The 144,179-nt window shown below is 43.9% G+C and overlaps 2 protein-coding genes across 3 annotated transcripts in view; both read right to left on the bottom strand.

Annotated features, from left to right (window-relative positions):
* Positions 1-23,257: 23,257 nt before the first annotated feature.
* On the bottom strand, positions 23,258-97,516 carry chd7 (chromodomain helicase DNA binding protein 7). 2 transcript variants are annotated; one of them, XM_085806095.1, is made up of 41 exons: positions 97,221-97,516; positions 78,705-80,335; positions 77,413-77,744; positions 71,013-71,485; positions 57,514-57,658; positions 55,980-56,111; positions 55,152-55,217; positions 53,991-54,046; positions 52,314-52,431; positions 51,432-51,515; positions 51,188-51,325; positions 50,084-50,205; positions 49,305-49,548; positions 48,305-48,481; positions 47,871-48,014; positions 47,683-47,781; positions 47,394-47,580; positions 47,092-47,308; positions 46,417-46,612; positions 46,159-46,326; positions 45,860-46,039; positions 45,627-45,737; positions 44,199-44,410; positions 41,694-41,893; positions 41,193-41,352; positions 38,777-38,866; positions 35,423-35,526; positions 33,801-33,930; positions 33,354-33,469; positions 32,438-32,858; positions 32,148-32,356; positions 30,554-31,555; positions 30,134-30,300; positions 29,284-29,538; positions 28,788-28,955; positions 28,433-28,666; positions 28,120-28,335; positions 27,845-27,985; positions 27,288-27,392; positions 26,957-27,137; positions 23,258-26,451 (listed from the first exon to the last, which is right to left on the bottom strand). In XM_085806095.1, exons 2-41 carry the CDS (start codon positions 80,212-80,214, stop codon positions 25,436-25,438), a joined length of 10,026 nt encoding a protein of 3,341 aa, XP_085662221.1. In that variant the 5' UTR covers positions 80,215-80,335; positions 97,221-97,516; the 3' UTR covers positions 23,258-25,435. The 2 variants fall into 2 exon arrangements, with proteins under 2 accessions (XP_085662221.1, XP_085662222.1); XM_085806096.1 differs by having other exon boundaries at positions 30,554-31,552.
* Positions 97,517-107,153: 9,637 nt separating this feature from the next.
* Positions 107,154-144,179, bottom strand: part of rab2a (RAB2A, member RAS oncogene family) — a 37,892-nt gene continuing 866 nt past the window's right edge. Inside the window, exons 2-8 of the mRNA XM_085806064.1 lie at positions 133,629-133,700; positions 131,999-132,066; positions 126,107-126,189; positions 125,536-125,628; positions 122,926-123,037; positions 115,315-115,383; positions 107,154-109,952 (exon numbers count right to left, since the gene is read on the bottom strand). Coding sequence (XP_085662190.1) covers positions 109,857-109,952; positions 115,315-115,383; positions 122,926-123,037; positions 125,536-125,628; positions 126,107-126,189; positions 131,999-132,066; positions 133,629-133,700 — 593 coding nt within the window. The 3' untranslated portion in view covers positions 107,154-109,856. The remainder of the gene's footprint in view (positions 109,953-115,314; positions 115,384-122,925; positions 123,038-125,535; positions 125,629-126,106; positions 126,190-131,998; positions 132,067-133,628; positions 133,701-144,179) is intronic.

Here is a 144,179-nt window from a genome sequence, read left to right as displayed (position 1 = left end):
TGATGTCAAATGATGGGAGGATAAGATGAGTCTGATGCCCCTGACCAATGTTTGGAAAAGCTTTTTTTTTTTTTTTTTTGTATATACATATTTTGATAGTTGAACAGGTCATTTTGCATTTGATGCTCAAACAATGAAATAATGTTATAAGCTGTAAAGAGTTTCACAATTGATCAGCTGATCAATAAAATATACATTCTTGTTCAGATTTGTAGAGAATTGTTATTTACTCTCAAAACAATGCAGTTTACTTAAATGAACGTAAAATTCTGATCTGTTGTGAAATATGTCATTGAAGGTTCTCAGTCATCCAGGTCATCGTAGTTGTTAAGTGCAGAAGTTGAAGGCAACTGGACTTCTTCAGTTTCCCACACTGGAACTGAAGGAGGCTTTTGGATGAGAGGCGAAATGTCTTCAAGAATCCAAAATAGTCCAGTTGCCTTCAACTTCAATACAACGAACGAACAACAAACTGATTGTTCAGATGCCATGTGAGCTTAGTGTTTTCTCATAATCACTCTCATTAGAGAACTGAGCCAAAGTGAAAGACACAAACAGTAAAACACAGAATGGAGACGTTCCACTCAGGACCTCTGTGAACCAGCAGAGGTCAGTGTGAGTCAAGTCCTCCGTCTGCAGGACACAGAACTGACAGCAGCGATCACACTGTTCCACAGCTCCGTCTCTACAGGTACATTATAGGAATTAAAGGAATAATAACATGTAACTTACAGTGCACCTACGTACATGTTGGACTCTCGGTCGCATAATTGTTTTAATGTGTTTTTTTATGTGATGATGTTTGTATGCTCCAATCTATCTATCTATCTGTCTATCTGTCTATCTTACCTTACTGTAACATTACGGTGACATATGGTCTCTATGATTTTTACAGGGTTGTTGTTTCTTCTGTTTTCCCCTCAGACAAATTTTTCTGCATTTGCTTTCTCTATGCTAAGCTAGGCTGTAGACCTGTTGCTCTGAACCCACAGACAAATGAATGTATTTCATGTGAGATTTGTGTTTGTTACGTAAGAATCAGACTGGTATAATAACTCTGTATTGCTCTGATTTTCGGCATATTTATAGACCAAACCATCAATGCATTGGTCCATTGGTTCATTATCTGTCTGTTTGTAGAAATCGAACAGTGGCTGTGCTCCATAAATACCTTAGTAAGTATGGTGGACAGTGAGCCAGTTGCACAATACCATGACTGTGTGGAATTCAGCGATTGTTCATTTTATCATTTTATCATATTATTCAGCACAATATATTTTTAATATAATTAACCAATTTGTGATCAGCACAAATACAATTTCATCCACCTGTTCTGAAGGTGTTTGTCTTCACTGCAAAGCTAGTGAGTGATGCCATTTTTGTGAAGTAACCTTTTAATTTTGATTGTGATGTAATCATGTTTAATGAGTTCAGGTCTCAGTTGATGTCCTCTTTGTCTTTTAAAGAAGGTGCACACTTCATCTCCTGTTGTTATATGATCCTTGATCTTCTTCATGGAAATAAAGCTGAGAGGTGTTTTTCCATGATGAGATACAAAAATGGACAAAAATAAAGTATGAAAAGAGATCCAAAAGCTTTAACAAATCTGACCATGATCATCAGTGGACCCATTATTAACAACAGAGTTTTCAAGCAAAGTGTTCACTTTGTCATGAAGACAAATTATAGAGCTGCATTTTTCCTCTGTTCATCATCAACTGCAGAATCTGTCCACCTTAAGTTATGCAGGTGGACTGCACATCCTAATTTCTCCAGAGACATCTTTCTGTTTCTGTTAGCACAATGTGTGAAGGGGGGCTCCCTAACTTTACCCAGTGCATGCTGGGATTGATCCCCAAGCAGGAAGGAGGTAAGGAAGGAAGCAAGGAAGAAAGAAAGAAATGTTTGCTCATACAGATCCATAGCCTCCTCGCTGACCAATTACGCGCGGCCTCCCTGATGACCTCAGAGCCCCTCCCCTGTGTTCAGTGATGCAGATGATCCACACTGTGGTTGATCTGCTCCTCCCCTCCCCCTCCATTGTCCTCACACAGACCTTGGTGGTGTGGGGGAGGGGAGAGCAGGAGGGAGGGGAGGAGGTGTAGGTCATGAGGAGAGTAGGGGGAGCAGAGAGCAGTGCACGCAACACACACACACACACACACACACACACACACAATGGAGGGTATAACGTGTCTGTGACTTGCAGTGACATCAGTGTGTCAGTGTTTGTAATACTGTCATACTGACTCTCATCAGAAAGCTCCTTCAAAACCTAAATCACTTGAGAAAGTGGTAAAAGAGGTTCTGTTTGGTCTGAACTCTGTTGTCTCAGTGTGTTTGGAGTTTGTTTGCAGACTGGTTCCTGGTTCAAGTCTTACTTATCTGTAAGTTACAACACATTAGAACTACAGGTGAAACTGTGAGTACCCCAGGGCTGTGTTCTGGATCCCCTGCTTTTCTGTCTATCTTGTACCTTTTCCCAAAATATGCATGGAATCATTGAATTAATTTTCATCAATACATAAAGCTGCAGCTATATGTAGCAGTATATTGATGAAAAGAACAGTGAAGATCACAGAGACAACCTCCACCATCTCTTCTGACCACCAGTAAAGGCAGGAACCATTACTTCCACCTATATAACTTTGGTGTCATTAGGAGTCCTTCAGACAATATTCCGACATCCCACCAGTCCGACAGCCTCTAATTGTCTAAATGGCAGCACTTAATTTTCTATCAAACATCCCATCATTCCGACAATTTTTACCTCCTATGGTCGGAATGACGGTATTTTTTTTCTTTTTTTAAACATCCTGCCTTTCCGACAATTCCTTTAATAGCGTATTTTTTTTACCCAAAATATTTTGCACTGGTCTAAATGGTGGGATGTCGGAATGACAACAAGTAACCGAAACTTGTTCATTTCACAATTTTTTGTTATAATTCACTGGTGCTATTCCCCTTTGAGTCCAGATCGTTATCGTCATCCGGGGTCTGTAGATTGACCTACTGACCTCTGAACTGGATGATGTCATCTCTGAGCTCTGCACGCAGCCACAGCACGGCTCATTCACACTGCCTCTTTGTGTATATCAATTTTATAACTATAATACCCCTGGCTAAACAGTGTTATTCTCTATATAATTGTTAATAAAGGCAATAAAAAATAAAAAAAAAGACTCATTCACTCTGAGATGGTGTCAGCTTTTTTTTGTGACGGTCGGCTTGTTTACCTGGAAATTTGCTACTGCTAGTTTTGTGCAACATGGCTGAATATTTTTTCAGATTTTGAGGTTGTGGACGACAACTTTGAATTTGATGGACGTCCTTACAGTTTTTAGCCAGAGGAGGAAGCGGAGGCAGAGAGAGGAACAGCTGGCCATAGAACAACAAACTGCTGCAAGTCCACGAAAAGATGGTAACTGGTGGTGTTCTTGTGGAATAGCACTAGTGAGTCATAACAATATATTGGTGAAATGAACGCGGCAGATGCCGAATGCGTTATTTAGAGGCTGTATTTTGGTACCCGAATCACTCCCACTATATGGATATACGCAGCTCTCGAATGGATCTAGATATCGTCCAAAGTACTCTTAATGACACCAAAGATATACATGGGTGAGTAAACAACCATATTCTATGCCAGAAATAAGGTCCAGGTTGTAAAAAGCGGCACTTCTCCTTCAAGTTTTTCCTTCTCCACTTTATAGCCCCAAAAACAGAAGCTATAGATTTTACAAACTGTCACTATATATTTATGCAAATGTGTAATTTGTGATATTGGGAACTGTGAACTGCACATTAATTGTCCTCTAATGCCATCTTGAATGTGTGCAGCAGCACTAACACAAATTGCATCTTGTGTGCAGTGAACATGAGGCAGCCATGATGGACTGCAGAGTGAAAGCACAGTTTAACTTACATTTCATCTCTCTTTTATGATCTTATATGGATTATTATTGAATTGAAAGGCATCTGATAAAAACACATGTAGAGATCTAAATCCTCTGCTTTCCCCCCTCCTTCCATCTGTCTGGCCACTTATCCATCCATCATCCCTCTCTCAGTCAGCCAATCGATACCTGATGTCAGGATGAGGTAAGTGATGACTTCAGAGTCATTAAGCGATATGATAGGCTTACATAGTGCCATCAGCAGCCTCTGCTGGAAATGGATGGACCCAGACACACTGGGTCATATTTCAGGGTCTCAAGCGCGTGCACACGCACACAAACACACACACACACAAACCTAACATCACATGTCTAACTCAAGCCCTAACCCATTTAAAAAATATTTTCCTGACTTTGGACATAGATTTTGTTGACTGTTGTTGTACAAGCTGTCTGCAATTTATGGTCTGTTGTCCCAAAAAATACCCTATCACAGACACACACACACATACACACATGCACACACGCACACACACATTGGCCCTGTGAGGATCTTGCATATCCTGCCATAGAAATTGATTTTCCCCCCTGCAGACCTCACAGGGCTGATCCATTTCTCCACTGATTTCGATGAGATGAACTGAACAGGGTGAAATGAGATCGGGCTCAGATATTAATTAGAAATGAATCAGATGAATCTGTTCCACAAACACATAGGAACAGTCAAGATATTCACTAGGAAATAAAACGACAATAGCACAACCTTTGATCTGACATTCAATACGGACATAAAAGATAATACACGTATAATTAAATAGTCAAGAGTCACTTCAGTGACCTGAAGGTCGTTACAAAGAAAGCTGTGGTGATGCAGCTGCTGGTTGACACTGTATCAGTCAGATCAATCACATTAACAGCCTACAGAAGCTTGTAGGGCCAGAACACTGATTAGAGCCAGTGACTACTGTACTTTACACCAGACAGACTGGTGAGCAAACTGTTAAAGCTTCAGTTAGTAAAAATGATTCAGTCATATTTGCTGGAACTGTCACTATATTCTGATAGTAGGACAAGAAATAAGTAATTTAGGACCAAATCCAACTCCTCTGACTCCACCTACAGCCTGTAATCCTGTTTGCCAAAATCCACCGCTCCCGGTGCTGTTCCACCAGTCAGGTAGAGGGAGCAGGAGTAGCAGCCAATCACAGCCCGTACCGGGACCCATAATACATCAACACATCCACTGCTACCACAGACTGTAAAAAGAATGGACGTAGCACCCGTGACGTCACCCATTGGTTTTGGGGAGTCGTTTTTGTGACTCAAATATGGCGGCCTGAACAGCGCCATGTTGGATTGGCCGGCCGAGAACCCGCCCACTGGCCTCGAAGCAGCTGTCCACGGAGCTGCTCGGACCTGTCACTCAACGTTTCCGCGCCCTAATTGGCCAGAGTTTTAACCTAATAACAGTAAAACGGTAGAGTTAAAAAAAAATTCACCCCCCTCAGAGTGTGTGCGGGGGTAGAAACTATCGATTGAGACAAAAAAACGTTCTGACACCAGGCTTTTAACATGTTTATTGAGGATGTAAAATCGGCGATTTTAACATGGGCGTCTATGGGAAATGCTCCCTTCTGACACCAGCCCCCAGAGGAAGCCGGGGGGGATTGCAGTTTTTTGAACGCGGAAGTTAGCTTCACTTCTCAGACCGACAACTGCCCCCTTGACTGCTACACTGCCATCATCCTCAGCTGTACTTGGTATTTGCTGCTTATTAGCAAATATTAAGACAAAACGCTAAATTAAGATGGTGACTATGATAAACATGTGTTTATCACAATACACTGAAAGTGTACTGGGCTAAATTTACAGTGTGTTTTCATTTGTCTTTGTCTTTTTGCCTTTTGATTTGACCTTACAGTGTAGTAACTGTGACTGACTAGTAAGTGTTTTTTATGAAAAAATTTTTTCTGCAGTGTATTTTCCATTTTTCTCCACAGTGTGTAATGAACAATCAGTGGTGTTTTTATTCCACCTGTCTTGTCTATGATCTGAAAGCAGAGATTTACATTTACATTTTACATTTTTTCTCCAATTGCTAACACTAAAATGACATGCATAGCACAAATATTTAAACTGACACAAAACCTCTTCTCAAGTCTCTAAAACTTTTAACACATTTTCTGCTGCATTCAAAATGGCACTTTTTAAATGAACTGAACACGGTTCTCTGCATAAGAAACAACAATCTGACATAAAGTCACATGTTCAATTTTTTTACAACAACAATGGAAGACGTTGCAGAGAGAGGAAGAGGGAGGGTGAGGAAGAGTGAGAGTTTTTCTATATTTTATAAGTGTTTTGTGAGCATATTTTTGTTCACTCCAAAGTAAATATATCTGCTGTGCGTATGTTGCACTGACTTGTTTGGTTAAAAATTTAAAAAAAATAAAAGTTTCAACAGCATGTTTGTGTATCTGCAAATATTTCTGTGCATGTGAACAATCTGAAGAATTCTCTACAATTTGAACTATTTCAGTATTATGGCAAAGCATACTAAAGATGAGAGTGCTTTTCATTATGCCCAACAGTGTGTAGTTTGTTGGACAAAAATCAGGTAATATGAATGAAGTGTGTGCTGTTTGGTGCTAAACTTTGATTTTGATAATGTTACCTATATGTAGTTTTGCTTGCAGTGCTTAATTTTTGCAGGCTATATGAGATATTTTGAACCAATTCTGCTAAACTGTGCTTTTGTAAATTGCAGTTCTAACACACTTTTGATAAAACCAAACAATTCTCTGCATTTGTAGCAATTTCATGAAGAAAATCTCTTGTTTTCACGAGTAACACACTGTTATTCAATATTCTAAAGTTGTGTTTTGTATGCACACTGAATCAGAGGTTTGGTCACACAGTTTTACAATTAGCAATCAGAGCTTTAGCAAAAAGGGCAACAGGCAGTGATGAACTGCACCAATAAGAGGCCACACATATAATTAACACAAACACACACCGATATATATAAGCATTAATGATGAAAAAAAAAATGCATTGATCACCAAAGCATGTTGATGGAACGATTCGAACCTAGAATAGAACAAAGTATTTGACTACAAGGTGCTGCTCAGCCGATGGAGTTAGCAGTCTCCGCCCTCATCATGAATTATGTGTTTAGTCTTTCAAAATTGTCCGGCTGTAAACCAGCTGACCCCGACCGGCTCTTTTTTTTTCTTTTCTTTTGTGGTCACATCAGCACGGCTGCATCGTCACACGGCCATCTCGGTCGTGTCTTCACTCATTTCATATGTTTGGGTGTATTTGAGTGTTCTGAGTATAAAAACAATATTCTAAAATATTTTACAACACATTTACGGTATATACTGTCTGTAGTTACTGTAAAAAAAAAAAGAAAAAAGAAAAAGGAACAAAAAGCCTAAGTCATTATGATGAATGGAGTAGAAGTGTTTTCCATTCATCATAGTGTTTTACACTGAGCACATCAGTGTTCAACTGGTTCTTATAAATGTCTAGTCATGGTTTGTGTGTGTCATTTGAGACTAAAATAGCATTTTGAGAATAAATAACATTGTTTTGAATGTAAAGTTTCATTTTGAAGGAGAAGTGAGAGGTTTTGCCCATTGTGTGTGAGTTTTTGGATTTGTGTGTAGAGTTCTGAGAGTATGAGGCATGCTTTCAGAAAATGTGTGTAAACAATCGAGAAAAACTGTAATAATTTATTAACTAATTTTGAGTAGTAAACATTAATTAACTGCTTAGGCTACATTAATTAATGTGTTTCCTAATCCTAAGTAATACATAATAATGATTGTTAATATATCTGTAAACAGTTAATTAATGCTTAATAATGTACTAACTAACGTTAATTAAGGGACCTTTATTGTAAAGTGTTACCTTATTTTATATTTTTCTTCTTCGTACTCACTTGCTCGTGCTATACATCTCTTCGCTGTTGTCTTAAGTTTGACAACTGAGGTTGTGTTTGCGAAAGGATTCAAGTGCAGTCGTGACAAACAGTGATGGCAGGTCTGAACAGGGACTTAGTAGGAAACTGAACTAAATTGAGAGGAGACCAACAAGGAGGACATCACAACTAAATCAGACCACTCCCCACCCCATCCCCCTTCACCCCCTTACACACACACACACACACACACACACACACACACACACACACCAACCCCCTCCCCGGGTTTTCACACATCAAAGGTGGTAACCCTGTGTGTCTGTGGCTAGCTGCAGCTAATCTCCTGTCAAACTCCCAGGATTATCCACAATGTGCAAACATCCCAAAAATTCTGCTCCCCCCTCCGCCTGACAGTGTCTCCACGCCGACAGAGCCGAGAGCCACAATGGCTGCTGCTCAGGCTAGCTTCCTGACACAGCAGCCGCCTGCCTGCGGCCACAGGGGGGCAGTAACTGACCAGACGACTGGACACAGCCCGGTCTCCTTCAGGGGACACAACACCACGCCGTCCTGAGACGTGAGGACAGACATCACTTCCTCTCTCCATCTGTCTACATGATGGATATTTTAGGTTTAACTGGTCAAGTAGTGCTTGTCTGACCGTGCTGAATGAACGTCATTATGTTCCCTGTGTGTGTGTGTGTGTGTGTGTGTGTGTGTGTGTGTGTGTGTGTGTGTGTGTGTGTGTGTGTGTGTGTGTGTGTGTGTGTGTGTGTGTGTTTGCTGGCAATTGATACACTGGCTCTCAGTGTCACATTTCTACCATTTGTCTCCCTTGGAAACAGAGAGAGAGAGAAAACAGGAGGACATCTGGACATGTCTCCTCCTCTCTCTCCTCCTCCCCTTTCCTCTGTCCCCTCCCTCCTTTATTCTCCACCTTTATTCTTCCTCTCCTTCCTCTTCCTCTCCTCTCCTCTCCTCCCGCTCCGTGCACTCTTCCCTCCTCTCTCCTCCCTTTTTATCATATTCTCCCCTCTCTCTGTGTCACTCTCTGGGGGCTATCAATCACGGTTGCCGTGACGGTGGCCGGGCTGTAGGTGGTCATGCCAACAGCAGATGGCTCTTTATTGCTGGAGCCCTGTCCTCTCCATGACAACCGCAGAGAGCAGGAAGTGACACATCCAGCCGAGTGGAGAGAGATTCATCTGGACAGGAGACACGCACGCTTGCACGTGCGCCCACACACACACACACACACACACACACACACACACACACACACAAACAACACATAGTAACAAACATGAAAGGGCGAGGAGGAGAATCAACAACCAGCTTCCAATTTCTATTTGCTGAAGCGTATGTATTACATTAAACTGAAATATGACTTTGACATTTGTGTTATTGTTTTGAGATATATAATATCCAATGGTTTTATGTCTTCATTCACATTTTTCATGTGTTTCCTCTCATTTAAAAGCCTCTCGGTCCTGATGAGCTATGTACTGTTCTCATTTAAATGCAAATCTAAAAAAAAAATATTGTGTCTTTAAGTATTTGACAGAATTTATAGTTTGACTCATTTTCATATGAAGCTATTATGATCCGTCATGGCCTCCCAGCAGCACAGTGCCAGTCAAACATTCACTCTGTCATCAGCTCTGTTGTAGAAGTAGCCGTCTCTTCAGCTGCAACACGTTGCTAACTTTGTCCGTGTGCTGCTCGGTACCGGCACCAAACCGTGGGTTGATCAGAGCTGTTAGCTCACTACAGCAGCCAGCTCCTCCTGCTGCTGCTGCTGCTGCTGCTGATGGAAATAAGGCTGATAAGAGCAGAGAAGAGGGTGAAGACCCACTGGAGAGAAACAAGTCAGTGCTTTTCCTCTTCTTACGTGTTGCTGAGAGCACCGAGCCCTCACACCCTCATGAGAAGCTGTCTCATTAGCAAATAAGGAAATATAACATGTATGTGATATATTGAATATCCATATAAATACACTGTTGCCCATAGAGTTGCAATAAAATGTTTTTTTTTAAACTTCTTCTCATGAAATGATTGTGACAATGAGTTCTATTCTTGATAGATAATGTGTATAGTATATCAACATATAAACATATCACAGTGAACATGTTTAAATTTTTCAGCCTTGTTATTTGGTTGAAAATTATACAGCCAATTCTAAAAACATGGACTTATATACAGACTTAAAACAGGAAAAAGAAATCATAGCAAATGTCTTGCCTTTTATCACACCAAACAATTGATAAACATGAATTGGTTTCACGGTAACTGGTACTCAGTATGTGATCATTGCACCTGGTCAAAGGTGATCACTGATGTGTAAATAGGAATAAAAGAGGAATGTGTCTGAAAACAAAATTATTCCAACCTTATGGGTAACAGTGTACATGTACATGTTAAATTATACAAGAAACCCATACTAACATACATGTAGCCTATGTATATTTATATTATCAACATTATCCAACCCACAGCCTGTCTAAATACTGTCTGTTGATATCATAAACAGAATGAGTGGAGACATGTTTACACAGAACATTTAGACACACACATACAGAACTGTATGTACTGTATGTATATGCATGTTGTCTGAATAAATATTCACTTCATTAAATAGGCTATGTATAAATAATATATTTTTCACAACATATAATACCTTATTCCTGTTATACAAATTAATTTTATTGTGCAACCAGAGGCCCATTTACAATAGTTCAGGAGTTGACACACAGTCTCATTTGGCAAAAAAAAAAAAAGGTTACAAAGGATTTGTTTTAATTTTCTGCACTGACATAAATCATGGATGTACTGACAAGACACACATTGTGTTTTCTCCGTTTTTGCTTGTTTCTTTTATTGTTATTCATATATCTTGATCATTTATCTCTTTATGTAATTTATTTATAATTTTTATTTTATTATTATAATTTATATATTTCTGATTGTTTGTATGTTCTATTTATTTTTGTATGACATTACATTTTATTGTTAACTATTGGCATCTAATAAGCTTTTTGAGTTTTCACCTCTTCCAGCACTGTAAATTGTGAATATAGACTTTTTTTTTTTTTATCTGTACAGAGATTTTACTCATTTATGTTATAAACCTACAGGATATAAAGATTAGGGTTAGGTGACATGTTGTCAACACCAGCCTTATACTGACATTACATTTCTTATGGGAGTGTTCAATGTAAATAACTACTTTCAGCCAGTATTTATATGATGTCATTGCAGGCAGCACATTGTGTGTGTGTGTGTGTGTGTGTGTGTGTGTGTGTGTGTGTGTGTGTGTGTGTGTGTGTGTGTGTGTGTGTGTGTGTGTGTGTGTGTGTGTGTGTGTGTGTGTGTGTGTGTGTGTGTGTAAAGCTGGAGGACAGGGATTACACCACAATAGTGACCTTCTCTTTCACAGACAAGTCTCAGCAGCAGGTAAAGACTTCACTTCCTGACCCACACTGCCTCTCTGCTGCCGGCTCCTCGGCTAAATGCTGCAGCTTCCGGAGCCGTTTGCTCTCACTGGCGAGGAAGTAAAAAGTCCCACCTTCCCTCGTTCCACCGTCCATACGTCGCCGGAACCCCACAGTGATTTTGAATTGGGGCAAACATTGTGTTGCATGATGTCACATCACACTCAGCAGGTGTCACAATCTACAACAATGAGCCGAGAGACTAGAAAGCTGCACAGAGCTGAGACTCTTTAAGAATACTCTGTGATGACGAACATTCACATCATGGTCATTTAATCTGCTGTATAAACATTCATCATACCGATTAACCAGGCTTCAAAGAGACTGTGTTTAAAACCACTGCTGCAAAAAGTGAGAATAGCAGGTGGCTGAGAATCATCTCTGCTAATCCCGTCCAGCAGACTCTGTTGTCCTGCAGCAGCAGCAGCTTCTGTCCTTTGTCTGCTCCCTCTCTTCTTCACTGTTATGCAGATTTAAGATTTACTTCTTTATCCAGGTAGAGCCTCCACCTCTCTGTTAATGCCTCACAAATAAACACACACACACTGACTAAAAGTAGCTCTTTACACAGCTCTAGCTCTTCTCTTCTCTTCTCTTCTCTTCTCTTCTCTTCTCTTCTCTTCTCTTCTCTTCTCTTCTCTTCTCTTCTCTCCACTTCTCTTCTCCTCCTCTTCTCTTGTCTTCTCGTCTTCCCTTCTCTTCTCCTCTTCCTTTTTCTCCTCTTGTCTTCCCTTCTCTTTTCGTCTCTTCTCTTCTCTCCTCCTCTCCTCTTCTTCTCTTCTCCTCTTTTCTTCTCTTCTCTCGTCTTCCCTTCTCTTCTCGTCTCCTGTTCTTCTGTTCTGTTCTCCTCTTTTCTTCTGTTCTCCTCTCGTCTTCTCTTTGCTTCTCTTCTCCTCTCCTCTTCTTCTCTTCTCAATTTTCTTCTCTTCTCTCGAGGAAAGAAGTACAGTCTTTCTCTGTTTCTCCTCTCTCTCCCCTTCTATCTCTCTCTTTAGCATTCTGTCTTTATGTTGGACAAATTTAGCATTAGAACATTTAGAAGTGTCTGCTCCTCATTGACCTTGGCAATGGTTGTATGTGTGTGTGATCATGAAACTTTACTTGTGCAGAACATATAGTTATACAGTACATAGTAGTGACAACTACTGTAAATGAATGGTTTTGTCCTCCATGTACTTGAGTTGACATGTGCTGTGTCAGAGGGACACCTTGTCAACACTCACAGAGACACAGTGATTGTGAGGAAGCAGCTCCTGCCAACAGACAGGACACCACCACAGTCTGCACATCTGCCGGACGCCACCGCCGATCTGAGCCCAGGAGCTGACGTCCTGATGGAAGCACAGGCTGAAAACAAAGCGAGAGAAAGTAAAAAAATTTGCTCCATTACTGGCACACACACACACACACACACACACACAAAAACCTGTGTGTCCTCACCAGTGTCACATGACACCGATGTGCAGCAGCCTCCTCGGTGCAACGTGAGAGGCTGTTTTTCACAGACCGGGGAGGTCATTTCCAAGAAGAGGAGCTGAATCTCATCACAAACACTTCCCTCTCGTTAGCTTTTCATTACGTTATTATCAGACTAGACTATTCATATTTGTAATGAATGGAGTCAAGCTCAGGGCTGCGCTGATGTTTCTGGAAGCTTCATGAAGGATTTGGATACTACATGTAATACTGTAAATGCACTTGAGGGTAATGGAAGCGTGGCTGTGTGGACAGCCACCTCCTGCAGGCAGCTCCGGTTCTGCCAGGTTGGTGGTCCAAACACAAGTGCACACTGCAAAAACTCAATATCTTTCCAAGAATATTTGTCTTATTTCTAGTCAAAATGTCATTTCTAGTCAAAACAAATCTCATTATACTTACAAATACAGTAAGACTAATCACATAAAAAGTAGTTTGTTTTGTAAGACATTTTTACTTATTTCAAGCCTATTTTCACTTGAAATAAGTAGCAAAATCTGATAGTGGAGCAAGTGTTTCTTACATATTACAAGCACAAAAAAACTTTTACTTTCACTGGCAGATTTTTCTACTTATTTCAAGTGAAAATCTGTTTGAAACAAATGAAAATGATGTACGTAAAAACAAGTAAATTTTTTGGTGATGAGTCCTGTTTTAAGTGGAAAGAGATTAGTTTTGACTAGAAATGAGACATTTTGACAAGAAATAAGACAAATTATTCTTGGAAAGACTTTGAGTTTTTGCAGTGCAGCCCTGAGGTGTGCACCAGATCAGGTTTTGAACAGGTCCTCCCCACTCCAGACACACACACACACACACACACACACACACACACACACACACTCGGTGTGAAGTCGACAACATCTAAGTAACAACTAAGTACAAATGTTTTTCACATTGGTGGAAACGACACCTGAGGTCACTGACATTACTGCTGAGTGAGCAGCGACGGCATGTGGAGCTGCGTCATGATTCAGCTGCTGGCTGTATGGAGATACATTTGTGTCTTTATTATTCAATCCAAAAAAGGTTGATTTAAACAAAAAAGATATTTTGAATCAAAACCAACTTTACTTCAATCAAAAAAAAAAAAACGCAATTTTTTGTGTCTCAAATATATTTTTGCATTCAAACACTTTTTTTTTTTGATTGAATAACAAAAACACAAATGTATCTCCATAGCTGCACATTAGATCTGTCATCTAAAGCTGAGGAAGTGAACAATCTGATTGATTCAGTCTCATCGAGATCTTGCAGCATCACTCTACTCATATTCATATTCACATTCACAGACACACACTGAAGCGGTGGAGTTGTGCAGTGTAACTATTCATATGACAAATATAAAGTTGCCTAACTAAAATAAATTTTGCATTGTCATGGCCTGGCTCAAAGGGTCACAATAACAAAGGAGATGTGAAGATTCAAATACAGATTTTATTGAACCAAATTAAACTAAAGTTAAATATTATAAAGTGTGGGAAATCAGTCAATAGTATAAGGTGTGGTGAGTGTGTGTATGCAGGTGTTGAACGGTTTGGAACAGAATCAGAGGGATAAGTTGAAGCAGCATGGTTGAACTGAACCAGACACATGGTGAACCTGTGGGCAGCAGAGAGAGAGAGAGAGAGAGAGAGAGAGAGAGAGAGAGCGAGAGCAAGTGTTGTACTTACCGTAATGTTCTTTTAAGGTCTTACTCTGTATTTATCTGTGCTATTCTGTATCTATCTGGTGTTTGTTTTATGCTATGTTAAACAACATAAGTTAAGAAAAACCTTATGTTTCTTGTATGTCAAAGAATTTCCACTGCTTTTTGCAGGGGACAATAAAGGTTTTCTGAGTCTGATTCTGCGAGTACCACACAGAGCCCAGGTGTGTTGAGCCACTGAAGACAGCTGCAGACAGGAGGAAGAGACACACCTTGAGGATGACACACATAAATACACACAGAGTGATTAGTAAGATCTGAATCAGTTTAAATCACTCTGTGTGATTTGTTTTATGTTTATCTATAACCTGAGGTGACTGACTGTTAGACTGTTTGTGTCTGACAGAATCCACACACACAGGAGCACTGAGCTCTTTCCAGGAGAGGGTGACGATGCCGCGTGCATGGAGCAGTGTTACGTAAATCAAACAGTTCAATCAGACAACTCTGGAATGAGAAGAAATCATTTATTGAGCGTAAGCATAGCATGGCTGCAGCAGGTTTGGCGTCAGGCTCTGTCTCATATACGTTCCCTGAATGATCTGCTTTGCCAGACATTACAGGGAATGAAGCGGACCCCCCACAGGGAATCAAGAGACAGAGCCCACAGGTGGATGCTGTGGAGGTGGGTTTGCAAAACCTCATGGGCAGCAGCAGCAGCAGCAGAAGCAGAAGCATAGCCAGGGATGAGCAGGTAAACTGGGATTTAAATAACCCGTCCTATTTGGGCGAGGGGAGCATGTGACTGATCAGCTGATCAGGATGGGCACGGCTTGAGTCGTCTGCCTGATCATAAGAGGAAGAGGAGGAGGAAGAAGAAGAAGAAAAAGATGAAGAGTGGATTCTCCAGGTCTTGACTGGAATGGAGGAGGAACATCAGCCTCCATCATTAGGTGTTGGTGATGATGGAGGTGGGGAGGGTTGTGACACATCAGACCTTCAGGATTCACACGTCACATTGTCATAGTCATCAGACCACTCCCCTCCTGCTCTGTGGATGGAGACCACCCCCATCATGGTTCACCACAGTATAGAGGTGATCACTCTGATCAATGCTGTATTGATTTGCAGTGACCCCTCTCTGTATACATGAACCCAAGCCATGCCATGAAAATGCCCACACAGCCCCTCCCTCACTGTGGGGGTCCAGCCCTCAGGCCTGATGTAAAGGTCAGAGTAAGGTCAGTGGAGAGCTGCCTTACAGTGGAGACTCTGATCTGACACATCTTGGTGATGATCAGCGTGATGTACAGTGTGTGTATGAGACTAGGGGTGAACCCAGGAGGAGGAGGGGGCTGGCAGAGGGACACCAAGGGGGGAGTTGTGGGTTCTACAAGTGAAGACCACTTCCGTGTTCAAAAAGCTACAGTTCTCTGGCGGCCACTGGGGGCTGGTACCGGAAGTGAGCAATTCTCCATTGAGCCCCATGTTAAAATAGCCGACTTTACAGCTAAAAAAAAAACACATTTTCAGCCTGGTACATTTAATTTTTTTGGTCTCTAAAGATAGTTTCCACCTCCGTGAACACCGTGGGTGGTGAATTTTTTGTACCACAACCGTTTTAGTGTTGTTTAGGCTTCATAAATGGGGGGGCGGGGTGGGGGGGGAGTGGTTACGTTGAGTGACAGGTTCGCAGACAGTTACTGGCCGTTAATTGGTTGCTTCGAGTTCAGTGGGCGGGTTCTCGACCGGCAAACCGCCACACCTCTCCAAATATGGAAAGTAGACTCCCACTAAAATCCAGTCGTAAGAGCACAAACCAGACTCCCCCAAACCAATGGGTGACGTCACGGGCGCTACGTCCTTTCTTTTTACAGTCTACGAGGGACACGCTGAGCTCTATAGATACAGATGGAGCCATGATGCTGCACACTGCACATCCCTCAGAAACAAAGCCAGGCTTTGTAGCAGTATATCACAGTGGAGCATGGGGGCTTATACTCACACACTCTGCATATAGAAAACACAATATGCATGAAGAATGTGTTGAGTAAACACTGATGTCCTGCTGTGTCTGTATATGTGAAATCTGTGCAATTACTTCACTGCAGCTTTAAATATCTGACCAGAGGTGACCTGATGATGTTGATGTGTCACTTGTGTTATTGACATGTCTGATCTTGTCATTTTGCTGTTTTTATTTTTTTATTTTTTGTAAGAAATCATTTCCTGGGAGTTTTTTTTCTAAATTCCTGGAAGGAGAAATGAGGGTGGAAGACAAGACCACATGCTGCGTCTGTGGCTCTCTCTCTCTCGCTCTGTGTGTGTGTGTGTGTGTGTGTGTGTGTGTGTGTGGCGGCTGGTGGATTTCACGTCCCACTTCCTCCAGCGAGGTGATTAGGCCAGACGTCTGTCACGCACACACACACACTCCACCTCTCTCTCTGTGCTGTCTGCTGGAGTACGGTAAACACACCCTCACCCTCACTCATTTGTTTACTGTGTATCTGATTCTATTCATGAGAGGACATTACACTGTTCCCACTGGATCAAGGATGCCAGCCATTTAATAGTAAAAAGAAAAAAAACTATGTAAGATATGAACAGTGAGATGTGTGGTTCCCTACAATAGATCCACATTAGAACCCAGATGGTGTGTTTTCATGTGATTCTCATCAGGTCATGATTTCCACAGGGGGCGTCCAGCACATAGTGAGAGTCCACTGCATTTTTTTGTATTGTCCTTCTTGGGGAGAAAAATATGACTAATTCCATCCAAGTCTGGACAAAATCACCAAACTCATGAATGAAGGACAACGTCTGGGCTGGATTTACTGTAAAATGACTCAGAGAGTAAGGAGAAATTTGTCTTCTCATTCTTTTGCCTTCAAGACAATTACAGTGAGAGCAAGATGACCGTTTTGGATTGGGATCCTCAGTACTGTTTGATAAATAGAGATCACAGGGATGATGAAGTCCAGCCGAAAAAGAGAAAACACATTTTCAGTCATTACAGTGGATCATTCACATATTCATGATGTCAGTTCATCTGAGTTCGCTGAACATTATAATACCTTCATTAGTTTTAAAGGTCAAAAGTATGAATCACAATGAAAAGATGAGAAATCAAATGTAAATGAACAGACATGTCGTAAGCAGATGTAGCCTATAGAAGCAAACATGATATCATAGTTATTAATTACATTAAAAACTCAAACATTCTGACCAGTTTTATATACATCTTAACACACTAACCACTGTATTTTAGTTTCTTCACATGTGCTTCATTCAGAGGAGGACACTTTGGTCAGATAAAGTTTTATCATAAATGTCTATAACTTGATTTACGCACTCAAGGTCATGATACTAAAAATAAAAAAAAGAAAGAAAGGAAAAAAAAATCTGTTACGTTGTAGGAGTTGAGACGTCATGTAGCAGTTAGAATAAGAGCTGTATGTTCCTACAGTGTAGGAGTGCAATAAGATGTAGATTACATTAGAATCATAACCACATCACCTTATCATAAACAGTAGAGGCCTGGATCTGTTCACAACAACAGTGCCTTCTCACCATCACTGTTTTTTCTCCACATAACACTGGTGAGGTGGTAATGTCTGAACAACAGGAACACAGAGCTTCACTGTTACACAGTCACAAAACATCCATCACATTCATTATCAACAAACCTGCAAATCTCAGAACGTCTGTGTTTGAGTGTCAGCGTGTTCACCAACCAAACCCAGATGCTGCAGACACATGGTCAGTTCACCTCCGTCTGTGGACAGTAAAGTGTGTGAGGAGTGAGTAAATGATGGACAAGATCACCTGGGTCTGAGACCAGGGGCGTTTCTAGACACTCTGTAGGCCCCAGGCAAGAGGTAACTAACGGCTCTTAAATTGTATGACTGTTACATTTTTTCTGACTATTTTTTTCCTGTTGTTTTGCGCCCAAGTCACGTGACCCTCTAGTTTCCGGCCGTGAGAAGAAAAAACATAGCAAATATTTCTATAATTTTTTGTGGAAAAATCAATATTTTGAGGTAGTTTCTGCATAAAAATGCTTTTTGATTACATTTCTAGTGAGAAACATACTGTATTTTATTTTCATATTTTTTGCTCAGTGAATGTACATAATCATTCACTTGCTTGTTGCTTTTTCAGATCTAGCCAGAATAATTCAAAACGGCAATGTTTGCTGGTTACATTTTTATATACTGGGTTACAGTAATGTACACAGCCAGTGACAACATCAGGTTATCGATATGGACCAATGTCAGCCATCCCTGGGGGCCCCCTCCAGCTCAGGGCCCTAGGCAATTGCCTGGGCTGCCTGCCCTGTTGCAACGCTTCTGTCTGAGACCACATGACAGGAAGCAACCAATGAGAGAAGACGGAGAGGAGTCATCTGATTGATTCATTTCTCTACAGTGTGGTTGTGCTAATGCTAAACTTCTGCTTTATTTAGCTCCGCCCCCCCCCCCCCGTCCCTACGAATCGACAGGATTGGTTCAGTAGGCTTGTGATGCATGAAACTCAGAGATTCAGTGCAGTTGATGGAGGAACCATTTAGACCTGTTCACACCTGGTGTTCACCTGCGTCCTCACTGATCTGATCACAGGTCAGCTGCTCCGAGTGTCCGTTCACACCTGCTGGAAAGCTGATCACCTGTAATCACATCTCACTTCCCGTATGAACTGTAATTAAACTGGTTGGTTTAAAGGTCCAGTGTGTAAAATCAGGGTAAAACCGTGACATGTGGCGTTCAGATTCTAGACTGCAGCACTCACTCACTCGCACTCACCCCTCTCGTCAGCAAAGTGACGATGGCTTCCGAGGACAAAAAAACTTGTTTACCACGACTGGGACGACTGGGAGTATTTCAGGAGTAGCCTATGGAGCGATGAGGTGAAGATCTAAACCATTTTACCATATGTCTGCTGTTTCCTCCTCCTTCTTCTTTCCTTCCACCTTCTTCTATGTTGGTTTATTTATGAACGCGAAACTCATGAAACAAGCTCTCTGACTGGATTTCCCTTCGGGCTGCCGTACAAACATGGCGGAGCAAGATGGCGTCACCCTCTAAAGCAAGACCCTTGCTATAAAAGAAGAATTATAAGGCTACGAAAACCAAACACATTTTATTTTATAGCTTATACAAATATATATTCCTGGGTAGTATATTCAGATTTTGACAATAAACCTTGACAAATATTACACAATGGACCTTTAAGCCAATCAACAGATGGGTCTGATGCCAAAGTGCTTGTGTCTGAGTGAGTCAGAGAGAGAGAGAGAGAAAGAGACAGCGGGGCTTTTCCATACAACAACATTGTACCCATGAAAATAAATCCAATTCATAATCAGACTGTCAGAGGACGTCAGCAGACTAGTTGGTCCCTCAGTGCAGCAGGGACATGTTCATGTCCACACTGTAGCCACCTGAACGCATCACGGGTCACCTGGGACACAGGTTAACACCAGGTCTGACCAGCCTTCACTCATACTGTTCACTCATCATATCTTGTATCAGAATAAAGGAAAGAAATCATGTGGATTTTTAACATCCAAGGATCTTTAGTCCCAGACTGAAGCTTTTTGAGGAACAACAGCTTCTACTGTTGATCCACATGAAACAGCACAGACACGCAGGGTTTAGTTTTAAGCCTGTAGGTTTGAGGAGGAAGAAAAGAACAACCCAAATCTAACACATACTGTCCACTCTGCTCTCTCCCACTGACACACACACACACACACACACACACACACACACACACACACACACACACACACGCGCGTACACTGAATGGGGTCTGGCTGTCAGTTTGTGTTTTGTCAGCAGCTCCAGTGGGAGAGAAGCCATTTTTGACAGTTGGCTGGAATGGTACACACACACACACACACACAGAGAGAGAGAGAGCGATAGAGAGAGAGAAAGGGGGAGAGAGAGAGAGCAGCTATTTCCTGTTTTCTTAATTCACCTCCATCTGACCTGAACTGTTGAGCGTTCAGTTTTCCTCTTTAATGCTGACACACTCTGTTATATGAGCACAACGTCCGTATCAAAGCAAACACTGTGGTTGTTTCAGAACGGCCTCATCACACCTCCTGGGTCCGCTCGCTTGTAATGAGCCCCGAGACCTCTAGGGGTCTCTAACAGGCCTCTGAGACTCAGAACATGCACTCACTGAGCACCACAGACACCTGTGCACCTGCTCCTTCAAGCTGCTCAGCCAATCAGGTGGCAGCACAGAGGAGGGAGGAGATGCTTCACCCTGAGTGACAGAAGAGAAGAAGTTTTCAAACTTTTCTGAAACAACAGGGACGTTTAGTGACTTATAGCAGCTATTGAGTAAAGTGCAGAAATCACAACTTGTTCATTAACTTGAATACAAATGTATACTTACTTATAATCATGTGAATTAGTGAGGTATGTGATAATGACCATTCATTCAAGTGCTGCACTAATTGTGATCGTCCCTAATTCATATTTGAAAGGGCCTTCCAAGAACACACCTGGACAGAGGTGTGACAATGTGACAGTGTGTAACAACCCAAAACGTAATAACGGCCAATAACATAAGAATTTGGGCAATTTTAAATTAGCCAATAACATAATGACTTGCCAACAACGTAATAAGTTATTATGTTATTGGCCTGGTATTAAAAACTCCTTTGAAAATGTAATAACTGGAGCCAATAATTTCATAATATTGTATTACTTTATTTTATTTTTATTTTCAAGTCAATAGGTTACAACCAGGTTGTTGATACACTACTATGTTTACTTCCTCTGTTTGCAAACGTATGTGAGAAATGATGCATGAAGCATCCTTTGTTTCTCAGTGTAGATGAGACACAGACACACAATGCAGAAGTTTAAATGTTTCACAACTGTGACATCTTCTCCCCTGAAAATAACAAAAAACATATAGTGATACATTATTACATTAATGGCTCCAGTTATTACAATGTCAAAAGGTTTTGTTTTTTATACTAGGAGGACAATATTGTAATAATCAGCCAATGATGTAATAATTTATTACATTATTGTCAAGTTATTGGCTCAAATATTTAATTACATTATCACCTTTATTACATTGCTACAAGGTGCTTTAATGATTAGTATAATAAGATCAAGGTAATTGTACCTCTGACTCTACCTGCTGCATTGACAGCTGTTGTCCCAGAGACGTCCTACAGGTGTCCTGAGGACTGTGGTCATGTGGACGCTTCAAGATCCTCACCTCCAATCAGCCTGAAGCCTTTATTTCATGCTGCAAACTCATATTTTATGCTCTTTTTAACCTAGTTTTTTATTTTATTATATATTATTTCTTTTTTCTTGTACTTTCTTTATTCTTTTTTCTTGCTTTTAACTGAATGTTTAATGTTTAAGATTTTTACTATTCTGGGTTTGATTTGTTTTCATTTTTATTTCTTACTGTTGAATGTTTTATCTTTATGTAAAGCACATTGAGGTATGGAATGTGCTGTATAAATAAGGATGCCTTGCCTATTAGAGACAGAGGGAGAGAGGAAGTGAAGCAGCAGTTGAACCATGTGGTTTGAACCCAAACCGATCAGACCCACTGCGACCTGTGACCCCTGACACCTCAGAGCCCCACCCCCTGATCAGGACCGTTGTGTAGGGGGAGAAAGGTGATGATAATTCTAGGGGCCCAGCACCCAGTATAGGGCCCACAAAAAACCCAGCAGTCTAATCTTTGTATGACTGATTTATTCTGCATAAGACCCTGATAGTAATGCTGCATTAGCATCAAAACAAAGTTGATAAAAAATGATAATACGTAGTCTAAGAAAAAAAGTGGAAAAGTCAGGGGGCAGGGGCCCACTTTAGTATTCTTTCAGGGGGCCCAGAATTCCTAGCAACGGCCCTGCCCCTGATCCATCAAGTTATTTTCTCTATTACAGATTTTGTTTTCACATTGTTGTTCCTGCCCACTGCAACTGTCTGGCTGTATGATGACATCATGACAGGAGGGATGACCGTCAACCCACATGAAACTTCTCTCCCAGGCAAACACCAAACACTGAGGATTAACCCCTTGGTTCATCAGACTCTCAGACCACAGTCTCCTCCTGCTCCCTCCTGTGTCATGTGGATGTCTCTGACCTGCCCTCCTCCTCCTCCTCCATGCAGGGTTTCCTCCCAGAAGCTATGTTCGCTCGCCTTCTGACCGGCCCGGTCGTCAGGGAGGAGGGTGCCAGGCCCCCCAACAGCTGCCAACAGCTGCATTCAGCATCGGCTCCAGGGTCAAACCAAACGGCTGAGCAGCAGTTGGAGGTATTTATCAGACGGCCCATGTAAACATGACACCCAGGTTTAAATGACAGTCAAACATTTTTCATTTCAGCCTGACATCCAACCCTCCTCTTCCTCTGACAGTCAGACCCGCTCAGTGAGAGAGAGGGGGGGGGGTTCTAGCTGTGTGAGGCCCATTGTTTACCACCGTGTCACGGCTGGTGGAGTGTGTACCATGGCTCCATTCCTACCCATGAGCCTTTGCTGCAGAGTTTAATCACATAGTGTCTTCAATAAGTGAGCGTGTCCATGTGTCCTGACTGGACCTCCAGTTACGCTGATTTTCCTCATTTATTCATTTACTTAGTTTGGTTCACACACGAGAGGAAGAGCAGAGACAGTAGTGAGTAAAGTGGTGGCGTTGACTGGGTCATTTACTCTCTTAGACGGTCATGGAGTTTGATTCCTCCTCTGTCTGGGATGTTACAAACATGATCAGTGGGAACACACACACAGTAGACGAGTGGAGGTTAATAATGAGATGCAGGCGGAGGTTTGGTTTCCTAGGCGAATATCATGATTCACTTTTATTAAAAGCATCATAGCTACAATTCATCATACATGATGTCTCCAAAAAAAAAAAAAACCCAAAACAAAAAAAGACACACACCAAAAAAAGAGGGAAAAAAACATTTACATGGTATGTCTGTAAACTTCAAGGCTAGATAAGAATTTTGAGGTAATGCTCTTCAGCTTGCTGGCTAAAAGTAACAAAAGTCCATTTTTCAAGAAAAGTAGCTAAGTAATAAAGGTACCTGATTATTTTAACTCTTTAACACCAGTGCATCAACAGGAACAGAGTGAGACAAAATTGATTGCATTACTTATTTGTCATCATTTACAGTTTTAGTTTAGTTTTTCTATTCATACGACACTTGTGGTTATTCATATAGAGAGAGTGTGTTGGGAGAGTAATGTTGGAACATTCAAAAGCTGCCTTGGTTATTGCTGTCTCAGCATTCGAGAGGAGAACGGGTCTTCACACCCTCAGTCCCACTTCTCTCTCTGCATCTGCTGGGCTGGCTGTATATTAGCAAATGTTAATAAGACCTGGCCACAGTGTGTGTTTGAATGGACTTTCAAATATTTGAATCACTCGCAGCGCTTGATTTATCTCGGACACTTCAAAACTGGCCTCGGGGAATGGAAACAAATCAAACGCCTCTTGCGCTTTTCAAGTATTTAAAAACTTAAACCAGAGCTGAACTTCATATAGAACGTCGTGAGTCTTCAACTCTGTTGAAAATGTGTCTCAGTCCTGTCTTGGCCAGGCCTGGTGTCAGTGTGTGTGACTAGAGCAACAGTCTTTAAAGAGAAGGTCACTAAGGAGCAGCACTTGGTCTGGAACTACTGGGATGTGAAGGAACAAAAAATTTAAAAAACAGGATTTTTAATGTGGCAGCGACTAGTTCATGTGCCCCCCCTCCCCTTTTATTAACGAATAATCCTGAAACCTCACATCCCTGTGTGGACCACCGCTCCAAATCCATTCACAGAAACCTCCAGAACGAGGACGGCTGGTTTTCAGCGGCTGCGACGGACCAATCAGGAGGCCCCGATTGGTGGCAGACCCAGCCCGCCTGCCGCTCCCCCGAGCCCCAAAACCAGCCGCCTCTACGTGGAGGGACAGGATTCAGATGTGGCAGTGGAAAGACTCAAAGATCGGTACTCAAAACAGTGTGGGACTGGGTTTAACACAGTATTGGTTCGGTGTGCACGCACACGCACACACGCACAAGCACGCACACATACACTCAAAAGGAACACAGCTGGTAGGGGGAGTCCTCCTAGAAACAGTCACATGATAAAGAGGGTTTTAGGGGTTTTAGTGTGTGTGTAGTGGTGGAAGTCTGAATGTGCATGTTATGTGTGTGTTTTTTTTCATGTGTGTGCGCAACTGAAGTATGTGAGGCGTTTGTCGGGATGTGTGTGTTGTGCGAGTCAGTGTGTGAGACTGAGTTTTAGGCCAGTCTAGTTTCCTTTTCCTCCTCAGAGTCTACCTGGTCTGATATGTGAGAACTAAAAACCTGCTCTGGAACAGAACAGCTCAACTCCATTTATCCACAATTCATTTTGCAGCAGCTTTGTCAGACAGACAGCTGGGTCAGCTGTAATGCTGTTTTTTTTTTTGTTTCTTTTGAGAACCGATGTTAGAGAACGCGTCGGCAGCAGCCGCTTCTTCTCTTGTTGATGAGACGCTGCCGACAAAACAACAAAACAGTCCAGACGAAGGAAGCAAAAATAAAAAATGACAGATCTGAGAGCTGAAAGCAGCAATAACAATAATAATGATAATAATAATAATAACAACAACAATATAGTACTATTGGAACCTTGTGTAGTCCTGTTTGAGGGATTGTGGAAGAGAAAAGTTGACAGAACCCAGAGAGAAAGAAACAATCTTTGAAGAGGAGGCGAGCGGCTGTGAGGACCCTGACTACACTATCTGCTCTCTGACGCGTAGCAAATAAACCTGGCCAAAAAATAAACAACAAAGAGAGAAATCATTAAAAAACAACATAACCAAAGAAAGAAAAAGAAAAAAAAACAAAAACAGGACTCATAATAGTTTGGATGTTTCAGGTGGAGGTGTGTAAACGTGGTGAGGGGGGAGGAGGAGGTCGGAGGTGAGGAAATGTTCCAGGCCAGTCAAGTTTGTCTTTTTATTTCAGTCACTCTTTGTCCTTCTGCGGAGACGCCGTGGCGTCCTCGTCCTCTCCTCCCATCCCTCCGTCCTCCAGCAGGGAGTCGTCGCCCTCGCCCCTCGCCTCCTCGTCCTCCTCCGCCCCCTCGTCCTTCTCCTCGGCCAGGTCGCTCTCTCCTCCGCCGTCGTCCTCGTCCTCGTCCTCTCCCATAGCTTTCGTCCCCTTCTCCTCCTCCTCCTCCTCCTCGTCCTCCTCCTCGTCCCTCAGGGGGTTGGCGGACGCGGCGTTGCCCCCCAGCGCTCCGGCCATGGCGCTCTGCAGCTCGGCCAGGGTGGAGGCGGTGGGGAAGCCGGGCAGGCTGAGGCCGGCCAGGCCCGGAGGTAGAAACATGGAGGGGTAGAGGAGGCTGGGCGCCATGGTGGACAGGAGGAAGGGGTTGAAGGCCAGGGAGTTGGCCGACATGCCGGCGGCGGCCAGCAGGGCGGCTGCGTCGCCGTTGATGGACGCCTCGGCCGGCGAGTCCATCTGAGGAGCGGCTGCGTCTTTACCGCCGTCCTCGCTCTCCTTCTCCATCCTCCTCTTCGCCTTCTTCCCTCCGCTGTTGCCCGCCCCCTCCTCCTTCTCTCCTCCCTCGCCGTCTCCTCCCCCTTTCTCCTCTCCCTCTCTCTTCCTCTTCGTCGTTGTCGCCGCTTCGTCGCTCTCTCCTCCCTCTGCCTCCACCGTTCCGTTTGTGTTCCCTGATGCGGCGGCGGCGACAGCGGAGTTGGACGCGGCGGCGGCGGCCGTTGCCAGGTTACCGCCGAACAGCCCGCCCAGGCTGAACATGTTGGGGAGGGCGGCGGCCATGTTGGGCAGGCCTCCCATGCCGGGCAGCATGAGGGGCAGCATGGAGGCGGCGGCCGCCGCCTGCTTGGGGTCGGTGGGGGCGGGGAACGCCATCAGACCGGCGGCCAACTGGAGAGACTGGAGAGACTGGAGGCTCTGGAGAGACGACAGGTCCATCCCTCCAAACAGGCTGTTCAACAGCAGAGGGTTGATGCCTCCTACACACACACACACACACACTGTTAACATGGAGCTTGACAACCTTTTCAGCAGCAGCACATGTTCTGACTGTTATGACACCTGTCCTATTGGTGGTAACCTGGAGACAATATGCCCCACAAAAACGGGACAACCCCTGATACAGTTAAGACATGACACATCAGTAGACATTTTTAAAAACAGGTTTAAAAACTTCCAACTAATCTTTTTTCAACAGCGTTCTGTTGAGTTGTGTGTGTGCATGTGTGAGTTTAAATGTATATGTGGTGAAAATGGCAAACATTATTGTTTACTTGCACTCTCCGAATGATTTCTAATAGATTTTTTATGATTGTTTTCTACATTAACTATGTATACCTGTTGTGAAGCACATTGAGTCTGCCTTGTGCATGAAGTGCGCTTTATAAATAAAGTTGAATTGAATTTAATCTCTAGTCAGGCAGCATGTCTTTTAGAAATGAACTGTGCTCCTAGTGAACAGTGGTTAGCAGTCACTGTTTGTACCTGCAGATGAAGCAGCGGTGGCCAGTGATGCCTGGGCAGCCTGAGCAGCAGCTGCTGCCTGGGCGGCGGCTGCTGCCTTGGCGATCTCAGATTTGGGTCGTCGCCCCCGGCGACGGACACCCTCCTCCCTGACGACCGGGCCGGTCAGAAGGCGATCGAACATAGCTTCTGGGAGGAAACCCTGCATGGAGGAGGAGGAGGACAGGTCAGAGACATCCACATGACACAGGAGCAGCAGGACACTGTGGTCTGAGAGTCTGATGAACCAAAAACTGACTCAGGAGCAGTGACAACACTAAACACACAGGTAACCAGGTTATGTGTTACTAACCGACTGCTTGACGATGTCTGTCCAATCAGGGGCGATAGAAAACTCGGGGTTCTCTAACAGCCATCTGGGGAGCTCCTTCATTGGTGGAGCCATGGCCCCGCCCATCTAAAGAACAGGAGGATGAAATGAGTTTCTCTTGGTGGGGGAAATAAAAACTAAACAACCAAAAAAAAGAAAAAGCGATGCATGTAGAAACACACAGTATCAACACACTGGCAGTAACTTGGACATGCCACTTACAGAAGAAAATCTACATCATCAATCTACTCTAATTACCCACAATGAAGAAGCAAAACCAGATTTAGAAATTAAAATATGTTACAAATGTACTGAATAATAAAAAAAAAGAACTGAATAAGTACTTTATAAAAATCCCTTTAGCAGTAATTACAGCCTGTTGTGTTGCACATCTGTTTATCCTACATGTATGTCTGATTGGATGAGGAGTGTGTGTCACTGTGCTGCTGAGAGGTGAAGCGTCACCTCAGACTCAGGTCATGTGCATATTTTCTGCTTCAGATATGCAAAACATGAAAATACTTAGTGCAGCAGCTGACCTTGCGTCCGTTGCGTCTGTTGACCACAGGCACTCTCTCGTCTCCGGTCAGGGTGTTGATGTCGATCTTGTTGGGGTTTCGACAGCGGTGACGCTTCTGTTTGGGCTTGGAGAACTGAGACAGCAGCAGCTCCTCGCTCTTCTGAAGCAGGTGAAGAAGCAGAGAGGCAGGTGTGAGACAGAGTGGGCTGAATGGAGCAGATACTCAACAGGAGGAAAGAAGCTGCACTCAAAGGTGTTAAGTGGGAAAGGAACAGAGGGGGGGCTTCTCCTTACTGGTGTCAGTCCGGCCATGTCCATGGTGTAGGTGGGGTGCTGCCTCAGCCACTCTCCCAGCTCCTTGTTGGACACGGCCGTCTCCTCCTCCTCCAGGCTGCCGGAGGCCAGAGACCTGGCGCTGGGGCTCTGCTCCGGTATGGTGAGTGACCTGTGGGCTCGGGCCGCCTCCTGAGCCCCCTCCACCGCTGAAGCCTTCGTCCCCTCGCCGTCATCCTGAATGTTTAGGAAGAACATACAAACATAGATTTAAAAAAGATTCCTATCCAACGAACCGCCACATCTGTCGGAGCGCTACGACGTCTCTCCGTACCCCTGCAGCTCTCTTGTTGCCCATGAACAGCAGCTCCAGACCCTCCACATTTTTCCTGCGGCCGCGCCTCCTCCTCATGATGGGCAGGTCGGCCTCCAGGGAGCCGTTGGCTCTGTGTCCGGAGGGCGGGGCCTGCTGCAGCTGCTCCATCTGGGCCTTGAGGGAGGGGCTTGTCACCAGGGCGCTGGGGAATCCGGCCAATGAGGGTGAGGCCTTGTGGTGATGCTGCATACACTGGGAAGCAAAGAGATCACTTTTAGTTCATCAACTTGAATTTATTCAAGTGTAATATTGTTTTAAATACTGTAATATTCTGTTTCTTTAATCTACACATGTGAGAGGCAGTGAGCGTTACCTTGGTGAGGTCTATGGCCTGGCTCTGGGTCTCGGCGGCAGCGTGGCTCTCTCTCAGCTGAGCCACCATCTCCATCAGGTTACGTCTCTTGGCCGCCCGCTCCGCCTCTATCTCGATCTTCCTCCTCCTCCTCCTCCTCCGAGGCACCGTCAGGCTCAGAGCGCCCTCCTGCAACAAACCGTCCACAGTCACACCTGCATCTGTCTAACAACCTGCTGAGGAGCTGGTTGGACCAGCAGCGCATGTTTTTACACCAAATTGTTACAAAATGCGGGTGTTGCACTTTAATAATAATTTGGTGCAACAACTTATTGCAAAGTTTATTACATATTGCGTTCAAGAATTTATTACAAAATGCGGTGTTATTACATCATGAGTTGAAAATGTATTACATTATGTGGCGCCCCAAGCAGCCATAACTAGCACTAATGATATGAGATTGATAATTAATTAACGAGCTGAACTGGCATCAACAGTCAAACCCCTGACAACTCACATGAATCTGTGGCGACAGTGTTTTGTCTTCACTTCCGCTGTACGGTGTGTGGATGCCTGCCAGCGTCAGCTCCGCCAGGCTCCGCCTCTGCAGCGGGCTGTCGGTCGCCGTGGCCACAGCGGCGGCGGCTGCGGCCGAGCCGTGGCCCGGCAGCAGGTTGCTGGGGAAGTCGAAGATGTGGCGTCTGTTGACGGGCCACTTGCCCTTCAGGACCGCCTCGCAGATGTTGTCCATCCTGTTGATCATCACTCGGTCCTGAGGGGTTGACACAACGCAGAGACTCAGCAAAGTGACGGACACTGGTCCTCACAGGTTTACCTTCTTTATTCTATCAATTGTGGAAGAATTGGCTCTATCGTGGCCTCAGCTCCTAATTTTCCTCTTTGGGTTAGTCATTATAATGCACGACCTCCACCGACGCTGCTTCTACCATGGTTGAGCTGCTGTCACTTCCTGTGCAGGTGTTGCATATTAAAATCCTCCCAGCGGTCCAAAGGGCATTTCATAATTTCATAATTGTTACTGTAACAATAAGTCATGCACTTTATTTGTCAAATTGCTTGCACTTTACATTTTAATGTCTTTTTAAATTTTTTTTTATTGTTGTCTGTCTGTCTTGTTCACTATGTGTGCTGCTGCCTTGGCCAGGTCACCCTTGTGAAAGAGGTCTTGAGATTTCTTTAAAGTAAACTATAAGAAGAACCAACTGTTGATATAAGAAGTTGTTGAAACGCTGCAGCAGCACAGTGGTCGGTGTGAGGAGCTGATTCATCAAGGAGATGTTCTGGACTGACCCGTCCTCGTCAGTCATCCTCACCTGGCCGGTCTGTATCTGTCCTTTCAGACTCACCTTAGGCCAGAATGAGAAGGCGAAGGCGCGGTCCTGTAAGGCCTGCAGCGCCGATGTTTCTGGCAGGTCGTCGGGACAGAACCCGTCTCTGGTCTCGTCGCGGGCCGACGTGCTCAGGGACGCGATGCTCTCCTCGTCGAAGTTCTTCTGCTCTGACGCGGCGCTCGCTGCGCGGAGAAGGAAAAAGCCATTTTGTAACTCTTAATTAAAAAGGGTTTCCTATTCATTGTCAAGGGATCCAAACTCATTTTATTCTCTCACCCCTGGAACTTATATTCATTAAAACACTGAGTCATGAGGGGAAACACCAGAAATAGGTCTGTGGTCGAGTTTAACGGCGACCATCAACCAGGACCAATAAACAGGTGACTGTTTAAACACAGAATACAACTGGAATAAGACAGTGGAAACATAAAGTACCTTCGGCCTGAGAGGATTTCTCAGATTTGTCGTCTTCGTCCATCCTGTCCTCCTCTTCCTCCTCGGGGCTCTTCTCTGTGTCGGCCGACTTTAGAGATTTAGGAGAGCCTGGGTTCTCCTTCTCCTCTCCGTTCTCCTCCGCTACAGCCTTGTGTTCTGCTGCTGCTTTAGGAGAAGGTTCAGGTTGTTCTGAGAGCTCGGCACTCGCCTCCTTCTGCTCCCCTGGAGAGTCGTCAGGACTGGAGCTCTTCTCCTCCGCCGCCGCTTTGTCTTCTTCATCTGCAGGCTTGGAGGTCTTCTCCTCTCCGCTCTGCTCCTCTTTCGGCTCTTCCTTCTCCTCTTCTTCTACTTTCGGCTGGGCCTCGTCTTCCTCTTTCTTGATCTCTGTGCTCGGAGAGGTGGCGGCTTCATCTTTCCCTTTTCCGCCCTCTCCCTCATCGCTCTTCTGTTCATCGGGAGTTTCAGTCTTGGTACATGGAATGTTGTCGGTGTCTGCTCCCTCTGTTTCCTTTTTCACCTCTATCTCCGTTTTCCCTTCCTCTGTCTTCACCTCTTTATCCGCCTCAACGGCAGCTTTGGCAGCGGCTGCGGCGCTGGCTAGCTCTGCAGTGGAGAGGAGAGGAGCAGCGCTGCTCTCTGCTGCTGCCGTCCCAGCCTTGGTGCTCTCTCCCTGGGTTCCCGCGCCGACGCCGGCCCCTCGCTGGCTGGTGGAGCGCTGGTGGGCCTCCAGGAAGTCCAAGGTGGTGTCGTTCAGGATGTGATAATCCGTCCGGCTCACGCCGTGCTTGGAGGCGCCCAGGAGGAGGTCGCGGTCGTGACGGCCGCACTCCCACCACTCTGGGAGGTCTGAAGACGGCTGGCAGAGCTTGAGGCGCTCAGAGAGCTGGGGGTGGGGGAGGACCTGCTCTCGGATGCGGCGCAGCAGCTCGATGCGGTACAGGGTGCGAGAGGCGCGTTCCTCTGTGATGGGGTCGATGATCAGGGTGGGGTCTGGGAGTTCTGCTGTTGAAACACAGAGGCCATGTTTAAAGGGGACATATTATGGAAATATCACTTTCTGAAGGCTCTTTAACATATATTTAGGTGTTTGTCTTGTCGTCTGGCCCCAAAATGTGAGAATTGACAAAAAAATCTTAATTTTCAGACTCCCTAGGTTGAAATCCATGTGGTTTTATGAGCTGTTCCCTCAGATGTCTTCCAGTGTTTTAACGAATTTGCATAATACCACCCCTACCTGGGACCAGTAGAAGGGGCGGGGCAAGCAGTGGCTGATTTGCATTTAAAGGGACAGGCACTGAAAGCAGCCGTTCTGAACAGGGCTGTTTTGAGAGGATGAAAAGAGCTGTGATGTTTGATCCTTGGGGGATTTTGACCAAAGCATGTCACAGACATGTCTTTAAGACACCTGGGAACTATTTTAATTTGTGGAAAAGGGGAATAATATGTCTCCTTTAAGTCTTTAATAAGAAAATCAGCTCTGTACATGCTGGACAAGTTTCTCCTGTGCTCCCAAACAAACTCCATTTGACCCCAGAGTTTTTATTCCAGTGACTCAACAATTACAGAACACCGAACAGTTGATGTTTCCTCTTACCTGTTTCAGTCTTGACCTGCATCCTGCAGACCCGTTTACACATGGCGATAAACGAGTAGTAATATTTCTCCAGGCTTTCATCTGTTTTCTTGTCCAGTCGGGCAAAGGCCCTGAACTGCGTCCAATCAAATTTCTGGCGCTGGGTGTCGTAGACGACACCAAAGGTGGACACCACGCGGTAGAAATCAGCTTCCTCGCGACGGGTCCATCTGACAGAGAGAGGATAAAACAGGTGTGAGGAAAAGTTTTCATGTTTAATAACCAAATGATGCCACAGTAGATGTGACTACCTTTGTCTCCTCTCCTTGTAGTACATGGCTCCGTCGGCCATCAGGGAGCTGGCCGTCATCACCGGCGAAGTCTCTGGCATCAACTGACCACCTTTGGCAAAGTAAGCGCCTCCTTTGGCCAGATACGGGCTTCCTTCTGTCACGAACACCGCCGCTCCGTCTTGGATGTAAGCTGTGCCTCCTCCCGTCTCAGTCACCATGGAGATGGAGGGCAGGAAGTCCCTGCGGCGGCGGCGGCGGCCGTCGGGGCGGTTGAGGGCCTCCTGGCGGAGCTGCTCTCTCCGGTTGGAGCGCTGGTAGGCCGTGATGAGGCGTCGCAGGCGAGCCGTGAGAGCGGACGCCGCCGGCCAATAGAGTCGCTCGTTGGAACCCGTAGCTCCGCCTCCGGTTGTCGCACTTTGACTGTTTTCACCTGATTTAGCTACAAAGACAAGAGTATGGAAGATGAAGCCAAAAGAAGAGAAGAAAACTATGAAATGATGAAATAACAGAGTTTTCTGTCTACATGTGGTTTGTGTCTTTGCTGTTGAGATCTGAATAATTAACAATAACAATTAACAATAAATTGTTGTTTAGTATAATTACTAGGAGCCATGTGACCATCAGATCCCATGTTCTGTTGCATGCCTTCAACGTGAGTACATTCAAAAGAACCTGTCTTCACCACCTTTCAGTTTAGGCAAGGCCAGGCATCTTTATTTATATAGCGCTTCATACCAAGGCAACTCAATGTGCTTTACATAAAGACAAAACATTAAAAAAAGAAAAAAAAGAGCAGCATAAAACAGCATAAAAACAAAAAATACAGAGTTAAAAGCAGGAGCAAAGAAGAATAAAAAAGTAAAAGGAAATAGATAAAGTTTAAAGTTCTTAAAAAGAGCTCAGCTATAAGCACATGAAAAAATAAATGTTTTACCTTCAGTCTCCCCCTCCACCGTGTCATCTTTGTCATCCAGTGGAGAGTTGGTGAAGTCGTCCATCTCGTCTTTGAAAGGCATTCGCAGCGGCTTGTACTCTGGATCCTCATCCTCACTGTAGAGGGTTGAAACGACAAGTTTAACTTCCCCTTTTCATGAAGGCACAGATGTCAACATTTCACACACTCATGAATTAGAAGCACCGGGGACAGAGGGAGGAAGTGAAAAAGTAACGTTAAGTAATGCAACAATAACAAACTACAGTGAGTTAGACCTCCTTTCACTTGTGTCTGTTTGGTTTAACTTATTGCTAAAGGAAAGAAGAGAGTGGTTTGAGTGAGGAAGGAACAGGAAGGAGCAGGAGGACAGGATGTATCAGACCAGATACAGAGAAAATGATATTAGAAGCAAAGAGGGGGTAAAGACACTGCTTTCTGCTCTCTTACCCCTCAACGCCATCTGCCATCATGTCGGAACCCCTCTGCTCGGCAGCGATGGCCTTGGCGTCCGGCATGCCCACCCTCTCCAAGAAACACAGGGAGGGGTCGGCTCGCATGGAGTTGTACTTCTCATAGCCTGGAGAGCGAGACGGAACAGAGGTGAGAAACGTGCGTTAGGTGAAGAGACCGTCAGCGACCAATCAGAGACGAGCCCAGCTAGTGTTGTTGAGGAAGTGCTGCACGCTGAAAGGTTAGTGGTCAAAACAACGTCCCTAACGGGGAGAGGGGGAGACTGTGTGTCTTCTAAATCACTCCTAGTGACGTGATGCTACACAACACACAGACACACACAGTGCATCCATATTAAATGAAGGAATAGACAAAAACTGCAGCAGAAGGGCAGACCCCAGGAGCCAGCTGCTGACAAGACAGACAGCCTGAAAGTGTGTGTGTGTGTGTGTGTGTGCGTGCGTGCGTGCGTGCATGCATATTCGCCTCTGTTCTGCATGTGTGTGCGCTTAGCCAAGTGAGCCTGCAGGTGCTCATTTGTGTCAGAGAAAGAGAGAGAGAAAGAGAGAGAGCAGTTGGGTGGGGTGGAGGGGGCTGGAAAGGATGAAGAGGAAAAAGTGTGTGTCATGATGTCTATGAAACTGAGCTAGTGGGTGTGAGAAACGTGGTGTGTGTGTCCGTTAGGGGCATTCAGGCAGAACAGATTAGAATGTGCAGGTCCTACTGAGACACATTGGGGACGGGGGGGCGAGAGAGAGAGAGAGGGGAAAAAGGAAGGGGGGGAAATATAAAAAAGAGGATAGGGCGGACAGGACTGGAAGAAAATTAGAGGAAAGGACAGGTGGCTGGGGAGTAAAGGAAAAGAGGAAGAGGAGGGGGTGGGGGGGCACACAGAGTCACTCTGCCTCCTCTTCCACCTTTGCGCCCCTCCCTCCTCCTCCACACCGTCACAGTTCAGTCTGGAAAAAAGTATTAGTTACCTCCTCTGTCTCTCTATCTCTCCCTGTCCACACTGCTCACTGTCCCTGCGCCCCCCCCCACTGCCACAGAGGGGCTACTGAATGAGGATTATGATTAACTGTGGGTGAGTCCTTTTGTATTCCTGTGAGTGTGTGTCCTAATAGAATCATAGAGGGTGGCCATGATGGAAAAATTATGACAATTATGCCAAATTAATATGAATGAGGGTCTCCACACACGACCATTAGCCTCAGCGGCCCGTCACCGGGAGTCACGGCCACGGGGACAGTAGAACCAGGTTAACACTGAGCAGGAGGAAGAAAAAAAAAAAAAAGATCCTTATAACTTTGAGATGTTTTTTTTCTGTTTTGAAAAACATCAACACCTGTAACACACACACAAACAGCCAGTAGGTAAAACCAGCGATCAATCATATTCCTGATAGCACACTGGGCCTGCCAGCTGCGTTCCGCCATCGCCATGGCAACACCAATCAACTGGTGGCAGCAGAAGTGGGCGGGATGTGTTTGTGTGTGTGTGTGTGTGAGCTTGAACGATGCGAGCCACCGGAGTGTGTCTGCCAATGTGTATATTCCATGTATATGTGATGGAAGACTTGGGTTGTGTGTGTGTGTGGTGCCGGTGAGTGTTTGTCGTACCGTGTTTGAAGACGCCCAGCAGCAGGGATTTGTCGGCCTCGCTGTCCCACCAGTCGGCTGGGACCTCGGCGTGGAACGGCTGTGGGATCCAGACGTCCAGCTCGCTGTGGTAGAGATAACATCACATTACTGATAATCAGGCTTAACTGGCCGTGTGCGTTCAATTTGCCTCAGTGCACCGACAGTCTTGTATTTCAATAATCATAATAATTATCACAATGAGGGGAAAAGAGAAGAGGGGACGGCAGAAATTAGATTATGATCCATTTGTGTTGTAATCAGATTGTAAAAAGTGTCAGCCGCCAACCCCAGATAAAAACTATTTTCCTACAAATTCAATCAGTATCAATGTGCAAACAGCTGCAGGTTGTGTTCTACACTACAGTCATGTTGTGGCGCTGCACCTCCGATATCCTCAATGTGCAGAGCTGGAAATATTTTAAGCTCACAGGAGTCGACCTCACACAGATATTGATCTGAATGGGAACTATTGCTGAGTGGCGTCCGTTCTGTTGCCATGGAAATGTCAATCTGATTCAGAAAGTAGAGAAATTCAAAATAAAAAGAGGAAATGGTGGTTTGCTGAAAATATGAGAAAGAGGAAGAAAATGGAAACAAAAGACTGTGGTGATATATCAGAGTGTATGATGGACACACTGTGACATAGTCAGTCTGTTCTCGCAGCAAAACTACTGGAGATTCATCTGTGGCTGTGGAAAAGCACAGTTATCCTGTATTGGGTGCTAGAGGTGTGGATTGGCAAGAATTTGGAGATACGATATGATACGTATCACGATACAGGGGCAATGATGTGATAAAATGTGACACTATATAAGCAACATGACATGCACTTTTTTTTTTTTTTTTGAATATCGATACAGTATGGGGAAATGCAATATCGCATTTCAGTGTATCGATATTTTCTTACATCCCTATTCGGTGCTGGTCAAAATTACACTCGACTCATGATGGTTCGTGCACACACGCCAGCAGACCACAGACGGTACCACCCGCAGACACAGAACCTGTGGATGTCCTTCACCCCTTCACATCTTTATGTAGCCGCCAATTATGGTTCTTGGAAAGAAAATAACCGTTGGTTCATTTCTACATGGTGCTCTCAGGACGGTGTGCTGCAGTGCTCCTGAAGATGCAGCAGCAGCAGCAGGATCAGCACCTTGGAGAGTGCCGCTGTGCACAGACCTGACACACCAGCCTGAGGCCAGGATGGATGTTAGAGGCTCAGAACGTCTAAATATCAACAACATATGAGCATGTATGTGCAACGTCACACATCTAAGGACATTTGTCTTGTTTTTAATCATCACAGATGTTATTGGTACATGGTCGCTGGCGTTTCTGTTCTGCTTTTGCGTTTACCGTTGACTCTTGTGAAAAACACTGTAGCAGAAGTGCTGCCTGTCAGTGCGAGGCTGCCTGCTGTGAAAAGGATTGAGCAAACTTTTAAAGAAGTCAACAAACGGTCCTCTCTACTAGTCTAGATGACTTAGACTGAGGGGCTGTGACAACTAAAGCTGCCTTCCGGACGAGTTGGAACTACTACCACGACTTCTCTGAGAATCAGTTGTCTGACGTCACACAACAATCTGCACCCGTGCAGAGGCACAACATCAATTAAAATGCATCAAAAAGCCAAAGTACATTGAAAAGGGTCTTTTTAAAATTGTTTTTGTGCCCTTTGTAATGTTTAAGCATTACGTGAAGCACTTCGAATGCAAAGTTTGTCCTGGTCTGCCATATTTTTGGTTATTCTGGCACGGTGCGACTCGAACGCTTTGTGTCAATGATGCATTCTTATGCTGCGTTTAAGACAAGTCGGAACTCAGATCTTTCCCAGCTGAAAACTCTTGAGTTCCGACTTCAAACTATTTGAATGAATGAAATGTCCTCACAACAACCAACATCTCCCAATACCACCTGTTGTTCTGACCACAAAAAATATTCTATTGTACCTCAAATGTCAGATTACAGTTGTTGAGTATAAATGTTCAGGTTATGGATCATGTCGTAACCCTGTAACCTGCGATCTTCGGTACTGTTCAGTAAGACAGAATCTATCTTCAAGCCCTTAGAGATCATCAAACCGCAACAAAACACCATATATGCTGGATTATACGTTAGCTATCAAAGCTGTATTATCCACACATTCACATGATGACAAGCACAGAAAAGAGGATTTTCACAGGACTGCAGCCTCTCATTATCAGGCAGCATTTTCATATATCATCAATTGCAGTATTGAACAGTGTCATCGAACATGACAACCATCCATCGCCTTTCAACTTTCATTCTTTTACTAGTATTTTATTTACTATGATTTTACCTCACTCCATTGCGCATCGACTTGACTGAACTAAAATAATACATCTACACAATATACTGTCACAGTGAATCAACTCTATTGTGAGCTTGCAGACATTGCTTTAACCCATTAACAGCATTAATCATGCATGTAAATAAAAATGAGGTTGTGTTTTTTTTTTCCAGGATAAATTTTCTGTCCAAAGAAACTAAATCCAGCATTGTGGAAAAATAAGAAAATAGAAATATAGAAATTGCTGCTTCCTGCTAGTTATAAAGAGAAAGGGTACAATACACAATGGACACAGAGAGTCTGAGGGTGTCAGGAGGAGAGAAGGAACCCGGGAAAGAGTCTCTTATCTCCACAAACAGCAGCATGCGCGGTCTTGGCAACACACAAATACGCGTGCGCGCCAAGACTGGCATGCTAAATCCCCCTGGCATATGTTGGCATGATAGCACCCCGTATGCTCACGTCTGGTGTACACAAACACACACACACACACACACACACACACACACACACAGGGTCTGTCACAGTAGCCACTGGGCGGGGGGAGGGAAAGATGGGCGGGGAGGGAGTGGGAGAGATCAACATGAAGTGCATGTGCTCCAAATTATAAATGCATTCACATCTGGGTGAAAGGGTGATGAGAGGGGGATGGGAGCCGATCGCAGGCTCAACCCCGCTGCAGAGAGGGAGAGATGGAGAGATGCCAAGAAAAGTGCGGTGTGACGGAGAAACAGAGCGAGGGAGGAATGAAAAAGAGCCGTCAGAATGAGATCACGGAAACAGTCAAGGTGAGCAGCGCATCCAGCCTTCATACCGGCACGGCTGCGCTGACAGACCTCGGGCCGGAGGATAATGAGCAATAGTTTATTAAACCGAGAGGCCATCAGAAACACACAAAAAGTGAGGAGGTTAAAGACAAAAAGGAAGAAGAAAAAAGGCGTCTCCTTTGTTCCAACATCCCAAAATGTGGTAGGACACACTAAAATGAAGACAGAGAGTAGTATGGAGCATGTACTGACCTGGAGTCGGCTCCTTCCAGGATGCGCTCGGCCTGGTCGCCAATGACTTCCTGTCTGAGGTAATACAGCATCCTCACCCTCAGCAGCACCCTGAGGATCAGACAGCAGAGGACCAGTTAGTGAGTGAGCTCATCTTTAGGAAGGCTGCTTGATTTAGATCCACCCAGACAGAAGATATGATTAGCAGATTTGGTCGATCCATTTTAAAAAGACATTTCAATTACAACAGAAGAGAAGCGGAAAATCTGAACATTGAAGAAGGAAATCTGAACATTTTTGAAACAACGAATCAATGATCTCTGTTTACTAACGGGCTCTGAAGATGATACTGATATCAAACACCGTTTTGTAAAAACATGTGGGAAAACCATTTTCTGGCATATTCCAGTTCTTATTTTTCCTGTCTTGAATGAAATTAAATTATGTGTTTTATGTGTTGTGTTCCATTATCAGAGGAAATCCTGATCACACTATTCACACCAGACTGACTTTACTGGAGGATCTGCTGTAAAGCAACAGAAAGCTGCAATTTCCTGGAACACTGAAAATTAAAAACCAGAATTCATTCATTGCTGTGTTTTGCTCCTATGGATACAAATGACTGATTAAATAGTGCTTAGCTATAAGTCAAGTCAGCACACAGGAGATTGTATCCATGTATGGCATTCATGCAGTTGTGTCTTTTGACTGTCAGTTTCAACTGTTTTATTTTTCTCACTACAGTTACTTGAAAACTCAATAAAAAACCATTTGAAATAAATGGATAAGTGAAGACAGGGGAAGAGGGAGGGGGTGACATGCAGCAAAAAGGCTGGATTTGAATTCATGGCCACTGGAAATGAGCCTATATGTTGTAACACCGCAAAACTAAATATGTATTCATTTAGCATGTACATGATAGGCTAAGATGAGAGAGACAGGACATATGTATGAAAAGAGTGGGGGACAGACATGCGGTAGAAGGTCCAGACAGGAGGGGGTCAAACTAGAGCCTCAGTGTGCCCATATGGGATGTGCTCAGACCACCCGGTCATCAGGGCGCCTGCCAAGGTGAAATATTGATAAAACTATGAGAAAAAGAGGTAACATGTATAAGTACACACTAAGCATTAGCTAAGCATGAATAGATACTGAATTCTTCATTTATAACACATGAATACTCATTAGTATGTAGTTTATAAACACAGTTAAAATGTTTTACTCATCATTGATCAGCACTAACTGTATTTATAAACTACATACTAATGAGAATTCATGTGTTATAAATGATGAATTCAGTATTTCATGCTTAATAGTGTGTACTTATTATAAAGTGTTACAGAAAAAGGCCCCATCACACAATGTTGAGGAAGGTGACAAACAAAGTCTTGAGAACTTTGTGTGTAATCCAGCTGACAACAACGCGGCCTGCTCGGTAGAGGTGATTACGCTGCCACCGCTCCTCCAGTAAAATGAATCACTTCAGTCACGGCTGCAGAATGAGTCAGATCTGATCTCCTGACACTGGAAATGCTTCTCTCTGGGAGATCTGCTTTACTGTAAACATTTGTCACCAGATTTGTCACCAGGATTTAATGCCAATAAATAAGGCTGTTTGGAGCAGAAGACAGAGGAGGGGCTGAGGGGGGGGTGAGGCAAAGAAGAAACAAAGTGAGGGGATATAGGGCTGTGTAGGAAAAGAGGCGACAGAAAGTTTAGTCTGGGGGGTTAAAGGCAGTCATTTGCAACTTACTCCGCCGTGTGTGTGTCTGTTTGTGCATCAAGTTGCAAGTTGGACAAGTTGCAGAGTGTGTGTGTGGCTGTTGGCAGGCTGAGTCTGCTCATCCATCAATGTGCCAGGCCTGATTAGCCACACAACGCTGTGCTTCAGCCTAGCAGATGGCACCACATAATCACCCCCAAGTGTGTGTGTTTATGTGTGTGCGCTTATGTGCGTCTTTCACCCACTTCCAACAGGTCTGCCTGCCTAGCACCTGGCCTGGCGCACAGCCAGACACACACACACACACACACACACAAACACGTACACACAAACAAACAAACTTCCCCCCTCAAGAAGAAAAAAAAAATCTTGGAATTGAATCTGGAGGGCAAGGAAGCATATCTCCCTGACAACAGGAGAGAGAGCTGACCACAAAGCAAATGAGTATGCGTGTGTGTGTGTGTGTGTGTGTAAGAGAGAGAGTAAGAGCAAGAAAGGGGAACAAGGCTGCTGCCTCTGTTGAGATAGTGCAGAAAACATCACATCTGCCACATGTGTCTATGTCCTGGTTTCAAAGCCCTAGTTCCACCCCATTTGTTTGGTCGCTATGGAAATTCCCACTATGGAAACACTAATTCAACCCATGATGCTTTAGGAATCTGAAAATTCAAGTGTTTTAGCCGACGGTTCTCGTGGTGTTTCAGATGAACTGACTTGTTGCAGTGATGTTTCAGGTGTCTCTTGTAGCTGTCCTCCTGCAGTAAGTGGTCAGGGTTGCAGCTGGCCAGCCAATCGGCTCGTGGAGTCTGTGGGGGCGGGGCGGTGGGTTTCCCCTTCTTGCCCTTCCTGCCCCGAGGAACTGGAGTAGAGAGACCTGGGGACAGAGAGGGAGGGGGGGGGGTGGTGAGACAGCAGTCGGGGGGGGAATTCACCAATGACAACATGTGTATCTTGTTCAGATGTTCCCTGCGTTATTTATTCATTTATGTACATAATCAGTTACAGAAAACCACTTTTTGTCAAAATGAAACTGTATTGCATTGTACTTTGCTTTTTTGGGCAAGCCCCTTCTAGCCCCATCCCTCATGAAATTATTTTGAGTTCACTATGACTTTTTAAGATTACGAGGTACATTATCGATGCAGAATTTTTCTGACGCTCAAATCATGCGGTAAGCTCAATCATACAATCTATCTACTTAGTCTATAACATTACCTGAATGGTTGGTCAGTGTCTTGGTGGTCCCATCTGCAGTCGGGGTGATCAGGTCCCAGATGAAGCTCTTGATGTTCTCGTCTCCACGGTAATGCAGCAGGCAGTAGGCCAGCAGGGCTCTGCAGATGGTCTCCACGTCGGCCTCCTTCAGCGGGCGCTTGAAGCGACCGTGAGTCAGGATATCTGTCCACCTGCCCCACCTGGAGAGACATGGAGGGGGACAAGCCTGTCAGTGTGCGGATACTGTACTGTTTGCAGGATTTGTTCATCGTTTGGTTCAAACACCAAGTTTTTTTTGGGGGGCTCTGAGGCAGAGGGGTTAAAGAGATAGTTCAACATGTTGGCAAAGTGGCCCAGTGCCATAATCCCTATAGTCATAGCAGTAGGTTCGTTACCTTTAATTGTCGGTGCAAGCTATTTTTAGAACGGAGGAGCAGAGCCGTGAGCTGCTCAGAGCTACGCTATGGAGGCTAATGGGATTTCTTGGTTTCCCTCATCAAACATGTAAAGCAGGAAAACACCCCGACCTCAAAACCATTTCTATCAGGTTGCGAGGCGGGTCCAGGTTGGTGGGGAGGTGATCATTTTCTTGTGACATCACAAAGTCATAGAAGTCCTAACGGCTGGTTTAAAGGCTCAGAGTCTGAGGCTTTGATACTTTCACAGTAAAAGCTGCTTTATAAATCACACTACACATGATGGAATACTACTTTTATACAAGATGTACCTTTATAATAAGGCATTTTTGATAACTACGACAAGCACACATAAAACACTATAAGATAATATTAGTTAATAATAGGACTAATATTGTGATTACATACTGACGATTTTGAAATGTTCATTACAGTACAGTGATGAATTGAACTGTGAAATATGATTAAATAATATTTGTGCTAAGAGACACAAATATACAATTTGTAACAGTTTGTAATCCTGTGCTACACTCCTCACTCACATGACCCTGATCCTTCACACACACACACACACACGTCCAAATCATTCTGTCTGCATTCGAGGCATCTATCACACTCCAGCAGCAGACACCGATGAGTGTCAGGCTCTCATCCCTCCGTGTGTGTCTGTGTGTCTTTGTGCGAGACACAGCTGAACCAGTCGGCCCCAACACAACCTCCAGAGACGGAGCGACCCTAAAGGCTCGTGTGCTGGTCTGGTTCTCAACTAAAAATCTTTCCACTGCTGCTTCCCGATCTCCACTGAACCATGCGAGCCAGTGTTACGCCGGAGTGTTTCAGAAAGAGTAAAATGGTGGGCAACGGGGAGCGAGCGAGCAGGCGAGCGAGAGAGAGAGAGAGAGAGAGAGAGAGAGAGAGAGAGAGAGAGAGAGAGAGAGAGAGAGCTGATGGGAAAAGACAACAGAGTGCTGAGTGGCGGGGACGGACCCAGTCAGTGTGTCCTACAGCCTCGGGCCACAAGACTAGACTGTAACAATAACAACGCTGACATGTCACTTGCACAACTCTTCCTTCTTACACACACGCACACACGAGCCAAATCAGCCGTGAAAATGGCCGTGTTCACCAGATAATCACTATCTGTGGTAAGTGTGTCAGTTTGCCTGTGTGCAGGACACTGTACTCCTATCTCTGGAGACTATAAGGCTTTATTGTGGAGAAGCAAAAGTAACAGAAAAGTTAAATTACTGATAGTCTGATAATTCTTGAGTTAATTAAACATTGTTATCTGGTTTTAAATAAGTAAAACAAAAATAATAACAATGATAATGCAGTGGGCAGGAATTGCCTGAAGAAGAAACTGGATGCTTTTTACATTTAAAGACCGTTTCTGAAAGTGAGTTTCAGTGGAAATCATTTTTAAAAAGTGTGACAGGCTGCGTATTAGTCAGCTGTCTGACTGTGAGATTAAAACTTGTCCCATGCTCTCCAAGGTCACAGTGTGCGCACTACAATAAACACACCTGCGCTATGAGTGTGTGTGGTGTGTGTGTGTGTTTGGAGGCAGAACAGCGCGTCGACGGCCTTGAGGCGAGATTTCCGTCTACTAAATCACTCCATGTGCGGGACTGCATGTATTAACGTACACATTAGCAGAATGAACGACTCCACAGCCTCCGTCACGTTTCCTTCTCCCTCCCTCTATTCACTCTGCTTTGGTGATGTTTTATTCGACCACAGTCCCTTTATGTCAGACTTTTACTTTTCTTACCTTTTGTATAAAAAAAAAAAACGATAAGCTGAATGGAGCTTTAATTACATTTGCATTATGCTCAGAGTTCTTTGATCCTTCTTTGTCTGGATTACCGCTGTGTGTTTAAAAGGATGGGTCAATACTTTGCAACATGTGTTTGTCTCTTTCAGGAGTGGGATAACTTAGAGGTGCTGGTGAGTGGAGAGAGCAGCAAGAAAGCTAATCGAAGCATTTTACTGTCCTGTCAGGCTATTCCTACAAATTCCACTGCAAACAAATTAACCAGACTCTCTTTATCAGCTAAATCATTCCTCTATGGCTGAGAGGGAAACTGACCCGTAGACCAGCAGGTTCTTCTCCACCCTGAAGCACTCAGATCGAGGGTAGCCCTGGGCTTTGTCTTGCGGCCGGCGGGGTTTGGACGAGGGTTTGCTCGGCTCGTCCTCGTCGCTCTCCAGCTCCGAAAACTCCATCATCTCGTCTTCCTTGACGCTGCTGTAGTGCCGCGTCTGCTTCCGCACCCTCGGCGTGTCGATCACCAGCGTGTTCTGGGGGAGAGAGATCGGATTTAAACGTTTACCATGCATGCTCTGCTTTCTGATTCTGGTTTCAATTCAGTACTTATATGCAGAGCCCCTCTGCTTTTTTCCATCGACCTGGTCTATCAGTATATTTCCGATATTACGACGGAGTATTAGGGCCACAAAATAAAAAAATCACAAACAACTTCATTCTCGTAATGTTATGACTTTTTTCTTGTAGGAAATGTACGACTTTATTCTATTTACGACTTTATTCTCGTAAATGTATGACTTCATTCTCGAAGTCTGTGTTTTTGTTTTTTTTTCTCAATGTGGCCCTAATACTCCGTCGTAGAATATAAACCATCATCTTCACAAAATCGGATTTATTTGATATTTGTTTCGGTCCTGATGCTGGGACAATTGCTTCCCAGCTCCAACAGAATCTGACATTAATTATGCTGCCTAATGAATTACATTCTTGTTCAATTAATTTGATTTCCCCCCCCTTACAGTCAGATTCATATGTACAAACAGGGCAGTAGTTAGTTCCGCAATTATCACACAGCAGTGCAGACATTTCCATTTTCACATCACAGTGAGAAATCTGTGGGGAGCGGCCGGTGTCGGTGCTTACAGGTGAAGTGTGTCAGTGTGGGGTCCGGAGAAAACAAGTGGGCAGGTAGAAAGATGGAAGGAGAAGGAGAGAGAAGAATGTGACGCCGCCTGCTAACAGAACGTTCCATGTGTGTGAAGGACTGTGACTTCAGCTTGTGTTTCTGTGTGTGCGTGTGTTTGAGCGCTTGCCTAAGTGATATCTCTGTACCCTCCAAGCATCTGTGCTCTGTTAAGTGGAGCTAAGCAGCTTACGCTCTCTCACTCAAACACACACACACACACGAGCAGGGAAACATGGGTAATTAAGGCAGAGAGGAGATTTTCAACTGTCAATATTAATCTCTCTCTCTGCCTCCCTCCTGTTTCTCTCTCTCGCTCCCTTTCTCTCACACACACACACGCGCATGTGCGTCTCCCAAACAAATTCCCCCTGCTCACCTCCTTTCAATAAGGAGACACCAACAAGTGTGTATGTGTAGGACTCTGTATGGATGCTTGGTGTGATGTTCCCTCTCCAAAGGGTTTGACACTTCACATGCTTGTTGTCAGAGTGTGGATCTAGTGTTGCAAGTGTGTGTGTGTGTGTGTGTGTGTGTGTGTGTGTGTGTGTGTGTGTAGTACGTACTCGTCCGTTGATGGCGTCCAGGTCCAGCTCGGCTTTCTTGGCCCATTTCTGCCAGAAGTCGGGATCCTCCAGAGAAATGTCCGTTCGGTTGCCTGTTGCGACGAAACTGGCCTGAAGACAGAGGAAAACACAGTGCTTGACTTCACATCAAAGAAACCTAATACAACCGTTTGAAAAAAGGAGGAGGTGGGGGTTCTGTTGCCATAGTTTTTTAGGCTGAGCAGAGTCTTTACCTTAGCGAACGTGGAGCCCTTCCCCTCGGACTCTATGGTGATGGTGTGGGTTCGTCTCTGGAGGATCTGGTCGATGTCTTCCTCACAGAATTTGGAGCCTTCGTCTTCTTCGTCCATCAGAGCTCCGTACGCTCCCTTTCTCAGCAAGTCCTCAATCTCCTTCTTGGACAACTGTTGGACCTGGACCACAAAGGAAAACATTTAGATTAAGGACGAGTCGGGAATCAGGCAGAGAGATTCCCTTAAAGGATAAATTAGCAGTGACATTGACAGTGGATGTGTGTGTGTTTTGTTCTTACCCCGCTGTTGGCGTTCTCCCGTCCGCTCATGCTCTGCAGCACGGCCTTGTCCAGTCCCAGCTTCAGACTGGCCTTGTCAAACATCTCCCTCTCGTAGCTGTTCCTTGTGATCAGACGGTAGATCTTGACCGCCTTGGACTGGCCGATACGGTGACACCTGGCCTGGGCCTGGAGGGAGGCAGAGGTCGAGATACGTGAGCTGTGTTCTACGCAGAATTTCACTTGCTTTTCTATACGTGGCTGACGGTCATTTCATACCTGTAGGTCGTTCTGAGGGTTCCAGTCGGAGTCGAAGATGATGCAGGTGTCGGCTGCCGTCAGGTTGATGCCCAGTCCTCCGGCTCTTGTGCACAGTAGGAACACAAAGCGGTCCGAGTCCGGCCTGGAGAAGCGGTCGATGGCCGCCTGCCGCAGGTTGCCGCGAACTCTGCCGTCAATACGCTCATAGGGATATCTGGAAACACGGACACGGAACAGGATTAATCACTTTGTTTGTCCCATTTTATCTCCTGTCAAGACTGCAGAGTGAGTGTAGCTGTGTAGCTGTGACATCGTGGCAAACGCACTAGGTGTCAGATCAGATTGAGTATCTAAAGGTTTAAAACCTTCATCAGAATATAAGGTAAGGTGACGGTTTATTTATTTTGTACCATGAAGTAGATTCAGGTTACAGCTAGTGAGGAGGCTTTCTCCACACACACAAAAAACATTCAGGACACAGTACAACATTTAGCGCATAATGAGCCAATACAATCACAGCAAATGGTGACGGATAAAAGTGCAGTGATGCCTACTGAAGGACAGGGTTAAAGAAATAAGTTAATGAGTAAATAAATGGGTAGATTAAAAAAAAAGAAAAGAAAAAAACAAAACAACATTCCTATACTCTAGTAATCTAGCAGCCTTTGCATTTGTCTGTTGCTCTAGTCTTACCGTCTCTGGATCAGGTAGTCCTCCAGGATGTCCAGGCAGCGGACCATCTGACTGAAGACCAGGACTCGGTGTCCTCCGGCCTTCAGTTTGGGCAGCAGCTTGTCGATGAGCACCAGCTTGCCGGCAGCCTGGATCATGGCCTGGAGGGCCATTTCGGGCACGTCGGTCCCACTGCTGTGGGTGTCCCTGAATTCCTCGATGATCTTCTCTTCCGCTCCTGAACGACAGAAAACCACAGTTAGGAATCAACAGGTGACAAACGACTGAACCGCCGAGTCGGGTCGTCACGTCGCAGCGCGTACCGTTAATGAGGTAGGGGTGGTTGCAGCATTTCCTCAGCTCCATCATGGTGTTGAGGAGGTTGGGGACACCGGAGCCTCCACCACCGCCGCTGCCTCCTCCTCCTCCTGCTCCTCCTTTGGATAGGAAGGTGAAGTTCTTCTCCAGAATGGCCCGGTAGTATTTCTTCTGGATGTTGGTCAGCTCAACCTGACGACGACAGTTTATCATGTTATTTAATTTCTTCAAACATCACCACGTTGTGCACAGGATTTGAGTTGAGCCGTTTACAGCAGATGTTCCCCGTCCTACCTCGATGATGGTCTCCTCCTTGGGAGCCAGGTTCTTCTCCACGTCCTCCTTCAGTCTTCTCAGCATCATGGGCTTCAGGATGCCTTGCAGTTTCTGGACCTGAAACACAGAGAGGCGATTTAATTGAACACCTGTTTGGTCCTGAAATCGAGGAGCTGTGCAGAGCTGGGAGCGACTCGTCTGTTTACCTGTTCTTCAGTCTTAAGGTCTCCAAATTCAGTCATGAACGTCTGCTCAGACGGGAATCTCTCAGGCTCCAGGAAGTTGAGTAAACTGAAGAGCTCCTCCACAGTGTTCTGGAGGGGAGTTCCTGTCAACAGGACTTTGTGCTCCTGGAGAAAGCAGGGAGCAGGAAAAGACATATTTAGACTTTCTAAAATTGAAAGCAGGATGTGGATGTTTTAACCTCTGAAGAGGAGGACAGAGGAAATCAGATTATGACACTGCTACTGGGATCATTTGTCCAATTCTAACAGATAAAAAGCGCTCTCAACCAGACAAAATATTTATATCAACTCGCACTCCGTGTGCCAAGAAACATATACCTCCTCCCAACTGCTTTCCCTCTCGCCACATCCACCACTGTTACAAACAACAACAAAAAAACCCAACCACAACTCACCATGTCCATCATTTTGAGTCCTTCCAAAAGTTTGCAGTTTCGGTTTTTGAGGCGGTGGGCTTCATCTATCACCACACAGCGCCATGGGATGCTGCGCAGCTCTGGACAGTCAGCCAGAATCATCTCAAAGGTTGTTATCACTGCATGAAACCGATACGCTCCCTTTATTATCTTACCCTGGAGAGAGGAAGGCAGGAAGACAAAAAAGAGAAGAATGAAGGTCAATATGAATAATCTAAAATGTATTTGTTCCTAACTCCTTTTATTATCTTACCCAGTGGATCTGGGAGGGAAAGTGTTTTCTCTTTTAGGTCAAATGGAACTGGGCCACAGCGGCTCCGTAACATTTAGGAGGGAAAAACTCAAGAAAAGCTCTGGCTGAAGATAAAGTTGGAATTGTGGCAGTCCCGTCATCCGTTTGTTTATTTCACTAGTGTTCATCTCCAAACCAGAGGATTTTACTACAACATAAAATTAACACTACTCATACCCATACTGTTGTAATTTAAATGTTTTTAATGTATAAGTTTGTGTGTTTTATTACCGTTTTTTAATTTCATTTTATTCTGACTTTGCTGTATTTTATGATTTTTACAGTGTAAAGTGTCTTTGAGCATCTGTAAAAGCGCTTACAGATAAAATGTATTATTATTATTACTACTGAAAAAAAAGAAGACTGCTTCAATGGACAGGGAAGAAATGGAATAAGGAAGACAGGAAGCAACCCTCCTGCTCTTGTCCACAAATGCAGATGTCAGTTTCTACTGATAAGTCAGTAGGTGCTGCTTTTATACATGTTCTTTTATCTCCAACGTATCCTACTCTGGAGCTGCTGGGTAACTGGTGATACGGAGGAGTGTGAGAAGGAAACTGAACAGTCGTCCTGAGCTACATCTCTCTCTAGAGCTGCCTCCCCTTTTCAAGTTGCTACTCTACTGTAGCAGGAGATCATCTCATCTCAGAGCAGTTGTTTTGTAGAAGCTTGGCGTCCTCCGGTTACCTGTGCGTCTCTATAGTACATCTCGTAGGCCTGGATGGTTTTGCGGCTGGCCTGGCTGCCGTGGTACACCACGGCGTTGAGCTCAGTCCAGGTCCTGAACTCGCGCTCCCAGTTGGGGATGGTGGAGAGCGGGGCGATGACGAGGAACGGCCCCTCGATGCTCTTCAGGTAAATCTCATAGAGGAACGTGATGGACTGGATGGTCTTCCCCAGACCCATCTCGTCAGCCAAGATACAGTTGCGTCTGTGGGGGAACAGATAGAACACGTGAGCATCACGTAGGATAAATACAGTGTTTCTAAACCGGTAAAACCCAGAAGTTCACAAAGACTAGTCCCACTTCGGCCCTGCTGTAAAATTCCATGATTTTTACATGACCTAGTCAATGATCTAAACAGTCTAAAAACATTTTCCCTCTTCATTTATTAATCATGCTTTTCCAAATAGGAGAGTCTGTCTGCCACTCTGATGATCTCATGTAAAAAACATATGAGACCATTTGGAAAATACTTGCTGAAGGATTTGGAGAGAATTTAATTTAATTCTTTTTTCAGTCCTGCAATAAAACCTCAAATAGTTCCATGACATTCAATAAAATCTATGACAGCTACACACCCTCAGGCACAACTACATGACAGACAAAGAAACAGTTCAGCTGCAGTTATCTGCTACTGAATCTACAGAGTCCTTTGACACCATCGGAGCCTGTTTTCCAAACATGAAAGGTGCCGGTCTGGGGTCTCTCGTTCTACAAAAAGGTAAAGTTAATGGTGACTTACGAATTGTACCAGTTGAAGGTAAGCCAGTTGAGGCCTTCTAGCTGGTATTCCCTGAGTGTGTTGTTGTTCCTGTATTCTCTGGAGCCCTCCAGCTTCTTCCAGTCGGCTACAGGAGGCCGATCCTAGACACAGAGAATGATATGGGGGTTAGCAAATGACACAGAGGTTTATTAATCCCTATGAAATAAGTAGTAGAGAATCAATAAACTGACTAGGGGTGTTTTCATTGAATCTGATTCTTAAGATTTTGCCCATAGTCGACTAATCGTCAAATCATGTAGTTTTTTCATTCTTTTCCCGCTCCAGAGAAGAGTTAAAACACCAGAATAAACAGGACATTCTCCATCCATACTTTTCTTGATCTCGCTCATTAGGCTGCGCAATCTTTTTTTTCACAAACACATTTTGCGATGATTTGATAGCTGAATCAGACCTCTCCGAATCGAATCGTCAAATAGTCGGCTATACGAGGAACAGGAAATGAATCCGAAACTTTCATCTGTCAGTTGTGATGATTTGCTGATTTTAGGCAGTAACACAAGTCTTATTAACTAATAACAAGGAAAACAATGCTTTCAGCACCTTGATTAACTATTTACAGGTTGGATTTTATCATGAAGATTCGTCCACTGGGGGAGATGACTGTCTCTAAACTGGTGCTCCAAAGGCTGGAGATATTTTTCTGTTAGTTGAACCACCAACTCCACCACAGTGCTACTTAAAAATATAACTGCTTCCAAAACCCTGCTGCTGTATGATGGAGCATTTCTAACATGGTCCTTAAGGAGAAACAGTAGGCAGTAGTTAAAAAGATGGACAGAGGGGAAAGAAAAGAGGGGAAGGATCACAGCCAGTCAGCTGCTTCTGTTCAGCATTAAACACACAGTTAGTGGTTTGGACCGGCCACAGGAGCAGGGCGTGTGTGTGAATGTGTAAGACCACAAGAACGTGGCCCTGAGGAAAGCATTAAGGGAGCTGTAAATCTGCAGGAGGAAGGAGCGGGCAGCAGGCCAACACACACAAACACACACACACACACACACTGCTACTAGCAGGCAGGGACACCGATAGCGCCCTAGGAGGAGCGTCGCAACACAAACTTACCACTCTCTTAGTGTTGGGTGTGCGTGCTGCGATGCGTTCAAACTCCTCGATCTTGGATTGCTCGATGTCGGCCTTCAGCTCCCAGGTGGAGTCCTCGTACGGCAGACTGCACCATTTCACCAGGTATAAGGTCACCGTCTGCATGGAAAAACACGAGACACGGTCAGCGTGTGACACGAGAGACAGAGGAGAGAGAGAAAAGAGGCTCAAGCCTGTGAAAGATGACAGGAGGAGATCAAAGCACCTCTCCGTTTTCATCTGTGCTCTCTGAAATGTCCAGGACACGGTCCACCTCCACGTAGTCCGGGTTAAAAGGCTCGTCGTCCATCTGGAAGAGACAGCAATTGGAGTTTTACTGTTAGAACCAAGGAGACTGTTTTATGACAGCTTCACTCGCACCATATGTTGGGGTGAAGTCTGCAGCATGTGACTGCTGGACACTCTTCATATGCATCTAGTCATTTGAGCAGCACAGACTTTCTATGAGCGCAGCATTATGGCTAGAAGACATCAATAGATTGTGGTACTTGGCAGAAAGTCCAAGGGATTTTAACTCCTCGGTCGGTTTGACCTAAGCTGGTAGTATTCAAACCCCTCCACTCCATCCACGCTGGTCTGCTCCAGCTCACATTTGCAAACTGCTCTGTTCATTTTCAAAGTCATCAATGGTTGCAGACCACCCAATCAAAACAATCAAACACATGACATAATGCAGGGTGACGGAAAATTGACAGGCCACACCAGAGGAACAGTTGTTCCTTTAAATGTGTAAAATCTACTTTGTTTCGATGTGTGGTCAAAGTAGATTCCACAGATCTCTCCACAGCAGCAGCAGCCAAAATGCTTCAGAAGCTGTTTGTGTGTCAGTCGCTGCATCCAACCCACACCAGGTTAGAAGAATAGTGGTGATGGGGTGTAATAAAACTAAAAGTGTCTCTCATAAATGAAATATTTACGTTTCTAATGCTTTAATTAATTTGTAAAATAAATTCCAGAATTTTTTTCAAAAGTTGTAAATCAAATCTAGAGCTCTGCAACATCTGCAAAAAGTGAAGGGGTGTGAATATTTCATGGAGTGGCTGTTAGTCACTTGGTGCAGTGTGAGGTCAGGAGCCAGGTGACTCACCTCTGTTATGAAGTTGTTGAGTTGTAGCTGCTTGGCCCTGAACCTCTTGACTTTCTGGTGTATTCTCTTGTCCTTCTCCAGCTCCTCCAGGTCCGCCCAGCGACAGTGGAGGTAGGAACTGAAACACAACACAAACAGGCAGCAGTTCATACCAGTCTTATGGAAGCCAGTGTTTGTGTGTGGTGGGTGAACAGCCACGGCCTAGCAGATCAATCATCCCAACAGCGTGCTGCGTGTAGCAGTTCAATGAACAGGCTGCATAAGCTGCCACTGAGCTCTTTGGCAGTTGAAAACATCCATTTCAAGAAGGAGCTGGATTACAGCTTGTTTGCAGCTGTAATGTTGCTCGGCAACCATTTCCAAGTCTTAAGTCAGCTCTAAAATGTTTTTGTTAGCCGAGTTTAACCTGCGAGAGTTTCCGACGGGTGGCAGAACTGGTTTTGCTGGTCGTGGTTGAAATAAATTCATGACTGCTGCCAAGAATAACTGCTGTCACAGCTGATGAGCCTAAACACAGGCGGAGTGCTAACTGTCACAGAGGATGGTTCTGAGAGAGGGATTGATGCGCTACACTGACTCAAGTCGGCCACAACCAATGAGAAAGTGTGTGAGGGAAGTCGCCTGGCAGAGCTACACAATGTTACACTATCAGAGGAGAGGGGGGCGACACGAGGCGTCAACGTTCTGTTCATATCCATCCCTTCATTTCACCTGTGCTACTTTGTGACTGCACTGTGATCACTAACTACAATGTTGACAGGACACAGGACTTATTTCATTCATACAAATATTTGTTCTGCTTTATTTCTTGCAGATGTTGGTGTCTAAATTTTTTTTTTTTTCCATTACACTGTCATGATGGATCAAAAACAATATGAAACAGCATCATTTTAGTCAGATGATGAAAAGCTGGGCTGGGCATGTTAGTTTTGTTTGTTTTTTATTATTATTATTATTATTATTATTAATATTATTATTATTATATTTTATTTGTCTTATTAATTTAAAGCCGCACTTAACAGCTGTGCATGGAATATCTATTGCAGTGGTTCCCAAAGGACCCTTAAACTGACACAAATTAGACCACGGACCCCCAATAGGACAGAATTTTGAAACAATCACCAGAAATACATAAATATTTATAATGTCACTTCTTTAAGTCAATGTATGTTCAAATTCCTGCCAATGGCATGAAGTTTTGGAAATATTTCAAGAAATTTCTGGAAAGAAAATGTGGTAGAATTTTGAAAAAAAAAAGTTGGGGACCCCCTTGAACCCTCTTAAGGACCCCTGGGGGTCCCCGGACCCTACTTTGAGAACCACTGATCTACAGTATAAGGATAATGTTGATATTTGTGGAATGATCCTCTGATACCCCTCTTTATTTTTAGATAATAGAATGTCGTTCCATTCAAGGAAAAAAAACAAGCAATATCAGTGGATACCAACGGTACCACTCTGAGATGAAACCATTAAAACAAGCATTACATTTACTCTGCATCAACAACACAAAGTAAAATATAGTTACTGAGGTTTAAGGGCTAAATATACCAAGTGTTCCACACGTGCCCCCGTGGAGACCCCGGTGTGTATGTGTGGAAAATAGGCTTTTTAAAAAAAGAGGGGGACCTGCTGTGGAAGACAAAAGCGGTAGATAGGAAGAAGAGTGTTACTCACAAGCCCTTGAACTTGACATAGAACTCCTCCACCTCCACTTCCTCCCCCATCTCCAGCTGAAAAGGGGAAAAAAAGGGTTAATAATCACTACAAATATAGCAACTGCATGGTGAGAGAGCAGAAGTGGTTCATCATTGTTATACAACATGTGGTTGAATTAGTGAAGTGGCACAGGAGGAGCCTGCGTGCCCGTTTCACACCGGCCTGTCGGTCATCGTTTCAGTTCACCTTCTCTCGCCGAGTTTCATTCATGTGTTGTCAGAGTTGGAGATTTTTGCTGCTGTGTGTTTAACAGCTGGAGAAGTTAGAATATGTCAAAACAAAAGTAAAAGTAAAAAAAAAACAAAACAAAGAAAAAATAACTTAAGCTCTAGAGAGAAAATAATGTTAAATAAACACATTACAAAATAAGTGTTGACAACGAACTAAAGTAACAAAACCTTTAGAACGTATTGATTTAAAGCAGCTCTGTTTATGAGCGATCCATTTGTTATTCATTTTGTGTGAAAAAGGGGGAAAAACCAAAACAGAAGCCCTTTCAAGCTCAGCAACCCACTTCCATTCATCATCACTACTCCAACACACACACGCGCACTTCCACCATGCTACTACTACTGTAATGCCATGAATCATCAATCACACACACATATACACACACACACCCTGCCTGAGGAAATGCTAGCTTGGCGTCTGGTGTAGCTAGCGTTGTGGTTTGGCTGTGTGCCAAGCCCAGGGTCAACTCTGAATGGAGCTGTGAGAATGCGTATGCGTGTGTGTGTGTGGGGCGGGTAACCAATTGGCAGCTGGCTAGCAAAGGAAAGTTGGCTGGTGACTGTATGTGCATGCATGTGTTGGCTCAGGGATGAGCTTTCTTTAGACAAGCCATCTAAAACAAAGCTGGGTATTCTCTCACACATACACACTAACACACAAGCGTGCACACGCTGTCAATCAGACGCACACACACCCTCCTGCACACTCAGAGCGCCAAGCACTGAAATACAAGAACTCTTGTCTCCGCTTACCAAATGAGTGTGTGTCTGTGGGTGTGTGTGTAATCTGCTTAGACCAGCTGTGGAGCGGCTAATCAGATGACGTAAACCATGACTCGGGTCAGGGTGTCTCTGGGAGCCGGGCTCTGTGTATTGTCTGATGTCTAACCTGTTTTTTGGAGCTGCGTAGGCCCATGATCTTCTCCACAATGGGCCCCTCGGCCTCGGCCACATCCTGGAAACAACACAACAACAACAGCTTCAGCCAGCCTGCCACATGTTTTATAATCACTATGTCTTCTACATACATTTTTACTGCTCTTGAAAAATGTAAACACATACATCAAGGTGTAGAGATAACAACCTAGTTAATTATCTGTATTGATAACTGAATTAAAACACCTTCATTATCACTTCATACTAGTCCTACTATACAACTTTATTTCCTGTCTTAAATTATTGGGCAAACTGATTAATCCAGGTGTGTCTGACCATTGTGACGACTCAGACACATCTGGATTAATCAGTTTGTCCAATAATGCAAGACGGGAAATAAAGGAGCTTGTTTAAGTTCAGGAAGTAGTGGAGCTGTGCATAAAGCCTATTACAGCCTTGCTTTTTATCTGACATCATTTTGATGCTGCTATAGCTGATATTGTTTTAACGTTCTTAATGGAAATACTAGAAATGTTAAATGTTGTTAAAAAAGTACTTGGATAAGAACTGACCTAAACAAAATACATTCTGTTCAAACTGTTTCATGAGAACCAAGATTGCGAATCGTAAACTCTAAAACTCAGGAGTGAAGGTGAAAAAATACCTTGTGAATGTACAGTACACTATTTACATGAGATACGCAAAATAGACATATGCAAAATCACTGAGAGGAAAAAAAGAAAGAAAAATCAATGAACTTCTGGCCTCCAGCTGACTGTGTTTGTTATAGTCGACAATTGCCAGATACACTGTAAACCAATAAAGGAAACCCAAGCTGTACCTGCTGTTGGGATGATGAAGACGGGGATTTCGGTGCTGGTGAGTCATCTCCGCTGTCATCGTCATCTGAAATCCTAAACTCCAGATCCTCTGTGTACCTCTTCCTCTTCACCTGACGGCTGGAACGGCGCTTCTGGTGGACAGGAAAAAAAAACACACAAAAAGGCGTCAAGGCTCCGTGTGCCACTTCATTAAAAAGTTATAAAATGACACAATGGGTGTCTCCAAAGAAGATGAATGACACCCTGACAAAAAAATGACATTGTGCACTATACAGGGATGCAAACGGGTCAGGACCAAAAAAGAGAGGAATTTCCCGGGGGGGGGGTGCTCACCATTAACAAATAAGTACATTACAATATCATGGAAAAGTCTATTTCCAGTATTGAGTGCATATAGATGGACATAGTTTTCAGAAGGCCAACATTTCTATATTAAAAATGCTTGAAAAAAAAAAAAATTCCTTTGCAATATTTCCATTTTGGAGATACTGATTTTTAGGTCTTCACTGAATGTTAGTCATAATTATTACTATTAAAATAAACTGAATAAATAAAGACATGGGATGTTTTATTCAGTGTGTAATGGACGTAATGTGTTAGTTTCACTTTTTGAATTGAACACATTCTACATCGCGGAGGCGACGTCTTTCCACTTAGTGCTTCCTTCACCTCTGAAACGGGGCAGAGCTCCGTGGAAACACCTGCCTGACACAGCAACGTAGAGAACCGTGCATGTCTGCGGTGCACAGCTCCAAGGACGTGCACGGGGGGAAAAACGGCGTCGCCGTTGCACCGACTGCACGCGGCTACGCGCCGCTTTAATGAGTGCGCACGACGCGCATCTACATTGGAGGTAGGCTGCTATCAGTATAATCAGAGACAACCATGAATGAGTTCGCCTCAGTTTCACGTGATTGTCACTGTCACCCTGTTAGAAAAACATTTTACTGACCCCAGCTGAGACGCTGAGACCCCCCCCCCAAAAAAAAACTCTTCGGATCTCAACGATTCACACAAGTCACCTAATTGGTCATGAAAAAAGCAAGTTTCGCTTTTCGGCGCGCTGTTTGCATCCCTGACTATATGAAATCAGAGATTGATGCTATTTATGTAGCAATGATCTGGTGCTACTCATGACTGACATTTGTACATGAATATGGATGTGAATGAGGAGGAGACAGTGGAGCACTACTCGAACCAGCTTCATTTAAACACAATGAAGGATGAATTTTCATTTTCAATTTAAAAAAAACATTTTGAACTGTATTTAAAAAGCAGAAATCATGGGAAATTACCATGGGGGGGGGGGCAGTGCTTGGTCTTTCCTTGAGGCTAGATTATAACAAAACAATAGATGCCAACTGGCTCAGAGCCTCTCATCTCTAAAAGACTGTGACACTGAGAGATCTGCAAAGGTTTTATGACCTTGTTTCATGGGATGTACATGCTGCTGTGCACATTTCACCCTCCACTCTGGAGCAGTGTGCTGCCTGGAAAACAGACGTCTTGTCTTCCCTTGAATGTGCCCTTTACCTGCACGCCGTCGTCATCCTCCTCTTCAGGAGCTGATGGAGGCGGAGACTTCACCTCCACGTCGTCGCTGACTGACAGCTCTCTCTTCCTCTTGGAATCCTTTTTAGCGCTGCCGGCCCCGACCTCTGACTCCGCCTTCTTATTGCTGCGGGTGGAGAGAGAAAGAGAGAAACTTTACTATGCTGCACAAGAAAACAAGACTCGCACAGTGTTCCCTCGTTTACAGACCACCAGACATCCGTGCCTGTGTGTGTGTGTGTGCGCGTGCCTGTGTGTCCCAGGGTGGTCGCCATGTTTGATTTACCCATTTAGAAATCATTAGTGTGCCTCAGGCTCTGGCACACAGGGGGTTAATATGATGAAAGAGCGCGGGGAGGCGGAGGGAGCAAGATAGCAAGATAGAGAGATACAGAGAGAAATAGCAAAGGGGGGCCCAGTGAGAGAGAGAGGGAGGGAGAGGGAGAGAGAGGGAGACAGACAGACAGAGGGACAGAGAGAGAGAGGCCCCAGAGAGAGGAGGGGGGATGGGCTGAGAGGCCCCCAGGCCTCCTCTAATCTCTGGCATGGAAAGAAAGAGGAGCTGGCTCTATCTGTGCACACACACCATGGAGGAAGGTGAGAGGACATACAACACCCCTCCTCCGTCTCCCTCCCTCTCTCTCTGTCTCTCTCCCTCACACACTCCAACACACACACACACACACACACACTGTTAGTACTCAGTTACTTTTCTGCCGTGACTGGTCAGAAGTAAAACGGTGATGGCGGTTCATTCACGACATGTTGATTTTCAAAAACCCAACATGCAGTTGGAGTGGAGGTTGAGAGCTGTGGCATGTTTACTGAATCCCAATCCTCTTGGATCCACTTATTCCATCCAGCTCACTTTATTTGCATTTGCAAGAAACTAAACGTGCAGATAAAAACCCTCCGACCTGAGCGTGGGGCGAGGAGCAGCAGATATGAAATGCTGATTAGACTCATACAGAGAAAACAAGTCCAGGATACCAACTTCTGCACTTGTTATGTTTGATTCCCTCTTGCCATAAATGAACGACTAACTCTAGTGGAGAAGGGTTAAGTTGAGGAACATATTTGAAATAGTTCAGGGGTTCAGATTCAGGTTTAACTTGATTCTTGTTCGTTTGGATTCAGGAAATTAGACGACTTGAATCACAGAGATGGTTCCATGGACCGACCACACAGTTGGTCTTGTCCTATTTATCGCATGTCGTATCGTCAGAGCGAAACTGAAAAATGTCTTTGCACGTCAGACATTTTGCTGATATGGTGCAGGCCTGGCCAAGACCCTTAAAGGTAATCAGCAAACTTGGCGTGCTCGACTCAAAGTATGAACAGGTGAATCGGGTGCCAGTCCAAAAAAAATTCAAAGTCAAAAAAAGAGTTGTGACAGCACTCACTTAAAGTTGAACACTTTTTAATTCATAAAAACTGCTCGGCAGCGAGAAACGGACGCGTTTCGGCAATCAGCCGTCCTCAGCGTGCACGTTGACGCTGAGGACGGCTGATTGCCGAAACGCGTCCGTTTCTCGCTGCCGAGCAGTTTTTATGAATTAAAAAGTGTTCAACTTTAAGTGAGTGCTGTCACAACTCTTTTCAAGACCCTTAAAGGGACATTGTGTAACTTCTCCTGTTATCTATTCACGAAAATCGATTATTTTGTTCAAAAGTATGTTTTTCATTAATCAGTAATCTCCCCCATCAACAAATTGATGTGTTCCGGTAAGCCCTGAATTTGCCGTTCATATCATTCATATCTACATGGAGCGGGTAAGCTCGGTGCTGGCTGCCATGTCGTGTCGCCATGTTTTTCCGTTCAGTGGCAGCGTGACAGTAGGAAACCACGGAAACTCAGCGGAGACACCGGAGCTGTCGGCTCAGGTCGAGGTGGCGTCTGTGAAAAGTCACCGCGGTAACGCAGTGAGGAAGGAATGGAGCGTTACACTGATGCTGCATTCACGTGCAGTCGGGCAGACGGCCGTCGGTAACAAACCAGATGTCATTTTAGTCACAGAAGTCGAGAGAAAGCCGGTAAAACGTGGGTCAGGTAAACAATACGACATCGCCATTAGGGATGGGCATGATTAATCGATGGTCGATTGTTGATCGTTAAGAATTTTATCGATCACGTTAATTTTTTATCGATTTATTAAAAGGGATCATGTTGTGCAGATGTTGTTATGGAGAAATAAACCCTAGTTTTATTTTTTCACAACAACCAATAAACTCTATATCATTATTATATATTATTATTATTATTATTATTACATGGTTTAAGAGTGAAATCATTCATTAAATATGACGGGGCGCTTGTGTCGCGGACTCGGTGCAACAGAGACATGAGCTGTGACACCGCGGCTCCGCCCGCTCTTATCAGCAGGTTTGGTTTCCAGCAGCGGTGTGGAAGGAGCCTCCACTCTCTCTGTAAGTTACAAGCTGCTACAAGTCATTTATCTAACATCATAATTAGTCCGAAGCTGTTTAACGACGGTTAAAATGAAACTTAAGGTAAATATCCTGCATAGTTAGTTTCTCTTTTCTGTGCTGCGCTGATCAGAGCGCCGCTCCGCGGTGTGTTGGCGACAGAAATAACAATAAAACACACGCTTTCACAGTTTGAAAGTGCTTGCGATTTCTTTCGTACAAGTGGAGCCAAACACAAAAATTAAGAGAGAGGGACAGCAGAGCTGCTCTGACAGCTCAGCTGCAGGTGAGCCAGGCATCGCAACGGTGTTTTTTTTTTTGTTTTTTTTTTAAATGCCGGTGTCGGTACCGTCCCTACAAGTGAAGCACAAGCACACAGACGTCCGTGTACGTCGTTGTCTGACCTTCTTCCTTCACGGGGACTGCCCTGGATTACTGGCACACGCCATAGCCGCACGCATTCTGTTTTTAAAGCTATAGTGCGTAACTTCTGTCGCCCCCTAAAGGATTTCTGCATTATTACAACAATACGGCCGGCACCTATGGCCTAGTGTCACCCTCCCCTCCTCTCCTCTCCCCACCGCTACCCCTGTAGCTGCATGATACATCACACACAGTAACAGTAACACTCGCAACACACCACATGCTGCTGGTCACGGACCACGGTTCACGGATTATAACACTCGCGACTCACCGCACACTGCTCGTCACAGCACACAGACTCCCCGCAGTAAGTTACACGCAGCAACACGGGCTACACACCTTGTAACTTACTGCTAACGATGTGGCTAACACCAGGCTGCTAACAAGTGTTGCTTCTAGCAGCTGCGGAGCGCTCTCCTCCCTCCTCCCTTCTCGTTGTCAGGTAAAACCGAGTAAAACACGTCGTTTCGGTCGTTTCCTGTCTGCCAGCGCGGGAAAGTCGCTCCAAGACAGTAAATACAAAAAGAACAAATACTGAAAAATACTGCGAGGCGTTTGAGGAGCTGAACGGCTTCATCAGTGTTGTATCATCTCCTCTTGTAGTGGCTTGGGTGAAACGGATATTTACAGACACGTAGAAGTTACGCACTATAGCTTTAAATATTAATATTCATGTTAATATGAATATGAATATTGAATATTCATATTAACGATTTAATCGATAATTGATCGTTAATTTTCCGGATGATCAATCAAAAAGATTTCTTCAAATGCCCATCCCTAATCGCCATGACAACATATTGTCACGTGTATTGTTTTGCCTCGTGGTGACGGACCACTTGTTTACATAGAGGCTTCAGCCGTTACGTGCAGCGGCCGTCGTCCGTCTGCCCAATTTCATGTGAATGCAGCATGAAAAATACGATTGAGTTGCTTGCGATATACAACCGCAAGGCTAGATGGGAGTAATTCCTACACAATGTCCCATTAAAGATGCCACAGTAATCGCTCACGCTTATAACGATTTAAATTTTAAAACAGTAAAGCTAACCGACTGGCCTTTCCATCGTGATACTGTGTGAAAACTGGAACTGATTCATGTCTTGTACTAACACACCAAAAAACACAGCATTACGTCGTCACACTGAATAGTGACGGTGGCTTGTCTGCATCATAGGGGGTTTTCACACTGACCTCATGTGGGTCAGACTTTTCGGATTGGATCCAACCAAATTTACAGGCGTGAAATCTACCCTGAACCATGGTTTGGACCAAAGACCTGAAGGTTGGTCCGACCAAAAGAGGCGGTCTTGGTTCGGACCAAAGTAACCATGGATCGATTTGTAGTGTGAAAGTCTTTTTGTTTTTTGAAGGTTTGGACATTCAACTAGGCTCACATATTGTAATAATTATCGTTGCCACAATGCAAACTTGATCATTCATCTTTGTTAACTAGCTGATTTGAGGAGAGCTTTGGTGTCATACTAACACCTGTTTACAAACAATCAATGTCAAGAGTAGCAGGACGCAGCATAGGTAGGTAAGGAGGAGTTCTTCGGTGCTCTTGCATTAACGCAGTATGAAACCCTAAGCAACCGGATCAAATGTAGACAATGTAGCAAAAACAACTGACACAAACACAAAGCCTTGGCTCAGACTTTCCGTTGTGACACGCCCATAATTTCCAAACATCTCCATCTCTGCCCGTCCACACAACAACACAACCCTAGTTTTCAAACTAAAACGGGGTCAGCGGCCCCCATAGTCTCTATTCTTGGGAGACTTCTGTAAAGACCAGGGACGCCTCAGTTGAAGCTGCTGGAGGAACTGATATTTGTTCTACCTCAAAAAATGATCATGTCCTGTGAAAGTCACTCTGGTGGAAGTAACATTTACTGATTACCCGTGGTTCGTCAGCTATGTGTCAAACCTGGAACCAGATCAACAGCAGCAGCAGCTCTCCAAGCCCAACTGTGCTGTTCCCTTCACAAAGTTCACTTTTAGAAACACTACATTAGGCTATAAGGAGATAAACTGCTCCACTGACTTACTATTAAGCAGTTGTGCGAGTGTGTGTTGTCTTGCCCTCTGCAGTACTGTATGCCTGGATCTCTCCCTCTCTGCCTGTGTCGCTCGTCCTCTCTCTCCTGCTCTGTGCCTCGCTCCCTCTCTCTCCTCGTCTCTCACCCCCTCTGTGTCCCTGGGGCCCTTCTCCTTTCATCCTCACGCCAAGAGCAATCACGATCTCCGTGGTAACGGCTGGTCATGTGACCTGCACCTGTTCCTCTGGCTGGTCGCCACACGCTGGAGCCATCTGGCCACACACACATGCACACACACACACACACACACACACACACACACACACACACACACTTCTCCACTTGGCTGCCTTCTGCCCTCTCTTCCTCCTGGCTCCTTCATGGCCTCCCTTCTCCCTCTCAGTCGCTCCATCATTCTCCAACTCTTTGTGCTCGGTCCATCTCTTCACTCCTCTTCCTACAACTCTCCTCTCCTTCCTTTATCAGTCGTTCAGTTCTAGTCTGCATCATTTTCTTCAATAAAATCGACGTGTACAATAACATGTGATCAGGACTTTTGCTGTTATGCATCAACCTCACTCAGTCAGAAGCTGCATGTTGTCCATATAAACAGCAGAGAGGTTTATTTACGACTGAAGAAGGCTTTGAGTGGTTTCAGACCTATTTTTTAATTTTATAAAATTAGCCAACAAATTACATTGACCACAGCCGACGTCTTCCCTTTATTGAATTACCGACTCGCTGCAAATACAGATCTTATCCTCGCTGTGTCTCAGCATCACTTTTTATCTGTGATATAAAACCATCTCATTCTGCTTCAACAAATGTCTAGGCATCAAGGACCATAAGTCAAGTGTCAGACTTTTTGACCCTATTGTACATCTAAAAGTTCAAGGTATTGTCATCTTCATTTTGGTTCCGGTTCCTAATAGCTAGATATGAAATGGTTACCATGTTCATGTAATATACGGGTATTACCATTTTCAATCTTAATTATCACTACAACCACGGTCAATTACTGTCACTGATTTCCGTACGGCATCAGCGAGCATGCATAGCAACAACATGGGCTTGGTTTATGCCAGTCAAACATGGCGGGAGGTGCTGGCCGCGCTGCTCTGGACTCTTTTCTGTCTCTAAAACCTAACTAAACTTAAGTTAGTGTGGGTATGAGTAGATTTCAAGAGCAAGTAAAGCTAATGTTTAAGTTTTAAAATACAAACAGTCACTTGGTGAAATTGTATTATTTCCAAGAATTTTTTAGCATGTTTTAAAGGGATAATTCAGCATTTTGGCAAATTGGCCCATTGCCATAAAACTTAAAGTCTTAGGAGGTTTGCTACTTTTAATTGTTGGTGCAAGCTATTTTTAGAACGGTGGAGCAGAGCCGCAAGCTGCTCAGAGCTACGCTATGGAGGCTCATGGCATTTCTTGGGTTTACCTCATCAAACTCATGAAATACACAAAAAACGCTGATGCGCGTTCCCGTCTGGGGCAGTTTTTCCAGGAAGCAGTCTCTGAATTTGCCTTGAAAACAACTCTGTCTCGTAACGTTCCGTTATTATTTCATAGTGTGGTGAATGTGCAGGTCACAACTTGTCCACGGGAGCGTTTTGGAGTTGTTGGATTGTGTATTTGATGAGTTTGATGAGGGAAAGCAAGAGCCTCCGTAGCGTAGCTCTGAGCACCTTGCGGCTCTGCTCCGCCGTTCTAAAAATAGCTTGCACCGACAATTAAAGGTAACGAACCTACTCCTAAAACTATAGGGATTATGGCAATGGGCCAATTCGCCAAAATGTGGAACTATGCCTTTAACAACACTGCAATAATACTGATAACCAAGGTCATTTGTCAGGATAATTGTGATACTACATCTCTATAATGTTCCATCTCTCATGGCGACACTGTCCAACACCGATTTCAGTCATCCCAGAATAGAAGGGAGCTCGGCGCCTTTAAATATCCGAATAACTAATTGGGATCTGCTTTATGTCACTGGTTCATGCTGCTCTTCTAACAACTGGCCATGTGACATTGTCAGCTAGATGAGCCAAGCCTGCCACTGGCCAGGGGGGTTATGTGGCACATCATTTACTATGAAATTCTAAATATACCTTATATGTGAACTGCGTGTGATTTACCAAAGTACGTGTTGGCCTGACGCGTTCAGAGATTTGAAAATGACCTTCACCGTTTCATTTCAGACTTTATACGGTCAATGGTATTCTGTGGAAAGCCTTTTGTAAACTGTAGCATGTTTTGAGGTGTCAAAAGCAGCAGATTCACAGGATATGTTGTCAAGAAATTTTTAAAGCTTGCTATTGGCTTGTGCTTTTTTTTCCATGCTTGCCATTGCATGTCCTGTTTCTTAATGCCTGCTATTGTTTTTTTTTTTGCTAATGTCATAGCTCTATGCGCTATTTACATGTTTTTCTAGCTGCATTTTTTTCTTTATTTTTTCCTGTCTGCATGCCAGTGTTGATATATATGTTGATATGTATCACCTGCAATCATGGGCTGTTGCCATTATGTAAATTTGAGCTGTAATTATGAGCTTTATCAGGTAAATCCATATGTACTTTGTATTTAAATGCATTACTTTATTGTTGCCCTTTTTTGTTTTTTAGGTTGCCTTTAACATCTGGCCAGAACAACGGATGAAAATAAGCCCTACTGGCTAACTCTGGCTCACTTAGCGGGCAAAAGATAAATTAAAGATATAATCCATCAACCATCTCCACCATCAGTTATCTTATTTCCTTTTCAATGAAAAACACTTAAGAAACAAGCCCAACCAAGTCAAGCATGTTGCTAGAAACACCGGATAAAACTCAGCACCTACAAGTCAAGGTATTAAAACCCATGTCTCCCTGTAAGGTTAGTGGTGTGCAGGTATATGCAAGCACCGCCCTCTGGTTCCCTCCTGGGCTTATAGCTCTGCATTCACACATGCTGGACAGCTGCGGCTGTGTGTCTCAGTGTGAGAGGGGGAGTTGAGATGCTCCTCTCGCTATCGGGGGAGGGAGGATAAAAGAAAGACAGGAAGCGGAGCAACAGAGGGAAAATATGGGGAGGGAATGAGACAAACTGAAGAGGAAGCCAAAATGGGGGGGAAGGGTGGGATGTAAGGGACACCTGCTGCCATGATGAGTCATATCACTGGATCCTAACACACACACACACACACACGACCCAGGGCTACAAAAAAACAACAGTGGCCAGGAGGCACACAAAAAGTGCCGTATTTGCGCACACATCTGCAGACACGCACAAAGCAAGGTGCCTGCATGCATGTCTGACTTCTTTATGTGCACTGCAAACAAATCTCACCCCCCATCCACACACACACACACAAACACACACAGAGGGCAGGGTGTGGCAGCTGAGAGCTGGGTTATTTATAGATGTACTTCCTCAGTGAGGTAGACGGAGAGAGAGAGAGAGCTCGGGCGAGCAAGAGAGCTAGGGGAAGAGGATGGAGAGAGAAAGCAAGGTCAAAGGAGAGGAGTGAGCTGAACGCTGGAGTAAACCACCTGATTCCTGATGAACCACTCACACATGCACACACACACACACACACACACACACACACACACTTTCCTGGACAGATCAAACTCATCCGTCGTAAATGCCTCAGAGATTTCCATTTGTTGTCTCTTCCTTCAGATCAAAGTCAGCCCACACAAACTGCTCATGCAACCCAGGCACGTTTTAACCTGTTAATAGTTCCTCCCAGAATATTCAACAATTAATCGGCTTAGAAAAAAAAAAAAAAAATCAACAGCTACACTCTCCATGACTTAGTATTGCGTGATAATCACTATAATCATGGGCACTAGTCCACAGCCGAGTGGGGTCTATTTGGGGCTGAGGGCTGCTTATCAGCTGATTTAATCCCATCAGGATACTAAAGGTGCTTCATTACAGATTTAATTAGAAGGATTGTGATTCCATATTTTAATTGATTGTGATTTGTTTTGTTTTTTTACACTAGACCCTGGGAAAAAGTTCAACTTTTAGATACTGTGTACATTCTGAGTCACGTTTCCATGAGCGGTCCACATCACATGCAGCATGACTAATGTAAATCAACAGAGCCTTAAATCAATGCCAATGAAAAGACTTCTGTTCTGATACAATAAAGTTTTAGTAGTGTGGTAGTTGAGACATGAGTGTTGATGGAGTTGCTGTAAACTTTGCCGTTCTTTAGACACATGTCTTTGGCTTTTGCTCTGATCTGCTTCGTCAGCTGTAGAGATCCTGCACAGGCCCACAGGTGTGTGCTTTTCCACACCATGATGAACAAACTGGATTTTTCAGAGGTGGACTGAAGTCACCATCAAGAGAAATGGGATGAACCAAAACAGGGTGTCGGAATACGGATCAATATAATATGTTAGTTTTTTTCCTTTTTTAAATCCATTTTTAATCCATTGACTAAAATCTTATTTTTGATTTGACATTATGAGATATTGGGTTCAAAGGGTGGAACACAAATACACGTCATTAATATTAAATGTAAGTTAGTTAAGGAAAAGCAAGGAGTAACAAATGACAATGGGATAATATAAAAAATGGAACATGCTATCATCACTATGATGTGCAGGTTGATGGTGAATTGAAAACCTGTCGACAGTTCAACAAAATTTGAAATGGTAGGATCTTTTGCCTATATTTTCGTTTTAAGGCGTGTAGGACAACAGACATGCAAATCTCTTCACTTAACAGCAACATTACCTGATTTGTGGTGGTTGTGAAACGGCGAATGAAAAGTGAAAAACGGGGAAAAACAACAGCGTTGGAGGGGTTAATGTAGGGCCAGCGTCCTCGTTACGGCGATTAAAGCGGGGCTGCGGGCTGCCATGTGGCGGCTTATTTTTTCATACAGCGATGCAAACACACGGTGCAGAAAAAAGGAATTACACTGTGGCGTGGTATGGGCCACATGAGAAACTCTTGAGCTTTGGGGCTTATTTCTCCTCCCACTGGTGGAAATCTTGCACACACAAAAAAACGGAACATGTGTGCTAGTGGCCCATGCAGAGGGTTTTCTCTACAGCAAAAGGGGGAGTTTTTACATTTTCAAGGCTTTAATAAAGTATCTTAATGAGGCAGAAAAGCAGAAAAGGTAACTGTAAAAGAAACTAGCAGCTTCTCATAAGAACTCCAGACTCCATGACTTTCCTATGACTAATCAAGAGCTTAACTTCAGCAGAGACATACCTAAACTTCTCTCTAAAATCTGGAATTTAACATAGAGACAATGTGGGACAGCAGAGGGGAAAAGGAAACACCTCAGCCCTCGGTGCTTGGCTTCAATCAGACGGACAGAAGGAAGAGGGAAGATGGGGAGGGTGGAGTGGAGAGGAAAAAAGATGAAAGGATACACTCCTCTTTAGCAGGAAGAGGTGGGACTGAAGGGAGGGGAAAGGAGGAGAAAGAATAAAAGAGGAGAGTTGGGTGATTGCAGTAGTCCACCATTTTAGAGGAGCAGTGAATGGCCAGCAGCCATTATTATGCTAAATTAACCTGGGAGCTGCAGGCCGCCACTCAAGATGGAGGAGAGCCTGACAACAGATAAGGGCTAGTTTACCAACACACACACACACACACACACACACACGAAAGAGCGCTCCTACCCCCACATTTCCTCTGCACACACACACGCACACACACACACACACACTTGTGGCTGTGGAGTGGTCAGCGGCATGGCCTTCATTATCATTAGACGCCATTTTCTGCCACAAAGATTACCAACGACTCCTCCTCCGACACACATGCACACAAACACCAAAGGCCTGCCCCCCCTCACCGCCTGACACACTCACTCCAGGTCTCCTCACATTCCCCGCCCCCAACTCTTTTCTGCTGGCCTATGAATGCATAGACGCCGCACCCGCGCGCACGCACACACATGCACACGCGCACCTCCCCCAGCGCTGACCCCTGCCTGCTGCTTTGGCCCTCCCTCTTCCTTGGGATAAAAGGGGCTGAGAGGAAAGAGAGAGCGAGAGAGAGACTGAGGATGAGGACAGAGGGAAGAGAGAGAGAGAGAGAGGACAGGGGGAAGAGAGAGAGGAAAAAAAATAGAGAGGGGGGGAGAGAGAGAGAGAGAGAGAGAGAGAGAGAGAGAGAGAGAGAGAGAGAGAGATGGGGGGGGGGGGGCTGGGGGCGACACAATGAAAGCCCCTCTGACTCCCTGATACTACAAACGCTCTAAAATCCTCTCTCTACAATGCATCTGTACTGCAGGGCAGAAGTTACATGTATAGTTGACAGTGTAAAAGTAATGAGTTATAGTTACTTTCCTCAACAAGTAATTGAACTTAGTAACTGCAATATTACATTATAAAAGTAACTAATTACCAGGAACAGTAACTATTGCGTTACTTTGCATTACTCAGCCCTCTTAACTCTCTAACCCTAACCTCCCATTTTTTTGGAACTAACCAACTCACTCAGTATCCCTACGCACAGGCAGGAGGAATACTGAGTGAGTTGGTTAGGTGAGGTAGATAAACATCTTTTTCCCCCGACTCGTTGATGGACTGAAAAAGAAAATGTGTATGTGTATGTGTATTTAACATACACTTAAAAGGGTGTATTCTTTCGTGACGGGACTTCTTGAGTCAAGTAACAGCGCACTTCATTGTCAGTAACGGTGTTATAACGGGGGTAACAGTAACCTTTGTTATTACTCGTTACTGAAAAAAGTAGTGCTGGTATTGTATAACACCGTTACTCCCATCACTGATAGCCTGATTAGCACTCAGACGAGTGCAGACAGAGGAGAGGGAGAGAGCGTGACGACCAGGACTGGAGATCTAACCAAGTGAGCTGAAGCTGATATTGACAAACAGTGGTGCGTGCTGGATCTTGATCCAGCGGGCCTGCGTCCTGCTCTGAGGGGTTTTTAAATCTGATCAATATTTGCATGGCGATACACCGGGTGCTAGCATGCTAACATCTGGCTACTGTCAACAACACCAAAGGGTATTTATCAACCCAGGCTGCTGATCAGCTGCTGACTACACCTTCCATAGAGAGCTTAGTGCGTAAGGAGGAAGTTTTAAAAACATACAATTACTGACTGATGAGTGTCACAGACACAGCGGAGCACCGACCATGGACATGACTGGTCCGTTTGACTGCACAGCTGCAGCTAGCTGCTCCATTGTGCTCCGAAAACTATTAAACACATCACTGGGCCACTGTGTTGTACTGGCTGACATGTTCCTTTCATCATCATCATGAATACATACACTGTAGATTTTAGTTAAAGGGATATTTCAACATTTTGGCAAATTGGCCCATTGCCATAATCCCTAAATTATAGCAGTAGGTTAAATTTGTTACCTTTAATTGTCGGTGCAAGCTGTTTTTCGATCAGCGGGGCAGAGACGTGAGCTGCTCAGCTAACGCTACAGAGGCATATGCTATTTCTGGGTTTCCCTTAACAAACTCATTAAATACACAATCCAACAACGCTCTCATGGACAAGTTGTGACCTGCACATTCACCACGCTATGAAATAATAACGGAACATTACGAGACAGAGTTGTTTACGAGGCAAATACATAGCCAGAACTACATTTCAGAGAGCTGCTAGACAGAGTGACTTCAAAAATCCAAGTAGTTCCCAGTATTTGCTTTGTGTGTCGTAATGTTACATAGTCATTTGTTATTATTTAATAGCGTGGTGAATGTGCAGGTCACAACTTTTCCACAAGAGAGTTTTGGAGTTGTTGGATTGTGTATTTGATGAGTTTGATGGGGGAAACCCGGAAATAACATATCCCTCCATAGCGTTAGTTGGGTAGCTCGCATCTCTGCCCCGCCGTTTTAAAAACTGCTATGACTATAGAGATTATGGTAATGGGCCAATTTGCCAAAATGTTGAAATATCCCTTTGATAGACCCAGTTCCATGCACACCTTCCTGCTGGTCCAAACTTGAATAATGTGTCTTGATCAACCACAGAAAAAATAGAGGTGCTGGTTTGGGGACTTAAACTTCTATTTAGATTCGCTTACGTATTAGTGACCTGTTTTTTAAAGACTAACATCTTCACAAAGGATGAACGGGTTGGAGGACAGGTCAGGCAAGTCTAGGAGAAAACCATTGTTGAGTTTGGTGTTGTCATCAGATTTGCTCTTGATCCCTATCTAAAAAAAAACTGATGTGTACAGGCTTGTGTTTATATCCTCGAGTTCCTTTAGTGGCTGATATCAAAATTCACACGACAGATTTCTTTACTGTAATGGAGAGATTTTACCACATGCTAATAATTCTAAGAAAAAAGTACATGTGTCTACGAGTGTGAAATTGAGAGTCAGTATATTTTCTCAGTTATTTCCCATCTCCTGGTGTCTGTCTGAGCTGGCTACTACTGGTCACTTTCCATATGTGTAGTGTATTTGTGGAACTGAAAACATGACACTTCCACTTGACGGTTAACAGGGCCCAGTGTGTCTTTCACACTTTTCAGCATGTACGGTTTTTGTTAAGTTGGCTTGATACACTGGTACCTGCAACGCACACAACCAAACATACACACACAAAAAAATGAGGTAAAGCTGCTCCTACCCAGTTTTCTTGGGCGTCTTGGTCTTGGGTGTGGAGGACTTGGCTTTCTTCTCCTTCGGCTCTTTGGGGGTCTTGCCCATTTTGGGCGTCTTCGGGGTCTTGGGCTCTTTGGGCTCCTTGCCCTCTGCCTTCTCCTTTGGTTTCTTTTTCCGCTTTTTCTTCTCCTCCACCGGTGGTGAACCTCCCTCTACAGTCCCTTTGACGGTCACCTGTTCACCCGCGTCACTTCCTGATCTGGGAAACTCCGGTTTTAAGTCTTCCTCGGCTGCTCCTCCTTCTCTCGCCGTGTTCTTCCCTCCCTCTTCTTCCTCTCCCTCGACTACTTTTGCTTTCTTCTTCTTCTTCTTTTTTGGCTTGGTCTCCTGGTTGCTGGGCTGGTCTGTGCTGATAGGCTGGTTGGGCACTCCAGCACCAACGTTCGGCCTTTCAGGAGCCTTCACTGAGGCATCGCCTGACGGGTCCGCGGGGGAATGCTGGAGAGACGGAGAGAGAGAGAAATATATCTGTTAATGAGTTACTGAGCAAATTTGACTCGTGCTTAAAAACCTTAAAAAAAAAAAACATGATAATGAAATTAAAAACAACCCCAGTGCAAAGAAAACTTTGCTAAACAGCAAGTGCACAGTCAGATTTTGGCCCAAGGTGGACCAAGCAGAAGGATGAACCATGTTTTCAAATTCAGCCACACTGGAAATAATTTACACGTATACATACTGTGCATTCAATTAAAATATCAGGTAATCCATTGGCCAAAAATCTAAAACATCTGACTGTTCAAGCTTCTTAAATGTGACTGACGGGGTGGTGGGTGAACTGATCTGCCACCAGGGCAAAAATTCCTAGGGGAAATACTTAAAAGCTTAACAATTAGTAACTTTAAAAAATAACCACAGGTAACAAAGAATCAATTATATAAATATGACTATTTACAGGTTTTTATTTCAAAAGCAAAACCAGCAACAAGAAAGAATATTCTAGTTGGATGAAGATGATCAGTCTCCTCTCAGAAGCCAGAGGAAATAGATAAGGATTCAAACTGGAAAAACAGCTGATTTTTGCCATTTCTCCTTTAAAATGAGACTAAAAATGTTAATCAATGATAAAAAATGACTGGTGATTAATTTTCTGTTGACGGACTAACCGACTGATCATTTCATCTCTGGACTAAAAATCCCATCAAATGCCAATCAGCCTGGGCGCGTCGGCCGTCAAGCAGCTTCACTTCGGCGCCGGGTCGGCCTGTCAGTCAACACCGCTGCACTTTCTGCAGGGTGGAGGTTGAATTTGTCAGTAATGGCGGACTAAAGCGGAGGGGGAGGAGGGGATCCATCCATCCATCCATCCATCCATCCATCCACGCACATGGTTGCCACCCTCCGCCTCCTCCCTCCCTCCCCTTCAGGACTCCCTGTTGCTACGGTTTCCTCTCCACCGCTGCCTCCCTCCTCCAGCAGGGCTAACCTCAGTAAACAAACCGGCTGACACCTCATTTTCCCTCCTCCCTTGCTCTCCTGTAGACTAAATCCTCTCTCCTTCTTCCTCCACCTCCTCATTGCTCCCCAAGTAAGCTTTCTGTGACAGGAAACTGGTTACCAGCTGTTGGGAGCCTCTCCAGCTGCCTCTCCTCCCTTTTCCCTCTCTTCTAGCCCTCCCTCCCTCCCTCCTGCTTCCTCTCTCTCCAGCTGCTCAGGGTCCCAGTAGCAGATGGGAAATCAGGCATCATGACACGAATAAATTATCTCCATACTTCAAAAAGGCACGACGAGGGAGTGTGTGTGTGTGTGTGCGTGGATCATGTGAGAGAGTGAGAGAAGACTGCGCCTTTGAGAGTGTGTGTGTGCGTGTGTGTGCACTTTGGGCTGTGTGTAAGTGTGTCAATGAGGTGTGTGTGAGCATCAGCAAGTTTGGAGTAAAATGCTACAGCAGCAGCTCCCCTCTGTACACACACATACACACACACACAGCTTGGTTGTGCTCACATGGCGGAGTAAAGAGTCTAACTTAAAGTCCACTTCCACTGGAGAATGCTAATGTACTTTCTCTCACACAGACCAAACAACTGCAAGGTCACATCACACAAACCACTGCACACAAACACCTGCTAAGCGCACACTTAAAGCCGGCCGTTTAGACACACAAATGGGAGGCTGGAGGTGTAGCTGAGGGCGAGAGACAGACAGTCAGAGAGGGAGAGAGAGAGAGAGAGGGAAAGACAGATGAGGGGAGCGCATTGCCCTGCGATAAATCTGTCCTCCTGCCAAGCCTCCCAGATAATCAATCACACGAATGACAATGGAGACACACAAAGTGTTTACACAATCATAAACACACACACACACACGCAGGCTGGAGGCTGCAGCAGAGTGTTCACTTCTTTCCAGCAGGGATGTGATGTTTCATCCTTCTCTGTTGAAGCGCCATCGACATCATCATCATCCTCCTCCTCATCCACTTATTAAAACAGTTAACTGGAACGCCGTCACCCATAACCCAGTTAAATAAACACATCCTTCATAGACGCAACACAACACGACGGCCGCGTGGCTGATACAGCAGATACAGTGTTGAGTTTCATGGAGGATGGAATGGGGGGGGGGGTGGGCTGGGGGCGATGAAGGGTTAAATCTGTCCGGGCAAAAACACTTAAGAGTCCCAAGTGATGGGGCTGAAAGGAAACCATGCTCTGTCCTCTGTCTGTCCATCAGCTGCCTACTACTTCCCTCCATTCAACAGGATCTGATGTGATCAGGTCCACGTCTCTATGTCCAGGACCGACATACAAGACCAAACCGGTTTGTTCTGGGCTCATCTGTGGTAGAAATGGATATATAATGATTTTTATATGATTACTTTTCTGTCTGAAAACTGTCTTGCATCAAATCATTGTTGTGCCATGATTAGCTTCTGCTGTACCACACCCAGCCTTTGCAAAGCTTGACTGCACTTTCTCAGTACTTGCTTTTGGTTCGTCGTGTTTCAGTCCATCAAATGTGGGTCGACAGATACTGAAGCAGGCAAAAAGATCCCAACTGTACCTTCAAGCATATGTCTTAACAAATCCATGGTCCCTTTAAAAGTTAAAACCAATTTCAATTCAGAAATCTTGATAACAAAACTATGATATAATGTAGGGATTTGATTTGACAAATGGATATTCTTTAGGTTTAAGCGGCCGTAACTTTAGTGTTTAACTGTTGAGCCGTTCAGAAATTTGCATTAATTCCATGTTTGTTGCATATCAGGTGCAAGTGAAGCTGTCTGATGCCTGTTGTCGGGGACCTGTGCAGCTGCAAGCAACGTTTTGGTTCTCATGATTTGTCCCTTTCAAATGATTAAGCATTGCACCTGTACCTCCACCAGCGTATGTCAGTCCTAGCCCGCAGAGTTTGCATTTAATAACATTGTCTTCTAAAAATATGACCGCTTGCCTTTCTCTTCCATTTCCTGACTGTAGAAGATGATCACATGCAAAGTACTTTTATTCCCATTCATTTTCCCTGCTGCAATATTGTCATTTAGTAGCCTATTCATACTTTTGTGATGATCGAGACCTGTTTGTGGTAATTTTTTTTTTTTAAAACTGCACATTGATTTTGCACATTTTATGGGGAAAGTGTTTTTGTGTGTGATTTTTTCTCGACATCTGGTTTATTACCAACGGCCGTCTGTGCACGTGAATGCAGCATCAGTTTAACGCTCCATTCCTCCTCACTGCGTTACCACAGTGACTTTTCACAGACGCCACCTCGACCTGAACCGACAGCTCCGGTGTCTCCGCTGAGTTTCCGTGGTTTCCTACCGTCACACTGCCACTGAACGTAAAAACATGGCAGCCAGCACCGAGCTTACCCGCTCCATGTATATATGAATGATATGAACGGCAAATTCAGAGCTTATCGGAACACTTCAGTTTGCTGATGGGGGGGATTACTGATGAATGAAAAACGTACTTTTGAACTAAATAATCGATTTTTGTGAATAGATAACAGGAGAAGTTACACAATGTCCCTTTAAATCATCTAGCATATGTACAGAAGGAAACGCAGCCTTCAGACACTAGCAGCAGCGGGCTCTTCAGGTAGGGTAGGGTAAGATCTTTCCATACAACCTCCACCACCAAAACCAAGATGAGTCAGTCAGCTGGCTGAGAAGCAGCTGGGTGAAGTGACCACACAGAGATGACGTGCCCTCCAAAGACCAATGTGTCATCTTTCATTATAAGGATGAAACCAAACTAATGGTCTGTGGCACCGTGTCGGTAGGTAGGTAGGTAAGTAGGTATCCCCTGCTCTGATAGGACGGATAATCAACAACTATGATGAACAGAAACAAACAGCAGTGTTAAGGCGAGTGTCTGAGTATCACTGAGAGAAGACTACGAGGCATTCAAGGAACCTTTTCAGTGTTGAAATTCACACTACTGTGGGGATCGTCAGAAGCGTGTCCTCCAAGATGCATATCCTCGGTGAGATGGATGCGACGGCAGCTCGCTGACAGGGTGCGGGGGAGGGGGAGGGGCGAGCCAGGCATGTTATATGTCAGCTAGAGCGCTGCACGCAACACACTGTGTGTGTGTGTGAGATGTAGAATAAAGGTCACAGCGCAGCGCTCTGCCAGAGTTGTGACCTTGAGCTGCTGACGAAGGCAGGCGTGCGTGTGTGCGTGCGCGCGCCTGTGTGTGTGTGTGTGTGTGTGTGTGTGTGTAATAACCATGCTTAGTGAACAGATGGAGCTTAGAGTACCAGACATACAGTCATCATGACTGACTGGCCAGCTTGGGGTGTGTGTGTGTGTGTGTGTCTCTTTCTAACAAGTGCATCATGAGGCACAGAGAGAACTCCCTCCTGCGCAGCGCACACACACACACACACACACCACTGCTAGTACTACTCCAGATAGGGTATCCTATTTCTCCAGGCACAATTGCCGTCCCATTCCAGACCGCACTATCCCAAGCCGCGCTGTCGACGTGTGTGTGTCTGTGATCGTGGGCGCTGATGGGGGGGGGGGCTGCGGGCCTGAAGCTAGAATCTTAGGAGGGGTGGTGGGGCGTTGTGGGCACGGGCGAGCGAGGAGGACCGGGAGCTCACCAGTCAACCTGGCATCTAGGTCAGAAGTGCTGGATAAATTAAGTGTGACGGCTGAAATGTCAACCAGGAATGGCAGCAGCGCGGGCTGCGAGGTGGGGGTGGGGGGGCTGGTCAGAGAGCAGAAGGGAGCTAGAATGATAGAGAAAGAGGGGACTAGATCTCTCTCTCTCTCTTTGCGTGTGTGTGTGTGGCCACAGGGCTGCCATTGTGTGTGAATGGGTCAGTGGAGAAAGGGGGCTTTGAGCAACAAAACAAGCTAATGGAAGCCAGGGGGGGCACGTGACGCAGGGCAGCGGTGACGGTGCACGCTCACACACAAACATGGAAGTTGCCATTGAGAACTGCGAACCGCTTCCCACCAGCCTCCCCCCTCCTTCCTCCCCGTCTTCTCTGCTTGAGATCCTAGACTCCCTCTCTTGAGATCTTTGCTTGTTTTCCCACTTCATTCCTCTTAGTGTTTTCCCCTCCCCCAATCTCTTAATCACCCTCCAGCTTTTTTTTTTCCCCGCTTTCCTCTTCTCTCTCTCTCTCTCCTTTCCCCCCTCTCACTGTCTCCTCTTTCAAAACTGTCTCTCTGGACATCCGGCTACACAAACTGTCTGACTCTCTGGACATCCGGCCAGCGCAGCGTTAACGAAGAGATGACACCCCCCCCCCCCCCCTCTGAAATGGATAAGACAAACAGAGAGACAGACAGGCAGAGGGAGCGGAAAGAGAGGAGACGGGGAGAAAGGAGAGACAGGAAGGGAGGTTTCCTCTGCAGAGGAGGGGGTGGGGGGTGGGGGGGAGATGTGGGAGCAAGAGGGAGGAGAGATTATGTTGGTGGCGCCTCTCTGTGTATGTGCATGCGTGTGTGTATGTGTGTTGCACACGTGTCTCAGGATATGCAGCTCACAGGAAACAAACAGCTGCAAAAATCCATCCCCCCCCCCCCCCCCACACGCACGCACACACGGAAACACAACCACAACCACACAAGGCCGAAAGCAGAAGACACAAAGGGCAAAAAAAACAAAAAAAAACACACACACCGATATGAACGCACACAAAACCCCAGTGAAGCAGGGCCCGATGCGCCGCTGTGCTTTCAAATGTCATGTACACACACACATTTATGCACACACACTGCACACTTCCCTTACACTCTAAACACACACATTCCCCCACCCACATGAAAAATAAACATTCAGATGAAATACACCCACACATGAAAACAAATGCACATAGTTTTGATCTCCATCTCTCACACACTCACACACACACACGCAGTGATGCTACCACATCAAAGCGTTTGTTTGACGGAGACTCACCTGTATGTGAGGCACTTTCTGTGGGGTGAGAGGGGGGGAGGAGAGTGGGTGAGAGGTGGGAGGCGTGGGCGCCCATGGGTTGGATCCCTGGTTGGATTGGGGGGGCGTGCTCTGCAGGTGGTGGGGGGGCAGGTGCGCCTGCTGCTGCGACTGAGCGTTCTGGGCAGCCGGCGCTAAACCCTGGTTTGAGGCCGGCGCTCCGTGCTGGCTGACAGGTGGACACTGGAAGCCCATGGGCGAGGACTGCAGGGGCTGCCCGCTGCGAGAGGCCTGCTGCTGGGCCTGCAGCAGACGCTGGTCCCCTCCCTGGCTGACTGGAGCTTCGTGAGGTCCTGGGGAGGAGAGGGGGACAATATAACCACCGACAACAAGTAGAAACGGTGTGTTGTGTAGGCTGGGGCCGTCAGAACGAACTACGCTTTTTGAACTCTGAATTCAAATTCTATTAAAAATGAGAAAATTCTAAGGTGGAAACTGAAATTCCAACGTCTGCCTTCTGCAACGACGCAAATTAAGGGCTAGTAAACATGTTTTAATCGATTGATCCACCACCACTTGTGTGTGCTGATCACGGATCAACTGTGATCCGTTGCACCACTACTTATAAAATTTTGATTTCCCTTCTTAAAGTTTGATATTGAGTTGGTAAAACTTGCAAATGTTACATAACATATTTGGTTGGAATGCCCTTTAGTGGACACGGGACGTAATAATAAGCTGGTGCAGGTGATGAGCTATAGGAAACATAAAAAAGAAAACCAATTAAAATGTGAATATTTAACATAAGAAGCATTAGAAATTTGAATCTGATTTGAGTGGAGATTGACAGCTCTAGTGTAGAGCTGCAACTACATCATCTGGGCTGACAACACGTCTGAGGTTGTTGCATCGTCCATTCTGTTCATCTGGCATCATGCATATAGTATTTCCAGGACGACATATTTAATGAGGTAGAGATATGTGCAAGATTTAAAAAACTTTTTCATTTTTAATGTCAAATATTGCCAAATACACTCTCTCCAATACTTTATGGGTGTAACAGAATTTTAAAAATCCAATGAGTTTTGGATCACAACTATCAATATACCGGTAATCCTGTTTGTTTTTTTTATTATTCACATACTACATGAAGGGTATGAGACAGCTAAACTATCAAATCAATGTTGTCAATGTCAATGTATATTTTTCTACCTGTTACTATGTAAATGTTTACAGTGAAGTTTCATTGTCTCTAAATAAAATAAAATGTTAAAGTAAAGAAATAAGGAAGGCTCCAGCTGTGCGGAGCTTACCTTGCTGTTGCTGGAGCTGGGGCCTGTTTGGACCCATCTGTGCGCCGCGCTGTGGTCCCATGCCCGGGTACATCTGCCCCGCGTTGGGGGGCATGGCGTGGGGCTGCTGGTGTTGGGGGTGCGGGGCAGATAAAGGAGTCTGGGGAGTCCTCTGAGGATGAGGCATAGCGTTGGGCGGAGACTGCAGGGCTGTGTACCCTGCCACCTCCGGCGGCCCGGCTAGTCCTGCGCTGGGGGGTCTGCCCTGCTGGGGGGGAGGGGTTGGGGTTCCCAGAACCCGCATGGGGGACATGGATGAGGGGGAGGGGTAGGATCCCTGAGCTGGGGGGGCGAGGTGAGATGGGGGCTGGTTTTGGGACTGGGGCACGTTCTGGGGGTGCTGGGTGTGGTTTAGGGGGTGCATAGGCTGGCCCTGCTGGCCCGCCTGCTGCTGCATAGGGGCAGGGTGGGTCTGGAGGGGCTGCTGTTGGTGCGCCGGCGCGGGGGGGTACCGCTGGCCCTGCTGCCCCGCTGCCGGGCCCGATCCCTGGGTAAACCTCTGGCCCAGCTGCCCCGGCCCCATGGCCTGGCCACTGTTGGTGCTAATGTTAGCATTAGCGCTCTGGCCCATCCCGGGTCCGATGGCTCCGTACTGGGCCTGGTAGCCGGGGTACTGGCCTCCCCCTCCCCCGAATCCCCCCATGCCCTGTTGGTGCTGGTGGGCATGCGGGGGCTGTCGGGACGGGGAGTGCGGGTATCGGGGTGCGTGGCCCATGTTGGGGTAGCCCTGGGGCTGCGGCTGGGGCTGCGGGTGTCGCATCTGGCCTCCTCCCATCCCGACGTGTCCCAGGTAGTGAGAGGGGTCCTGAGCGGGAGGGGGTGGGGCCATGGTCTGCGGAGCGTAGTGTTGGGTCATGCGGGCTGCGTTGGGTGTGGGCGGGCCCTGCATCCCGCCGTAGTTGCCTTGAGACATCTGGTAGCCTCCGATCTGATTGGGGCCGGCCCCCGGCTGCGTCGGCGGCGTCTGATAGGCCGGTCTGCTCGCCTGCTGCTGCTGCTGCTGCTGCTGCGGCTGCTGGCCCCAGACCCCGCCCCCACCGCCACCTCCTCCGCCAGCGTCGCCCGGGTACCCGTGGCAGGGGTTGCTGGAGTTAGCTGGGTTGTTATGGTAGTGGGAGGCCATGCCGTTCATGGCCGGATTCACATTTGGCGGCCCCTGGGTGGGGCCGTTCTGGGCCATCATTCGACCCCCCGGGGCCCCGGACTGCTCGTAGCCCGCGTAGGGGCCGTGGTCGTACATTTGCCCCAGCTTCGGTTGCCCCGGTCCGGTCCCGGTGCCATGGATCATTCCCTGGTGGTAACCCCGGTTGCCCTGGTGCTCGTGGTTCAGAGAGGGATTGGTCTGCTGGGCTAGGGGGTTGGGCTGGCCGGGGGCAGGCTGCTGAGGGAAGCAACCTCCCAGACCGTCCAGTCCATCTGAGAACAGCCCCGCATCGTCCCCGAATAAACTCAGCATCCCTGGGTCCGCCATGGCTGGGTGGTGGGCCCTCGGATGGAGAGGGGGCTGGATGGAGGGAGGTGTGTTGTGCAGTGAGGAGCTAATTAGCTAGCTGCTAATTTGAAGCTTGTTACTCCATGGTCCTCATTCGGTTCTGAAGAGAGAGAGAAGGAGGGGTTAGGAAATATCTTACTTTGTCAATAGTTTAAACAAACTTGTTCAATTCTTATTACATGGCAAGCAAGATTTTGACATCAAGCAAAAAGCAATTAAATAATTTGAACACTTATTTTTACCTGCATTTCACTGTTTAGTTTTAACCATGAAATTTTCACATTTTAGAAAGTAATCTCATAAATAAATCACAATCCTGGCCAGCACAAGTTTTTAGTTTGCCCAAAGTTACTGTCCTTGTTTGGATAGTTCATCACACAAACTCATTTGTTCAACCGTCTCAGCAGCCTGTTGGCTCTTGTGCAAAGGTGCAACAGATTAACTTGCATGTTTAGCAAGTTAATCTGTTGTAACCAGCCCAGAAAAAAAATGCACCAATTGGAAAAAAAAAAAACTCTCCCTCATTCACACACAACCCAAAACACACACTCTTCATATTAGCACTCCTTCCAAACCCTCCCCCACCTCCATTTTACAACCGAACAAAAGAGCTTCTTTCTTTTTCAACACACACTTGAAGTCATTGAATGTGTGTGTGTTAGAACAAAAGGGCCCAGCAGATGCAACTCTGTTTGAACAGCAGCAGCTGCCATCCAGTCGGCCAGCAATCAGCCAGCCAACAGACCAGGGAGGGCCTTCCACACAGCAGCCAAGCGCTGGGTAGCGGCTGGGCTAGCAGGCCATGTGGCTAGCTAGCCCAGTGCTGTCTGATGGGACTGGCTATAGAGGGAAAACCTAAATGTGTAATGTGAGGAAACATCTGAGAGACGGGGCGACCAAGCCGACACTCAGTCTATCAGACGGAGAGGGTCAAGGCGCTGTAAGTGGATCTAAGCATGCATGAACGAGTAGGTGTACAGGAGGCTGAGGGAGGATTGCACAGACTCCTTCAACCCCCCAGCCACCACCACACCACACTCACACTCCACTTTTCCACCCAAAAGAACCTGATGCCAGTTCGGTGCTCAACTGGTTCCAGCCTAGTGCCTCCAAAGAACCAGTTTGCTTTTCCTAACACCAGGCGCTTGTTGTCGCTTTAAAAAATGGCCGTTCAATGTTTTAGCTGTTCCTGTTTGGTCCGCTCCCAGCCCCTTGCATCATCGGTTCCTAGCCCTGGACCAGCTTGGAGTTGGTGCTTTCTTGGAACCAGTTTTAAGAACCAAGAACCGGTGCTTAGGCGGAGGGAAAGCGAAGAACCGGCTCTGGAACTAGTTTGGTGGAAAAGGACTTAAAATAAAAAAACACACACGCCTCAAATAAGTTGGATTTGAGTGTACAGTTAGCCCAGGATGTATCAGGCGAGAAACAGAGTACATCCTGGACAGCTTGGTAATCACACAGCAGTCATGCTTTTGAGTCAAATGAATCCTTTTGGTGTCACAGAAACAACAGCGATAAGAGGAAAGAAATGGCAAATATTAAGTGGCAGTGTAGCGTTTGTGTGTTTCACAAGCGCCGCTGTTTCCTGTCACAGGGCCGATGTGAACGATTGAAAAACTGGATGCTGCTCTCAGTCACAGAGTTAACACTGCAGAAGCAGGACTTAAGCAGAACCTGGTACCTGACTGGACCTTGTAAGGAGTGCCACAAGCAACTGACATCACTGCTTTGTATTTGCGTTGGTCCCTCTGTGCTGATACAGTATGCACATATGGTTGAATTCACAATACAGCTATGTTTTCCCCCATTATTTTACTGTTGTCAGTCAGAAACAGTGACTGAAGTGCTCCCCATCATGAAGCCACCAGCTGTCACTTCTAAATCATGTCCAAGCTGCGACTACAAGCCTTAAATCACAACATAAGTTGATAAAATCCCCAGACACTTAAAAACAACTTGTGCTGTCCTTTAGGCTGTATTTACTAGTTGAGAGAAAGATGGAGGCTACTTCTCTCTGTCATTTAGTCTTTTGGCTGGATGCAGGAGAGATGTGTCTCTCAGGCAAGGCCAGTAAAAGCTCCATCCTTGGAGAAGGAAGCCAAGTTTTGTCCACAAAGTCACCAGATTTATTGCACGGAGCTGATGGAAGTCTAAAACGTTTTGGCGAATTCACTTTGAAAGGGCAATTGCCCGTGGGTAAACTGCAGTGCTCTGTACCCCATGTGGTGGGGTACCTTCATGACTCGGTCACATGACATTCTGCTGACCAATGGGGAGACTGGCTCCCTCGCTTCCCTCGGTCAGTCACAGCCACATGTGTTCATAGGGTGGCCCCACTGTTATCCAGGCATTTCAGCCACTCGCTCACCTCAGTGTACAGATGTTAATGGTCTCGTTGTTCTAGCCATTTGTAATTTCAGTCAATAGCCACTAAGGCTGCCCCCAAATAGTCGACCGAGAAGTCATTACGCGACCAAAATTTCATTGGTAGATTGGTCGCAGGAAAAAAAAAAAACACTTGGAGCCATGTCTTGTCAAAATTAATTCAAAATTAATTCAAAATTTATATGAATGGGGGCGGTCCCTGCGATGTTGCGGTTGTTCATGAGCTGTGTGATGTGTGAGACTATGGCTGTGTATCGTCCAATGAGGGCCGGGGGTGGGGGCACAGTCTCATTCATTAATGGCGTTTCATTATCTGCGCCGGTTAGTCGACTAATCACCCTAAATGATGACTATTGGTCGCCCAAGAAAATCTTTGGTCGGGGGCAGTCCGCTCCATACACCCATGAAACTGAGTTGAGTGTATCACTGCTGTTATGACTATAAAATACCTGCCCATCTTTCTCCTCTAATTTTTATGTTCATTAGCTTTTATCAGCTACAATATCAGGTGGTGCTGTGCCAGGTATCATTCCTGAATAGATTTTACATCATTTAAGAACAAACACTAACCAAGACCAAGCAAGTGAATGTATGAGTCAGTGCTTCACCATCACACCTGCTGTTCAAGGTACAGTTGGTCATTCAGTCTTACAGTGGACCAGCAGTAAGCATTAACATGACACAAAGCACCATTAAAGAGCCTTCCTCCAGGCCCTTGGCCTTTTGGCCTCCTGGTGGAAGCATCCATTCTTGTTGTGTAAATACCAGTTAACAAGCCCATCGCTCTGTTTCTTTCTGAAACACTTCCAACAGATGCTGCTCTCTGCTTTTTTTTTTACGTTATGTTCAAGATTTCTTCAGCTTCAATAATGGCACTCGGGAACAATATATTTAAATGGTAAGTACTACTATACTTGTAATATACCATTACCTCTGTGTGCTCCTGGCAGAGATGGAAACATAGCATTTAAGTTAAGTAGACTGACATCTCTGTACTTTCCACAGTAGCAGTTTGACAGCCAGCGGTGCCGCCACACTCATATTTAATTTGTTAAAGTCCTACTTGGTTCTGTATATCCAGGGGGGCAATAGATGGGTGATTTGAATGTTATGAACCCATTCAAGCACTCAGATTATCTATCTATCTATCTATCTATGGAAATAAGCAAATGGAGTGGCCACAGTGACATTTAAGGTGTGCTGATTTTTGGTTTTCAACATCAACTAGTAAGCTGAGTAAGAAGCAAACACACATTCAACACAGTAGCCTCTGATAGCAGCAGTGAATTTATCTCATTTGTCTATTCATCGTTAACTTGTTAAGATGGAAAAAAAAAAAAAAAAAAGCAAAAATCCCTCTCATCCGTTCCGATATGCAAATCCATTACAAAACTTATGTTCAGCTTCTCCGGCCACAGTAGTAAAAGCAGCAGCTATGAAACACTGTTGTGTTACATCACTTCCTGTGTATTTCAATCAATCACTACAGGCTAGAAAAAAAAGTGTGTGTGTGTATGCGTCTGTGGCAGGTGAGAGTAATCAAGTGTAATTTCACATCCTTTGCTGCAAGCTACTACAAAGGCAACTGATTTCCTGTCAGCTCTGCCCGACACACACTATGTTACAATGAGTTGTGTGATACAGAATAACTGTAGTTATATCAGCGCTGGTTGGCTCTCTCTCTGTGTGTGTGTTCCTTGGGGCTTTCATCAGATCACAGCTCTACTAAGAGATTCTCGCAGAGTGAATGTTCCCTGGGCCGTGGAGCAGACGCCCGGCCTCCTCCTCCTCCTCTCTCCTCTTCCATTTCGGCCCCGGCTCAAATGCTCATCTCTATCTCACGGCAAACACACACGCAAAACACACACGCACACGTTTGGCAACCGAGGCCCAGCTGTTACCACAGAGGGAATTAGGTGAACGGTCAATGTGCCGATTTAGACGTCAAATCTCATCAAAGGATGAGGCATTTAGCCAACCACACCCCTCTCTCTCTCCTCCTCCTCCTCCTTCTGCCGTAAGGCTACACGTGGTGAGGAGCCCAGAGGGGGGGTGGACCACATCTACCCTGACAACCACGAGGAAGAGGTAGGCATCTATACTGTCCACCGTCATCTAGGAAACCATCAACAGCGCGGGTTCTGTTTACCTCATAAGCATCAAGGACGGTTTCTGTGTGATTCAGCTGAGCGATGTGGAAGAGAAATGATTATATCGTCTGATAGAGTGGTTGTGATGAGCTGCAGGTTTTGTGGGATGGCAAATGACATCATTTTGGACGCTATCTGTGCCAAACAAGCATATTCCTCTACCATATGGAGAGTCTGATTTGCAGGCCAGGGCGTTTCTGTAGCAACACAATGCTTCATTCACAATAGAGCTGCAACAATAATCGATTATTAAATTAATTGTCAACTATTTTGATAATAAAATAATCGGTAGAAAAGTAAAGTTCAAATTCTCTGATCTTAAATGTGAATATTTTTTGTTTTGTTTGTTTGTTTATGACAATAAACTGAGTATCTCTTTTATTTGTGGACAAAACAAGACATCTGAGGACGTCATCTTTTGGGTTTTTTCAACATTTTATTGACCAAACAACTTATCGATTAAATAATCAACAGATTGATCGATAATGAAAATAATCATTAGTTGCAGCCCTGATATTCCTCTACCATATGGAGAGTCTGATTTGTAGGCCAGCACCACAATGATTCATTCAGAATAGAGCTGCAACAATTAATCCATTAACCGAACAATAATCAATTATTAAATTAATCGTTAACTATTTTGATAATAAAATAATCGGTTTGAGATTTTTTAATTTCAGCTTCTTAAAATGTGAATATTTCTGATTTCTTTGCTCCTTTATGACAATAAACTGAGTCTCTCTTCAAAACAAGATATTTGAAGACATCATCTTGTGGTTTGGGAAATACTGATTAACATTTTTCAAGATTTGATTGACCAAACAACTAATCGATTAATCGTTCAAATAATCAACAGATTGATCGATAATGAAAATAATCGTTGCAGTTGCAGCCCTCATATTCCTCTACCATATGGAGAGTCTGATTTGTAGGCCAGCACCACGATGCTTCATTCAGAATGATCTGTTGTGACATGTTGTACCTTTAAAACCAAAGTTGCATATTGAATGTTCAGTCATGTTTTTATCAATCACGCCGCGGCTCTTATTCATAACTTTTTTCCGAGGTGCTGCGTAATGTCTCGCCATCTGATCAAGTCTTCGCAGTGGACTCACATTTCTCTGTGGTAACTGTAGCAACACACCCACACCAACGCAAGGCTCTTTGCATTTTGATTCAGTGTGAACATGTCAACATCGTAGTGAGGTGTAGTGTGCCCTCAGAAACAAATCAAGTGAAGCGGGAGTGTTAAAAAGCCAAATTTGAGTCATCTCCATCTGCCGCTGTAACCACTCAGCGTATGAAATACAGCGTTTCCCACAGGTAGGAAATATGCTTGTGGCATCTCTTTGAGTTTTGAACTGTTGTTTGGACAAGAGTGATCCGTTTATCACATAACTGATAATAATAATAATAATAATAATAATAATAATAGCTGCAGCTGTATATCACAGCATAATAAAACCACTTTGCTTCTCAGCATGGGCTCAAACACATGGTGGTTAACATGTGTGTGTTGTTACCAATAGCAAGGCTGCTCTTCAGGCCTGTCAATGAACTGTTCACAGCCAGAAAGAGAAAACAATAGTGACACAACTGAGAGGTTGTGTTCAGTTATGCGGCTTTACGAGCGCACGCTGATCTTATCAGTGTTTTCAGAGGTGACAGCCTGTTAATAATCAACCTCCGAAAAAGAGGGGCCGGTTTCAAGATGATGACTCAGTAGAAGAACTTCATCACCCCTGTGAGAGAGCAGCCACCGTTATCTATGGTGCACCAACAGTCTGATTCCAGGTACAACAATGGCTACTTTGTTCTGAGGAACCATGAAATCAAAGTCGCACCATGTTTTTACCCCCCAATCAGAAACTCCTCATGGACCAGGCCTGTTTGAAAAGTTACTGGAGTTATCAATGATCAAGATAGCTGCTAATTAAAATATTGACTGAATAATACATTTATTAAGGTGTGTAATCCGACTTTACTCTGGCATACAGTGTACCCTATGCAGTATTTAGTTAAACTGTTGCTAACCAGTTGTGATAAAAGCATTGATCTTTTTTTTTCCCTTCGTCATTGAAAATCTGGTGAAATGCATGGATCATCACGGCAACTTTTAACATACAATTCCACCATAAGAGCAAAACCGGCTTCCGTTTTTGACATTCGGAAAAAGGTGGATAGTCTGCAGCGAATGAACCTTCAAATTAAAACACTTAGAAATAGAGGCTAATAAATACAATTTGTAAAATAACATAAGCTAAAGGTAAAGCTGTTGTGACACAATTTGAAAACAGGAGACAGGACGTCCAGCAGACAAGCACCTGAAGAAAGCAGAGGAGCGCTGATCATGGGTTATAATTCAAGCCATGTTATGATCTCGATGTCAGATCAGCCACTTCTACCTCTACCTACAATACACACAAATGATGGCCATGCTGTACTGTGAGCTGTATATTCTAGGGAACCTGCTGCCTGACAATAGGCACTAGGCAGTGTGCTGGCCACTCATGACAAATTAAATCAGTGTGGCAGCTGAGATGATTTGAAAACAGGAATCAAGTCCGTTTTGCAACCTAACTCAAACTGAAACCAGAGAAACTGCAGAAGCGCTTTGATTGAAACCGTTTTCTTATCTAGCTTTTTGGAGGCGGCCACACGCACGCTGCCAGGTCCAACAACATAATTAACAGCTCCACATGTTCCTCTCTCACCTGAAACCGTACCCGATCGCCGAGCGGCTCCGACACGTACGGTCGGAGCCGACTTGATAAATGAAGTGGCGATGGCCGGTGCCGCGGCTCAGGAATTCACACACTGACTGTGCAGCTCTGTCAAAACCACAATTATCGAGGCCGGTCCCGTTCAGCCGAGTTGAAACCACAGAACGTCGCTGCCAAGTTGAGTGCGACTGAATGGCCTCTCCAGCAGCCCAGAGGCATTACACGGCCATTCAGAGTGCAGCAGTGGAGATGAGCCTTCATTTAACACAAACCCAAACAGGAACTCTAATGAAAACAGTCATCAATGCACGACCGCACATGTGTCCCACTCACATGTGGCGAATCTCACAACTGGACCAGTGGTTAGTCCTGTTTAAAAAAAAATACTAAAAAGTTTTATGCAATTTAAATGTCAACTTCTTGCACCTACACATTTGTTGGCTATAACATTTGAAAATGTGTCAACAACATAAACAAAACCCACGTGTCAAATTTCTGGTTCTACCTGTTCCTACACCGCATCATTTAAGTAATAACTTCTTCCAGACCGAGTAAAGGTGTGTTGGTCTCTGACGTCACCGTGTGTGGAATGAAAAGCTGTAGGCGCTCTGCTCCGCTTTGGCACAGGCCGAATGTTTCTAGGTCTCAACTGTGTTTGCACGACTCTCTGTCCTAGTCGGAGGAATCTGGAGGACAGTTTGGACATTGTGCTGATCTGAGAGGTCAAAACCATCTGTTTCTTTATCAGTTTTGTTTGTTTGTTTTTTCTAAACTTGGACGGCAATAAGGACATCTGCAGATTTTATCCGTCGCAAATGCTTTAAAAAGTCACAATGGGCCGCGGCGTAAATCACTTAAGTGTACACAATCCGAGTCTGCGGTGACGAAAGAAAGACAGAAAGGAGGAAGAGTGATCAGCCAACAGCGACTGAATGCAGTCCTGTCTGTGCTGTCAACAGTTTGGCGGCTAAACTGTCTGTAGCCTCCAGGCTCTACAACAGGAAATCTCTGCCATGTCAACAACACCGTGTTTCCTCTGAGACGCGGGCAGGCACAGACAAACACAACAAAGCCCGAGAAAAACTAAAAACTACACCGAAAAGCTCACAGGCAGACGCCGCCTAAATAGATGCAACTGATATTGAGTGATCTCCCTCTTCCTCTGGAGAACACGTGTGCACCCACCCACCCACCCAACCCACCTCCCCCGTTACCACTAGGATCTAAGCCGCTATAATTTATACCTTTGTTCCCAAATGGAGGACAGCGTGCAGGAGCTGGCTAGCTGTGTGTGTAATTACGCTCAAGTGAGGGGATGCAGGGCCGTGTGTTTGGGGCTGGGATTTGAGGCCCGGAAGGAAGGAAGAGAGAAGAGGAGGAGGAGGAGGAGAAGCGGGTGAGGAGGGGGGGTGATGGTGGTGGTCTAGAGAGAGAGAGAGAGAGAGAGAGAGAAGAAAGAGAGAAGCAGTGAAGCTAGAGAAAATCTGGTTATGTTACGCACGGCTGCTTCGTTAATGGACAGTGTGTGTATGTGTGTGTGAGGTGGGGGGGCAGTGGGGGTGGGTCAGCAGGAAAGGGCTGTGTTTATCCAATCTGTTCCCTGCCTTTACCATGTGGTAGGAAAAACCACTGGCCAGCTCTCAGCCTGATCACAGAGGACACAGAGGGCGAGAGACAGGCACAGTAGAAGGAGGGGGGGGCAAAGGAACCTGCTAGTGGGGAGAGAGAGAGAGTGTGTGTGTGTGTGTGTGTGTGTGTGTGTGTGTGTGTGTGTGTGTGTGTGTGCGCGCTCAGTGAGCTAAAAGAACCTGTTATATGATTTTGAAACCGAGCGTCTGGTCTCTGGAAATCACTCACATTCTCGTCAGAGTATCTAGCGAGAGAGGGGAGAATAGAAACTGGGAGAGGAGCAGCAACACAAGATGGAAATGATTGTTAGATAATAATTATTGTGAGTTGTTCCTCGACTTTTCAAAAGTTGGCAGTAGAAAAAAAAAAAAAAAAAAAACATTCTGTATACAGTGGACCGTCACGATGAGTGGCCTTCCACTTCCGTTTAGTGCTATCTGAAGGGGACGGTCTCTGCTGTCAAAATGATGAGTCGATCGGCTCCCAACGGTCACAACACTGGTGCAAGTGTGACCCACAAAGTCGATATTCAAGTCACTGCACACGGGCGGCGTCTCAAATCACAGAAAACCGAGTCAGATCAACTACGAAAAGGGAATTTATATTGCGTTAGATACCCTGTGTCTGATCTCTCGTTAAAGAGGTCACTAGATGCTTTTTGGGCTTGGAGACGCGTTCTGAATGAGCCTGATGCAAATGAAGCAAGATTTTGGAAGACAAATCTGGGTCACATTTTGATGGGCGTTCATACGTGTTGAGGTCGCTGGAATCATTTTGAACCCTTCAAAAGCTACAGTCCACCATGCGGAAGTCAAACCAGAGTGATGGCTCTTTAACGGAGCATTTCTTTTCTCTTTTGGTCTGAAACTGGGTGAATTTTCTACTCGCGTGTCTTTCTGTGTAATTTCAATATGTCTGGGATTCAATTTGAGTTGTAGTGTTTCTAGGAAGAAGGCTGAATCTCGGCTTAAGCGAAAAAAGTTGATGCGTCAAAGCTGAAGGAAGCAAAGCAGAGGAAACGGGGGCCTGTGACTTACAGATCCACTGAAGCTTCTGCTCCACTGACGAGACACAAAGCAGCAGCACATCAAATCATCTGATCACTGAGGCAACTGCAATGTTCCTCTGAGAAAAAAAACCCATAAATTCCAGTCTGTCATTATGTTGAGGTTTGATGTTGATGGTAATTACTTTACTGCCCTCTTTCTGGCTGTTTATCTCAACCACCAACTCCTAATACCGGTATTCATATAATTTGCGTGGATGGAAACATGCAGCGATTCGGTATGCCACTTTGAATGGAAACTCAAGCTGTGTTGGCTGTGAAGTGGGAGCAACACGTTTCTAATGTATGTTCAATATACACCCACCGAGCACTGTAGTAGCAATCAGGATCAGTTCGGGCTGAAAGAAAAGCTACCTTAGCTTAGATAACCACTCTACTACCCAGACGGCACAGTGTCTTCCAGAGGGACACAGGGTCCTGGACACAGGACAGGTTCACAACGCCAAGTTCACTTCACACCATCACATTTTCATTTTAAAACAACCTTTTAAACATTAAAAATTATCTTCCTCGTCAAGCTTCTTAGGGCACACTGGCCACTAAATTTTTGCTTCTTTTAAACAGAAGCTCCAACTGAAAAAAAGAAGACATGATGAACATACTGTATATCACACTACACAGTCCACTGTGTAGCAAAATCTTAAAGGTCCAGTGTGTAAAAATCATGGTATCTAGCGTTCAGATTCTAGACTGCAGCGTTCACTCGCTCACACTCACCCCTCCCATCGGCAAAGTGACGGGTGCCTCCGAGGACAAAAAACATGTTTACCACGACTGGGAGTATTTCATGAGGTGAAGATCTAAACTATTATACGACATGCCTGCTGTTTCCTACCCCTTCTTCTTCGTAGGTTTATTCATGAACGTAAAACTCGCTCTCTGACTGGCTAGATTTTCCGTTCTGGCTGCCGTACAAACATGGCGGCACAAGATGGCGACACTTTCTAAAGCAACACCCTTGCTATATTATAAAGAATTATATAGCTACGAAACCCAAACAAATTTTATTTTATAGCAATTATACAGTTAGACAAATATATTCATGGGTAGTATTCAGATTTTGCCAATTGTTGTTACACACTGGACCTTTAACTCCACAACAGCTGCTAACAAAGACAATGGGGTTAGCAATGCAAACTGGTTTCCATATCATGAAAAACTGAAGCTGTACTGAAAAGGGAGCATTGGGAGAGACAAGAGTGTTCCTAATAAAGTGCCAAGTAAGATTAATATAATACAAGTAGCATGTCCAATAAGAAGCTGCAGCATCTAGTCCACATCCAGCTCAGGTTGGGGGGTGGGAGGTGATGGTAACAGGTCAGTTGGTATCAACTGATCACAAAAAACTTGTGTGCCTGTGACACTGGTCTCTGCACAGCCAACGTGGTCACTCTCCACTCTTCTCGCTGAGAATGACATCAGAAGCATCATTTTATCATAAAGAAAATCCCCCCCATTTGATATGGAGGATGTAAACCTACATGACAATCAGAAATCAAACTGCTGCAGGTGAGGTGGGGGGAAATAGTTGCTCAGTGATGCAAATGAGCTTTCACACCGGCAAACTGCCACCGCGACAGGCTTTTGGGGAAAAACCCTGCAACTCTAAATTTCAAAAGGAGAGAGCCTTGTCAAAAACTAGAGGATTTGTCACAAACTGGGAGTCCTCTTCCACTTTTTCAAAAAAGAAGAAGAAGAAAAAAAAAACCACCAGTGGTTTTGGGCTGTTGAGAGATTTGTCATCACAGCGTAGAGAAAGTACATGGAAATACTTCTGATGAGAACATCACAGGGAGTGCTTTCTTGATTCTCGGTCTAGATTTTAATTTTTAAACTAAATATGAATAAGACAGGAGTTACTAAGGAACGGGTTTTCTTGATGAATTTCCCACAACCCTGACGACGGTGGCGTAGGCCTTCACGCAAGAGCAAACAGGAAGGCGCACACGCATGGGGTATATAGACCGGGCTCTCCAGCATGCTAACCACCCCTCTACACCTCCCCCCAATCAATCACTACAATTGACATGCCCTCAATGGGGCAGGCAGGTCTGGACTGTTTTCACAGATATTGGCCACTTCCCTTCCCTTCCCTGCCCCGCCTGCCTGCCTGCTAACAACCAATTAACTGCCAGGGCCCTCGCTATAAAGCTGTGGACGCCCCCACCCCCCACCTTCTTCTTGAGGATCAAAAGTGCTTCCGTTGTGGGCCTGAACAAAGTCCTATGAACTGCTTTTTACAACTACAGCTGGGTTATGTTTCAGCTTGATGGGATCCCAGTTGCCGTGGCAGAGTAGATAATGACCAACTTCAGCTGACAATAACAACCACACTGAGCAAAAGAATCATTTAAGAGGAGATGGGATGGGAACAGGTACACACACACATCTTTTCTAAGGAGGTACATCCCCCTTGTCTTGCATGTGCTTCACATATTGACCCATCTTACTAGCCTCACATTCATCTCCATCCTCCTATAGGTTGTTGATCCCAAAGCACATTCTCATCAGCTGTGTGGAAATGAGGAGCAGGAGAAGGGTGTGCATGGATGCCGCAACACACACACACACACAACCGGCACATTTCAGAAATCCATGCAGAACATTTTTTTGGGATTCAACAGGCCAGAATGTTTCCCGTGTTTTAGTTTTGCGTATTTGTTTCCCGGCAGCAGCAGCAGCAAGGTTAGACAATGTATGATAACAGAAGGAAGAAGAGGCAACACAGGATGTGTCATACATCAACACCGGGGGGGGGGGGGGTTCAAGGGTAGATTAGAAGGCAGGTACATGTATGGATCAGAGTACTTGACAGGCTGTCATCTCTCACACACACACTGTGGTTTATCTATCTTTGTGCGGATCCGTCGCTGACATGAAGAACTCCCTTGTCCAAAACTATCACAACTCAATGCCTAATCCCAACCCTTAACCTGACCAAGACCTGATTCCAACTCAGACCTGTAAAAACCATCAAACCACAATTTAAACTTGTGGGGTCCAATCCAGTTACAGGGGCCCACAAATATGATGAAACATAAACACATGCACAAAATGAGAGAGAGAGAGCGAAAAACACATTCAGCCCACACAGAAACACTTGAGAGCTTTATTAACACCAGCCTCTTCTCTAGGCATAGCACTTGGTCCAGAAGGCCCTTGCTGCAGGAGGGGGTGGTGGGGGGGCATAGAGGAGACGAGCGAAGCAAAGGGGGCAGAGGGAGTGACAGGTGAGAAGGAGGGATGAGAGAGAGCGAGAGAGACAGGCATGACAACAGTTTTGAATTTCACCATGGTGCTAACCTCTTGGCTGGTAATGGGAGAGCATGAGTGTGTGTGTGTGTGTGTGTGGTTGGTTGGGAAGAGGGGGTGTGGGGGTGGAGGGGGGGTCAGACAGACAGCAAAGATGGAGAGAGAGAACAAGAGAGACAGAGAAGGTGTGAATGAAGAGCAGAAAGAAGAGGAGGGAGCTCATGGGCAAACAGGGAGTGGGTGGAGGTGGAGCGATGATGGGATGGCGAGATGAAAGAGACAAACAACAGCACCACTTCTCATCTGTAGTAACAGGGCTTGCCGTCCACATCCCATGATGATAGGAGACAAAATGGCCACCTTTACAAACACTAGAGCTCAGGCTGAGCCAACACCAGGCTCTCCATCCCATCTCCCCTCCTGGAACAACTGGATGTCAGCAGCTCCCTGCTTCCCGCTGGTCTGTAGAATACAACTCTAAAAAAACACTACAGCTTTTATAAACCTCATTAAAAGTACAAGAATGCTTCTGTGATTACTTTCAAGTCTGGTGTCTGATCATAAAAAAAAGAAAAAAAGTGCAGAGTGAAAAAGCCCTCAGGAAGGAAGTTCGTACAATCTGCAGCAACCTCATAAATACAACAATCCCCACAAACTATGCAAATAAGAACAAATCAGCATCACCCATACACCGTTTCAAGTGTGTGATTCTCCCCTGATCTTGCTTGCATTGTTTTTTAAATTGATTAAAGCTACAGTGCCAGTCATGAGGCAAAACAACCCCCCCCCAAAAAAAAAAACTCTTAGGGGACAGGAAAGATGAGTTCAACACTAGAAAGAGGGCATTTTTTTTCAAAGCAAATGACTAACAATGACACTTTAAAAAGTCGTTAAGTGAAAAATCATCTAGAGTGTGTTTCACTCCGATGGTAACGCCTTGGGACGATGTGCAAAAAAGAATTAAGTTCTATGGTCAAAGGCATCAAGAATGGCCGCAACATTAACAGTATTGTCAAGCACATTTTACAGTGGTCTGATAGATATTAGGGGATGCACAAAACAATTTGACCTCATCTGACCTCTTGCTCTGAGCAATTCAGAGGCTCAAACACTGTAGAGCAACGGAACAAAGCCACCACATGTAACCTAACAATTATATTTGTATGGAAATTAAAAGTGTTAAAGTAAATGTTCATGTATGAGTCTCTTTGCCTAGTATAATGTACCCCCAACTGACCCCTTAAGTGTAAGGTGGCAGGGATTTCTGATGGTGTGTATGAGGCCGTTGGTCACGAGAATGACAAATATCAAAAATGTGTATTTACTCACGAAAAATGATTTTTTTACAGCCTGGTGACAAAGTAATGATAAAGTAATGTAATCCAGCAACTAGTAGACAAACTGAGAATAAAACATGTTACTTGGTATAAATGTTAGTGCAATATTTTACTCTGTGAATACTGGTATTATCCACATGTCAAATGTTTTTTATACCCCAAGGCCGACCAGCCAAAGTTAAGACAAGCAACTCCAAGGTCACCTACACAACTTCCAGAAAAGACTAAATGAGAAAAAAAAACAGCCTCTGTTTAAAAAGAAAAAAGTACCAGTATTCAGATGAAGCTGATAAAAGTCTGTCTCAAATGCAAAAGTGTTTGATTTGTCACTAAATCCACATCACGTAAGGGGGAATTAAACTTGTGTCCAAGTTAAAACAACTTGGACCAGCTGCCTCTCTAACAAACCAAGGCAGCCTTTTTAAAGCCCAAAGGGAGGAAAGAGTGCCTCAACTTTAACCACAAGAAAGGACAAGGAGACAAACGAGAGAGACCAAATAGTGCTGAACATCTGTTGTGTGTGTGGACGGGGCCTCTTATCTCTCCCTCTGTGGCCTGCTAAACATGACTAGCTGCCATCTTGGCTCACAGACACAAGGTGGTGGGGGTAGCAGGCTCCTGGCTCTGAAGCAGACAGGAGGAGGAAAATAACGAACTAGCACATGTCCACTGAATGTGTCAGACTGTGAATAAAACCACCATGTGAGAATGAATAGCAACGAGTGTGTGTGTGTTTCAGTGTGTGCGCACTAAGGGCACAACGCGAAGGTTTTTTTTATTGTTTGTTTGTTCCAGTAAATTTAGCGCGGTCAAAAATATGTGAGAGCGACAGGGTGACCATTATGCAAGTTGACCGATTGTAGCACACATAATGGAGAGAGAGGGCAGCAGCACGGACGCGCAGTGAAGGCGAGCTGGAGAGGGAGAAACACAGTCGGCCGTGTGTCCCGTAAGAAGCACCGGCAGGTGTTGTGAGAAGCCTTTTCTCCCGTCCGCACCGAGTAACAAGTGTAGCCGTGGTGCTTATCAAACTTAGGTCGCCGGATACAGCGCAACGTTACAAAACCATCTGTCATAACAAACATCAAAACTTAGAAAACAGCTCGGGAGGACAGGTAGTCTTAGTTTGCGCTTTAACTTCGACAAAAAAGTGAAACGAAAGATTCATAAAGTTAAATTCCCTGCCCGAAAGCTATGCGCCGACGGTTACCCGGGGGTGGGGGTAGGGGGGGTAATGGTCTCCGCTCGTACACAATGAGGATGAGGAGCCACTAGCAGGCTAGCTGAACTTCTGTGTCCTAGCGCTGGGCTAACCTCCAGCGGCTAGCAGCACGGCTAATTAGCCTATCAGCGGTGTTTCGCACGTCGTTCCGGACCGAGCGACGACGCGCTCATCACGGTTTTTCCCTCAAAATAAGACACTTTACTCTCAACTCCAAGGCTGCACATCAGCGCACGAGTGCCCACTGTACACTTGGAGAGCTTTTGGTGACATAAATAGTGTTAGAAACAACGTAAAAAAACACGGTTGTGTGGAATGACCGCCTGGCCTCGCCGACCCCCCTCCTCCTCCCCCTCCTCCTCTCCACTGCTCTGTCCCTTCCGTCCAATAAAACTAGCGACTACTACGTACACTTCACACTGCCCCCTTCCAATAAAAACACACTAACTCAGTAGAAATACAACTATTATTCGTAGTTTTATATGGAAACACTTTAATTCAACCCAGGCGAAGCGGTTTTTGGGCGAATATGCCAAGTATCCTCCGCTGGGAATCTCCCTCAGAGCTGCGCTCATTCAGTCGGCCAGTGACTCACCTCTACGCTCGAGCCACCTCGTGTCTCCTGGAGGCTTCAACACAATTAGCTAACAGTGCTAACACACACTTTTAAAACACAATCAAGTCAATATTTCCTTTTACAAAATTCAACAAGTAGTCGGGGGAAACGGACTCGGAGACAGAGACGCTCTCCGCGTTGAGCTGGAAATTTTTTCTTTCCACTTTTCAACTGAGTAATGGGACTGTTGTGCGTGTGTATGTGTGTGTATGTGTATGTGTGTGTGAAGAGAGAGAGCGATACAGCGGGTGGCAAAGCTAAACTTGCTATTGTTAGCATGTCGGCATGGCAGCTACATGGACCTTCAATGACTTTCTGCTGAAAGTGAGAAAATAAAAGAGACGCTAAATAAACCGGCAGCCCTGAACACAACCCCATGCACCGAGTCGGATCGGACCGAAATGCCCGTTCGACTGAAATCCCAACTGCCACGGCGGATTAAAGAGTCCGGCAGCGCTGAAAAGTATGGAAAACTTACTATTCAGAGAGAATAAAAAGGTCCTAAACGAGAACCTGTGGTTACAATGAAACCGAGGCTCTTGGACTTAAATATGTTAGACAAAATTAAAAATCCACTCATTCGAAAAATGCATTTGTTAGCTTACCCAGCAAGCTCGGTCACTTTAGGCTTTTTATCAAAATCAACTCCTTGTTGGTAGGGTTAGTATCTCCGCTTGCTTGAAAAAAAAAAATCCACCGTGGTCCTTTTTTCGTATGAAATATAAATAAACAGAGGGGGGAAAAAGTTCAAGTTTTATGTTTTTCATTAAATATTTCTCCGGCGTGTCTCGCATCCGCAACCTCGCCGACTAGTGTGCGTTGCTCTTCTCTCCTTTGTGTTAATTTCACTCGAATCGAGTTTAATCCGATCGATCCCTCGGCTGGTCGCGCTCCCGAGTCCTCCCCTCCAGACACTCGCTCACCTTCCTTGGCCAGGGGGGGCGCGCTCCCGGGGACCTCTCATACAGATAAACAGGCGGCGTGCGCGGTCACTGACCTCGCCATGCCCGTGTGGAGCTCGCTATATGAGTTCTCGTGTAGGGATGAGGGGGGAAAAATACACGGAGTCAATTAGACGACGGTTTGTTGTGTAAAAATAATGAGTTTAAATTAAAGTGTTTACGCAGAACGACGTAATGAATAAGGTAGACACAACAGAAGCCAGAAACCAGTTTAGAAGCCCAGTACAAACCAGTAGCCTATGAAGGGCCACTGTTTTTAGTAAAAGGAACATTGTTTAGTGACTTGTATCTGGATAGGCAAGTTTTAAATGCTCATGTTTAATTAATTACTTTACAGATAATTAATTACTAGCCTACAGGCATAAATAAACGGTGGATGTGAGGAAAGATCTAATCTTCATACTTGTGCTGTGATGCCTTAACATTTTTATCTTTTATGTTCAATACCTCTAATTTGTCCATGTGGTATGGAAACCAGAACCCTCCAGTCTTTTCCACATATGATTTAGAGATGTGGTAATTTGTTGGATAAAAGTTGTTTCTTTCCAGATTGTTGTGTTTCAATAAAAATAGCTACACGTGGTGTTGAATGACCCTAGTAGAAGTAAAACCTCAACAGTGGCGTTCAAGGACCCGCTGAACCTCTCGACAACCCTGTAACCACTGGGTCAAAGCATCTTGCCATGATTGTGCAAACAGGAAAAGTGTAGACAGGAAGAGGAAACTTCATTTGAATGTTTCTATGCTGATTATGAGTGACACGACTACAGGACCTGTGTTGTAAAAGAAGCTGGGATAGGCCGTCTGTCTTTGCTTTTATATAAACATTAACACCAGGATGTCCCATAACCTCTAATGTAATGAAGACACGACACACAGTACTTTCACCTGTATGCTGCATCTATCAGGCAGGTGGCCTGGCAATGCTTAAGGCCCCTTGGTATATTGAATCTATGTTGTTTGTACATCGGTACCAAATTCACATGTTTGTTAAAATCATCTCATGGATTCATAGATTTTAATTTTCAAAATAAAGGTGCATCACGTGACAGAGCTTTGTGAAATGGATCTGCTTATGGAAGGGATCAGCTCCTGTGGCCTGCTGGTGCCAGCATTAGATTAGTGGACCCTCCTGCTCCAGGAAATAACAATGAAGAAATCAGCTCAATCAACTCATAGCAGTGATTTAACTGTCACACACCATTCATATAAACACAGAAATGTTTTCACTAATTGTTTAATCAGTAGTTTATCAGTATTTTCTACAAAAATGCCACACTCTATTCATTTTTTTCTCCTCAGGAGTTTGGAAGAATCTTGATCCAAACCAGAGGGCTTCCGAGCAAAGTCTAGAAGAGACATGAGAAACAAAACAAAAATGTATTTATGCATACAAAATTGAATTTATTTTAATTTTAGCAGCAGCTTTTCTGTCCACAGAGGCTAAAAACTTCATGCAGCCCTCCAGCTTTCTCGGTGGAATCAGCGGCTTTATCCTAAAAATAAATAGATACATGAATAAAAAAGAAATAAACTGAGCACAGGGAATTGCAATTTCAATTCTGTCTCCACAGATCTGCATCTGTCACAGGCAGCTAAATGAGCCGGCCCAAAGCTCCAGCTCCAGGCTCCCTTTTCCATTTGTGTGTCTTTTTTCACAGCTCTATGTCTCATGCCCAGTGAGAGTCGTACCAGATATAAGAGTTGAACATTTTTATGTGTTTACATTAAATACACTGGTGTTTTTGTTTGAGCTCTTCCCTGTTCCTCCCGACGACACAGACGGGTTGTTTTGCTTCCTGAGTTTGAACATGCCCTCTCACCATCGTCGGAGGCAGGCCTGTAAAGAATGAGGAAATGCAGCCTGTGGTTGAAGCAGGTAGATGATGTCTTCTGCAGGAGTCTGGTAGCTGGAAGAGAGGAGGGAGATATTTGAAGATGGGATAGCTACCATTCACACACGTACAGTATTCCTCAGATTAGAGCTATAAGAGTCTGTCTGAACCGACTGCTGCCAACTTGTTTTCTGTTTAGACTGTTTTTCTTTATGTTTTTGCATATTCCAGCGCCAGAAAAACTAAACAGTTTTGAGAAACAAATCTTTTTGCATCAAATGCATCTAGTTTTGTGCTGTGTATAGAATGTGTTTGCATTGAGACAGAACCTGACAAATGCTTATTTGAATAAATTAAAAATGACTTAAAAGTTTTAACCTGTTATACCTGTGAAACTTTGTGTCACACATTGATGATAGGATATGATATTTCATTCTGACTTTGCTCTATTTTATGATTTTTAAAGTTTTTTGAGCATTTGTAAAAGCGCTTACAAATAAAATGCATTATTATTCAATCTACGTATTTTATAGTATGAAATTAAGACAGATTTGAAACATGTGGACCAATCCATTGGTTTCAATGATGCATGACTGATTTCTGGAATTATTATAAATCTTACATTGATCAGGATCAGTTGTCAAGTTTAATAATAATGGAATTTACAGTCTTATTTCCATAATAATCTTTATTTATAGAGCAACTTCCAGATGTAGCTCAAAAATGTAGTTAAAAATCAAACCTAGTACAAAAAAAGTGCAAATTGAAGTGAAAATAGAGAATAGAAACATGTAGATGATCAAATATGTAAATGCAAACAAAAATAGGAAGCAGTCGAGGTTTCCAGTTGTTGTTTACAAATGTTTATTCATCTCAAAGCTCAAAGAGCTTCCTTTCTGACTTCCTCTTTTCTGCAGAAACAACACATTTCACTCTGCCTTTCTTTAATGATATATCAAATATGAATATCACCATACTCATGAGTAAAACTCATTTCATACACAAAAGTCACACACAGTACATTGTCTTTGTCGTCTAACACACGTTGTAACACAAAGTGAGAACAGTTTTTCATGTGTCAACATTTACTACGGCATGTATTTACATTTCTGCAGAGATTATTCATCATACACCCCTCCCCCCCCTGCTCTCAGCTCATTTCAGTGTGTTTTCAAACTCAACATGTAGAGACATGAAACGTGTTAGTGTACATCATGTCTGTTTTTGTTACAGTCACATGTTGTGTTATTACGGTGTGATGATGAAGTTGTGTTGTGTTTGACATGGTGCAGGGAAGCTGCATCCAGAAATATAACATTTACTTGTGTGCAGTTGTTGTGAAGGAGGAGATCAGCCTCAGAGACCAGAACACTTGTTTGAGCCAGACCTGAGTGGCCGTTTAAAGAAGTTTGTGCTACTTCTCAGTCAGAGGTTGATGTTTGGTGCTGATTCAGGGTCTGGACTCGGCACTGATCCTGGTCCTTTTCAGTCTGTTGAGACAAGTTTTATACTTCTGGCTAATATGCTATTGTGCCGTCTCTGTATTTCATTGTTTTATTTGATCAATTTATTTACCATAATTTATTCTGTGTATTTTTGCAATATTTCTGTCTGTTGTTTCCTGTCTGTTTCTCTATTTGAAAAGTACTAGACCATATTAGTTTAATAAGGGAAAAGGGATAAGGGATATAAATAAAATTAACTTAGGCTACTTACTTACTTTACTTGCACATGTTTGCATTTTACATGTGAACTGCAGGTCACACCTAAATCTGAGTAACAATGAACAAACACGACCTATTTTAAAGGTACATTGTGTAACTTCTCCTGTTATCAATTCACGAAAATCGATTATTTCGTTCAAAAGTATGTTTTTCATTAATCAGTAATCACCCCCATCAACAAACTGAAGTGTTCCGGTAAGCTCTGAATTTGCTGTTCATATCATTCATATCTACATGGAGCGGGTAAGCTCGGTGCTGGCTGCCATGTCGTGTCGCCATGTTTTTACGTTCAGTGGCAGCGTGACGGTAGGAAACCACGGAAACTCACTGGAGACACCGGAGCTGTCGGCTCAGGTCGAGGTGGCGTCTGTGAAAAGTCACCGCGGTAACGCAGTGAGGAGGAATGGAGCGTTACACTGATGCTGCATTCACGTGCAGTCGGGCAGACGGCCGTCGGTAACAAACCAGATGTCATTTTAGTCACAGAAGTGGAGAGAAAGCCGGTAAAACGTGGGTCAGGTAAACAATACGACATCGCCATGACAACATATTGTCACGTGTATTGTTTTGCCTCGTGCTGACGGACCACTTGTTTACACAGAGGCTTGTTTATGCCGTTACGTGCAGCGGCTGTCATCCGTCTGCCGTCTGTCCAATTTCACGTGAATGTAGCATGAAAAATAGGCCTATGATTGAGTTGCTTGTGATATACAACCGCAATGCTAATGGGAGTAATTCCTACACAATGTACCTTTAACTAATTAATCATCATTATTATTGTTGTCCATATACACCAATGAGCCTATAACAGTATGACCACTGACAGGTGAAGTGAATAACATTGAATACCACTTCATCATGGCACCTGTTAGTGGTGGGACATATCAGGCAGCAGGTGAACATGTTGTCCTAAAAGTTGATGTGTCAGAAGCAGGAAAAATGTTCAGTGTGAGGATCTGATCCAGTTTAGCAGGACGACTTTAAGAGGTGTGGTGGAGCATCACTCTCACCCCGGCTTAGATACATCATTTAATTTATGATTAAAAATGTTCAAAATATGCAAACACTGTATAGTGCAGTGTTTTTCAACCTTGAGGTCGGGACCCCACGTGGGGTCGCCTGAACTGTCTAGTAATTGATAATAAAAAATACTGATAAAAATATTTTTTTAAACTAATAATCATTCTTTTTAAAATTATAATTAAAAACACCACAAACAATCTTTAACAACTGTATTCTATACTTTCACTTTCTCAAATATAAATCGAGTTCAAGTAAAATGCAGCATATAAAAATATCTGAGCTAGTGCATCTTGATTGCATTGCATGTGATTGTGGGGTCGCCAGATATTTGTGATGTCAAAATGGGGTCAGGGGCCAAAAAAGGTTGAGAACCACTGGTATAGTATGTCCAGCTGATCCCAATCCCAAAGTGATATAGAGAATTCATATTGACTGAACTGTTGCCTTACTCCACGCAATGGGAGAAAAATACAACGTTAAGTTTATTCAATGGCAGGAAAAACACAAAATTAATAAAACTGAATTAATCTGATGGATTCTGACTGGGAGAGTATTAACTGTTAGCTGCGGTGACAGCAGTGCCTGTGGTGATACGTAGATGTGGAGACACCTACCGTTGCAGGAAGTGCTACAGACGTGGTTTGAAGCAACAGTTTTGCAACAATGCAAAAATCAGAGCAGAGTTGATGGGTGTGGCTCAACTTAAAAGTCAAGTGATGATGTGGTAATAACCAGTAATAATAATAATAATGACTAACTGGGCCGCTCAGAACATCAACATGTCGGTGGATGTCGAAGCTGGTGTGACTCCACTGATGGTCGGCAGATCCATGATCTCAGAAATAAAACAAAAACTTCAGATATCACCAGAAATGAGAGACAATATTGATCCTGTTGATGAGGTGTAGATGCTGAAGGTTTGAAGGCTCTGGTGGTCTCCAGGTCCATGTCAATTGATAATTCATTCCTGCTTGTTCTTACATTCATGATATCAGTGAAGTTATTGGATCACCTGCAGTTTTTAAAAGTAATGAATCCCACTGAAGTTCATATTTGTGTGGGGATGGATTGACATGATACATTTAGTGCAGAGATTCACATATTCACATCACCGTCTGGGCTTTTTATCTGACACTATCACCGGGTCAAAACGCTGATGTCTCCTATTCATTCACACTTTGGTTTGTGATGAACTTTCTGAAAACCACATTACAACTTGACATTTTAATGAGAGTGTGCAGCACCACACTCTACACACAGTACCCGCTTCTATTTCTGCAGAGATCAATGGTGTTCTTGTTTGTTTATGGTCTTTTTAATGTGAAGAATACTACTGTGGCATGCAAAAGTTTGGGCACTCCCCCCTTGGAAATAGTAAACAGTAAATATCTCGTCTGATACCTTGGTCAAAATTATCTGAGAGCTCAAGTCTCCTGGGTTTCCCATTCTTTTGCAGGCTGCTGCTTTGTTTCCCCGTTTCACTCTCAAACTGTAGAAAACAAAATAATACACTGATATTGCTTTGAATATTGCAAAAGAATGTTTCATGTTTAAAGTGATAGTTCAACATTTGGGGAAATTCGCCTATTGCCATAATTCCTATAGTTATAGCAGTAGGTTCATTACCTTTACAGTAATTGTCGGTGCAAGCTGCTCTTAGATCGGCGGGGCAGAGACGTGAGCTGCTCAGCTAATGCAACAGAGGTGCACGGTACTTTCACCTTTCCCTCATCAAACTCATCAAATACACAATCCAACAACTCCAAAACACTCACGTGGACAAGTTGTGTGGTAATGTTATATAATTATTATACAATAATATTTCATAGCGTGGTGAATGTGCAGGTCATAACTTCTTCACAAGAGCCTTTTGGCATTGTTGGATTGTGTATTTGATTAATTTTGAGGGAAAGGTGAAAGTACCGTTTGGTGAGCAGCTTGCGTCTCTGCCCTGCTGATCTAAAAATAGCTTGCACTGACAATTATAGGTAATGAATGTGGGGCAGTGCGTGGCACAGTGGGTAAAGCGGCCGCCGACAGGACTGGAACTGGCTCCGTTTCCTGTCACCAAGAACAGTGGACACAGACTCACCAACACTGGACAGCTGTCGGCCTATGGTCTGTTGGATCTGATCTGGAGTCAGTGTGAGCACGGCCAGGCTGCTGGTGGTGATGGTGTGATGGAGTGGGAGATGTTTTATCAGCCCATTGATATCAACCATGGTTTAATTTGATCAACAATGTAGCATGCTTTATTGATGACCGTGTCCATCCCTTTATGGCCATAACGTACCATCTAATGGCCACTTGCAGCATGATAATGCAGCTTCAGTGACCTCCCCTAGTCTCCAGACCTGATCCCAGTACGGCACCACTGGGATGTGTTAGAACAAGAGTGATCAGCTGAGCACACTGATGCAGTCACATCAACATGGAGCAGAGTCCTGGAGGACATGAAGAACTGAGCCAGTATCGGTGTGGTGTTCCTAATAAAGTGCTCAGTGAGTATTTCCCAGCTGACGCGCATGGTGGTTTAGTTTAGATCTGAGCTTCACAGCAAATTTTCATTTTCACTAAGACAGTTAATGTGAGCTGGGACCAGGGATATTTCCTTCATTTCATATTTTCACATTCGTACAAAAATAGCAACTGTAAAAAGAATTGATAAATTACGGGGCGGTGCTTGGCGCAGTGGTTAAGGCGGACGCCCCATGTAGAGGCTACAGTCCTCAACGCAGGCTTCCCCGGTTCGAATCCCGCATCAGGCAGACCTTTCCTGCATGTCATTCCCCCTCTCTCTGCCTCCCCCTTTCCTGTCTATCTCACTATGTGCTATCAAAATAAAGGCAAAAACGCCAAAAAATATACTTTAAAAAAAGAATTGATAAATTATAATAAAAAGTGTAAAATTTTTCATAAAATGCTTGGTAAATTATATATGATTTAATAATCAAATATTATCACTTCCTTTTCCTCTCAGTGAATCACTTTACTCCATCACCTAGCCTGCCTGTGACACTCTGGGCCTTCAGTGCTAAACAATCCCAACTGACCATGGTAATGTAACAAGCTCTCCGATTGGCTGGAGGACTAGCCAGTCAGGGTGTAGACCACTGAAAGCCCAGAGAGTCAGAAGGGAGGGGCTAAGAGGAGAAGCTAACTGACTGAGGAAAGGATCAGTCAACAGGAAATGGAAAAGCAGCTGGAAAATACATATTTTCAAATCCTGCTATGTTGTTCTTTCACACATTAATACATGTATTTATAATTGGCCCATTTATCAGGTGTTTTCTTTAAGTAGCTACATTTTAATATCTACAGTAGGCTATTAGTTGATTGATTAATGCTTCTTCTTTTATTTTATTTTTTTACCATTCTCATTTTAATGTCTAACCCTAAAATATCAAATGTATACTTCCCTGCTCCACCTTACTGAACATCATCAGCATGTTAACTCAGTTTTTATTGAGAGCATGCTAGCATGCTATGGGTAGCATTTAGCTAAAAGCGCTGATGAGCTGCAGTATGTTGAAGATGTGAGACTGGAGGTCAGACACTAGGCTAACTGAGAGGGATTCTACTAAACAGTGATGGGAATAATGGCATTAGCCTACTAACGGCGCTACTTTTTTCAGTAAAGTAGTAGAGTAATCAAAAAAAGTGTTTCCCCTGTTATGACGCCGTTAACCATTACTGACAATAAAATGTGCCGTTACTCGACGTAATAAGTCCCGTCACAAAATAATACACCTGTTAAAGTGTAGGCTACATTATTTGTTTCAGTCCATCAAATAGTCAGAAAATGCTGTTTATCTGTAACTAACTCACTCACTCACTCACTCAGTATTCCTCCACACAGGCATACTGAGTGAGTTGGTTAGTTCCAGATAAATGGGAGGTTAGGGAGACGAGTCCAAGTGATTTGACATATTTGAGGATTTTATATAAAAGGACTGCAACAGTTACTTTTCCTGGTAATTAGTTACTTTTATAATGCAGTAACTCAGTTCCTTTTTGGGGAAAGTAACTAGTAACTAAAGTCATTACTTTTTTAAAACTACTAAAAAACTTGTTACTGATATTTAAAGGAGACATATTATGCCCCTTTTCCACTAATTAAAATAGTTCCCAGGTGTCTGTGACATGCTTTGGCCAAAATCCCCCAAGGATCAAACATCACAGCTCTTTTCATCCTCTCAAAAACAGCCCTGTTCAGAACGGCTGGTTTCAGTGCCTGTCCCTTTAAATGCAAATGAACCACTGCTTGCCCGCCCCTTCTACCGGTACCAGGTAGGGGGGTTTATGCAAATTCAAAAACTAGTTACATCACTGGAAGACAACTGAGGGAACAGCTCGTAAAACCACATGGATTTCAACCTAGGAAGCCTGAAAATTACAGATTTCTTAGTCAATTCTCACATTTTGGAGGCCAGAAGGCAAGACAAACACACTTTATGTTAAAGCCTTCAAAAAGGGATATTTCCATAATATGTCCCCTTTAAAGCATTACTACATGACTCACTAATTCAGGTGCAGCTTATCAACCTATGAAGTCCCTCCTATTATTATATCCATATGCTCCACATGCTAATATGCTAGCCTCTCTGCTACCTGTTTTCCATAAGTGATTCAAATGTAGGATTTCATAGGGGCGCTGCTACAAAGGTTACACACATACAGCGGACATACAAACCGTCCCTGACTACATACCAGCTACTGAATGTTTAATTCATCGAGCAGGCTCTCAGTCAGTCTGACCTTCATCAGGAAGCACAATCTCCATGACTGCTTCAGTTCCAACGACACACAAGAGCCTCCCCGCTCATTTTAATGGAGGAATCGGAAGATCAGTAATGATTGGTTGATTCATAAAACCTGAAGTCAGCTGGATGAGCGGTTAAAAAAAAACAAAAGACAGAAAAACCAAACGCATTTTTTTTTTTTTTTCAAACACTGTATTTTTTCCATCTCCACATAACCATCAAAATGACATGTTTAGAGTTTAGAATGTTTTATTATAGTTTATTGTGTAGCATTTTCATTTTTTCATTTTTTCGTTTTATTTTTTCCAAAGAACAAACACAGCAAATAATGTTGAGGAGGAGAGGCAGGAAGAGAAGGGAAGAGCAAGACAGGAGGGCCACATAGATAAGATAGATAGATCAATCCATAGATAAGATAGATAGATAGATGCATCAGGTTTGGCTTGATCCTCCCCCTGTAATCCCCCTGGGTCCACACACACACACGCACGCACACACGCACGCACACAACACACGCACACATACACACACACACGCACGTTGCTTTACAAAGAATAATTATCAGAGTAAGATTAATAACTGTCCGAATATATCTAGGAATAAAAAAACAAAGAGAAAGAAAAAAGAAGAGAAGAACACACTGTCGAGGAAAACATGATTCACTCACACTGCTGTGAAGTCCAAAGAGTCCCTACAGTTCTAGATAGCCTGGAGAGATAACAGCTAGGATAGATAGGCTGAAATATATGTATGCATCATCTACGTATGCATGCATATACTGTATGCAGGCTCGGTGTGTGTGCGCATGGAGGGGATGGGAAGAAAACTAGTATGTCAACATGTGGGTTGGATTCTTCTGAAATGCCGCGATTGATACGCAAAGTTCAAACTAGGCCTGCTGCTAATGTCTCTCGCATACGTAGTGTGTCTAACATATGCGTAAAGCTGGCCAGGTAGTGGTCAAATGCCCATCTGCAGATAAAAACGGGGTCAATTTGATTCATTTTAGCAGCTGTCCAAATCTCACAGGGGGGGTGGGAGGGGTGGAGTTAAGGCAGACAGCTGATTTCAGGTCAGATTACAAGGGCCTAGTTGAATTCTTTGTTTTTATTTTTCCCTCATTTTCTTCTGGACAAAAAACACAGGTAAGCAATAATTTGGCATTAAAATAGATACAGAGCTAATGCTACCACACAGTCAGAGAGAGAGAAGAAGAAGAAGAAGAAGAAGGGGGGATGAGAGGGAGGGATGAACCAGAAGTAACTGAAATACTAAAATATGATCATAACAGTAAAATGGCGCATATTACATAGTTGATCTCAAAGCAGAACACATTGCAGCAGTCATCGATCAAGCTCTAAACAGTATACGCTTTGTACCTGCCCGCTAAATTTGTGGTAAAAATATGAGTTTACTTCAAAGGGAGAGGACTTGGTGTGTGTAGTTAGTGTGTTCTCCACCAGGGTCTTCTACTACAACCTTATCGCTCACACTCGTCATTTAAAACAAAGGACGCCTGCTGCAGCCCCGACCGGAACAAGGTGGCTCAGCGGCTTTGGATTTAAATGACACCGGTCTTTTCCAACCCCCCCCCCCCCCCCCCGGTAAGAAAACAGCTAACTCACCAAGCCTGACCCCAAAACAGCCGGAAAAAGCTACAGAAATCCGAAGAGCCATATATACACAGAAATGTGCCCGATAAATACAGTTTACAAAAAAAAAATTGATTTCCAATCTATTTTCATTTATTTTTTTTATTTTCTTTTAATTTCATAATGGCAGCCACTGCTCTCGACATCCCTTAATGTTTCTTAGACTGTCCTGCTTGTCTTTTCTATCGTTTATGAAAAGCGTGTATGTTCACACTCAACAGTTTGGTCTTTTTACTCCCTCCCCGGACAAATTTAAAACAACTTTTCTCTATTTTTTTCAGTCACAACCAGTTCGTAGTGTTCATTAAATACAAATCATCTGCAAGTCGACAAAAAACAAAAAAACAAAAAAGACACAAAGACGGAGAGCGAGAGAAGAAACTAACATGATGAAAAAAAAGGGGAGAGGACGCGCAAAAATGACATAATTTGCACATTGTTTCATGGAAAGAAAATACCGTGACTTGAAAGCCTCCAACATCTTACAGCCTGACATACTGGAATACCTATATCATCCCTATACACACAGGCACAGCATGAGAACTGACTCAACATGTAGGAACATGTCCCGCTGCCAACGTGCTGTGTAATTTTCTTTAAAAACATGTACAAATGTGTCTGCAGACACAACACAGAGCATGGTTTATTCCATACAGTCAGTCGTTAAGAGTGTGTTTAATCTCTACTCACCATCCTGTCTCTATCTGGACAAAGTCAACTCACTGTTACTGAAAATATAGTTGTCGTTTCTCTTCTTTCTTTTTTTTCATAATTCTGAGGTACTGGATTATCCCAACAACATCCTCATGAATTAAGATGCATGGATGTTTTTAAATAAAAAGATTAAAACCTGTTTATCTAACCGAGAGAAAAAAAAAGAAAAGAAAAAAAAGTGAACCGCAAAACTTTTGATTTTGGTCAGTTGATCTGCAGGTGAAGCTGACTCTGACTCTTATCCTCATAAGACTGCAGGAAGTCAGGATGACGTATGAGAACGCAGCCCCTCCACCTTTCGCTATGGTGAGGGGACGTGGGGAAAGACATGGCTGAAAGACAGAGAAGAGAAGAAGACACAGAGAGGGAGGAGTGGGCGGGAGGAAGGGATGGGTGTGAGAGAATGGAGCAGTAGAGAGGTTAACAAACTGTTAGTGAGCCTGGACAGTTCTGTAGAAATGCGAGGAGGGGCCACGGAGGGCAAGAGGGGGGAAGGAATGGGGGGTTGGGTGGGGTGGGGTGGGGTCGGGGTTGGAGGAGGAGGAGGAGGTGTGTTCGGGGGAGGGGTTCAGCAGCAGCCCCCTCCAGCCTGTTGGCCTCCCTGGCTACCGGTCAGTGTGGAGTTGGTGGTGGGGTGCTGGGGTCCGATCTTAATACCATTAGCCTGAGTGGACACAGAGACACAGAGGGAGAGAGAACAAGGGGTTAAAAACACTCCACATCAAATATCAGGACAGAGATGTACATGATGGAGACTATCACTTTCAAACCCAGGAACCAAGCTGGTTGGTCAACATGGCTCAGCTACTGCATGTGTCAACTGTAAGAACTGAGGTCAAACCCTCCAATTGAAAACGATCTTCCCCATTTCCAACAGCAATATGTTATGTTTTGCTATGCTATGCTATGTTGTTATGATATGCTATGTTTTGCTATGCTATGCTATATTTTGCTATGCTATGTTATGTTTTACTATGCTATGCTATGCTATGTTTTGCTATGCTATGTTACGATATTTTGCTATGCTATGCTATGTTATGCTATGCTCTTGTATGTTATGTTATGATGTTTTGCTATAGTATGCTATGTTATGGTATGTTTTGATTTACTATGCTATGTTATGCTGTTATGTTATACTATGCTATGCTTTGTTATGATGCGTTGCTACGCTATGTTTTTCTATAGGCTGTTAATCTATGCTATGCTGTGTGAATGGGTGAATGCGATGTATGATGTAAAAGCGCTTTGGGTATCGTTGCAGGTATAGTAAAACACTATATAAAATACAGACCATTTACCATTTATACTATGTGTATGTGTGTATTGTTTTGCATACTGCTAGAAAGTAAATAAAAAGTAATATATAAACGAATGAAAGAAGGCAGACACTAAACTGTGCTGCTTCCTGCTGACACACGTCTACAACTTGGTTTTTATTCCAAATAAATAAATCTAATAAAAGTCCAGCTGAGGCTGAGTTTCACCATGACGAGAAGAAAAAAGTGGATGTAATCAGTGACTAAATGGAAACCCAGCGCAGAATGAGTGTGTCATTGCTTTCATGCACTCAGCCTGCAGGGGCTTCTATTAGATCACATCACAGAGCACACAACAGGTGCTTGTGTGCTGCACAAAGGAAAAGGAAACACCAGCAGCACACAAGGACACGGCGAGGAAAGAAAGAGACGCACATATAAAAGACAGAGAGAGGGGGAGAGAGACAGAGAGACTCGGTTCTTTCAACTCCCTCTCCCTCACTCTGGCCTTCAACTGCAGCTCTCTCTCTCCATTTGTGTGTGTGTGCTGTGGTGCTCACCTTCCCTCTCTGTGTTTCATCACCCCCGCCACTCCCCCCCACTCCCACTCCCTCTCTCTCCTGGTGTATATTTATCTCTCTCCCTCTCACTGTAACTCCCCCTCTTACAATCAGTAGCAGTGGTGCCTCTGGGAAACACTGGATGCCTTTAAATCACATTTATTGAGCTAAGGCCATGTGTGTGTCTGAGTATGTGTGTGTGTGTGTGAGAGAGTTTTTTCTCATAGTGGCTGCCAACATTTCTGGTGGGGCTTCCCTCTCTCTCTCTCTCTCTCTCTCAGTCAGCTGATGTGGTTTGGCCGGCCGGCCTGCTTCACTCCATCTTACTCTGACTGAGAGCACAAACACTGAGTGTCTGGCTAACTCCAGTCCCGTCTGACTCAACCACTTCCACTCACTGACAGGATCAAGGGCCACACACTCACTCTCAAACTACGCTCCACAGATAACACACACACCAACCCTGTTCATTAAATACACACGCTGTCCATACACGGTGGTGTGTTCCTGCTTATTGGTGTGTACAGACCCAAACATTGTATCTGTAAACACAAACACCCAGGTGGACAAAAATGATATATTGTGATAAACACCCTGGATGTCATACTGGATTATTAGAGTTAGAGCTGTCACAATCATGATATTTTAGCTGACGATTAATTGCCATAATTGAAAAATGGAAATGCGGTCATGAATATTACAAATGAAGCTCCTCCAGATAAACAGTTTGTGGCTCCACTCATGCAGAAGAAGAGGGCACAACGTGATGATGTCATTAAAGAGGACCAGTCAAACCTTGTAGAACGACGCAGAAATAGTGATGAAATCTGACATTTCTGTTAGTTTCATCCAGCTGTGTTTATACAGATGAATGGAGACCATTCTAACCATTATGCAAAATAACTGCGGTCAGCTCAAATGATTGCGATCAGGTGATTATGCAATAATTGTGACAGGCCTAATTAGAGTCACACTGAGAGAAAAAATAATGTAATTTCAAATTATATGTGATACGATGTGATTTGAATTATATATAAAGTGGTAATTGTAGGTCGTGGGTTGCCTATGAGGGGAAATATGAGCAGCTTTAACATGAGGTACACGGAGCCTCCTGTGAAGTTCTACTTCAGCTCAGGTTTCATGAATGAGAAGAAACTCACATCACAAACAGCTGTCTGAAGCAGCTCAGCTAAGTTGTTCCTGATTTTTTTTTGTTTTTCTAAATGTTTTACTTTGATCTTGGTGATATCAAAAAAAAAATCTAATTTTGACTTAAAGGTGTTAGCTACAAGTTTAATTCCTCCTGGCCAGTAGGTGTCGCACTCACACTCGCGCCAACCTTTAATTGTAGGCTACTGGTACGTACCAGTTACGCCTATAGGGAGCAGCTAGTAGCTAACGCTAACCACAGCAGCTCTGGTGTTGACAGCGGACTGGAAACACATCTGAATCATTTCACACTAACTCACCTGCAGACGAACCCGACAAACCCACAGCATCATACCTGCACTGGAAACATTACAGTACTGGCTAACCGTTAATTAGCATTAGCATTAGCACGATGCTATTTTCTCCACAGAGCTATCACGATCTGGCCCCTGAGCTCTGCCTCATGTGACATCAGTGTACTAATGCTGTTGGCGCAGATATCATTTCATGTTGACGTTGCCAACGTAACCAGATGTAAATATTTATTTTGGAGCCGTCAAAATTCATAAAACAATGTTGTAGCTATAACCTTTAATTGTCTTTTTTTTCTCTCTCACACTATCACTTCATGAAACATGCCAACAAGTGTGGAGGACATCAACACAGCCAAACATGTTGTGAGTCCATGGACAGAAAGACTCACAAATCCACATTTTACATTTGATTCATGTGAAAGTCAAGTGGTCTGAGCAACAACAAGCCCAGCAGCTGCTGTGTCCACTGAAAACGACTTTGGAGAGAAATACCACCTGCTACTGATGGATCAGAGCAAAACAAAACTAACTGACCTGCCGCTCCAGGCACACCAGGCTAAAGTCTGATCACACTGTGGTGGCACCGGAATCACAACAGAGACGACTGGTGATGGAGTGGATATTTCAGAGACAGCAGTGTGCTGGACACGGCTGACGCTGCATGTGCACAAGGTTAGGTTCATAATGCATGAGGGCATTTTTGCACATGTGGACACACGTGGACTGCAGACATAGCAGGTGACAAATTTCGTGGACACTCTCCAGTATGTGGACACACTTAAGTGTCCCTTCTTTCCTTTGTTCTGCTCCATGTCCACATGTAAATGCCCAAACAGAGGATCTTTTTCTGAGTTTTTATTTATTTGGCCTTTATTTAACCAGGTAAAAAGACCCATTGAGATCGAGATCTCATTTTCAAGGGCGACCTGGCCAAGAGGGCAAAGTTTAGGTCTATCATCCACACAACGTTTTTAGTCCTTAAAGAAGGATATTATAACTTCTTCTGGGCATTTTTGTCTGGAGAAGGAAAACTGAGTTTTGGTTGCCGAGGGTACTGGACTGGGTCAGTGACCTGCTGGGCACACTGCATGCTGCTGCTGGAGAAGCATGTCCATGGAGCTGATTGGTTAAAGGTCCAGTGTGTAAAATGGGGGGAAAACCGTGATATCTAGCGTTCAGATTCTAGTTTGCAGTGCTCACTCGCTCACACTCACCATGACTGGGTATTTCAGGAGCATGGAGTGATGAGGTGAAGATCTAAACCATTTTACGATATGTCTGCTGTTTCCTCCTTCTTCTTCTTCTTTCCTTCCACCTTATTTATTTATGAACGTGAAACTCTTGAAACGTGCTCTCTAGCTGGCTGGATTTTCTCTTCAGGCTGCCGTACAAACATGGTGGCGCAAGATGGTGACACTCTCTAAAGCAAGACCCTTCCTATATGTATATATAAAAGAATAATTATAAGGCTACAAAACCCATATTTTATTTTATAGCGATTATACACTTATACAAATATATTCATGGGTAGTACTGTATATTCAGATTTTGCCACTAAACCTTGACAATTATTACACACTGGACCTTTAATTCTTATCAAATGACATGCCATTGCACTTGCTGCAATGCATGTCACACCTAATGTGCACCACTATGGTGTTGCTTGGGTTGTGAACGTGTACAGAAGTCGCCACATCTGAACGGCCTTTAAAGGGGTCACGCACTCACTCTTACAACACAAAGTATGTCATGGATATAGTAAACAAAGATCAGACCGGAAGTATGCTTTGGTTCACTATGATTGGTCAATGCATTTTTAAAAGTTAAAGGGGAACTATGTAAGTCTGGTGGCTTCTCCTCTGTGTTGCTAACCCTCTTCCCGGCCACGTGCATTTGTTTTTAGTGAAGCCAAAACAATGTTACGACGTGTTTGTGCTAGGTGGAAGGAAGAGAGCCTCCATTCTCCCTGGAACAAGTTACAAGTCATTCATTTAACCATCAATTACTCCAAAGACTTGGCCTCAGAGCTGTGATGAGGAAATCTGAGCTGATGAGAAACACCTGAATATAATGAAACAAGTAAAATGCATAAACTCCCCTGGTTAAGGAACCTGTGCCACCGATTGCGACTGTGATTTTTATCCAAGAACAGGTTTGAGTGTCGTCTGTCTCCATGAAAAAGAAGCTGAGACACGTTTTCACAGGTAAACTGCATTCTTGTGTGACCAACACTTGTACCTGCTGACAGGCCGGGTGTCTGGACGCTCCTGCATGGAGAGCTGTTTCACTAAGAAGATAACCATCTGGCTGACTGGAGAGTAAACTTACTGACTGGCTGCATAGGCAGCTTACAGACTGACTGGCTGACGTGTTTGTTTTCTTACAGAATGATTGAGACCTTGTGGGATGTGAGGAATTTATGAGCTGGCAGATGCTGAGAGAGAGAGAGAGAGAGTTGGAGAGAGAGAGAGTGAGAGGAATAGTGTAGGGTGTGGAAAATAGAGCAGGTGAGAGGAGGTGCATGGGGAGTTTTGCTTGGCTGGAGTCAAAGGAAGCAGAGAGGAGGTTTTTTCCCCCTCTTTTTGAGGAGAGAGGGAGCGTGGCAAACCACACACACTGCTGGAAAATGACACTGAGGAGAACAAAGACTGAAGAGGGGAGATGGCGGCCTGGAAAGAGGAAAAAAAGGGAGCAAGAATGAAGAGGTTTCTGGAGGAAGGACAGGGGGAGGGATCGGTGTGTCTTACCTCATTGTTGATATCGAACACCCCCTCCTGGATCTTCTCGTAGATCTCCTTGGCTGTGTTGATAAAAGCCTGACAGAGAGAGAGAGAGAGAGACAGGAAGTGAGACAACTCAGCTCTTACGAAAATGTTTTTTTTTTTTTTTACAAAGAAGCCGAATGTCAAACAAACTATGTAAAACAGCTTCAGTGTTCAGTTCAAAGATTTGTGTTCCACATTGGTTGAGTCTATCTACTTGTCTTGAGGTAAACTGAACTGATTGGACATAAGGGAACATACACGAGTGTATAAGTTTATACTATATCCCACAATTCACACTGCAAGTCAGGGCAAAAACTGAATCATAAGGTCTTAGAACAGTCATGATGAAGTATTGATCAGAGAGAGACTGTCAAACTGCCTCCACGTGGCTGAGAGAGTGTTGGGTGATGTGAAGGTACTCTCAGCAGTGTGTTGTTTATATGTCAGAAAACAAAAACCTAGATTTAAACCGATGCTACATCTGGCTTCCTAGCTAATGACAACACCAACATCTGTCTTGTGTTGGCAATGGAAAAGGGGACAATCTGCCTTCACACCAGGGGTCACATGACTGCAGTAGGCCGGGGTATTTACTGGCATCGATGTAACCAACGCCAGGGTGACTCTAGACACTGCAGACATCTGCTTTCACCAGTTTGAGTCCCAAAGCCGATACCGATCCAAACCAATACCACTGTTGAATTAATAAACCATACACCTTGCCACATGGAAGATAGTGAGTACGTTTACATGCAGTCAATATTCGGGTTAAGGTCAATATTCCGGTTTCTGAAATATTCGGAATAACCCGTTTACATGTCTGAGCAAACAGGGTGATTCCTGACGCACGGAGAACGTCATGACACAATGCGCGTCATTTCAGCTTCTTCTGTCCTGTATCCAAAAACAACAACAACAACAACAACAACAACAGCAGCAGCACGGCGGCACAGTTGCCAAGTCCGCTTGTTAAAAGCGACTTTTGGCTTGTTTTTCTGTGAAGTCGCTTATAAATATTGGTAGTCGCGGGTTTTTGGTCTTGTTGTTTCACCACACTCTCCTCCACTGATCGAGAGAATAAAAGCCGGGTCTATTTCTATTTTCTTGAATGTACAAAACCTCTCATCGCCCACGATTGCAGTTTGAGCAGTTTCTAAGCTGCTTCATTTCTCATTAGAGTTCTCAGTCGGCCTCGGGTGTTGAAGCTCGGACCCGCCGCAGTTCGAGCAACTATTCTCGGCAGCCGAAAGCGGGGGAGAGGGTGGACGGTGGGGGCACGTCCGGCCCGTTGAGAACTCCGACTGACCGAAGGAAAGAGCCGGAGCCTACAGTCTGTAGCCGGAGCACACATTTATTTATTAGAAGTTTAAAAGTTGCTGATTAAACGCCTGTACACCTGTCTTCAATATAATATAATTTGTATTATTTACAAGTATGGTTCCTGTAGGTCAAAATACCTAGATTCCATCGTGCGCAGAACACAAATTAATGTTCCTTTCAATGGGGATATCCCGATAGGCGTATACATGACCAAATATTCGGGTTAGAAAAGGAGTAACCCAGGGGTCTTTTTCGGGTTTTTAAAAACTGGAATATGAGCATATTCAGGTTTTTCATGTTTACATGGCTTATTGTTAATGTTCCGGTTATGAAAGTTTTACTGACTGCATGTAAACGCAGTCAGTGAAGGCATCAAGCTTGACTTTCCTAACCCTTGCGTTTGTTGTCTACCTGCGTGCTGCACAAGCTGCTGACACGTGATGTAGCACGTGTCACAAACATAGAATTGAACAGAATAGATCGGTGCTCGATACCCGATCTAAATATCTAGTCAATATCTGGGCCGATATCTGATCTTAATATCAGATTGGTGCATCCCCAGTCCCTTTGGTTTTCGTTCATATTTTGTTGTCGTCTCTCCAGGTTCTCCAAAGTGGATTTTCACCAGGGGGCAATTAGTCTGCTTTAAGAGAAAAACTGATCAGAGAGGGAAGATGTTCTACAGGGTCAAAAGAGAGAGAGAGAGAGAGAGAGAGAGAGAGAGAGAGAGAGAGAGAGAGACCCTTTAAGGCTTTTAAAGTTTAGATGACACTGAAGACCTTGTTAGTGGATGTGAAACCCTTTGGAGCAGATCTACGCCTTCTAGTCAACAGTAACTACAACAATAAGATCTGAGCGCAGTCACAACACACACACACACAGCTTACGGACAGTAAGTGAGGATCAAAGATGTGAGAATAAAGTGGAGTTAAGCTCCCTCCCTGAGCAACTGGCCTGTGACTGTGGTATCTCTCCACAAGCCTCTCCGGGGACACTTTCTTAATGTTTGTGTCTCCAGGGTCTGAGCTGCAGAGCAACTGGGATGATCACACACACACACACACACACATCAGTCTACAGAGAAACAATGAAACTGCAAATCCAACAGCCTTGACAAAGGGCTTTTTTTTTTAGGCCATAAAAATGTGTGATCCTTAAGAGGAATCATTTAGAACTGAAAATATGTCCTGAACTCCTCTCTGACACCCAGTCGGAAATAGACTCCTGCCCTGTTAACTCTGTCCTATTTCCTCCCTCCGACTCAGCGCCGCATCCCTTGTTCATTCACGCCCTCGTACGCTGCTGCCTTAATTGAAATATCAGGTTCAGATGTGTGTAGGTTGCAAAGGTGGGCAGGAGCGATAGGACGGGAGATAAACAGAAGTGAAAAACACATGGAGGAGAGATCATGTTTAAAGGATGGAAATAAGAGAGCGCAGAGCAAGGACTAAAGGAGAAGAACAACAAGAACGGAGAAAGAGAAAAAGAGTAAAATGTAAAACACAGAATGAGAGGAGGAAAAAAAGAGGAGGAAAAAGACACGAGAGACTGAGAATAAGGTTTACAGGAAGTGAGGGAGGGAGGACAGAAGGGTGAGGAGATGCTGACAGGAATCTCTCTCTCTCCCTCTAAGGACCATCCCATCAGCCCTGGTGTCCACCCACAAACCCTCATGGTAAAGCCGGCGCACTGATTGGCTGCTGGATGCTGCTGGAGGTAGGGTGGAGGTTATGAATATGTATGAACCGTAAGTGGTTGATATACTGCTGGAGAAATGGAGATGATGGATACGAGGGAGGGGGGAGGGCGAGGAAGAGGAAGAAGAGGAGGAGGAAGCAGCTGAGGGAGAAATGAATGGAAGAGGGCAGGAGGGTGAAAAAAAAAAAGAGGAAGACATGTTGGTTGAGGAGGAGAGGGAAGGAGTGGATAGAGAATGGGAGGGGGGAGGTGACGGAGGTAAGAAGCAAATGATGGACGTCGAGGGATGAGGAGGGATGGAGCGAGGAGAGATGAGGGGAAGGGAGGAGAGGAGCGCTATCAGGAGGATTCAGAGGACACTAATGAGACAAATTAATCATACCACACACACACACACACACACCCTCCCCTCCCCCTCGTCTTAACCCCAGAGCACCTCAGAGCTCAACTCAGCAGCAGAGTGGGGGTCTGATTTTGCACGATATAGGCCAGGCAGAGGGTTAGAAGGAAAATCTATGTAAACACACACACACACACACACTCTAACACACGCGCATGCGCACACACACATGCACACGCACTGTGGTGCCCTTGGCTAGCATGCTGTGCTGTGTAGGATGGGATTATTTATGTGACTGGGTAAGTGAGAAAAGGGTCCCCAAGGACAACGGCCTGCCTTCATTCCACACAACAACAGCGGGGGTGTGTCTGTGTGAGGGGCGGGTCGCTGTGACGATGGTGAGCTGTGGCGCTACAGGTAAACAGCTGACAGGAGGGGAGGACGGGACAATCAAACACTCAGCATCACACTGCAGTGGAAGAAGAACACCACGAGCCTGATTCCATCACTTCTCTGGTCAGAAGTCAGTACTGTAATAGGTGAGCATGTCACAATTATTACATAATCACCTGATCATGATCATTTAAAGGTACATTGTGTAGGAATTACTCCCATCTAGCGTTGCGGTTGTATATCGCAAGCAACTCAATCGTATTTTTCATGCTGCATTCACGTGAAATTGGGCAGACGGCAGACGGACGACAGCCGCTGCACGTAACGGCATAAACAAGCCTCTATGTAAGCAAGTGGTCCGTCAACACGAGGCAAAACAATACATGTGACAATATGTTGTCATGGCGATGTCGTATTGTTTACCTGACCCACGTTTTACCGGCTTTCTCTCCACTTCTGTGACTAAAATGACATCTGGTTTGTTACCGATGGCCGTCTGCCCGACTGCACGTGAATGCAGCATCAGTGTAACGCTACATTCCTCCTCACTGCGTTACCGCGGTGACTTTTCACAGACGCCACCTCGACCTGAGCCGACAGCTCCGGTGTCTCCGCTGAGTTTCCGTGGTTTCCTACCGTCACGCTGCCACTGAACGTAAAAACATGGCGACACGACATGGCAGCCAGCACCGAGCTTACCCGCTCCATGTAGATATGAATGATATAAACGGCAAATGATCACAATCATTTAGCCTAACGGTTCAAATGGTTTCCATTCATCTGTATCAAACTAACAGAAATGTCAGATTTCATCACCACTTCCACATCGTTTTCCACTGTTTGATGTTTGGTCCTCTTTTAATGACATGGCGTGGAGGCTCATGGGAAATGTAGTGTGAAAACATTTTGCTTTCCAAAACTCCTCATTGTCCCTATAATGACATCACGTTGCGCCCTCTTCTTCTACTGTGGTTTAATGACACCAGGGCTCCAGACTAACTGTTTTAGGGGCACAGTGACCCTCCCCGCACACCATAAATTGAGTCGCAAAGCAAATATTCACATTTGCTTTTTATTCATGATCCTCACACACATTGGCCTGACACCTGTGATGACAGATTACAGATTCTTTGAGTGTTTCACCAGTGTAAAAAATTAATTAATTAATAAAATAAAACGGCAAATTTACTGGTTGTACATGGGCAAGTAGATGAAAAATTTACTTGCACACTCAAATTTTCACACACCCTGAGTGGAGCGCCACAAACTGTTAATCTGGAGGGGCTTTATTTCTTATATTCAACAACCAAATTTCAATAAGGATCTATTACATGAGCTTCCTGGATTAGCTGCAAATGCCAAACACATTTTGGTTTTAAGCCAAATGAGAAAGGAGAGTCCAATAACTTGGAGGAGGCGATTTGTTGGATTTGCAGCAAAATGATGGCAGTCAAAGGCGCTAACACCACAAATAAAAAAAAACAAACATCTATGGATCCACCACCCGAGTGTGTAAATATACATGAAATGCAGCCATTCAATACGGTGGAAAAAACAGTATTTAAAGAAATACTGCAAAAAAAAAGAAGTAGAAAACGACAATTAAATTGTTGATTGCAATTATTTATATAGCAATTAATCGTCAACTAAAAATTCATCATCGTGACAGTACTAATTGTGATATCTGTGTGGTGGTGGTGGTGAGGAGGCAGGGCCACCTCTGCATAGTTCACCAACACCTTTCTACCACCACATAGTTCCATTTATACCCATTTTATGGTCAAAGTATCAGTTAACACCAGAACGGAGGAAGATGGTGGCGGTATGTTGTGGGGGGGGGGGGGCAGTGGAGGGAAGGTGACTGAATTAGCTACATATAATAATATCCCTCCATATCCAGTCAGTCTCCATCCAGCCACTGATCCAGGATGTGTCACCCCCCCCCAGTTGGAAGAGGGGTGGAGAGGCTCCGTGGCAACATCTACCACCAGAGCCACCAGCAGAGAGGCAACCAATGGCTTTGGATGTGGAGGCAAGACCCCTGCTGCTTGTTGAAAAGCAGGCCAGGACGACACAGCAGGGGGGGGTTTCTGGAACACTAGAGGCGTAGTGTGCTGATCAGTGAGAAGTCGAGGGAGGAGGGCGGCAAAACTCCTCTGTGTTAACCTTCTAGCACCGAGAAGAAATACAAGAGTCAAGCTTTGAGCTCTCATGCTCCGAGGTTCAACAGCTCATGATGAGGGGGTGTAACATTTTAAATGTTACCCATCTAGCCTCTTTTCAATACAACCCACTAACCCTGCCAACAACAGACTTTTCTGCATTGGAAAACGGTTCAATTTGCATTCACACTAGGGTCAAATGACTCACAATGGAAGCAGGGATTTATTGTGATCAGCTCTGATGTAAACACAACCCCCTGGGTGAACTCTCCTGCTGCAGTGTCTTTCAGGCCTTGTCCACACTGAAATACGGCCTCACCAAAAACGGTCTTTTTCTTGTTCTTTTTGAAAAAAATCATGGCAGAAATATCTGCCTACACACGGATCCACTGAAAACGACTCAAAACGCTCTAGTACATACTCCAGACCTGTGTGTGGCGCTGTAACGCTGCCACACATGAACACAAAAAAAAGAGAGAAGAAGATGTAAAGCTTCCTCGCTGTATTCAAACTCAAACATTATAAGTGGATTAAATGTTGACTGGGAGTCGTGTCAGTGTGAATATGATGAATCAGCTGCATTAGACATTTTGTTGGCCGTTGTTGTTGTTATGTTACTGAGGTCATGACATTTTTACTTCATAGTGGCACTAGACTTTGAAGTGGTTCAATTGTAAACCAATACTAATGTCCAGGTACAATGTTTGAGATGTCTTAGTCCAGTGTTTTTCAACCTTGGGGTCGGGACCCCATGTGGGGTCGCCTGAAATGTCTAGTATATGATAAAAAAAAAAAATTTAAACTAATTATTATTCTTTTTAAAATTATGATTAAAAATTCTACACACAATCTTAAACAACTGTATTCTATACTTTCACTTTCTTGAATATAAATTGAGTTCAGATAAAATGCAGCATATAAAAATATCTGAACTGGTGCATCTTGATTGACGGCGATCACGTGAAGACACATCGCCAGAAATTCGTCAAAATGGGGTCACGAGCCAAAAAAGGTTGGGAACCACTGTCTTAGTCACAATGTGTCACAATGTAGTAAATGTGTGTGTTTTTTGTTGTTGTTTAATTACTTTTCTCTTTTTTCATTTAGCTGTTGTTATTCTGTTACCTCATAGCTCTTTGTCAACTGTGTAATCAAGTATTGAGTTTCTACTGGCGACAAGTTTTTCTGTTTCCATAATTGAAAACTTCAAAATAAAATATTCAAAAAATAAATAAATTGTGGCACTAGAACAAATGTCAGCCAAAACATGGATCTATCATTTCATCTACAACGCTTTTCAATTCTGTGCTGAAGACAACACACCATCAAAGCCTGGACAGGGTTGGGTGATGATAAACAATTCCTAAAGTCAATCATGGCTTATTCAAACATTTGCTATCAGTCCTGAGTGGAAAAATTACATGCTTGCATTGTGCTTTAAAAAAAAAGAGAAGTCAACAGGCAGCACTGATATCTGTGAAATAGCAGATAATATGTGTGACATTCTGGTGTCGCCCTTCTCACAGAGAAAATATTTCTATGTGAGGAAAAAGCTGTTCAGTGTCGGTCTACAGGAAGTAGATTATATTCAAGACAGATTTTAAAACAAGTTTGAAATGAGAGTGTTGCCTAATGCGTGGCTAAGTCTATGCATGTGTGTGTATGCGTGTGTGTTATTACCTCCTCGACATTAGAGGCAGTCTTGGCTGAGGTCTCCATGAATATGAGGCCGTGTTCTCTGGCAAATGCTTCACCTTCTTCTTTCTTCACCTCTCTCCTCGACTCCAGGTCACTGAAAACACCCGATTGTAGAAGAGAACAAATCAAAACAGCACTGAACTTCTTCAGTATGAACAACCATTTTCTTTAATGTGCTAACGCACCAACAGAGCACTGATAGATGTATTAAAACCAGCCTGCATTGGGTCCAAGGTGTTTCTTTTTACATAATGTGTATAACCTTTTTTTTTATCTTCCATAACACTGTTACGTAACGCTCTTTGTTTTGTCAATACATGGTTGAGGTTTAGTATAGAAGTGAACTTCCTCTTTTAGACAAGAGAAAGTATTCACAGCCCTTCACACTCTGAGTTGTACAGTAGGTTTCAGTTTCAATGAACAAAAAGTCATGATAGGCTTCTTGAGTTTAGATTGATGGACGGAAACGGTGTAGTAAAACACACTTCTAGATGTGTGCAGACATACATTTCTGAGTTGTCCACTTAAGGCAAAACAATACTCAAGGAAATTTGACACCCTGACTTTTTATTTTTATTTTATTATTAATTTGTTTTACCTTATTTTAGTCATTGTTTTTATTGCCCTAATATTTATTGTTAATCTGTGTTGGTAATTTATGCTGTTTTTTATTATCGATATTGCTGGCAATGGACTGTATTTATGTTGTGCAGCCCTCTGGGAAACTGAGGTTGTTTTTAAATGTGCTATATAAACAAAATTTGAGTTGAGTTTTTTTACACCCACAGTCTCTCTATAACAATCTGGTTTTTATTCTATAGGAGTCTAATGTCTCTAGACATCCTACAGTCACATACACAAAAACACAAACTGACATCCCTGCCTGCTGTTGAGAAAATAAAACATACTGTTAATATCTCGTCCTCTGATTTGTCTTGAGAAATCGGACAATGGACCCACAGTCTTCCTTTTTGATAATTTCCCACTCAAGCCTCCGTGCTCAGGTCAACAGTGTGCGGCCTGGAACACACACACTGGCTGTGTGGCAGCTGCACAGCGTCTTGGTTTTCATTTCAGTGCCCATGTTGACGGGTTAGAGCTGACACACTGCTCGCGTGACACGCGCGTCTCTCGCTCCTCGCAGCTGCGTCACGTGATCTGGAGATTCGGCGTCTTGCCCATTTGTCAATCCCTGACGCGTGCAGGCAGTATTTTACAACAGCGCTGCCGTGGCGGTGCACATGCGAGGCGGCGTGTCCCCCGGAGTAAATCCAACATGGGGTTGGTGTTATCTGTCACTACCAGCACACTAGGAGTGGCTAAATTAGTTTAGACCATTAAAATCTTACAGTGATGAAGTCTGGAGCTGCACTAAATGGACTGAGGCGGATTTATAGCACATAGTTTATAGGAAGGCACACAGCTGGACACATCTGTATATCAGGACAAAAGAACTCTGTACTGTGTGATCATTGTGTTGATCAGGTTCGGATCATCTCTAAAGCTTTCAGTGTCGTTTTTAATTCATTTGCAGAGATTTGTAAAATTACCATTCACATCATCATCGTGTGGACAGAAAAAAACTGCATTTTTTCTGTATTTTAAAAAACAACTCCACAGAATAAAGTGAATAAGTGTTTTCTGGAGCCACTGCAGTCTCAAGAATTCTGCCAGACACCAAAAGACTCTTTTGATGTAACTTGATCTTACGTAACACCATGTTGTGTAGGCTCAACTACAGAAAACAGAAAGTGTCTACAGAGAGGAACCAGCACAGATTTGGTGCTGGGCCTTATCTAAATCTGATTATAATGTGTATTTCACTGAAGTTAGTGTCAAACAGTTTTATTTTCTTTTAGAGAGAGGGCCAGGTGCAAACATAACGGTGTGTTGTTGAAGAAACCAACAACAGCAAAATCCTTCCAACACCACTTCCTACTGGAACGGTCTAATCAGGGGTATTCAATTCAAATTCACTGAGGTCCAGTTACTAAAATTTCAAAAACAAGTTTCAACAATATGTATTGCCAGTTTTCAATGCAGGGAATTTTTAACATAGTGCACATCTATTTTACCATAAATAAAAGTAGCCCCAAGAGAATGAATTTAAGGCCTGCAATTCAAGTTCAAGTGAACAAGACAGAAACCTCAGAATAAAATTAATTAAAAAGTACTTCTTTTAGAAAAAAGTGCAAACAGCCTTGAACAACTCCTTTTCTCTTTTTTTCTTAAATTACAGTCCCAGTTTAAAGACCATACATTCTTTAGGCTGGGACTACTTTTCTTATTTTGAAGTAAGCTCCTTCTCCTTTCTCTTCCTCTCTCTGGCTGTGCAGTGTAAACAAATGATTTGATTGGCTCAACTGAGTGAAGCTATTGTCTTAGCTGCGCCCGCAATCTGAGTGTCAGAAAAAAAACAATGCTCCATGAAAGTGATCTATTCTTGTTCATTTATCAGAGATTGGTCACGGGTCCGGACAGAACCATCACTCGGTCCGGGTCTGGGGCGAGGTCGGCCGTTTGGTGATGCCTGATATGAATCCTATGCCGACTCACACTGTGTGATGTATCTTGAAGCAAAGCGGACCGTACCTCTTGTTGCCAATGAGCATGATGACCATATTTGAGTTGGAATGTTGGCGAGCGTCCTCTAACCAGGTCGTCAAGTGGTTGAAGGTGTCCCGTCTGCAGAAAAAGCAGAATTCTGGTTTCAGTCTGACAATACTTTGATAAACTGATCGTAGATGAAGCAGCTGTCCTCTCATGCATGTGTATATTCTGGAACAAACATTGTTCCACCCCCCCAGAAAATTGTGTTATGTGTATCTGACTCAGCTGTCTGTGTTATAATTTGAGGAAATACCTAAAAACCCACAGAAATTATCAGATGAAAAGGTTCAATAGAAAAGAAGCATTTCATCATTCACTTCTTAATTTACCTTTCACAAAATTACTGTGCAGTAAATGTGATGAGTTCCATGTTACTGTCTTTGGTTAACGATGTCTGCTGATCAACTTTATTTAACTACAGTTTCTTTAATAAAAACGTGTTTCCAGGACATTATAATAATAACAATAATATAATTTCTCAGCATCAGACTTCTAAATATTTTGGATCTCAGCTTGGCTACAGAGTGCGCAATGGCCTGTGATTGGCCGGTACCTTGTGATGTCATAGACTAGCAGCGCTCCTGCAGCTCCTCTGTAGTAAGACCTGGTGATGGACCGGAATGACTCCTGACCAGCCTGCACACAAACACAAAAAAAACATTAAAGGAGGAACTTGACGAATGAGGAAATAAACGAGACGACAAGGCTCCCGTCCACAGACCACGAGGGAGGGGTCACTGAATAATGTGCGTGTGAGTGTGAATAATGATGTCATAAACTGTGGACTTCAGTCACCAGATTAAATGACCAAATGTGTTGCATCTCTCTTGGCTTTAAAAGGACTTAAAGGGATAGTTCAACATTTTGGCAAATTGGCCCTTGCCATAATCCCTATAGTTTTAGCAGTAGGTTCGTTACCTTTAATTGTCGGTGCATGTTGTTTTTTAGAACGATGGAGCCGTGCTGCGAGCTGCTCAGAGCTATGCTACGGAGGCTAATGGGATTTCTTGGTTTCCCTCATCAAACTGATCAAATACACAATCCAATTTATTTTTATTTAACCTTTATTTAACCAGGAATAATCCCATTGAGATTCAGAATCTCTTTTGCAAGGGGGTCCTGGCCAAGAGAGCAGCACAGTAGGTCCACATAAAATACACACTTGAACAACAACAACAACAACAACAACAAACATAAAGACAGCTATGAGACAGAGTTGTTTTCGAGGTAACTCTGTCTCGTACCGTTCCGTTGTTGGATTGTGTATTTGATAATAATATAACATTCCGTTATTATCTCATAGTGTGGGGAAGGTGCAGGTCACAACTTGTCCACCAGAGCGTTTTGGAGTTGTTGGATTGTGTATCTGATGAGTTTGTTGAGGGAAACCAAGAAATCCCATTAGCCTCTGTAGCGTAGCCCACGGCTCTGCTCCGCCATTCTAAAAACAGCTTGCACCGACAATTAAAGGAAACGAACCTACTGCTATGACTATAGGGATTATGGCAATGGGCCAATTTGCCAAAATGTTGAACTATCCCTTTAAAAGAATCAAGTCCTATTGATTTAAGACCAGAGGTAACTGCTGTCCCTGATGCTGCTAGAGGCCTGGTCTTAGTCCTACAGCACACTGTCCCACCAGTCTGTGAGTGCTCGACATGCGGTCCAGTCAGACACACTGTCCACACAGTCTGTGCCGGTCCTGATTACCCAGCAGAATCCAGCTCCAGGTTTTCAATCAGCTGGGGAGAGGACAGGACAGAGCACGGCCTATAATTGGACACAATGGAGAATCTCTCTTTCTTCCATCTATCTATCTGTCCTCTCTCTCTGCTAATGTGTCTGTCCTCGCAGCTTCCCTCAAACTAAACGGCACTTCACGTTAGCTACGCTGCTGTATGGATTCAACCTGTAGCATCACACATGACGGTCCGTACCTCCACCACCTCTTCCTTATATCACCCATCTTTTCAGTCTCCCTATGAATCCCTGGACCACCCCCTCTTTCTAAGACTCCTTTCACCATCTAGAATTCTTCTCACCCCGCCACCCCCCCCCCCCCCCCCCCCATGCTCTGTCCACCCCCCTCTGTCTCCGCTGTACTGTAACAATGTTGTCTGTGTTTGGTCCGGGCCTGAGGAGAAAACAAAACAGCACTCTATCCTCGCAGCTGCAGCCCTCTGCTGCTCTGACCTCATCTGAAAAACCAGACAGTCAGTCAGTCAGTCAGTCAGTCAGTCAGATGGTCAGGCAGAAACAGTCGGTGGGTGAATCACTCAGCGGAGCAGGCCCACTCAGCGGAGCAGGCCGCCAGTTTGTCATCCAGGAATCTCAAGTCTGTTGGTGAGCGGAGCGGTCGGCCACTTAGTTAGACAAACTAGTCTGTGATTGAGTCAGCCACCGGGTTAGTCAGCCAGAGGAGCCGGCATCCAGGCAACCGGTGAACCAAGCACCATGTTAAACGGCCACAAGGACAGACAGTCAGTCAGTCAGTCAGTCATTCATTCATTCAGGGGGCGGTCAACCAGCCATAATGCTATAAGGGAATAAATGATAAATAAGGGTGAAAGAGGCATCTTTGTGTCTGTCTGCCATCTGGCAGGCATGTTCGTGTGTAGACACACACACACACACACACACACACACACATATGGCATGTTCAGCCAGCAAAACAAAACAGGTTCCTTTAACCATTTGCTTCTGGTGTGTATTGAACTGTACTGTACGTCCAGTAAAGAACTGAGTCACTGAGCCCTGCTGCTCATCATTTCAACCGACCAGTATTTAATACCAGCAAGGTGAAGACGATTATCTAGCCGGTGGGATGGAAAACCTGTCCTAGTCTGAGCTGTGAGGAGCGGGACCAACGTCTCTGCCTCAGCGTCTATGGTGGAGCTGTGGCTCCATCTGCTGGTCAGCAGGCTAACTGCAGCCACAGGCCCCATACTGTCTCCTGGACAATAACATTACATCCTTTTCTTTTCTTCACCATGGTAAGCTCACACAAAGACAGAAACAGAACTTGCTAAGACCAATATCTTATCTGATAATTTGATGATGTGATTAAAAACTGCAATTTTTAACTCCTACATCCCCTCTAGACCATGTCCATTCATCTTCCTGATATACTCTGCAGGGCTCCGGACTAACTTTTTTCACTTGGAGCACAGTGACCCCTTAACTTAAATTTTAGCATGCAAACAGAAAATGTATTGGCGCACAGTGTAAATCGACTTGCAAGGCAAATATTCACATTTCTTTTCCTTTTTTTATCATGATCCTCATGACAGATTCCAGATTCTTTGAGTCATTCCTTCCACATTTCACCAGCGTTAAAAAAAAACAAAACAAAACAAAAAAACAGCATATTTACAGGTTGCACATGCGCAAGTAGATGAATTTGCACTAATTTTAGGGGCAGAAAGCCCACTTAAGGTGCAGTCTGGACTGGAGCACTGATATGGACCGGTATCAGTAAGAATGTGTGGGATAGTTGGGATGAAGGTGACGGGGGGGGTGGACAGTCACCTGCAGTCAGGGGTTTGAACAATGTGGGGCATGCTGACTGAGTAGAGTGCAAATGTAGGTATTAAAAATGCTTGAATTCCTATGGAGAGACGGTCTAACCCTGGTCCAGTCTTCATTTCAGCCACAGAACAGCCAGACTGTGTCACATACTGACACAAACACAAGACACAAGCAGGCAAACGCCTAACACCTACAGCATGTTACCATGGTAACAATCAATGACATTTGCACTGACCGCTACCAGAAACAACAAACACGACATGAATATATGGCTAATGATTTGTAGTTTTCTAACACTGTTACAGAGAGAGCAGAGAACAGTGAAGTGAATACATCTTATGGATTAGCTGCATTTCCCCTTCAGTTCTCTTTACCCTGACGTCAGCTACACTGGTCTGAAGACTGGGAGGGTCTGGGAGGTTATGACGCGGTAATGTCACATGTGTTCGTGCTCACACTATGCAAATTAAATCATTCACAGCCTGTTGATATGAACGAGCAAAACAGCGACAGTCCTGAGGAGACACACAACTCCTCATACCTTCAGACTCTGCTGAAGTGTAGTCAAGAGAATGCATGCTGTTTTCTGTAGTTTGCATCACGTTAACTGATCAATAAAATCTATTGATGGCACCATCAGTTAGCGCAGTATGGTGAATATTTATAGCCAGTTTATATGTGGTTACACTTTTTTTTTGCCATGCAGCATCTATTATCATATAAAAAGTTTTATCTAAAGCAAAAGATACATTTTAAATACAGTATAAAAACAGCTTTACCTGAAAATCTTGAATAAATCTTGCATCAACTATTATTAGTAAAGCCTCTATATTATCTTTTTATGATCCTCTCCCTCAATCTACTCCAGATCCCTTGTTAATCAGATTGACTGTCATTTTTAACCTCAAATATCAATACTGAACAGTGTCTGAAGCTTTGTCAGTACTACATCATGGATTGTGCTGTTGTTCTCTCAGAAGCATTGAAATAAAATGCTATATTGGGTCATTTATATACTTTGGTGCTCGTTAGTGCAGCATAGAAAATTCTGTGTGGGAAAACACAGCAAAATTCAGCATATGAAGTGGACTCAATAAATGTGGAGTGTTAAACTGAGTCATGTATCGCTGTCATTAAGGACTCATATCCCTGCGTTAGCTGAGACAGCAGCAGGGATTTAAGAGGAGAGCTGGGTGCAGCAGGGCGGAGCAGGGAGGGGGAGGGAGCAGCAGAGGCTCATGCTTACACCTGCTACTGCTAGATTTCCAGAAATCACATGTTGTATCTTGAAATACCACTGTCTTCACTGCACAGAAATAGAAATACATGCATTTGCCTGAAAACCTCCTTTCAGAAATCATAGTGTGTGAGTTTCACTTGATATTCACAATAACTCTAAATTCAGTGGTATTTTAATTCCAACTGCTGAAAAATGTAGTAGTGATATGGAATTTACTGATAATTTAAATTATATTGTGGCAAGAAATTATTTTCATATAAAGGCACTAGGGGAGGGAATCACAAGAAGCCCTGTATCACCATATTATCACCATACTTGTGTCTTGATACAATATTATTGTGGAGTGTTTCTTGAGGTGGGGGGGGGGTCCAAACTAGATTAGATTAGATTAGATAAACTTTATTGTCCCCAAAAGGGGAAATTCGTCTTGGGCAAAAGTGCACTGTGTAGCAACAATTCAATAAGACATATAAGCAGCAATAAGCAGTGACAGACATACATGCAATAGACAAAAGTACAACGACAGACATGCAAACAATAGACATAAGTACAGTGACAGACGTACAGGCATAGACGTACAGACAAAACAGCATTGCACAGCATCAAAACCATAGCAGTAGTCGGCATTATCAGTTCTAAAAGTGAGGTGTAAAGTAAAAAGGACAGAAGCAGAAGCTTGGCTTAGTAAAAAATAAATAAGGAATTTAAAAGATCCTAAGATCAAAGAAATTTGCAAGAGTAAAAACTTGAGCTATGCTACACTTCCTCCAATTAGGAGGCCACCAGCTGGCTGTTTGTTCAACAGAGCTATAGAATTAGGGCGGAAAGAGTTTTTATAACGGTTGCTTTTGGGGCGACAAGCTCTTAAGCGTCTGCCCGACGGTAACATCTCATACTCTGAGAACAGAGTAACTAACTTATATAAATGTATAGAATGGTAATAATAATGGGGGTAAAAACGACCTTTCTCATTTTCCTAAACTTGGATTTCATTCTGAAAGACACGCGCATCCGTGATTCCGCCCTCGAGGCCTGCACCGTGTTCATCCAGGGTGAGCGCTGCTATTTAAAAATCAGACGGCAGGAGAACAGCGCTGTTGGGTCGACCTGTCTGCAGGTGGAAGGCTCCAACTGTTTTGGACTAGTCAGACCAACAGGTCCGCTCGTAGCGACGTCAACCGCGGCAGGAGATGGAGAAGCACAGTGGACGGGGCTGAACTGGGAGACAGGCCTCAAAGGGCAGGGTGTGTGAGAGGAGCGAGGGGGAGCGCCGCCCGTCACAGAGGAATGTAATGAAACGACAGCAACGCATTAGACAGCTCCTTTCAATTAAAATAAACACGAGGCTAAATAATGGATATGTATAAACTACAACTTGAATCTCGGGGGCCGGGGTGCCCCGCCAAATACACTGTAGGGGAAACACTGTTGTGATATTAAAAACATTGCAATATGCAGTAGTTTATTAGCTTTTTTTCAACTGCAATGATGTCTCCAAATGAAACTTTTATATCTGTATTTTTTCTAATACGATCAACTTTTTAGCCTGTTCAGATCCATACAATACTGTCATGCAAAATATTGCAATACTATATATAGACACTTCAGGCCTTTAAAGAAGGTTTTCAGGTGTTGTTGCTGAGGCATGTGGGATGATGATGTTGATGAATATATTACCGTGTCCCAGATCTGCAGTTTGATCTGTTTGCCATCTATAGTGATCATCCTTGCACCGAACTCCACACCTACAACAAACACAAACACACACACAAACCAAAGAACGGCAGTTAGAGGAAAATGATCCACGCTGCTGGAATAATAAAAACACAATCGATCTCCCAGATGAGATGATAACATCTCAACAGCTGTATGTAATAGCTATGATAAACACCCCATAATGAAAGAGTGAATTAATCATGTTTATTCATTATGTAAGGGATAATGTATAGTTCGGAGGTTGTTATGGAGAAATAAACCCCGACAGGTTGTATGGAACCCCGACGCGAAGTGGAGGGGTTTCATACAACTATACATTATCCCGCTTAGAACACGGCCTACAACTAAATCATTCAATAATGTAACACAAAATAATGATAAAAAGAGATTTTATTCATGTAAAATTAGACCGTTGCTCGGGACGCCGCTCTGACCAGCGCAGCACAGAAAAGAGAAAGTATGCAGGATATTTACTTTATGTTTCATTTTTACCGTCATTAAACAGCTTCGGACTAATTGTGATGTTAGATAAACGACTTGTAACCTGTTACAGGGAGAGTGGAGGCTCCTAAGTTATTTCCACATCGTGGCTGAAAAGTAAACTTGCATCAGAACCTCTGACCGTGTCACAGCTCCTCTCCTCTCTGTAGCTCCGCGACACAAACGCACCCCATAATCTCTTGTTTATGACAGCTACGACTCCACAAAATACATCGTAACGTGTATGGTAATCCATCGATCCACTGATTGATTATCAAAGGCTTCAAATGCACGAACGGGAGGAGGCTCAGCAAAACAGCGGCCGTGACCGGACATGCAGAGTCGGCCGTTGCTATGGAGTCCCTAACAACGGTCCGCTCAGCGGTGGTCTATCGAGAAATAAACACCGCAGAATATTGGTGATTGACCAATCAGAATCGAGTATTCAAGAGAGCCGTGTTCTAAAAAGATATACAGTGCATTCAGAAAACCTTACTTTTATGTTGCAGCTTTATGTAATCCCTCAACCATTGACATTCAATGAGACAAAATTAAAACAGTTTGAGAACTTTCTGCAAATTCATGAATAAAGGAAAGGAATCAACATGGAGTTGAATATAAACTCAAACTTCAGTTTTCACTTTCTAATTATGTGGCATCAAATGTAAATTGATGCGATTAAATCATTATTTTAGCACAAGACTGCAACATTACAAAGTGTAAAAACGCTGCAACTGACTCCTGTTTGACCATAATGCACTGAAAATCAACTAGTGTGTGTATATGTGTGTGTTGAAATGTGTTGAAACTGTCCGATGGCTAATGACACATGAATATTAATAAGATCTGCGATTCATCCTGTATCAGTACATAAACTCTTGGATTTATGTGTCAGTCTGTTAGAGAATGTTAATAATCCATAATCTTAAAACAGTGTTAACATTTCACTGACCAACACAACAACAGGGTTAAGATGATGGATAAATAACAGAAGTGATTTTGATGGACAATTGAAGTAATCTGTGCATTCTATTTAAAAGAATAGTCTTCCATTTATTAAAAATGAACATTTCTCTGATTCTGTATTATTATTATTATTGTCATATCTTACCAATGGTGAGGTCGTGAACTGGCTGAAATCTCTTGTCTGTGAACTGTAGTAATAGACATGACTTTCCCACACCTGAAAGACAATCACAAACACAACATTAGAGTGTTTACAGCAGAGCATTATATAGAGTCACACACACACACACACACACACACACACACACACACACACACACACACAGACACTCCAGGTGAAGCCGTCACATGTTCCCAGAATAAAACACAACGTCATTATACAATCTATTCCATTTTCCAACCCCTGAACTCCCGCACGGCACGGAGAAGCAACGCTCTGCGGGAAGTTACAAACGCACAACAATAATTATCACCTTTTCCACTGAATTAATTAATGTTCAAGGTGGGAATACGGGAGTCGTTATCCGGTCCAAACAAGGCCGGCAGGGAGCTTCCACACCACTTCTCCCAGCTCACCTGAGCCAACTGACCGGCTGCTAAAGGCTCTCGATGACTCTGCTCGTTACTAACACCACGTAATGATTTCAGCTCTGACTGTTCCAGATCCACAGACACACACACACACACACAGACGGGCTGAGGTTACAGCTGTGTGGTGTCAACATTCATTCCTTTAACCTCCAGTGTTGGCCTTTTATTAGTCTGAGTAATTCAGTTTAGAAAAAGACAAGCAGAAAATGCACTGGATTATTGGATTACTTTGCTAAATTAATTATAGAGTCTAAACTTATTTTAATAGCATTATGGAATTATGTGGGAATGCTATGTAAACAGAACAGACAGATACAAGCCATCCAATCAAAAACAGTGAGTTGACACATGGTAAAAAACAAACACTGCAGCGTTGGAAACACACTCAACAGGTTTGATGCTGCTGTTGCACTGTCTTCATATTCTACTCAACATACAACTTCAACTTCTTTTCAGAGCATGTCATCTGAAACAGCAATGTGCTTTTAGATTCACATTTTACAAGTGTTTAAGTGTCTCTTAATATGATAAAGACATGTTTCAGTTATTGGTCAGTGTACATTCTTTGTGTGTTTGCAGATTACAGCAAAAAAAAACAAAAAAAAAACACAGATTCTACAGCTCATTCAGAAGGAAGCAGTTAAAGTAGCTTCGTCAAGCTGTGTGGGTGGAGCTGAAACAAGCTGAGATGAGAGACAGGAACATGAAACCATCCTGATCACTGATTTAATCAACATCCAAACATTTTCTGTTTCGGCTTCTAAAGAAGTTCAATATATAAAACAACTATGCAACTATGGAAGCTGAGAGAGGCCATACTCTTATATATATATATATATATATATATATATATATATATCTTATCATGTTATCTCAAGATGATCAAAGAAACCAAGTCACGTGTTACTCTCTTCCTTAGCAACGATCCTTAGTAACTCGTTAACTGACGAGGACTGATTGTATAAAAGGACACAGTGTGATTTCTGGCCGTAACTGAAATATTCTCTGGTGCGTTGATCGTTCACTTTACAGCATTACAAGCTGCATCTGCATCTCCAATTAACAAAGTGACTGTGATGAGAAAACAGGAGAATTATCTGGTTTCCTCCTGATAATATGCTTATATCCTGGGTTTATGGGTATTGATGAGCTGAAAAAGAAATGTCAATGAGTGACTAGTTGCAGATGTAGTGGGTGGGTTTGTTTGGGTTTTTTTTTTTTGTGACTGACTCAAACAATTGAAAATGAGTGTTTAATTTGGCCAAACTTACATCCACTTTGCACAAAACGAAGGATGGATAATTTCCCAGCCATCTCCTAGGAGCCATGTTTACAGCCAGCCAATAGGAGAGGAAAGGCCTCCAAACTAAACTGGAAAAGTCAAATCTCAGCACCATAATCAAAATCCAGATATTATGTAAGAAATAATGTAGGTTCTACCCATTCTGTCGGGGTCAACTTAACAACCTGCTTATTCTACATTATCACATCTTATTAGTGAAATAAATAATTTGAGACAAAATTATTTATCTTATTCTGAAAAAAAACTACCCACAGTGGTTGAACAAGCCAAAATATGTGCCCATAGCAACAGCTGATCAGCAAAACTTTTATTTATAATTCACATTAAACTGGATGTTGCCACTCATGGTGAAATGAGACGGGGGAATGCGACGTCTTTGGTGTTGTTAAAAGTAATATCTGTGTTTTTCTCATGCCCTGGCTCTGGATGTGACAAAACTGAACAAAATTATTATAATTAGGTCTTTGTAATAATCATACAGCACTTTATGAGAGCGATCTGCTACTGTTGGAGGGAATTCTCTGGGGAGTTTCCAGCCATTAGTCATGAATGAAGGGTTTCAATCTCGCATCCCTTTTAAAAAAAAAAATTTCTGAAGCAGTAGCGTATTGGAAAGGTAACATTTGTCAGCACCAATCAGAGAAGCGTCCCTAGCAATGGTCTGTTATATGGAAATAACAGACCTTAGAATCCAATCATTGACCAATGCAAATAGAGCTGTGTAATAAATCCTTAAAAAGACAAAAATGCTGAAAACCACTCCCACGTAAATGTAACTTTAGCAGCATCAGCACCACAGAATGATGGGCTCTTTCCTGGCTCATGCATCTTCCCTCCACCCGGTTCTGTACAAATGAGTTCAGTGTTATTTGCATAATCCTGTTGACAAACAGACAGGAGGGGAACCCTGTGGTAGAGGCAGTAACTGACACTGTGCATGTACTCACAGACAGAACGACAACATCGACTGCTAGAAGAAGCAAGGATGCATCAGAGGAAAAATAACGTGTGAGCAATGAATTCAAGCTGATGTGCTACAAACCACGCTGTGTTCACCTCTAGGACTAGAAGAGAAATAATATCACAATGTCAGTTTGAGAAATTTTGTTTTTGTCTAACAAACAAAAACATATTTTTTATCCAATAGACTGTTTGTGTTGGTAAAAAGTGAATCATATTCCCTTCCATCTAATATAAAAGTGCTTCAGACCCAGAGTCTGTAGTCGACACTGAATTGTTAATTAATGCTTGTTTTTTAGATGTGGATTAAGAGGAGGGGTTAAGGGATTGAAGGTGAAGGAGAAGAGAATGCTGATGAGATGGACGGATAGAGAGACGGATGGAGATTCAACGAGATGACAGAGGGGGACATGATCTTCTCCTTCATGGTTTCCAAGGGTTACCACTGCCAGGCAGTGGTTGTTGCTAGGCAAGAATTGTGTGATGATGATGGTGAGGGATGGATGGAAGAACGGAGGGATCACGAGGAGGGTAGCCATATAGAGATGTTACAATCACGCTGTCGTCTCCTCCATCACACCTGTGCATGTGGTCAACAGACAGTGGTTCACAACAGGCTGCATGTTTCAATCACACTGTTAATTAAGGAGCTCTGTTTCCATTTGCTATGTTTGTCCAATTAGCTAAATTAGTCACAATATAATTAACAGACCATTCCAGCATAGTATAACTTCTTATTTGTAGCCTTGAGGTAACAGTGTGACACCTGTGGGGAACAGCATGAGCAAACTATCTATAGCAGGCCACAGTCAAAGCCCGCTGTGCTTCAAATGGAGAGAGTGGCTATAATCAGAGCCATAATTAGAGGAGAACTTGGAGTAATATGTTACGGTGCAAGATCCTCTCTCTCCTACATCCCAACGACACCGTACCACAGGCTCTTTTCACGCAGAGCTAATTCAAAGCATGGAAAGATCTGCTCAGAAAGTAAAAAAGGCCAGTCAGGTGACTGCAGGGCTGGATTCCATAGAACAATTCTGGAATAATGCATTAGAGGGGAGAATGACAGACTGATGAAAATAAAAAACAGCACCGTATTATTTTCAGTACCAATAAAGCCATCAATTATTGTCTTGAATTGTTAGGTAATTGTTTCTACAAAGTTTCAGATCATGGTTTGGTCCAAAAACAATCCAAATGACAATGAATGACATTCAGTTTGCTCTTGTGAGAGATGAAGGTGAATGGACCAGTTCTCCAGCAGAGCAAACAAGAACCACAATCAAAAACACCAACAAACCTGGAGGAAGCTGGAGGAGAAGGTTAACATGGATAACCAAAGCTAATGGATGGTTAAAGGAATATTTCAACGTTTTGGCAAATTTGCCTATTGCCATAATCCCCCTATAGTCTTAGGAGTAGGTTTATTAACTTTAATTGTTTGTGCAAGCTGTTTTTAGATCGGCGGGGCAGAGCTACATTAGAGACATGGCTGCTTGGCAGAGTGACTTCAAAAGCGCAAGTAGTTCCGAGTATTTGCTTCATGTGTCATAATGTTACATAATTATACGTTATTATGTTATTACATGGCCATTGTGCAGGTCACAACTTGACCACAAGTGTGTTTTGGAGTTGTTGCTGTATTTGATGAGTTTGATGTTTTATGAGGGAAACGTAGAAATACCATGAGCCTCTGTTGAGATGGCTGAGCAGCTCACATCTCTGCCCCGCCGATCTAAAAACATCTTGCACCGACAATTAAACGTAATGAACCTACTCCTAAAACTGTAGGGATTATGGCAATAGGCAAATTTGCCAAAATGTTGAAATATCCCTTTAAAACACCCCGCCATTGCCACTGGTAGTACTATGAATATTAGGCCTGAGTTAAAAAAAAAAAAAAATCCAATCCATATCAAGACAAAGCGCAAACTAAAATCGTTTAGGGATCATTTAGGGAATCAAAATTAAAATCCGGTAGAACCGGTTCCATTTAATTCTCGATGCCCAACCCTAAGAGTGATCAGAGATTTCACACTGCTGTTTACATTTTGTTGTGTCCATTCACTGATGAAATGTACAAACTATTTGCAGCACTTGGATTATCACCCAGGACTGTACTGAAGTGTTGCACTGTTTACTTCTGGAGTGGGCCATGTTAAATAAATCCGCATTCGTTCAACTGCTTTTGGGTCAGTTTTCAATGTAAACATTAATAGTTTTAAGAACTTTTAACAAAGGTGAAAGTTCCATCTTTGTACAATTTGCTGAAATAGTTCTGTGAAAATTTCTCCAGTATTAAAACTGTTTTTCTCCGGTATTAAAACTGAAATCTCTCTAAATCAATCAAAATCTCTGCCCCTCTGACAGAATAAGACATCAAATTGAATCGGGACCTAGAGAATTGGAATCAAATCGATTCAGTAAATCAGTAGCGATACCCTGCTCAAATGAATATAAAAGGTTTGTTCTGTTGGCAATACTAGCTTTTGGTCAACAGATGGTTAACTTGTATTAGTAAGGCACAGTTAGCCATTTCAGTACCAGGAACCTCAGGGCAAACCTATTGTTGTATTAGTTTGTCCTCTTATGGACATTTGCATTGTTTGTTTTTGTAAAGAATAAATGATTTTCATTCAGTTTTAACAGCACTAGTTGTAAACCACATCCTAAACACGGAATGTGTCAGAGTGCTTTCAATTTATTGTTCACTCGCTTGCCAGATGCCTCACTGTAAATGATGTTTCAATCATGCAAGATAATAACAATGATAACAAAAACATAAAAATAAATAAATACAGTATTTACTGAATGTCTAACTGTGAGGGAGTCTTTCAAGTGTTGCAATATGAGAGCCCTGTTAACTTATGGGCAGAAAAGTGTTTTGCCGTATTGACAGGGCTGTCCCGATTATCATTTTGATAATCGAAGACATAAAATCGCTCAAAATCGAAGCTTCGGCGGCCTGGGGGTACGCGATCGTAACGTCTGAAGGGTTTCCAGGATGTCAAGTAGCCTATTCATTTTAATGTAACCGATGAGAACCGGTGTCAAAAAGGAAAAAACTAAAAAAAAACGATCACCGACTTCATGATAGATTACCATGGTAACGAACGAAGCTTCGAATTTTTTGGGTCAGCCCTAATATTGACAGCCAGAAAAACAACTCAACTTATTCCTACATGACAAGGACCCAAATGAAAATGTATCACACATGAGCACATGTGATTCATTGAGAAGGTGTAGTGACAGGGCGGGTGTGAGGATGGAGTTTACCCAGTGAGAGCTCGTTCTGATCTCCTACTTCAGTGATAATTACACTAAGTTTTTGTGTGCGACAGAACCCGGCAGCTGATGGATTTATCCTCGGGTTAACAAGTGCTGACACATGCAGAAAATACACTGACACAATCCTCATGTGATGTGGGAAAAGCAATATCGTGGTTTGGGGCAGAAATCAGTCCAGGAGGTTTCCCTCCTTTAAAATGTCTGGAGCTGTGACAGGCTTTGACGTGTCATCAGAGGTAGGAGAAGCTGGTTGGTGAGTGTACACTGAATCATTTTTGTTTGGTTCAGAATGGGTTACTATAACAACACTCACTAATGATTATTTAATGACACATTTTCATATATTCAGCTCCTTAAACTACCACGACTCAGCCAATACTGCTTCCTTACTGATTTGACATTTCAGTTAAAGTTTAACCGGTATTATAAAATGTATGACATGTGTGTTTTTGTCAAAAACAGTCACGAGTGATAAGGATTGTGCTGCATTATAACGCTCCAGCTATAATCACTTGTTTCTTGACTCACTTCCTCTGTATCAGAGCCTAATTAAACAGCTGACTGCTGGGATAGTCACAGGAAAGGTGGTACAAGAACTGGAACAGGGAAAAAGCAACTGGGAACAACACTGTATACAACTAGTGGCTTAGAAGCAAATGATGAACTGCAGGAGAGGAGTGTTACTTCAAAGATTCCCTCCCCTGTCATTAAAGGGATAGTTCAACATTTTGGCAAATTCACCTATTGCCATAACCCCTACAGTCTTAGGGGTAGGTTCATTACCTTTAATTGTCGATGCATGTTGTTTTTAGATCAGCAGGGCAGAGACACAAGCTGCTCAGCTAGTGCAATGGAGGTGAACGGTACTTTCACCTTTCTCTTATCAAACTCATCAAACACACAATAAAACAACTCCAAAATGCTCTCGTGGAGAAGCTGTGACCTGCACATTCACCACGCTATGAAAAAATAACATACAGTATAATTATGTAACATTGCAACACATGAAGCAAATACCCTAAACTATTTGCGCTTTTAAAATCACTCTGCAAGGCAGCCATGTCTTGAATGTAGTTCGGGTTACGCATTTGCCGTGAAAACAACTCTGTCTTGCAATGTTACATTATTATCTCATATCGTGTTGAATGTGCTGGTCACACCTTGTCCACAAGAGTGTTTTGGAGTTGTTTTATTGTGTATTTGATGAGTTTGGTGAGGAAAATGCTAAAGTACCGTTCACCTTCATTGCGTTAGTTGAGCAGCTCTGCCCTGCCGATCTAAAAAAAGCTTGCACCCACAATTGAAGGTATTGAACCTACTCCTATGACTATAGGGATTATGGCAATAGGTGAATTTGCCAAAATGTTAAACTATCCCTTTAAATGTTACCTGGTTGGACTAAAACTTTAAAAATTCATCCTCATAACTGACTGACTGGAATTGGCAGGTCTTCCTCATTCCCTGTGTGCAGTGTGGTGAGGATGATCACAGATCTGAGCCAACTGGTTCAACTCAATGTTGGAATCTTGTTGGACAGCTAAACTAGCAAGTCAGCAAGTCTGCGTCTCTCACGACACCACACCACTCTGATGCGGACAGCGGTTGCTATGGTGCAGGTCAGGGGTTGGACTGTGACCCTGAAGGGAAACCAAGGCCTTCAGAGGGAGTCGGTCATGAAGCATCAGTGGCTGATCAGCTTGGACCAGCGTGGAGATCGGAAGGTCTTTCTGGTCTTGTTGAGGAGAAATCCTTATTTGCTTTGGTGTATCATGACTGTGAATGGCAGTTTACTAACTAGGGTACAAACAGACACGCCCGACTGGAATATGACAAATTACTGTAGGCTATGACAAGCATCAGATAATGAGAGACAGATAACACCTGGCTGTACAAAGTAACAAGATCCTCCATTAGTCCGCAGGATAAGACCTGACAGATAATCCACGGGTGCAAAAGGGCTAAATAAAAAACAAATGATAAATAACATAACATAATAAATAACAATCAATTTAAATGATAGTCAACTATAAAACCCTACAATGTTTTTGCAGTTGTGCATCCAAAGGAAAAGCTTTGGTTAAGTCTTAATTCTGTCAACATAAACAGCACTTTTCAGATGAACTGCACACAGGGATCAGTGCTTTTTAAGTATTAGCATGTATGGTCAAAAGTCATCTATTCTAAGGGTTAGGACCTTAAAGTACCTAATCATCATTTAGTTATTGAAAATGAAATTCAAATTTCCTAATATTTGGTGATCACAGAGTTATAGAAAAGTGAAAGGACTAGTCCAGTGTTGAACAGAACCTGACTGACTGCTTGTTCAGGTTAGCAAACAACCAGACAAATAATATCACTACACACAATCACCATAGCCAACATGTATCACACACAGCTAATTCAAAACGCTCATTTAGATACAATGGGCTTGATATTAGCTATAGCTATACATTTATAATTTACACATGTACAACTCCAACCAGTGTGATGCTCAGCTCTCTGTTAACAGAAATTGTATCATCAAGCATCAGCACACATCCTCCAACAACACTGACTCCTTCAGACATTTTGTGTGCCTGCAGCTTTGTATCTTGTCATTTTAAAAGTTGCAGATTTTCCGGGAGTTATGGTTCATTATTAACATTTAAGACCTGGATTTTGGATAAGTCCCCCTGCTTCAGAATATGGATACGCGCCACGGCCTGCTATAACTCAGTGTTTATCAGTTTGTTTCGATAGGTTGCTTTTGTAAAAGAATGAACAGTCTGGATCTGGAAAGTAATGCCAAAGCTTCTGTTACAGATGTTTCCTCTGACTTTCTTTTTTTCTCTCTCTTCAGTTATAACCAGTATATTGAAGTGTCTTGGTCCAGTATGATTCAAAGGCAGACAAAACACAGACACTATGCAGCTCCATGCAGGACAGAAAACATTCTGACTGAAATCTCGCTATAACCCCATCTTCATTTTGATGTGCAGCTACGTAATTTATCACCACATCCCTCACTTTGACGACAAACTGGGCTTGTCATGGAATCTCTGACGGTCCCACACACACCTCATACTGCAACAGTTATTTCATAACAGCCTTCTTCCTTCAACAAATATCAGAGGACCTATGATGTCAAAGGTTAAGAGCTGTTGTCATCAACACCAAGAACATCTTGGATACAAACATGTACGGTCTGTTTAATGGCTTTGTATGGTACTATTCCTTGAGGAGGCGCGCTGTAAAGCAGAAGAGGGTATAGAATTCTCATAATATTGTTAATGAACAATAATGTAACTACCGGTAGTCACACACAGACCCTGGGTTGAACATTTAATTGGAATATTGGAAGTGCAACATTGCCAAGTGTAAGATCCTAATCACATGAGCTTAATTTATTTAGGTAAAAAGGTCAAATGTGTCACAGCAGACCTTTATAAAGTGAGCACTGTGGTGCTACACAGATGCCCCTACAAATCAGACTCTCTAGATATAAAGGGGATGCACTTGCTTGATACAGATTCAGGCAAAAGTCACATCATTTTTATATTTTTTCGGAGAAATAAATAAAAGAAATCTCCATTAAAAGAATTTCCATCAAACATCAGTAATATCTGTCAGCACAGTGTCAGTGTGTATCTAAGGTACTCAGAAACAGACTCTGAAACTTATTGCCATGATCGCTCCTACATTTTGCTAAGGATTCCCTAGACATCCTCAAAAAGCCTGAGCCAGAATAGATGAAATCAGACAAATAAACACTGCTACCATTCACAACCAACTCTACAGACTATTTCTGGTGTAATCAAGCTAGGACCTTGGCTGCAGCAGATGCTGCTTGACAGAAACAGCAACAGCAGGCAAAACATGAACCTCTTTCGTAATAACCAAGAAGTAAACAAGCAGCCCACTGATGATCATGTCAGACAAACACATGCATACTGCAAATAGGGTTTCCACACCTTGAACATCCATTTCAAGCATTTTTAAACGACTTCCCAGTACAGTGTGAGACCTGGATAAAGGTGAATCACTGTTAGAACGCAAAGAATTGTGTAAGAGCGAGCTGACTTTAAAGAGGCTCACAGCACATCAAATGGTCTCTTGAATTTCTGTTTTTGCATATAAATGAAAGCACTTTCACTGACTAATGTCCATTCTCAAAAACTTTCAAGGACTTGTTTTTTTCTCTCTAAAATTCATCATGTTCTTCAAGGATATGAAGGACCCATGGAGACCATCTATGACTCATTTTATATGTTTATCTACAGGACTGTATTTTTTTCTGGCCTCATTCCCCTGTACAAATTGTTTTAAGCAGTACACCTAAAATTGTTCTTTCCTTCACCTGTTTGTCCTGATGATATGTTTTGCCCAAGTTTTTTAGTTTGTCTCCCTGTATTAAATCACCCCATCACATTTCTCATTCCAGCTCAGATGACTGCCCTTCCAGCAGCCTTTGAGGTGCACCTGCTGCCACACTGCAAGTTAAACACAACATGCCCCTCATTAGGACAGCTAGCTGGGAATAAACAGATGACAACATTAACTACTCGGTGGTTTACC

The sequence above is a fragment of the Trachurus japonicus genome, chromosome 17 (assembly GCF_045865225.1).
Source record: "Trachurus japonicus isolate A0001 chromosome 17, Traja_1.0".
Lineage (NCBI taxonomy): Eukaryota > Metazoa > Chordata > Actinopteri > Carangiformes > Carangidae > Trachurus > Trachurus japonicus.
Note: the sequence above shows the minus strand (reverse complement) of the source record. Positions and strands in the feature narration are given on the sequence as shown.

Bases quoted from the DNA above. Each gene is read 5' to 3' on its own strand.
- chd7 (XM_085806095.1), bottom strand. From the start codon at position 80,214: ATGGCGGACCCAGGGATGCTGAGTTTATTCGGGGACGATGCGGGGCTG. The intron at 51,516-52,313 runs GTGAGTCACCTG...TGTCTCTTCCAG, and splicing joins TCAACAACTTCATAACAGAG to ATGGACGACGAGCCTTTTAA. The intron at 41,894-44,198 runs GTCAGTTTCCCT...ATGTCTCTCCAG, and splicing joins AAGAACCTGCTGGTCTACGG to GTGGGGCAGGTGGACAGATA.